Source organism: Schistocerca piceifrons, chromosome 3, assembly GCF_021461385.2.
Source record: "Schistocerca piceifrons isolate TAMUIC-IGC-003096 chromosome 3, iqSchPice1.1, whole genome shotgun sequence".
NCBI lineage: Eukaryota > Metazoa > Arthropoda > Insecta > Orthoptera > Acrididae > Schistocerca > Schistocerca piceifrons.
This window is the reverse complement of record NC_060140.1, coordinates 388,887,673-389,031,174: the sequence shown is the minus strand read 5'-3', so window position 1 is coordinate 389,031,174 and position 143,502 is coordinate 388,887,673. Positions and strand designations below refer to the sequence as shown.

At 41.3% G+C, this 143,502-nt stretch overlaps 1 protein-coding gene across 1 annotated transcript; it reads right to left on the bottom strand.

Moving 5' to 3' along the window:
* Positions 1-23,319: 23,319 nt before the first annotated feature.
* LOC124788682 (carcinine transporter-like) lies at positions 23,320-106,331 on the bottom strand. The gene is made up of 7 exons (XM_047255964.1): positions 106,124-106,331; positions 98,863-99,020; positions 94,071-94,239; positions 83,840-84,061; positions 52,332-52,546; positions 41,121-41,308; positions 23,320-23,538 (listed from the first exon to the last, which is right to left on the bottom strand). Exons 1-7 carry the CDS (start codon positions 106,318-106,320, stop codon positions 23,320-23,322), a joined length of 1,368 nt encoding a protein of 455 aa, XP_047111920.1. The 5' UTR covers positions 106,321-106,331.
* Between the last annotated feature and the right edge of the window lie 37,171 nt (positions 106,332-143,502).

Sequence of the window (143,502 nt, the reverse complement as noted above, 5' to 3'; positions counted from 1 at the left end):
AGAAGGTAGTAGCTTTCTGCAATAATTTCAAAACCTAAAAAAAATTCTCTGCTCATTTCAATAATGTCACCTACCTCAAACATACTTTAAAAACCATGATCCCATACCAAATACATCATTCAAAGCTCTCATAGTATCACAATGGTTCCGAAAAAATATGAACAGTTCACACAGTACAGACAAAATACAATTTCATAAGTGTGAAGCTATCCAGCTGTGTAATTGCGTAAACATGTGTCACTGACGTAGTAAAAAAAATGTTTGTTTCTCTGTTAAGTAATCAGATAGCTGTGTAATTCTGTGTTATAGAAATACGGTACCATTGTGTAAAGTTGTATAAGCAAATGCCATATTAGCTAGGGCTCCTTGTGATTGCCAAACACATGGTACACAAAGTAAGCGTGTACCCCCCTGAGGATTAATGTAATTATACCCTCAGGTGTTACAGATTACAGCAATGGAATGAAATGTATCACAGGAAAGCTTTGTATCATTGTAATTCAACAATCTTTAAAAATAAATGTTTTAAGTACAAAATTAATCACTCAAATACGTGTACTGCAGCGTTAAACTGTGCATCTTGTTGTAAGATAATCTCTGTGGAAGTGTCGTAGTTATCGTCCTCCGAAAGCTAAGTTCTGCAGAAGCCAATGTACTTACCTCATGATAAAGAAAAGTTAAATGCTTTGCGTATAGATATCTTAGTTATTACGCTTATTGCCGTGATGAAGAAAGTACTGTGCTGTAACGTATTGTTGTGCTATGGCAAGGGCAGTCTCATTGTAGCTATACCACAAAAGTTACTACCAAAACATGTTTTACTTTCCAGAATAATACAGAAAAACTGTGCAGATATAAAACAGAAACACTGCAAAAGCAACATTGTAAATTGTCACTCATTAGTAGCGTCGTGATAAAATCGTGTAGCTGTCACATAAACTAACCACTGTGTCATCTGATATCTCACTGAAAGTACTTTAAATTCAGAATGTATTTTCAAGTAAACCAAAATGTTGCATTAAAATCTCATTAGCAGTACCAATATATGTTCTAAGTATGTAAGCCTTATAGTCGTTACGTAATTGTGCAACGAACAAGCAAGAATGTACACACACAAGAACACTGTGACGTCTGTTCACCATAACAATGCATTCGTAATTTCTGTTTAAATAAGTTCTCTTGGTTCTTGATTGGATATTTAACTTCAAACATTGTTGCATGGCAACAGTTTCTAAGTCTGACAATGCATACTTTAAATGTGAAGTGAAAAGTTTTATGGCAAAGACAAAGTTAAAAAGCAGATTATCTCTCAATAAACGGTTTTACATGTGAAATGTGATGCAATCTTTTACCCTTTATAGTGTGCAGAGTAAGGAATGCTAAAATTTTTCTCAAGGTTAGCGTGTATGCTATTTTTCGCTGAGCCAGCCGGCGCAGGTGGCTGCCTGTGGTGCGAGTCATTGTCTGCTATCTCTTTGTTGGCGCGCATCGTTATTGGGATTAGGAGACCTAACTTCCACAAATTCACGTTGTCGAGAGTGCCCTGCTCTGTTTGAATCCCGCCAGTTCTGATGAAATTCAGGTCTGTCATTATGATTATATCGTCTGTCGTCATGTCGGTAGTTCCTGTAGTTTCTTTCTTGTCAGTTAAGTGGTGGAGAATTTTTCCCTGAATTATCACTGCGCAGTGGACCGTTGCGTCTGAAGTTATTCTGTCTCCCGTGATAATAATAGTTCTGGTTGCCATATTGTCTGTTTCTATGATTGTCTCTGTTATATTCATTACTATGGAAATGCGATCTTTCTCTGTAACCATTACTCTGGCAGTGGTTGTCATACGGGTGATGTCTGTTTTGGTCACGATTTACGTTGTAAGAATAGCCTTGTCGTGTCCATTTATTATTTCTTTCATCGCGGAATTGTGACGGATGTGACCTGTAATTGTTGTGCTCCTGTTTTCGCGTTCCGCGATTGTCAGTGTCAATTTCCAATTCTAGTGACAGTCCCTGAAAAGCTTCAATGTCGTCTTTGCAACGTAGTGCCAAAATAATATGTCGTAAATGTTGAGGCAATTTGATTGAGCAAATGCGGTGAGTTCTGAGGGGCTGTATGGGTTTGACAGGTACTGATTCTTATGTAACATGCCTTCGAAATATTTGACAAGACTAGAAAATTCCGATTGTTCGAAATGTTTCATCATTATGATGCTATGTTTTACTCGGTCTTGTGTAGCTTGAGACCAATATGCTGAGAGGAAGGCATGATAAAATTCACCTTCACTGTGACAATCGTGAATGACCGATCACATTCTTTCAGCTGGTTCGTTCTCTAAGTAGCCACACATAAATTCTCATCTGTGCTCTAATGACCAGTTGGGGGGAAAACAATGAGAGAATTGATGGAGCCACGCTTGTGGATGAATGTCGTTGCCAGAATTCTTAAATGTTTTAAATTTACGTGTAGTAATGAACAGCTTATAGTCAAAATCATCGTGTCGGCGAGTCGCATATCGGTCATTGTTACGTCATGTTGGCGGTTCCATCTCAAAATTCGGTGCACCTTGCCAATTTATTTCATAATTTCCGAAATGCCCTGTGTTATTATTTTGCGGCTTTTCCGTATTTCTAAGTCCCTCTTCCAGTGTTGGAGCGTGAGTGTCCTCTGAAATACGTAGTTCTTGTATTACCTGTGTCAGCTGATCTTGTACTTCCCAGATTTCTCTTTGGTGTTGCGTATTAATTTGATTCTGATTTTGTTTGAATTTCCTAATTTGTTCACACTCTTCTGTGTCATTAAAGACTACCGGTTTTGTGTCATTCAGATTATCATCTACCTTCGTAGATAAATTATTTAGCTGATCCGAAAGTTCAACTACTTTCTCTGATAATAAACTAATTTCCTCCATGTGTCTTTCTGAACTAATTTTCAGAGTATCTACTGTGTCCTTTAAGTTTTCCTGAGTTTTTGCAAGTTGCATAACCGAATCGGTAGATGCAACTGAGTCAACTTTAGCTTGCAAGGTCTCATGATTTTCATGAACAATAGTTTGCAGTTCTTTTATGGCTGCCTCATGAATCTGTAATGCATTTTCATGCCGCAAAGAAATAGGTTGAAAATGCTCACAAATTTGTGTTTTTACATCATTACAGACTTTTTGACATTTCGATTCAATGTTATGTAACTCAGTAGTTAAATCTTCACGTGTTTGTTCAAGTGTGGTGTCTAACTTCCGAAGATTTTGTTCCATTATGTCTAACTTTTGATGCTTTTGCTGTGTTTGTCTTTGATTTTGTTCCATTGTGTCTAACGTTTGAAGATTTTGTACCATTGTGTCTAACTTTCGAAGATTTTGTTCCATTGTGTCTAACTTTTGAAGCTTTTGCTGTGTTTGTCCCATTTGTTGTATTAATTGTAATATCAATGCACTGGTGTCTGGAATCTGTTTCTCTATGCTTTTTGACAGTGCATTTTCACAGGCAACATTCACATTTTGACAAGCACAAAATGTGTCTCGACTCATTTGGGGAAAACGGTGAGGACCCAAAACCTGAGTCTACAACATTTGCAATATTGTATTCTGTCATTTCGGATTCCTGAGGCGAGCTGTTGCCGACCGATCGATTGATAATGCTTCCCTGTTCACTAATTGTTTCACTGTCTACGCCATTATTTGCCACCCGCTCCATCTCCCTATGCACAATTACCAAATTACTAGTCTGAACATTAGTTAATTCATTACACGGTGGCGCTAACACACTGCTTTCGTCTTCACTGTCATTTCTCAGTTTACTTTGGAGCCTAGTATTACGTTTTTCACACACCATTATTGTCACAATATTTCACACGACAACACAGAAAAGCACAATTTGAAGAGCAAAATAAGAAAACACATTAACATTGCACGGAAAATAATATCTAGTTAATTGCAAGCGCAGCTGTGAAATACTTGGTGCAAATCTACATGCATGCCACAACTGTTTTACTGTACAACAATGAAAGACTGCAACTACAAAGGAGATTCTCTCTACAATTATGCACTAGCAATAAACAATAGCTACACTAATTACACAAACTACAAGGAAAAACTCAGAAGATTCCAGTGAGGTACCCTGGCAGGGTCGCCATATGAAACATCCCCTTAGAAAAATTTATTGAATTACTGTGCTGATTAATCTCTTACATTATTTGATTTTCAAACAGCTGAACAAAACTGAACGTACTCAGACATTTCGCTCTTTACCTATTCTGATCAACACTAAACTGACAAACAATATTTTTTTTAGTGCAACGCAATCTGATTTTCAATAATCCCTACAAAAGAATGGCCCTGACTAACATTAACCTATACCTTTCACAAATCACTTATCTCATAAAAATCTTCATTACTCGTACTGCTGCAATACAGCGAGCGCCACTACTGCCAGCTAAATAAAAGATTCAAACTACTGAAGGCTCTAACTACTGATAGGCATAGTTAGCAAATGAAAGATTTTGATAGAGAACAAACAATGTATTTACCTTAATAGTGTTGAAAAATCTTAATATACATAGCAGTTCATGACATCCAGTCTTACAAATTTCAAAACTCCACCATTTCTCTCCCCACATACACCACTGCTGGCGGCTCACCTCCAACTGCGCAACGCTACGCGCTGTTCACATCCAGCTGCCCAACACTACAATGGCAGACAACAATGCAAACTAGCCACAGACTGCACAAAGCACAGCCAGTGATTTTCATACAGAGCGCTACGTAACGTTGCCAATAAGAAAACATAAACAGCCTACTTACATATTTACTACCATCCCAAGACCAATATTTATATCACATTTCTCTTCTGTTTTAGGAAACTAAACAAAGTACAAGTTTGACGACACCATCTCTGGCGGGTCACTTGAATTTACGCAACTGTGTGATAGCCTGACTTTAATGCTAACTAACACGGAAACCTTGCACGTGTCAAATGTGTTTCTTAACAATTATTTCCCCGCCCAACCTATCGTGCAAAACCTTACAACTTGTTGAGACTGTTTCTGACCACCGTGTATAAAAGTTTATGACCACCCTGTATAATGCTGTCTTCACGTTTCTTTCGTTTGTATAGCCCTTCTACTTATATTCCTCCCACCTTTCAGTCTTCTCTTAGTCTTTGCTTGGCACTAGAATGCAATCTGAGTTCTTGATATTCATACAACAGCTCCTTTGTTCCTCCAAATCTCTTTTTTTTTTTTTTTAATTTTACTGCTTCAGTCAGTCGTTGCCTATTGCTCCCTTTGAAACTTTCAACATCTTCCGGTTATTTGAACGGTTCTACTTTCAGTTTGAGTCTATACTGAGTACGATAAAACGTTCTCTTCGCTGTTCATGGTGTAGTTCAGCCACCTTCTATTATTCTTTTTCATTATTGAACCTATACTGCCTGTACAAAAATTTCCGAGACCGATTTTATTCCTGGCGTATAGACGGCGTCAGCGCATAAATACGTTGGCAGCTCTGCTAACAACTGCAAAAAATAGCTCTCCTTTCGATAAGTCACTTATGAGCAATCAGTGTTACGTAGTGCGCATACGGCCACCGTTTGTCGCCGTTGCTGCGTCACATACCGCAATGGAGCAACGTACTGAACATCTCTAAATTGGCTGAGTAATTCTACTACATTCTTTTACCTTTCATTTACTTTAATTCTGATTCTGCAAGACTATCTTCAAGTTTCTTCCGTTTCAAAATATTTGAAGAGGAGAAACAAGTATACAAAGCTCACTACGACACTCAAACAAAAGCAACGACGCATGGACACATGTCGTGACTTGACTGATACGAAAAACGTGGACAATTCATTTCGTTGAAAAGCCACCCCAGGTGACAAGACTTGGCGTTATCAACGTCAATTCACCACAGAATAACAAAGCGTCCAATGAGTGTCTGATGGTTCGCCAAGATCGAAAAATGTGTAAATGAACGTCATCTCGAAGAAGGACCTTCCTGGCGGTTCCACATGGTTGTATGAGCTTACTGTGCGCTCTGTTCAAGCAGTGGGAGACTATACAACACATGAAGCAGTAACACTACCATCATAAGTTTCTTCTGTATCTTGTCAATCCAGTCTTGAAACTTTTGTGACTGATGGGATATTCCTATGGTTTTCTGTTGGTAACCCTGTAATCATCTGACCACACATTCTTTTCATCTTGCCTTCCGTTTCACGAATGGCTGTTTTAATAAACTACGACGTATCCATTTCTCTTTCAAAGTTCGTTAAAATATTTACCCGAGTAAGAAATTTACCATTGCACACCCTGAACTGTAGGATTCCAAATTTATATTTGCTCTGCTTTTTTTTATCTGATGGTAACATTCCCCTGAGCAGCACCACCTGCGATCCGAATAAGGGACTGTTTTATTTCCGGAGTGTTTTATGCAGAAATAAGACATCATGCTTGAAACATGCTATACAGCAGCATCTCCTCGGAAACATAATGGCTGTAATTTCCCCTTTTTTCAATCATTCGTAGTACCAATACAACAAGGCGCTATTGGCTGATGTTACAAAGAATGATCAGTCAGTCATCCACACTGTTGCCATTGCATCCACTGAAAAGGTAGTAACGATACTTCAGGAACAATATGTAGGTCTTGCCTCTCAGTGTGGTTGTGTCTCTGCGCTGGCTGTCTATATTACTGACGCACTCGACACTCCCCACTATAGCAAATTGTAGCTACCCACTCAGTCTTCAAGATTCTTCTGCAGCATCATATTTCAAAACGGTTTATTCATTTCTTGTCTGAACTGTTCGTCTTCGACGTTTCAGTTAAGTACAAGATTACACTGCAGACAAATCACTTAGTAACCCTTAAGTTTATATTACACTGCAACAAATTTCTGTTTTTCAGACATATTTTTCTTGATGATATCAGTCTGTATTTTGTAGTTCCCTCTAATTCGGCCAGCATATATTGTTTTCTTGCTCAGTTAACAAAACTCAAACTCACCCACTGGTTTCAATGTCTTACTTCCTAATCTAACTCCGTCCGATCGCCTGATCTAATTTGACTAAATTGTTTTACCCTTGTTTTTCTTTTCAAGAAACCATACATTCCATTCAATTAATCTTATATGCCCTCTGACGTCTCCGGAATACAATGTCATGTGCAAAAACCTCAATTATTTCTTCTCCGTGAATATTAATTCTCTTTCCAAATTCCTCCTTTATTTCATTTACTCCTTACTAAGTGTACAGATTGAATAACATGAGGGTAGGCTAAACTCTTGACTCTCTAAATCTGTAAGTGCTATATACGTAGGTATGCTTTCTTCAATCCATATTCTAAGAATGTTTGTAGAGTCAGTGTTGTCTGACATGTTCCTATATGTGATCGGTACTCATAATAATCAAGGTAGGCCTCTACCAGTTCCTTCATTCTTCTGTCAGTATTTGACAACAAACGTTTATTAAGACGATAGTCACATAATATTTACAGCTGTCAGCATTAGTCTTCTTTGGGAATGAGGTTATTGCACTCTTTGAGGGTATTTGACCTCTCCCACATATTTTTCATACCAGGGGTAACATTTTTCTCATAGCTGGCTCTCACAATTTTGGTATCCGACAGAGTTTCGGATTACCCAGCCTCTGTATAGGTACCGAGCAACTGTCAGAGATATTTGGGCCTGATACAACGACTGCAGTTTGTTCACAGGGAGGGCTCCTCTGCTGGGGACATATCACAGTGGCCCATCCACTGATTGAGGGTGTCTGTAAACACAGCAGCCCCGCACTTGTACAGCAGTTCTCTCTGTTACCTGAATCCATCAATATGCGCCATTCATAGCTGTTTGACTGACTGATCCCACCTGTGTTTGCATACTAAAGAAAAACCAGGTCAATAGCGCCCGAGAATTCCTTAAGCGATTTGATATGAAACGTGTTTGGCTCATTACACGCCTGAGACAAAAGTCAGTCATTACTGTAGCGTCATACCTATGCTCCGCCTGCCAAAACATTCAAAATCACAATTTCATGCAAAAAAAATCATGACCTCAGTGTTTTTGGATCGAAAAGGCGTCATTTTGGTATAATTTCTACGCCATGGGGAGACCATCAATTCACAAAGATATTGTGGGGACCTGAAAAACTCAAAATGAGCATTCAAAACAGAATGGGAGGAATGCTGAGAAGAGGAGTGTGCTTCTTGCACGACAACGCCCGTCTCCACGCAGCCTTAGGAAGCAGGGCGCTCTTGGACTCATTTGGTTTGGATGTTTTCAACCACCCACCGCATTACTGTGGCTTGGCGCCTACAGATTATCATCTTCTCACCCGCATGGGGGCACACATGAGTGGAATTAAATTTTCAACCGACGAGCAGGTGCGGAAATAGGTCCTGAAGTGGGCAATGGAGCGGAGCTGGCGGGAGGGTTCTCGGCGTAAAGAAGCTTGTGCCAAGGCTCACAACATGCACTGAACGGGATGACGAGTGTGCGGAAAAATAGTCAACAAGTGTATCAACAATATCCTGTAATTTTTTTCAAATACACTTTTTCGAGAAAATATAAAACCCTAGTAGACTTATTGTCTGAATATGCCCCGTATTAATTAATTAACATTCACTTTCAGAGTCTCATGTCTATACAAAGAGCCACTGAACAAAACTATTACAACTTGTGTTGAGTTCACCTGCTTGGGGCATGTCTGCATTTCGGAAAAAAATTATTATTAAATGTTTAATTAATAATAATGAAAGTTGTATCTCCTTTCGTCTTACCGATAACCTTCTTGTATGATCTCACGTTTCGTTTCCTTGAGTGCCAAGAGCTGTGATCTTTTAGCAGTACTTCATTCCACCTGCTCCACTTAATTTCATCCAGCAATCTATTTAGGAGTATGTAGTCCCTAGCTTCTTATTTACATTTACATATTTTTACAGTTAAATTTATATATTTGTATGGTTAGATTGAGAAATTCACTGTTTACATGTGTTCTTGTTTGTTGTTTCGCCCAAGTGTAGTCTCGTAGCACAGTTCAATTAAGAAGTTTTTTACCTCAATTTCCGTTTTGTAGTGTCGCGTGACCGCCAGTGGGAAACGGCTTCACTGGCAGAACAATATTTCCTATTCACGCGTTTCAGAAATTTGTAGTTACTTTAAGCCGACTTCTGTGTCGTCACATGTATCAATTAATGATTCTAACTATTGAAGGATAATTTGTCCTTAGGATGGAGTAGGTGACAGAGGATTATATCGAAACTCGTTTTCGTTGTTGCTTTCAGTCCGAAGACTGGTCTGATGCATCCCTCAATGCTAGTCTTCGTATTGTATGCCTCTTCATCTCTGCATAGTTATTGTACTCTATGTCTGTTCGGAACTTGTTGCAGCAATCAAACCTTGGGCTCCCAATTAAAAAAAAAATTAACTGACCACTTCCCTCCCTTAAGAAACTGACGATTCTTCGTAGCCTCAAGATGTGTCTTATCAACCAGTCCCGTCCTTTAGCTCGTTTAGTGGCTAAAAATAAAATATTCCGAAGGTTAAGTAGTCCCCCTTCGGGAATGCTAAGATCTCTTTCATAAAGCAATTTTTAACCTTGTTCGGAAGTGAAATGTGGACATTAATCAGTTCACACTTGAAGAGAATAGAAAATTTACAAATGCGTGTAGAAGAATGCTGAAGATTTGATGAGTAGAGCGTGTAGCCAATGTGGAGGTACTGGGTAGGATTTCAGACTAATAAATTTATGGCACAACTTGACCAAAGGAAGGGATCGATAGATTAGGACACGTTCTGAGATATCAAGGGATCAGCAATTTATTTTTGGAGGGAAGCGAATGGGGTAAAAATTGCAGAGGAAGACCAAAAGATGAATAGTGTAAACAGCATGAAACAGATGTAGGTTGCTATAACTATTCGGAGGTAAAATACTAGCACAGGATTCAGTGGTGTGGAGAGCTGCATCAGACATGTCTTCCGACAAAAGACGATAACAGCAAAAGTGGCTGAGATGTTTTTAGTCCACAAATAACTGAGTCATTCTCAGTTACACCTCTTACAGACTATGAAACGAATTTAGTGAGAAGGGAGATGATTGAACCGCGACATCTAACTGTCCCCATCAAGATATATACGTATCTGTCATTAACATATATGTTTACGTTCGGCACAATAAGAGAGCAAGTCAAACCGCTTCACACAGCTGTAGAGCTTACATTTTATTTTGTAATGAAAGCTCCCCGAGTAGTAAATTTTTGGTTCCGTAAAGATAGTTCAGTAAGATGGTGTTTTGCACAATTTTAGCAGAATATAACTCTAAAATATCTTTCTCAGGTATTCATTCACTCTGTTTGAGCTCATGCGATTACGAACTTGCAGAACAAAACGTATACGCCTGAATTATTATATACATTCATCCAAGAATTTGCTGCAATTGACACTGGATTATCTCTTTATATCTACATCACGACCCGCTCGTTTTGCCACTTTCAAATGATCCTGCTACGACGGTACAACGTTTTCTGATATTATAAGATATAAATGTATTGCTTAAGTCTGTGTTAGTAGCTCTTAGTTCTACGACGTATGATACAATATGTTATTATGCTACAAGAATGTATGAATGTATGGTTATGACTATGTTAATGGCTGTTTAATTTTTCTGTCACAGTATAGTATAGTATAAATGTACACTCCTGGAAATGGAAAAAAGAACACATTGACACCGGTGTGTCAGACCCACCATACTTGCTCCGGACTCTGCGAGAGGGCTGTACAAGCAATGATCACACGCACGGCACAGCGGACACACCAGGAACCGCGGTGTTGGCCGTCGAATGGCGCTAGCTGCGCAACATTTGTGCACCGCCGCCGTCAGTGTCAGCCAGTTTGCCGTGGCATACGGAGCTCCATCGCAGTCTTTAACACTGGTAGCATGTCGCGACAGCGTGGACGTGAACCGTATGTCCAGTTGACGGACTTTGAGCGAGGGCGTATAGTGGGCATGCGGGAGGCCGGGTGGACGTACCGCCGAATTGCTCAACACGTGGGGCGTGAGGTCTCCACAGTACATCGATGTTGTCGCCAGTGGTCGGCGGAAGGTGCACGTGCCCGTCGACCTGGGACCGGACCGCAGCGACGCACGGATGCACGCCAAGACCGCAGGATCCTACGCAGTGCCGTAGGGGACCGCACCGCCACTTCCCAGCAAATTAGGGACACTGTTGCTCCTGGGGTATCGGCGAGGACCATTCGCAACCGTCTCCATGAAGCTGGGCTACGGTCCCGCACACCGTTAGGCCGTCTTCCGCTCACGCCCCAACATCGTGCAGCCCGCCTCCAGTGGTGTCGCGACAGGCGTGAATGGAGGGACGAATGGAGACGTGTCGTCTTCAGCGATGAGAGTCGCTTCTGCCTTGGTGCCAATGATGGTCGTATGCGTGTTTGGCGCCGTGCAGGTGAGCGCCACAATCAGGACTGCATACGACCGAGGCCCACAGGGCCAACACCCGGCATCATGGTGTGGGGAGCGATCTCCTACACTGGCCGTACACCACTGGTGATCGTCGAGGGGACACTGAATAGTGCACGGTACATCCAAACCGTCATCGAACCCATCGTTCTACCATTCCTAGACCGGCAAGGGAACTTGCTGTTCCAACAGGACAATGCACGTCCGCATGTATCCCGTGCCACCCAACGTGCTCTAGAAGGTGTAAGTCAACTACCCTGGCCAGCAAGATCTCCGGATCTGTCCCCCATTGAGCATGTTTGGGACTGGATGAAGCGTCGTCTCACGCGGTCTGCACGTCCAGCACGAACGCTGGTCCAACTGAGGCGCCAGGTGGAAATGGCATGGCAAGCCGTTCCACAGGACTACATCCAGCATCTCTACGGTCGTCTCCATGGGAGAATAGCAGCCTGCATTGCTGCGAAAGGTGGATATACACTGTACTAGTGCCGACATTGTGCATGCTCTGTTGCCTGTGTCTATGTGCCTGTGGTTCTGTCAGTGTGATCATGTGATGTATCTGACCCCAGGAATGTGTCAATAAAGTTTCCCCTTCCTGGGACAATGAATTCACGGTGTTCTTATTTCAATTTCCAGGAGTGTATATGCCTTACGTACATGTTAGTAATTGTTCACTTCTCATCGCAGATGTTACAAAGTATATTGCAGTATTGGACTCTGGAGCGTCGTTTTGATTATCTTTCAGGTTTTGTGTTATTGGTAATTTTTGTGTGTAGCCAGGTTTATAATGGCACTTACATTCGTTTGTGATCAAGTTTATAAAATCACTTATAAATGTTTGACAGCTTTCTCCAGTGAGACTTATATGCTTAAAATGAATATTATTCACTGAAATTCAGCGATAGTAAGTAGATTTCAGTAACTGAATAACTATATTTCTTTTCGCTTCTCATACAAACATGAATTTTGTGTTGCATTCTAGGTGTCGTCAAGCTTTTGAAAATTCATCATTTTCCTTTTAAGATATCTATATAGGTTTCCAGATACACTCTGCGAATGTCGCATGTTCTTGGCTGTGTGTTGTGTTTGTATACTCTTAGCACCAGAGTGGGTTTGAAACCATTCTGCTGTGCAATCTACTGCAAATTTTTTTTCATTTTGTGTTGAATCAGTACCAGGTGGTAAATTTGTGATTCTATGAATAACTGATCTGGAGAATACATATTCATGTAATTTGGATGACAGTAGCGTGTTTGTTAATGACATTCTTTTGTGGTAGATTTCCTATATGTTTCAAATCTGTGGTAGTTGTTACTGTTACTTATCATCAAGTCTAGATCGTGTACTGAATTAGTTTTTTTTTCTGCTTGAAAAGTGAATTTTATTTTAATGTGCAAGCTATTTAATTGTTGATGGACAATTTGTGTGTAGTTGCTCTTGCCATATACCAGTAGTAGGTTATCGTGTACATATCTACTGTATTAATTAAGTGGGCTTGTTCAGACAGAAAATTTCTCCTCTAATTTATTAATAAACATATCTGCATTTGTGCCTGCAATTAAATAATTCCCTATTGCTACACCATCAGATTGTTTATAAATTTTATTCTCAAACTCAAAATAATTTTATGATAGGTCAGATTATTATAGTTTTATAATTTCTTAAGCGTCAATGATAGATACTTACCCATTGTGTAGAAGGTCTTTCTTTATAATGTCAATTATTTCTGTTACTGGTATATTTGTGTAGAGGTTGGCTGCATTGAAAGATACAGATTTCCCTTCTTGGGAATTTTTGTTTCTTTTATAGTGTCGGCTATTATTCTAGACTTTCTAATTGTGTATTTTTTTATTTTATACATTCAATTTGTTGATCAATGTATTCAGTTCCTCACTTAGAAAATAGTTAATTAGTTATTGGGTGGGGGGATCGATTCTTTTTGAATCTGGGCTGTGCATGTAGAAATGGTGTTCGTGGGTTCAAGGCAATGTATGATTTCTTTTCTCGATATATGAAAACAGCATTGCATTTTTTATTGTTTGTTTAACTTTTGCGTTAAATCTGATAGTGTGGTTGTGCTTTATAGTTGTGATATTGTTATCTTTAAAGAATCTAGTAATTTTCCTACGTAATTTTCGTGTTTCATGATCACTACACTATTAACCTCGCCTGAATTCACTATTACTGCATTATTTGTAATTAGTTTATTATTTATGTTTTCGTGAATATTATCTTCATCGCATTTATTTTTATTCAATCATCTTCTATTTTGTGTGTCTGTTTCTGTAAGTTTTGCTGTGTTTTCCATTCTCTTATTCAGTTCCCATGACAATTTCGCCACGTCTATTACAACCTTAGTTGTAGCTATTACATGCTTTATGGTTTTATTATATAGCTGGCGTTCTATGTAACGTTTGAGACCTTTGCTGAGCGGTTCTGTTCCAGTATCTGTAAAGTCAATATTAGCGAGGTTTTTCACACATGCGAAATATTTGAATTATGATCAAATTTCAGATTTTGCTTTACTTATTGATGTTACACAGTCGCTGAAATGTACATACTGTCACTGATTTTCTTCGAATAATATTCCAAGCACTTAAAATAGGGTAACACTCATTTCACAAGACTTCCCACAAACGTAATGTCATTTTAACATCACGAGCAATATCGACAGCAGCAGAAATTCTATCGACTTTTACAAGTGTTCGATTTGAGCTTCGATGGAGGCCTCTCCCCCATGGATAACAAATCACATATTTCGTTGGATGCAGAAATATACCAACTAGAAGTGCCATTGGTTTGCAGAAAGCCTGGTGGGAAAATATTTGTGACAAGGAAGAACATGAGTGCTATTGATCATTGTTTCACATGCAGCAATTTAAGCTGTCCTCTTATGCTCCTGCCTATCCGACATTCAAAAACCGCTACATATTCGGAAATAAAGAGCCAAATATTTGTGTGGACGAAGAATACAAATTTTACTGCTGCTCATTTCAGCCACAGAGATTAAAGTTGTCCTCTTAGGTTCCTGCGCAATCACACACTCTGAAATCGCCACTTACGGAAATAAACAGCGAAATATTTGTGACAAGGAAGAATATTAAAGTTATTGGTCCTCTTACTCTCGCAGCAATTTCAGCTTTCCTCTTAGGTTCCTGCCTAAACACTCACTCGAAAATCACCGCACACTTGGAAAGTAACAGACAATTATTTACGTCATCCTTCGTTCTCTAATCAGACGGAAACATTAAATTACATCCAACATTGTAGAGCATATTGTATTACACTTATAAAAAAAAGTTCTAGCATATGTAAACACTGGGGGCCGAACCGCACAATAACCCTGGGTTCAGTGTGGGACGGCGGTGAGGTGGGTGGACTGCTGTGGGCGGTTGTGGGGTTGTGAACCACTGAGGGCTACGGCGGGGCGAAGACTCTCCGTCGTTTCTAGGTCCTCGTTTTAATACCCAATACAATATGCATATGACATTCAGGTCCCTGGAAATTTGTCGTTTAAACTTGTCGCAGTTCAATCGCAATAACAACTGTTTCATTATCATACGTTTCTTTCATGTAAGGTGCATATCCAACAGTAACCGATGGTAACACTTTGCTATTATGCTCTAGCCCACACTTGAAACTTACTTGGGGGAGTTGGTGAACAACTTCCACTGATCACTTCTGTAGTCAATACGGTACCCTTAGCTGCCACTAGTTGGTATACATTACACTGGTCGCATGGCAGTCGGTATGTTAGGATGTGTCAAGGAGACCTTCTCTTCTTAGAAAAACCGTATGTTAATAGAGTTGTCATACGAAAGTAACAATCATTCACTTGGTTTAATCGTTCTTGCCGGATCATGGGTATAGCAAAGCCCATGGAAGATCTTTTACAATTCAACCACGAATGAAGAATCGAGACACGAGCCTAGGTTTGTCCTGGTTCCCGATTTCACAGCCAAAGTATAGTCTGTGTGTCTTCCAGATATTGGCCCCTTTGCGATTTCAGTGCAGTTGGTCCGCAAATGAAGGAAAGATTCTCAGGACTGTTTACGCATTTGCGAGGCTTATTGTATCACAGGAATTACAATGATCGTATGCACTAATTAACTACACTTCAGAAACACGTTCTTCCAGCACACAAACAGAACACAGCGTGTAACAGACTGAAATTACGCTTCGCTCCTCCCGTCCTCTTCTTCTTCCCCTTATTGCTACGAGCACAGGCTAAAAATAGCAATAAAATACACAGAGCTATTGTTGTCTGTAACTTCATCACTCCGTGTGCCATCAGTGGGATTTGGAAGTCTACATGGGAAGAGATAAATGTAATTAAACGCACCCTCTTTAACATGGAAACAAGAGTTAATTCGACTATTTCATTGCCGTTTTCGTTACCAGCGTGGTCGATATAGTTAACAAATTATTATTTAATTTCAGATACATTTTCACTGTTGGCTAGTGTAATCATTTCCTGAAAAATACTTACAGCTTTCGTTAGCTGGAATATATTAGTTAACTGTTGACAGGAATATGATTCTTCTCAAAATATACAGTTTACATGAAATCTCTATGAGAAACAAAAATAATTTCTTCCAGTAGTATTTTATTCTTTACAAGTAGTTTTACAACGTTCCCTTATTCCTTACAGTAAGAGGTAATTAACTCCTACCTTACTGTTATTACCAGTTCGTGGCAATGGGCAAATATAAAACAGGAAAAGTTCATATATGCATTTTAGAAGAAAAATAATGAATTTTGCAAACGTTTTGTCACTATTTGCTGTAGGGTGCCGAATAAGTCACTGAAAAGTTTCTATTTATGGAGTACATAATAGTGCCCAAGAAATCAGGTTACAAAATTATACACAGAATAATAATAATAATAATAATAATAACGACAACAGGAACAATAGTGTTAATAACAAAAATAATGTATTAAGACCTTTGATCTGTTGCAAACTATAAATTTTATCTTCCCATCTTGTATTTGGTCTGCTCACTCTGCAGAACCCTCTGGGCTTACACCTGTATGCTGAAGGATGCAAACGTTCGTCGTGCATCCGTTCTACCTTATTTCTCCAATTTTGGCCATAATCTAAGATTTTGACCATTTAAACTGAAAGTATTTCACGTGTGGCATATATCTACGTTCTTCTTCCCGTCCCTCTTCGTCACTTCCACAACGGACAAAATTATATTTCGGAAGCTGGACTCAACTTTTGTCCATGCTAGTGAATACTCAACTAAGACCCCAGTACAAATTTAATGACACCATTCCAAAGCGCTTGTAGGACTAACAAGGAGAGTTCCAACGGTGGGATCAACATTTTGAAACCGAATGTACGGTGATGTAGGTTAAGATATCAGGTATCACAGCTTGCAGCCATTCACCCTGGTTCACCCTCGTTTGCGAGTAATCGACGAAAAAGTTTCGTAATTTTTCATGATTTTCAATACCGTTAAAAATATCTAATCACGTGATATGCGTTTGCATGGTGTAGTAGATAACAGGTTCACATTCAAGAGGTTGTGAGTTCGAGTATCGTCAGAATCTCTAGTTAGCAACGTCAACAACCATCAGTTTTCGTATCTTTCTCGAAAAACATTGAAAAATATAGCGAATTTAGTATCAGTTCAGCTCTAAATTGCGTTGCCACGTGGTTGCGGCGTCAACACATCTCTGCGCAGTGCTTCGACAAGCGAGTGCGGTTTTTTTTTCCCCAAAGCCCTGAGGGAGGGGGAGGGGGGGGGGGGGAGGCGGACACATAGAGAACATAAGGTTCTTTGGTGCCTTATATTAACCTACGTTATGGAGTTTTGACTTCATTTATTTTGGTTATCTCATAGATCTTATCTTACCTTACAGATTCAATTGCTTCAACTTCGATATCTTCCTTAGGTTGTATTCTATCATTTTGTATTTCATTTGTTTTGTTTTATTTTGGAGAAGTTGTAAGACCCTGGTATTCGACCAAGTACCGTAGGGAAAAACCTCCTCAAGGGTCTGTTTGTGTGGAGTTGTTATGTTATACTTTTCTGGTTAGGTGCCATTGCTCACTTCTTGTGTTGCTGTTGTGTCCAAGTCATTTTCATTAGTTGTTTTTATTAGGTGTGCTGTTCTTCTTTCGTCTGTTTATGTTGTGTTAATTGTAACTATGGCCAGTATTTTCGTGCCTTCTGTGCATGGTTAAGGAATTTTGCTACTTAGGCAGCAAAATAACCAATGAATGACAGAAGGAACAAGCAGAACATGAAAAGCAGACTAGCACTGGCAAAAGGGGCATTCCTGGCCAAGATAAGTTTGCCAGTATCAAACGTAGGCCTTAATTTGAGGAAGAAATTCCTGAGAATGTACGTTTGGAGCACATCATTGTGTGGTAATGAAACATGGACTGTGGGAAAACCGTAACATAAGAGAAGCATTCGAGATGTCGTGCTACAGACGAATGTTGAAAATCGGGTGGACTGATAACGTAAGGAATGAGGCGGTTCTGCGCAGAATCAGATAGGAAAGAAATATGTGGAAAACACTTACAAGGACATCTGTTAAGATAACAGGGAATGACTTCCATGGTACTAGAGGGAGCTTTAGAGGGCAAAATTGTAGAGAAAGACAGAGACTGGAATGCATCCAGCAAATAACTGAGGACGTAGATTGCAAGTGATACTCTGAGATGAAGAGGTTGGCACAGGAGAGGAATTCGTGGCGGACCGCATCAAACCAGCCAAAAGACAGATGACTCAAAAAAAAAAAGAAAAGAAAAAAAAGCAGCTCCAGTGATGAGAGAAGTGTAAAGCTAGTGGAATGGGCAGACGATATAGACACTGAGGTGACCGAATAGCTTAACAATAAATGGCACTCTCTGAAACATCCTCACTTTAACATAAATACGATATTCAGTGTTACTGTGACGATTTCTCTTAACAACTTCTTAAAGGAGATTAAATTTCATATACCTTTAGCACAAAACGTCACAAGTAAAACAGCTAGTCAAATTGTTGATTTCGCAGTAATTTCTAACATCGAGCCAGAGACTAGAACTGGTCCGTTGACTAGAACTGGTGACATTGAAATAAAGAACGTGGAATCGCTTGTGCCATTCTCGAAGTATATCTTGTGAACGTTTATGTTCCATCCGGTAGTGAAAACAAAACCAATAGAGGCCGTTTCTTTGTTCAGGAACTTTTCCAGTTACTTCATATATACAATAATAAACTTGTCATCAGTGACGATTTTAATTGCGCGATTAGCAATGATGATCAGAAACCTGTTTCAAACATGTGTAATGAACTTAAAGCACTGGTTGACTTTTATCATCCTGAAAACACATGGCGGATTTTTAGCCCCAAAAAACCCTAGTACACTTATTTTTATACTAATGGACATGCCGACTTGATAGCTTATACGTGTCATCCAAGCTAAAATAGTTGAAACTGAAACAAAACCTGTGATATTCTCGGATCATTTCAGCTACACCTGCGAAATTAAATTCTCGAAAACACATTTTCGTCATAAGAAAGGCATTTGGAAGCTTAACGTTAACCATCTGGATGATCACACGTTGACACAAGATTTATTGGTCACGTAACAAGAAGTAATCAAAAAGCGGTGCCACGCTAAAAGCACGCTGGAGTGGTGGCTAACGCAAGCTAAGCCCGCATTCTCGAAATTTATTAATCAACTATAGTGCCGAGAAAGCCCATTGGCTCCGATCAACCTCATAATTCTATCGGAGTTGCCTACAAGTTCTCGTTAGTAAAAAAATAGTTCAGCCGACCTTGTTGCCGAGGTTGAGACTACTGAAGGCATAACTTCTATGTGACCTCCGAAACAAAAGTGAAGGTACCTTTACAAGAATCAACAGGTAGATGGAAACGCAAAAGAGTCTATCGACCACATAGACAGGGAACGGAAGAGAAGCAGGAATTGTATTATAACAGAATGGAAAAAACATAACGGCCAAACTATCGATGAGAATGAAATAAAAACTGAGATCACTACTAACTTTACAGACCTATTCAAAGACAGCGACGTTAACCCATCTGCGATAAAGAGTTTTCTTCAGGGAACACCTCACATGCTTATCGAACTAGTCTTAACGAGCCCTTCACTTCAGATGAAATTGAGAAAGCAATAAAAACGAGCTCTGAGGGAAAATATCCAGTAGTGGATAGGCTTCGTACTGAATTTTATCTGAAACACTTCGGTATTTTAGGGGGGTTTTGCTAGACATTCCTAATGAAGTCCGTAGTGGTGTCGACATACAGAAAGGACTTCTAAGGGGACACATCACATTGATACCAAAAACTAAAGAAACACCAAATGTACAGAATCTACGTCCCATCACATTATTCAACATTGACTATAAACTAATCGCTCGGTGTTTTGTTGGGAGGTTAAAGCGAACAATGAAAAAAGTGATCAGTCCGTATCAAAAGTGTACCGTTCCGGACAGAAACATATATGACGCCTTACCAGCATTTAGAGGTTATATTTCGTACACAAAAACCGTCATATCAAAGGAAGCAGCAATTTTTTAATAGACTTTAAAATTGCGTTCTATAGGGTTAGTCATAAATATAGGGAAGAAGTCATGATTAAAATGTTCTGGCACCAGTTTCACGAATATTTGAGAATATTTTGGGCAACGCTTTGTCATAAGCCATTGTTAATGATAGATTAAGTGAGTAAATTCCCATCAAAAGATCTTTCACACAAAGTTGTCCGTTATCTATGGCGTTATATGCAATAGCATTAGATCTGCTCCTCCTTAGCTTATGTTGTGAGTGCTAAGGAATTTCAATAGGAAACGAAACGCTCACATGCTGAGCTTACGCCGATGACTTGGGTGTTTTCATGGACAGTTCAAAAGATGTTGATACCTTGCGCAGCACCCTCCGACGGTAAGAAAAAGCTGCGGTGCTATTGTTAGCCCCAAACAGACTGTGATAGTGCCAATTGCAAATAATAAGTGGAATATACAGTGGAGCTGGCACACTACCAGAAATCAACACCAAGTGTTAGGCGTCATTATGGCAAATAACCCATAAAGAATAGAGACTCTGAATTGGCGCATAACATTATATAAAATGAGAGCGGTAGTAAAAATCCACGCAGGTGGAAATTTAGCTATGACAGGAAAAGTTAAGCTGTGTAACACACAAATACTCGCGAAAGCGTGGTACTTAGCTGAGGTCCTCCCGATGCCCAAAAACATAGAGAGGGCTATACAACAAGCGATATACTGGCTAGCACGGAGTGCTGAAATCTTTAAGGTTTCTCTGCCGACCTGCAGCCTCAACTTAAATGAGTGAGGACTGGGACTAACGGACTTGCGCGCAAAAAGCGCGGCACTACTCGTCAACAGAACCAAGTGTATAATAGAAAACGGACCACACTCGCCAACTGCTGTACTCTTTCACAAACTTAGCCCGGCATCAGAATTAGCGCCAGCTTACATTGGCACTATCCCACACCCATTAAACTTTGTCCAAAATTATTATCTCAATAAAAGCTATAAACCAACAGACGTCGTAAAACAAAGAAAAGTTCGTAACATGGGCATAGCTCTCAAAGGAATACCAATTCCTAATAAATGGGAGCTGCGACTATCGCAGTACAACTGGAAATCCTGTGGGAAAATTTGGCGATGAAAATGATACCAGAAGACGCCAGATAGACTTGGTACAAAGTGATAAGCCGGAGAATAGCGACCAACTCCAAGCTTTACTCCATCCAGTTAAAACCGTCAGCCGCATATGGAAATTGTAATTCGGGGAACAAATCGAACATCGCTTTGAGAGCCCGAAATTTGTCGAGATATAGCACACAGCAAGGGACGTGGTTCGACTGATAAACAGAACGGACACACGCAGTATACATGTTTCTAACGCCATGATATCTGAATGGAAACAGTTTCGCAACTCACTGCGGCACGCAACAATGTGATCATGGCACACACATTTCATGTAATTTTTGGACTTAAATTAACAGACATATTACCTGACATACTTACGGGATGAATACGAGAAAGTAATTCGTCATCCTAAATACAGGCTTACATTGCGAATTTTCTCAAGATTTCAATACGTAAAGCTTATGACAGTTTTTTGACATGAAACCTCATGAGAAGAAAAGGAAATTTAATGTGAATTCAATAAATGTTGAATCTAAGAAATAACCCAATGGACAATTTCTTGCAGGTTTACGCACAAAGGACTGAAATGTCGAAGTGTTTTAATGTATATAATTGTCTTTCAAATGAGTTTGTCTTCTGTTATTATCTGAAACTGTTAAATGCTAAATAAATATCTCTGAAAAAATGATTCATTCAACATTTTTAATTTTAAATCTTTATCAAAATCACTTAGATCATTAATTTTATTCAATTAATTGGTTTAAATGTAATTTCTTATTTCCATTCCTTTATCCAATCAGAATTCTTGTGAATATGAACTTAATTATGTTTATTTATTATACTATTAAATTATTTGTAATTCCGATCCATCAGTTACAAAACAAAAGACCAAATACTCTATTTATACTCACTGTGCAGCGGTGCGAAAAATGTATCTTTTCATTACCATATGTGGAATGTTTTTGCATCTTAATCGTCATACAAACATTTAAAACGTTAGCTAAACACCTACTGCACAATGGGCAAAATAACGCAGATGAAGATTTAAATGAAAGAAGGGTTTATAAGTATACCAAAATTCAAACAAAATGAGAAATAGATATAATTAACGCAATAATGCAGATGAAAATAACATGGCGATAAAACAAAAGAAATTAAATTGAAATAAATGCATGGATGAAGAAAGATTTCAAGTGGAAGAAAAATGAGAGCAAATGAAGAAATTGATATTATGATTAAAATGATGTGACAAAGGAATGGAAATAAAAGATTACATGTAAATCAATTAATTGAAAAAATGATGACCAAAGTCATTTCGATAAACATTTAAAAATAAAAGAGTATTGCTGCACCTGGAGAAATTCGAACCTACAAGCTATTATTTGGAGATCTGCTAACCATTACACCATGTAACCAGAGTTACTGTTGCAACTGTTTTAATGCTATTGAGTGTCACAAAAAATTTCGAATTTTGTTTCGTTAGTTACTCGCAAAAGGGGGCCCAACAGGGTGAATGGCAGCAGTGTGTGGTATCGTGGATCTTAACCTACGTAACTGGATAGATGGTTTAAAAAAGTCGATCCCACTGCTAGGGATACGTCTTTGTTAGGCACCTTTCCGTCTTTACTATATTTTTTGACTTTCTACTTTTTCTACAATAACTTCTGTTACATTTTCAAGTTTTCTTGCCAAGGGCTCTGACAGCACTGACGAAAATTCGAGTAATCCCAGAAATCGGAGGAGCAGTAATAAAAATAATAATCATAAATTAAAGAATTTTATGTGTAGACAATTTCCCATTTCTTTATCTACAATCCTGCTGGTAAGTTAAGTACGGTTAAGAACAGGTAGCAAATATTTTGCAACAGTTTTTTTCTGCCTCTACCGTTCCCACTTTTGTAGAGAACTAATCGACGAATGTCTAATTTCAAACTGTAACAAAAACACCAAATACTGCTGGCGTGGTGTAGTGATAGCTGTTACTGTCCACTGAGGTGAAGGTTCTTGGTTCAGTCCTCGGCTACAACCACAAAATTTGTGTTTGGAACAGACTGAAATAGTGGTCTACCATGTTTCAGGCTCATGAAATAAGACTGTGTTACTGATTAAGTGGCTACAGCGACGCTTGCAACTGACAAAGTGGTTTAACGTCGAAAGTTTGGTACTAGAGTATAGACTACTTTGTTGCACTATCCCTTGTAATTATCATTTAGTATACGTGCTTAAAAATCGGGTTTGTAGAGTGTAGCAGTCTCTGGTATGCTGGGCTTGCTTCTGGGAAGACTCCAGAACTTCTGGTCACAACCATAGAGCGCTGCGTCTTTCATTGTCTCTGGAAGCTTCTCATTCAATGATTCTGGTAAAAATGACATCAGAATTGATGTAAAGAGCATCACGATGCCAAGTATCCCAAATAGGTAATGCTGTCCAGCAGTGTTTCCCTATTAGCAGAAAACGAGCGTCATGAAAGTATATTAGATGAGATATACATGTTCACATGTTGTAATTAATAATTTACATACTTGTTATAGACAGTACAAAATAGCTCGGAATTGTCGATTGCTATTGGATTTAACAATATGAATGACAAAAGTTTCTGCTGTGAAGTAATTACTTAATTTGGATAAAAATTGCATTGTCAGATGGAATGTAAAGGGAGTTAGAAAACATCATGAAAGCTTGTTTGATAGCAAAAACCTCGTTTTGATTTGGACGTTATCAATAATGATGGCGTAACACTTCGCAGCAGTCAGTCAATGCAGCTTCGGCATGAAAAATAATGCGAGAAACTTGAAATTGGTCTGATTTCCAACAGAAAAATGTAGCAGTCTGTCGACAGAATGGAGACGGATGGAAACAGCTGAGCCGCCAATAAGTTATAAGATCCCGTTCACTGCCAATATTGAGGTTAACAGTCTTCTACTTCTACATCTACGTACTTATTCCTCAAACCACTGTAAGGTACATGGCGGAGGGTACCCTGTACCACTACTGGTCATTTGCCTTCCTGGTCCACTCGCAAATAGGGAGAGGGGAAAACGACTATTTGTATGCATCCACATGACCCCTAATCTCTCTTATCTTATCTTCAAAGTCATTGCGCGAAATGTACGTTCGCGACAATACGGTTGTTCAGCAGTCAGCCTCAGATGCCGGTACTCTAAAATTTCTCCACAGTGTTCCTCGAAAAGGAAGTCGGGTTCCCTGCAGTGATTCCCATTTGATTTCCTGGAGCATCTCAATAATATTTGCGTGTTGTTCGAACCTGCCGGTAACAAATATAGCAGCCCGCCTCAGAATTGCTTCAATGTCTTTCTTTAATCCTACCTGGTGCAGATCCCAAACGCTAGAACAGTACTCAACAACGAGCCACACTAGTGTCCTACATGCCATCTCCTTTGCAGATGTACTATACTTTCTTAAAATTCTCCCAATAAACCGACGTCAGCCATTGCCTTCCCTATTACAGTACGTACAATCTCATTCTGCTTCATATTGCTTTGCAAAGTTACGCTTAGATATTCAGTCGACGTTACTGTGTTAAACAGCACACTGTTAATGCTGTTCTCGAACATTATGGGTTTGCATTTCCTACTTGTCCACACTAACTTACTTCTTTTACACTTAGAGGGAGCTGTCATTCATCATACCAACTAGAAATTTCGTCCGAGTCATCTTATATCGTCCTACAAACACTCACAGACGACACTTCCCTTACAGCACAGCATTATCAGCGAACAGCTGCAGACTGTTACTTACCCTGTCCGGCAGATCATAAATGTATATAGAAAATAACATTTCCCTGGTGCACTCCTGACGATACCCTTGCCTCTGAAGAACACTCCCCGTCAAGGACAACGTACTGAATTCTGTTACTTAAGAAGTCTTTACGCCACTCACATATCTGGAAACCTAACCCGTATGCTTTGCACACGTCTAGGAATATAAAGATCGCCTGTTGGCCTTCATCCATGGTTCACAGGACCTCGTGTGAGAAAAGGGCTAGCTGAGTTTGAAACAGATCGTCCACTGAGTGGTTAGATGTACACTCGAATGCCACTACGAGCAGTCACAGTGCTCTCACTGTTCTAGATACTGGCCTAACAAATTTCCGCGACAACTGCTTTTGACCAGAAATGCGCTAACTGCCCACCTGTACGCATCCAGGGGCAGCGGTGGCCAGGGGTGAACGAACAGATAATGCGTGGCAAGTAAGACAGGCAGGCTGCGCCATACAAGACTATCCATCCATGGCCTCCCACCTAAGGGCAGGGGTAGCCAAATGGTTCGTACTTGCCTATATCTCCTATAATAGGACTATCTGGTGGACCCTTGTACCGGCTATGATTGCCCATAAGTGAGCTGATGGGCCTGCGTTCCATGAGGCATCATGGAAACAGCCTACCGCTTTCAACAGAAACAATATGATGAAAGCATTCTTGTTTAAGGATTTTGGTCCAAAAAATCGATTTTTCAAAAATATTATTTTATTGATCTACACAGTTTAATCGGTGTTGTATGTGAATTTTATTGTGATAGCAGCTTTAGAAATGCCTTTAAATTGTTAAACTGATTAAATCTGCACTGGCGGCCACTCGCACCTTTTCCGACATTTGGGAAACTGCTTTCTTCAGTGTGAAGGCTATTTCCTTTCGATATCTATGGATGACATCTACATCTCTGGCTGACATCTATATGTTTGCCTGAAAACTTTCTTGTGTGTGGTTTATTTACGTTTTGACAATACTAACACATATTACAATGTGGAAGGTTTAATTCGCAAACCTTTACTTGGAAGTCAAGATTTATGCATAATGTTGGTGGAAAAACTGTGTTTAGGAAGGAAATCGGTTTAGGATGGAGATCGGTTTACCAACAAAAAAGGGGGAGCATCTAGAAATGAAGAACGTAAGCTCTCAGCTTCAGCATCGAAACTTGTGACAGGAGAATTGTACAGGTGCGTGAATGATGTTGCCTCCACTGGATTCAGACTTATTGATTTAGAGCCTCTCTGCCAGGCTATAAAGTTTTCATGTTCATGTGTTAGCTGTAAAAATACGGAATGCATGATTGTTGTTGAAGAAAGAAGAGTGGGAATAGCTTGTGTTTTTAAATTAATTTGTAATCCGTGTGGCTATTAATTTTCATTTTCATCCTCCAAAACAGCTGATCTGGTACCCATGTGAGCAATTTTAGGTTAGCATATGCTCTGAGATGCCTTGGACAGGGCAAGGAAGGAGTTAATTTATTGTGTGATTTTCTGAACGTGCCTCCACCTTGTGCAAGGTCTGAAAAAATAAATAATAAAGTGTCTGATGCTGTATGCGATACTGCCAAAGTTTCTATGAAGAAAGCAGTGGAAGAATTGGTGGAAATAAACCAAAAAGAAATAGATAGTGGGGGTAGATATTCATAACAGTGAATCTCCTACAAATGCTACTGACCTTTGTGTGTCTGTAGATGGGACCTGGATCAAAAGGGCTCACACATCTCTGTATGGAATTGCAACTGTTGTTGCTATTGACTCAGGTAAAGTTTTAGATGTAGAAATTTTGTCTAAATATTTCCACCAGTGTGCAACAAGGAAAATGTCCAACAACGAAGACAATGAGAAACTATGGCAAGAAAAGCATGCAGCAGCATGCTCTAAAAATTATAGTGGCTCAAGTGGGATCATGGAGGCTGCTGAAGTTCTGAGGATGTTCTCCAGATCTGAGGACCAGTATAGTGTTAAATATACTAAATACCTTGCTGATCTGGACTCCTCTTCGTTCAAAGCTGTAACAGATAAAAATCTATACAATAGAACAATAGAGAAGTTGGAATATGTTGGCCACATCAAAAAGAGGCTTGGTGGTAGGCTTCGTCACTTGCTGAAAGAGAAGAAAGGTGAAATACTGTAGATGGAAAATCACGAGGAGGAAAAGGCTTGCTCTGAAATAAATTGATTCTCTTCAGTTATTTTATGGGAGAGCTATCAGGAAAAACACACATAACTTAGAAGCAATGAGGCGTGCTGTGTAGGCAATTTTTTTCCACAAACTCTCCACTGACCAAACACTAATGCCAACAGAAATAAGACGTATTAAACACTCATTACCAGAACATTTTATGAATGCAATTAGGCTCACGATCAGATTTCTTGCAAACCCTGATTTATTGAGGAAGTGTCTTCTTGGAAAGACGCAAAGTGCAAATGTAAGGCCTCAGTATATAAGTTTTGATTAGATGCTCAAAAAGGACATTCTGTGTAATTGAAGTATTCAAAACAGGTGTCTACAATTTATATTATGATAACGGAAATAATGGCACAACTGAAGCGCTAAAGAGAGTTGGTGTGGATTCTGGTGTGTTTACAACAAAAGCATTTTACACCATCGACGAGAGCAGGGTCAAGGAAGCTAACAGATTAGTGTCTCACTTGCAAATACAGGCCAGGCAGATTCGAAGAGGGGGGAAGAGAAACCTGGAAGATGAGGAGTATCAGTATGAAGGATTTTAAAATTGAGGTAAGCATAATACATGTGAAAGCATGAGAAGAAAATTTTTGAATCTTATTTTCTCTGTTTTACATTTTTTACGTTATTAGAATCGTTTTCTCAAAAAGTATATGCGCTAATGCAATGAAATTTTCAGGAACTGTTTGCAACGTGTTGCTGTCTGCCTAGAACTAAAAAATAAGAGATCCTGCAGTTACATTCTGATTTTTAGATGGTTGTATGTAGAAATAAAGTTAATATTGGATGTGCAAAATTAAAAACTCTGTAAGGCTACAGTTTGACCATACATTAATAACTGTATTTCAGTGGTCTTATAACCTTCTCAAGAGACTACAATAAAATTTTCAGATTAATTGCTTGATTAGAATTTGAGTTACAGCTTTTTATAAAAAAAAAACAATAAAAAGAATTAAAAATTCAAATTTCTAGCAAAATGTTAATCTTGAATATTTTATTATATTTTTCCGTTAAAACATAACTATTTTGCTTTACACATGCAAAATTTTAGATTTTTACCTTAATAAATATGGCTGTAATGTTTTTTAAAATAAATTATTACATTTTCTGTTACACACCCCCCCCCCACCACCCTCCACCCTAAGGGATCATATCTTATTGTATCAAGCCTTTCGACATTTTACTTATTTTCATAAAGAGCGTTCATTTAGACATGAATATGTGCACAAATGTGTAATAATTTTCCTAATCCCTTTCCTATATGCTAGACACCAGCACCTGGTTCGAATTACAACAATCATATTCGAACTTGTATTTATAATCAATAAAGCTGGACCTAGAAGTAAGACATTTTATCTTAGTAGCAGAGGTCTTTTTTTTTGCTGCATATAATGACTCACTCTGGTCCATTTGATGATGCTTACAAAACAATAGCCAATTCCTACCAGCAGGCTGGTGATAAATAATACCATTGAATGCAAAATAATTGTAGGTAAAGATTGGTTCTATTGACCCTATGAACTCGACGGTGTTACATTGTGAACAATTTCTTAATTTCAGTAAACTGTTCTTTATAACTGCAATGACTTCTTTTATAGTGATTGGAGTACCAGTTTGTGACATCTTGTTTATATACAGTGGACACCATTTGGAACATTTAATTTTCTTATTTCAGTGACAAGTGTGGTACAGTTTATACAGTATGTGTTATTTCATATGTCAAACTCATTTTCAGAAAATGAATATCCTTGGAAAAGAGTTTGTATGCAGGCTTATTCAATACATTTATTACTGTTCTAATTGAACATCCATCCTTGTGTGCTTTAGGGTTCACCTACATGATGTATTTCTTTTCACATTCTACCAACACTAAATGTGTCTTCTTTAAGTTCCTTTAATTTTGTTGTAGAATTGTTTTGTTGGATTTTGTTCAGCTGCACTGTGTCGTTTTCCATGAAAACTTCAAGAGCTTTTTGTTTCAGTATATTTTTTCATAATGATTATTATGTGGCCTTTCTGTTTTATATGCTGATTATTTCTTAGTTCTTTGTTTATACAACTTATTGTTTTTGAACTGTTTTGTAATTGCCTATATTTAATTTCATGTTTCTTTGGTTCATTCTCTGGGAGTTTGTTTAGTTTGTGACATGTAGCAGATTACTTGTTTCTATTCAGTTTCACAGTGTCTGTTGCCTACTTCGTTGCCACTATGAGCTGATAAACACCTCTTCGCATTATTTTTTCAGACTTTCCTATAATAGGTTTATCTCTTGTGTGAAACAAGAAGTTTCCTGTTATCAGTCAGTATTTAATTTATTTCCAAAATACATTCCAAAGGTTTAAGCCTCCATCATCATATGGATTTATCTAAATTAATAGGATATGTTTGTGTTGTGTTACAACTTTGGATAACCTGCGGCACTGTCTAGCAGAGAAAACAATTGAACTTCGCTCAATGGGGTTGGAGGTTGGGGAAACTGTCTTAGACAAAAAATGGAATGTAATAGTAAATGTGCAAATAAACAACCACAATAAAATAAAAAAACCTCCAGTCATCACAGGCTCCTTTCTCTGTCATAATACATCACATATTAATTGTTACACTTCGCAAACAGATTTGATGTACAAAACAGATAGGTGCAGAGAAGTAGAAACAAAGTAGAAACACTATTACAAAGTCAAACAGCATATATCAAAACAAAACCATTATTTCAGAGAATGTCTTAAGGCATTGTTGAAATTTTTGATGGAGTAGATCATTAGATATGTTAGATTAAATATTTCAAGTGGTCTATGAATCGTTTTTGGTCAAGTTTATACAGCTGAAACTAGTACTCATTTATGTAATCAGGTTCTAACATTCTGCATGGTGTCCATTTGTTCTAAGTCGTGTCTCCCTATCACTTTCGCGCAACGACACTCTGAGCGTGTTTTTTAGGGAATTGACTAGTTTGAACCTGGGACCTGTTGTTGGTAAGGAGACGCCAGACCACACATGACATGTAGAGTTCAGTGAGACTAGCGATGATATAATCAAATATTTAATGATTTCAGCGTCAGTTCCACTGCACTTCCTGTAAAAGAATCTTAATACTAACAAAATTTAGTGGAAGGGGTTCAAGGCTTTCCTATTTTTAGTTAGCTGGTAAAATAACGTCGAAAAAGCAGTTAACTTTACCACTGGAAATTTTGTTCTACTCACAAAACATTGTTTATAAATTGCACTATTGATAAACGAAAATATTTTAATACGGGATGATAAAAACCAACTGCGTTCAACAAAAATGTGAACGAATACTCCCTGAATGGGTTTCCAAGTTCTACAATGGATCGAAGGATGACCTGTGCCATATCACATCTACAATCTAGATTTAAGTTAAGTTTCATAAAAGAGAAAACTATCAAAATGGTCTACAGCGACCCTCAATTATCTTCAATTACTTATCTAACTTGTCGTAAATTACAGTGGCTGATTTGGCTTCTCAATAATTATATAACAGAAAAATCATCGCGTTTCAGATTTTAACTTCATGTAGCAAATGTGAATACCATGAGCTTTAATTGACGATCGACACTAGTATTACGCAAAACGGGGGTGTAACAGATGAGACTTCTGCAGTTCTGAGTGAAGCCTTATGCGCTTTAAACGTAACAGAGACGCGAAAAAGTCTCACGCTAAAACTTGCAGCTGGTGTGGTTCTTTTAGTGTTATCGTAAGATCTATACTGTACTTCTGGAGGGCTCTATCTTTTAACATGGGCTGGAGGGGGGGGGGGGGGTTTGGCGGTCAGCTGGCGACGTGGGTGTCCATCCCTTATCGTAGGGCCTCCTAGGCTACACGATTCTGCTCTCGGCTTCTGTTCTCGTTTCTCCCCTCAGAACTGCGTCTGTTTCACGGTGGGAAGGTATGACAAGCATTTAGGTGTTCTTGTGTTAGTCTGTGGTATTCCATTTGCTCACTCGTTGATCGTATTACTTTGGTTAATTTAATGTAAGGATTTATTTGGAGCTATGTTACATACTACCGGATTTGCTATCATGTCAGTGTTTTCATGGAAGGTGTTGGATTTGCCTGACACCTTACAAGGTGCCAAGTTGAAAAGGATAAGTGCAATAATTATGTTGCCAACAGCGGCAAAATTATACATAAATAACAAGTTAGGTTGGAATTCAGGGCTAGAGGATGAAAGGAGTGAGCAATAGTTTGATTATGACAGAGCTGCAGGCTTCTTAGGTTCAGATCTGTTATCCATTTTTACTAAGTAAATGTAGAAGCAATAAACTGATAAGGAATTGAAGATATTCAGGTAGCTATACTATTAATGATATAAACAGATTATGTAGAATCAGACTAATATAAGGTACAAACTGTTGGTTTTGAATGGATCTGTTGAGTGTTGTGAGCTACAAAAGTGAACTAGTAGTTCGAAAAATATCAAAGGAACATGCAGTTAACTAAATAATTCATGATACCATACATCAGCAATTTGCATCCACCTGCCTGAAACAAAACACCATGCTGACAATACAAGTGTCAACATCCTACATATCTAACCTAAAGGCAAACAACGAGATATCCTTGAAAATACTCCGAATATACGAAGATCAATGGAAACCATCTGATTCCATCATGAATGATAAAAATGACAACAATTACAACAGTACCCTCTCTGTTTTCATTAGCAGCCTACATTATTAAATCTGAAGTGGACACACACACACACACACACACACACACACACACAGCCCTCTTACCACCCCTTCATATTTACCATAAATTATTAATTATGTTACTGTGATATTCCAAATAAACAATAGAATTGTCTTGTTGTTGTTGTTCTTATCTTGTGAGTCCAAGAACTCGTTTGATGGAGATCACTATGTTGCTCTATCCTGTGCAAGCCTCCTCATCTCTGAATAACTACTGCAACTTACATCCTTCTGACTCTGGTTATTGTATTCATTTTTAGTCTCCCTCCACAGTTTTTATCGCCCACACTTCCCTCCACTACTAAAGTGGTTACCCATGGTGTCTCAGAATGTGTTGTATCAACTGATCTCTTCTTCTAGTCATATCATGGCACTAATTTCTTTTCTCTGGAGTTCTATTCAGTGCCTTCTCATTAGTTACACACCTACCCACCTAATCCTACTACTTTTGTGGCACTACATTTCAAAAGATTCTATTCTCTTCTTGTCTAAATTATTTACCATCCACATTTCACTTCCATACATGGCTACACTCCATGTAAATACTTTCAGAAAACATCAAACACTTAAATCTCGATTCCATGTTAACAAGTTTCTTTTCTTCACAAACATTTTTCTTGACACTGCCAGTTTACATTTTACATCCTCTCTACTTTGTCTTTGTCTATTATCGTTTATTTTGGTGCACAAGTAACAAAACTTATCTGCTACTTTAAGTGTCTTAATTCTAATCCAATTCCGTCATCATCACCTCATTTTATTCGACTGCATTTCATTAACTTGTTTTGTTTTTGTTGATTTTCATCTTATATCCTCCTTTCAAGACACTGTCCATTCTGTTCAACTGCTCTTCCAAGTCCTCCGCTATCACAGGAAAACCTCAAAGCTTTTATTTTTCCTTCCTGAACTTTAATTTCTACTTGAAAATTTTCTTTTGTTTCCTTCATTGCTTGTTCAATGTGCAAAACGAAAAACATCAGCAGTAGGCTGCAATCTTGCCTCACTCCATTCTCAACCACTGCTTCTGTTTCACATTGCTCAACTGCTGCAACTTCCTTCTGGTTTCTGTACAAGTTGTAAATAACTTTCCACCCCCTGTATTTTACATCTGATATCTTCAGAACTTCAGTATATCTGAATCCCAATCAGAACTGTTATTTGTGTGTAATTTTGCCATTCTTCGAAAAAATAATTACATAGCACTTACTGTTTTCAACCCATCACCTGATTCCATAAATTAAATGTTTTCAGCCCATTACCTGATTCAATAAATTAGTAGAAGTTTGAGCTATATAAACATAACTGAAAAGGATTTGTGTACCACTTGAAATATTTACTGTAACATATCTAATTATTTATCTCCACAATGCTTTAAGAATCACCCCAAAACAGTGGTTTTGTTTTGCTATATGTTCTTTGTACTTTGAGACAGTGTTTGGTTTTGCTGTACAGTCTTTGCACCGATCTATACACAATCTTTATTTAAAAGTTTAACTGTTTATATGTGATGTATTATGACAGAAAAAGGAGCTTGTGACTACTGGAGATTTTTATTTTATTTCAGTTGTTCATTTGTACATTTATGTTTATGTTCATTTTTTGTCACAGACCAACCCTCAACCCCCACCCCCATTGAGCAAACTTCAGACTTCTGAGATAGTGTATGGTTTTCTCTACTAGACAGTGATACAGCTTACCCCATAGTCTTGAGACGACATACATGTGTCATATTAATACAAATAAACTCACCTGATGATGGGGGTTGAAACTTCTGAAACACCTTATGAAAATAAATTAAACAGTGACTGGTAACAATAAACTAATTGTTTCCTTTGCTATCAAAAACAGTCAGGGTAAAGCCTGACCTAAATTTTGACATTTAAGGGTTTACGTCTTTCTCACTGAATAGTATTTTTTTGTTCTTCGTTAGTGTACTGTCAAATGTGTAAGTGCTTTCAGCATTGTTACCCTTGTTTCTTGTTTTGATATTACATTCATCTCAGACTGTTCACATTCATACTGTGTGTGTTACAGATGATAAGGTACAACATAATGTGAATCCCACATAAAGTTCCATATGTTCATTGCTTTCTATTTACAAACCTATGTCCAGTAGTTACCTGTTTAAAACTGTTTTCGCACTAGATACACCGAATGCATCTACTATTGCAAATATAACCAATTCGCAAAATTAGCTATCAGAACATACATAAAAACATGGGCACACTCTCATATAGAAGTAGACTGTAATCACTTCCAGAAATCATGAAGTAGAAGAATTACAAATTTTTGGACAGTACAAAAAGAAAAGAGATAGAATTCTTGTTGATAAGCTACAGAGTGAATGAATTAATTTCTTCACATGTTTCTTCTGTATATAATGTCTCTATTAAATCCATATATATGCTTTTTCCTCCATGCATCACCCTCAGTATTTCCAAGAAGGTAGTAAAAAATAGAATGTAAGGCAGAATTATAATTTAAGTAGTCATTGGTGTATACTGACAGAAATTATAATGGGAGGTTTGTACCTGGAGGATAGTGTACCCAGTAACAGATGACTTTTGTGGTACTTCAGTCTAGTGAATGATTTTAGAATCACATGATGAAATATACATTAGAGACTGCCACATGCAGTTTCAGTCATTTTCCACAGGTTTTTTTGTGTAATAGATGACATTGTGTTTTGTGCAGCGCTTGTGAATATTTTGCATTCTAAAGCTATATGAAATACATTGTTAAATTATTCAAATATATTGTTAGTTCTTCAGGTACAAAATTTTATGAGTAAAATGCTACGTATCTTTAGAATTATTTGTACAACATGTGGACAACTAAGCCAGACACTGTCAGTTGCACAACACCTTGTGTATTCTAATAGAAGAGGGTCCATGCCATGTAACATGTCATAGTAGCAAAATGAATTGAGTTCCTTTATGTCTTCATCATTTGAAAATAGAAATTGGTTTTTGTTTCCAACAACTTCTATTTCAAAATATTTAATCTGTAAATGGTTTTTTATAATACTTCTGCTTAATTTGATTTCACTTACTGATTATTATTGTGTAGTAGAGTAATATTGTAACAGAGAGACATGATTAAATACAATCATGATAAGATTTTTCTCGATTGCAACGATTAAATTTCAATATGATGTTTGTTTCTAGGTACATGATCATGTTGTAACTTGGAACATGTATTCACATTTGGAGAGACATTAATTTTCCTCAAGTAATTTTTGTACTTCTTGAAAAAGACTGAAGCACATAAAAGCAGTTATCATTGTTTAAATATGGGATAATAAAATGTATTTAACTTCTGTTACACAGCTGGGTACAGGTGAACGTTTGAAACATATACTAAGGTACAACACTCTCTCCTAAGCGAAAATATTATGTATATCATATAATCCACTACATTGGCACTGCTTTGAATGTACACAAACTTTTGGAAAGCAGTACTGTCATAAAATCTTTGCACTATGTTTCGATTTCACGTTAACAAAATGTGTGAGTGATGGTTTGCATGTGTATGAATTTCTGTTCCATAACGGATACAGTAAACAAATAAGCAGATGCATGAAAAAACTGTTTTCAGGTATTGGTGTCTAACTAATTCCAAGATTTATATCTTCCAATTCCAGTAAACCCATGAATTATTGCAGGAAAGAGAAGCACAAAAAACAACCACAGATATCACATACGAAACCTATGTAAATAGTTGTGTTTGAAGCCAGCCAGGGTGGCCGAGCGGTCCTAGGCGTTACAGTCTGAAACCGTGCGACCGCTATGGTCGCAGGTTCGAATCCTGCCCCGGGCATGGATGTATGTGATGTGCTTAGGTTAGTTAGATTTAAGTAGTTCTAAGTTCTATGAGATTGATGACCTCAGAAGTTAAGTCCCATAGTGCTCAAAGCCATTTGAACCATTTTTTTGTGCTTGAAACTGGTGATATATTCCTGAAATGCGTCGTTCTATGCTTCAAAATCCGTAACTGGTGCAGTTTTTGTTATTTTAATCATCTGTATTCGTTATCTGAATTGCCTTTTCACCTGAAAGCACACCAGAGCTATATTGCTGGATACTGTATCCAATGTCTCTGATTGATTTCATGAATTGATTGGGACATTGATTCTGTTTACACGATCTAATGACGTTGATTAATTTTAAGAGCCATCGATTGATGGTGAAGACAAATTCGTACTTGAGTTTATAAATGTTTCTAGTAATTTTATTGTTACTCGTTACATTATTGCCACTTTTAGTCTTACTGTAATAAAACTATTTTCACTGTTGTTATCGTAAAAGTTACATACAATTTACCGAATCTTACTACAATGCTCACACTGAGTGGGGTGGTGCATTTGTTATCACAGTAGACTGAGAGGACGATGGTTCAAAGCAGCTTCCGGTCATTCCAATTTAGGTTTTCCGTGGTTTCCCTAAACTGCTTAAGACTAATGTCGGGATAGTTTCTTCGGCCACTTACCTTCTCCACTTTTCCCTAATCCAAGCTTACACTCTGTCTCTAATGCCCTCGTTGTTGACAAGGTGTTAAAAACTAATCTCCTCCTCCTCCTACCATGCCCACCATGGTGTGACTTTAACATGATGGCTTCAAATAAGCACACATCAGATTGGACTGATGCGTTATAATCTATATCAAAGTGTTTCTTTCAACACCGACTAATTCTCTGGTCTTAGAAGTATCAAAATTGCCTTTCCAGTTTGTCTGAGTGCAAATGCCCGGCGGATAAATTGATAATGAGGAGATTCGAACCCAGTCAGCTCAGATCAGTAACGTTTCCGTATTTCATAATTCACCAAGTGGACAAGCACTTGAAAAGTCCTTTTTCCAGTTGCACAGTTACTGCAAAACTATCTACTTCCCAAAATTGAAGAACAGATATTAACATCATATTCACGGCACAACGTGTAGATGCAGTGGCCACGTAAGATTAAAATATTCAGTGACAGGTGGAAAAAAGCAGATAAAGTGTTTCTGTCAGATATATCAACACAACAATCACACAAACGCCTTAAGAGCATATAACTGTTTATTCAAGGGACAATGGCGATCAAGAAAATTTAAGTTTTTCAGACCGCTAGAACCGAAGGCAACCTACACTGTCAGACAAAAAGGAAGCACCTAGAAGACACGTCAACCAGAGGTGTGTAAATAATAAGAGTTGCAAAACTCTGACAGGTACAAAGGCCACCAAGGTAAATTAATTTTGTTCGTGTTTTGTATGTTACAAGGCCTGGTAGGGTGCAAAGGGGCGAAAACAGCAGAAGATGTTGAGCGATGTCTGCAAAGGACACGGATATACCGCGCACTGGTGTGAGACAGCGTTATGAGCACTAAGGTTGAATAGGGTCTTATTATGTGTCTCCAGTGGGCTGGTATGTCGAATCGTACAATATCTAGATTTGTGGAGCATTCGGATGTGACAGTGGCCCGATACCGCATGGGGGAATGTGAGGACAGGCATGTGCTTCTTCAAGATTCCCATTGACCACGTCTGAGCACCACAAGGAAGAATCGCTGTATTGTGCGGCGAAGAGTTCGTAACCCCTTCAAATCTGATCCTGCCACCCGAGAACACTTAATGGACTTCTTGCAACCTTCTCTTACTGCACCATTAGTGGGAAACTATCGCACCAGATAATTTCTCCCCTATACATACACTGCTGTTAAAACCACAACACAAACGGCTGTATCCGGAATGGGGCCGTGGCTAGGAACGTGAACTATTGTTGAATGGCGTCGAACTATGTTCAGCAATGAATCGCAGTTCTGCACTATTCCGAATGACCACCATCTGCTAGTAAGGGGTGACCTGGGGAGAGGTTTCATTCTTAGCGTCATGATATGGGGAGTCATTGGGTAATGTCATGTCATGTCATGAACATCCTGCATCCACATGCATTACTTCTCTTACAGCAGTATCGTGGTGACATTTTTCAACAGGACAATTCTCATTCATACATTACATGTGATTTATGAACTGTCTGCGTGATGAAGTACTTCTGTTGTCAGCAAGATCCCCATATCCCTCACTCACACAACATGTGTGGGACCATCTAGTACGTCATTCTGTTCCAGTGCCAATATTTAGGATATAAAGGACCAGCTACAACAGCTGTGGGCTAGCTTGGCTCAGAAGACCCTTTATGACACTCTTCCCAACAGGGTGAGTCATGCATCTAGGCCAGAGATGTTGCAACGTTGTACAGTTAAGTGAGCTCATAGTAACTAGTTCTTTGTAAATTTGACTCAAAATTGTGATCAGTGAAATAACATCACATATACTCCCTACACTCGGAATTTCAGTTACTTTCCCTTCTGGATGCTTCACATTTGTTTCTCAATTAGTATAGAATATATCTATCTCGTTGAGTACGCTATCTTCTTTCAACATCCCATCAATATGGAGAGACAATGAAGTTCTTTTTACGAACTTCATGCCTCGGTTGGAGGTGCTACAGAGATATGGAATTTCGATTAACTTTATCATGGAGGCAGCACATTAAGGCACTGAAAAAAAAAGAATGTCCCGACTCCTGTGTAAAGGCTGCATCACACAACAGTTACTTCATTAACACTGAACTCAATGCTACCAAACACGCGCCTAAAATCGGACGACGTGGTGCTGTGGGTAAGACATTGCACTTTCATTTGGGAAGAGGATAGTTTTGAGCAAATTCCGGCTATCCAGATTGAGGAATTCTGTTGCTTCTCTAAATTGCTTAGGCAAACGCCGGAATGGTTCCGCACAAAAGGGCACAACCTTTCCCATCATTCCTCAACGTGAACCCTTGTTGCGTCACTTCTGACATTGTCATTGATGGGACGATAACTCTGATCTTCCTTCCTTGGTTCCACATCCTTAAACTTATAGTGAGGGCATATATCGTGTGTAAAAAGTAGTTTAAAAAATAGAGCAGCACATATAAGTGGTGGTTAAATTCTTTGCTCTGTTGTACAAAGGAATGTAATGCTGCTATACAGAACAAAATGAGACATAGCAGTAAGCAAGTATAGTGGAGGCTATACTGTTTTCGACCCAGAACCACTGTTAGTCACGAAGAGTTTGATTGTACCTGTGAAGTACCGTTTTCACTTTGCTTAGAAAAAGAACAATTAGTATTTTTGTTCGCTAAATTTCCATCGCAGTGAGGAGCGAAGTTGTCAAGAGTTGCAGTGTTATGCACTGTTACTGGCATATTTTCGATTGTTTGTTATTGATCATATTACATGTTTGTTAATGGTGAGCCTTCGTAAGCGAAATCACAGACGTCTCTAGGCGGTGAGGCATCCTACATCACCAATGAAACCGTACGTTGAGACACATGTTGGGAAACCCAGAAATCAATGGAGCTAGGGCCTCGCGAATAACCTTATAGCTCCAGTGAACAAACATAATGCATAATAACCCTTACATCACTGGTGATTCTTAGAATGGGGTACAAACGCTGTTCATTTGCCAGACTAAACGAAGTATGAGAAGTCCATTTTCTGCCGTCATGTGTGAAAGTGTTTGTTGGTAAGAGCCGCCTACTGGAGAACTTCGGTAAAATAGAGGTAACAGGGCAGCTACGTTGCATTTGCGTATGTAAGTGAGAAGAAGCAATAATAAATCACATCGAAACCAGTATAATTTCTAGCATGACAGGTACCATAAGCGAAATTCTTACGGACGCAGTAGAAACGAATAACCCAAGAGGCGACGGGACATCTTTTGCGCCATATAATCAACGAAACAGTTCTCACAGAGAGAGACAATAACTAAGTAATAGTTCAGTCCTGGAAACATCAGCTAAAACTCTGACATTTCTTAAGCTGTTGAGGTAAAGACGTAGCCAATTAGAGGATGAGTTTTTTTAGAAGAAAGAGAGGCGTAGATTTCTAAGATTTCTACATATGAGAGGGTTAAACGGTGGGAATACATCCACTTTATATTCGATACGTCATACGGAAATTAGTATTAAATGCTCCATCAATAGGATATTTCTGCTATTTCTTCAGGCAGAATACTATCCCGAGATAAGATGTGTGATATAAACTGTACGCATTCTTCCGATAGTGTGATGAAGAACAGTCGATCCAACATATAAGACATATAGAAGTTGTCGTAACAGTACAGAAATTCACTAAAAGTACTTAAATCATTTACATGTTAATCTCATGCAAAGTTTATTGCAACGTTTGGAAGAATAGATGCTTCTATTGCTTCTTTGGAAATATCACTATTTCGAATGTGTTTCTCCGAGGCAAAAATTCTGTTTTGGTAAAGCCTCGACACTATTATTGAAGTCGGGACGGTGCGAAAAGAATCCACGATCAAATTATCGCATATTCAGTTCTGCTGCTGTTGATCTATTTTGGTGACATTAATGCCAATTTAACCAATTCTTCAACCACAAAAATGACTGTAGATCTAAAGTCATCACTGAATCGACAGTCATTGAATATGTCATCTTCTTACAAATAACACACTTAAATAAATTTTGGCATATCTCCCAAATCATCTGATCTGCATAAGTAGCTAATTCCTGTGGACGGAACTCAGTCAGCCGAGCGGTCTAGCGCTGCAGTCATGGACTGTGCGGCTGGTCCCGGCGGAGGTTCGAGTCCTCCGTCGGGCATGGGTATGTGTGTTTGTCCTTAGGATAATTTAAGTTAACTAGTGTGTAAGCGTAGGGACTGATGACTTTAGAGTTAAGTCCCATAAGATTTCACACACAATGAACATTTTTTTTAACATTGTGAACAAGCATATTCTATTCAGTGCTACACATTTTATTTGACTGTTTTATAAACTTTGGAATGTTGAGAAGTTCAAAACTGAAAATCCAGTTTCGTGTAACTTCTTCGGCGGTAGTACCTCAAAAAGATGATATCACTGGTTGATCAATGTAGATCTATAAGAAGAAACTTACGTTTGTAACAAGGACATTAACTAATTTGCTACCGTATTTATGAAAAATTTCTTGGTCATTATTTTATGAGTCACTCGTGATTATTCGGAAAGTAAATCACGTTATTAGTATAGTCACGAGCGAAAGGTTTGTTGAAGTGAAAAGCTAAGGAACCTGATCCCCATATCATCTGCATTTCGCTGCTGGAACGAATCAGTTTGATATTTTCTTTGCCTTGAGTTTCACGTCCGTATGCGGAAAATACTGGATAGTTCTACGTTAAAACGCTTATAACAAATCAAATGGTACTAAACTGCTGCTGTTTCTAAAAAAATATTTTTTGACAAGCACAGTGCAGCCTTGGTGTAGTAGAATATGACTGCACAATCACAATTTTTCATCTCGTTATCTATAAATAAATACATAGATACATACCAGGTATGAAAGGTACGGATTTGCACACATGACGCAAGAGACAACTAAATATTCGACGGCGATGCATGTTTGGCGCAAACGTGTAGGATGTATTTCCATGCCCTGTAAGTTCGTAAGTAATATCGACGAACTGGAGAAGAACTGTATCATCAGAGACCCAATGGCTATGAGCCATTGTTCAGAAGATACTGGAAAATAAGACAAAAGATTTCGTAAATATATTACATCTCAGTCACTGAACAGTTTTTAACACTTGAATATACTTGTTTTAAAATATCACATAATGTTCTATTTTTTATTTATCATACTCACGTTAAGAGTTACATGCTGTCTGTTATTTTGGATCGGGATAAATCTACAAATACTTATATCGTGATATGGCTGCTGTTATTAGGTGAGCCCGAGAGTCGTGCTGTGCTATGATGGACAGAGGCAGCTGTTATGTGTAGCTTGGCCGACTGAGTACCTGCAGCCTTGTGTGCCGCTTTTAGCAATGGCATTTTCGAGGTATCCGAAGCCACACAGCAAGCAGTTCCCTTCGCAGTGTTTACTCTTTAAGTTATGGAGATGGACCAGCTTTTGCTGATAGCAGTAGTTCCTGGCAGATTGAAACACGACGAGGCATGGACTCGATTGATATCTGAAGTAGTGCTGGAGGGAATTGACGCCACGAATCCAGCAGGGTTGTCCATAAATCCTTAAGAGTACGAGGAGTGCAGATCTCTTCTGAACAGCACGTTGCAAGGCAGTTTGGTGAACGGCGGAAGTGTTTAAATTTAAACTTAGAAGAGTGTTCCTGGAGCCACACTGTAGCAACTCTGGACGTGTGGGGTCTCGCATTGTCCTGCTGCAATTGCCCTAGTCCGTCAGAATTCACAATGGATATGAAGCAGGTGACCAGACAAGATGCTTATGTATGTGTCATCTGCTAGAGTCGTATTTAGAAATATCAAGGAGCCCATATCACTCCAACTGCTCACGCTCCACACCATTAGCCTCCACCAGCTTGAACAGTCCCCTGCTGACAAGCAGTGTCCATGGATTCATGAGGTTGTCTCCATACCTGTACATGTCCACCCACTCGATACAGTTTGAAACGAGACTCGTCCGACCACGCAACATGTTTCCACTCATCAAAAGTCCAGTGTCGGTGTTGACGGGTCCAGGTGAAGCATAAAGCTTTGTGTAGCGCAGTCATCAGGGGTACACGAGTGGGCCTTCGGCTCCGAAATCCCATATCGATCTTTCGTTGAATGGTTCGCACGCTGACACTTGTTAATGGCCCAGCTTTGAAACCTGCATCAATTTGCGGAGAGGCTGCACTTCTGTCGCGTTGAACGATTCTCTTCAGTCGTGTTGGTCCCGTTCTTGCAGGATCTTTTCCCGTCCGCAGCGACTTCAGAGATTTACTGTTTTACCAAATTCCTTATGTTCACGGTACACTCATGAAATGGTCGTACAGGAAAATCCCCACTTCATAGCTACCTCGGAGATGCTGTGTCCCATCGCTTGTTCGCCGAATATAACACCACGTTCAAACCCACATAAATCTGGATAACCTGTCACTGTAGCAGCAGTAACCGATTTAACAACTGCACCAGACACATGTTGTCTTATACAGGCGTTGTCGACCGTAGCGCCGTATTCTGCCTGTTGACATATTTCTGTATTTGAATACGCATGCCTATACCAGTTTCCTTGGCGCTTCAGTGTATAACCAAAATTCTCGGTGAGTCATTGGGTGGTTCAGACACAACACATATGTTAATAAGAAGTTAATGAGCAGGGGCACTACTTCAGTAGTGTGTGGTATAAAGTTGAGAATTTGGGTCTGACGGGAGGTGTGATAGAGTAATACATGTTGTTGTGGTGTCCACTGTGCCCAGATGGCGTAGTGGTCAGCACATCTTCCAAGTAAACGGGATACCCGATTCGAATTTCAGTTTGGTTCAAATTTCCACATTGATATAAATCAATGCTTGCTGGCAGCAGCCTTTAATTCCGTTATGTTTTAATTAATAAAAAGCGATGTAAAATTCTTAATATTTCATAGAAATACTGAAAAAATGCATGAAGGCCACTTTACGGTGACATAATATGAGAATCAGTAGAATTAAATTTAGATATATTCGCTTTGAAACTTCCTCGCAGATGAAAACTGTGTGCTGGACTGTGACTCGAACTAGGGACATTTTCCATTCAGGGGCAATTACTCTACCGATAGAACTAGACAAGCAGAACTCACGATCCGTCCTCACAGCTTTGTTTGATATACAGGAAGACCAAAGGTCCGTGAAAATTTGAAAATGCACTAATTCACGTATAATGTAGGTACAGAGATAAACCCTCACACATATGCCGGGAATGACATGGGGTTTTACTGGAACTGAAAACGAGTGCAGAAACCGGCCAACAGATGTCGTTGCACCGACGAATCCCATTTCACATTCCAGAATTCGGGCTACCGAAAAATTCTAGGACTGTCGTGGAAACCCCACTGAATGACGAAAAAGTCACGGAGTGGTGTGGGTTTACCACCTCAATCATGAACGGTTCTTTTTCTTCGAGGAAAGGCGGAATGCTGTTTTTCAAACTGTCAGAGTGAGGGGCGATAAACACCTGCTGGAAGTTAAGACTTACAGACAGGATAACGCTCCACCCCCCGTTGCCACAAGTGTGAAAGGTCTCTTGAGCACATCGTTTGGTGAGGATCGGGTGCTGAGCGGCCACCTCCGTGATGCTTGGTGTCCCACGCCACAGACTTTAATCCGTCTCCTTATTGGTTATGGGGTTACCTAAAGTCGCAAGTCTACCGCGATCGTCCGACCTCATTAGGAATATTAAAAGGCAACATCCGGCAGCATTTTCTCACCATACCTAAAGATATGTGGTACAGTGTGGTTCAGAACATTGTCCCTCGATTACATGTATTAATGGTGAATGACAGCCAACATCCTGAACATCTTTTATAAAGAACATCGTCTTTGCTAAAAATCAGCTGATATGCTAATTATTGCTTATGTGTCACATGAAGCGCCACCTGCTTGTTATTTTGTGCACACGTCATGTCAAGCATATCTATCAATTTTTACCTCTCTGCCTACATCATTTCGTAAAGTACTGAGTTTTCAAATGTTAGGTGAATTTTGGGTCACACTGTCTGTTTGTGATTAAGAGGGACCAAAATATTTACAGCCGACGTGAGACCTCAAAATGCCTCACGTGAAAAGAAGAAAAATGTGTGGTAGTATGCGTGGTGTAGTTTTTCTCCAAATTTAACTAATGGTCTTCTCCTAAAATTTACACTGATCTGTTGTGTCTCTAGTTGGAGTAAGCAATCACATTAAAGGAGGCACATTCGGCTACTTGAGGTCTTACCTTGTTTTCCACTAGGAGGAGCAGATTCATGGTCAGCAGGATCTCTTCAGCCTCGGAAACCGTTAAAATTCACAGTGTGAGACAGGCTGTTGGACTCTGTTTTTGAACTCTGGTCTTGAACCGATTACACTAAAGCTCAATTAGGAAAATTTTACAAATGTCGCGCGAGTGTTTAAGGTGGTGAAGTTTATGTTGACACTAGAATCTAACACCGCAAGGAATTTTGTTTTCTGAAAGGCTGATTTGGACTGACTCACATTCGCAGCCACCGAACAAAAACTGAACGTTAGTTTATTAGAGTAACTAACTAGTTTGGAAGAAGACTTTGTGCTACATACTGACATGGCTTAGACCCTAAGATACTTCACTATATGAGTACTGTAGTTGGTGAACTTCAGCAGTACAATACGTTAAGCTCCGATCCGTGACTGTGGCCTGAACTTAATGCTGCAACCTGAAACTTATGCTTAGTAGTTATTTAAAAACATGTTTGAGCAATGGGAACATCATGTAATTCAACCTGCCTACTACTTGAAAAATTGCAATCAGGTGTAACTGAGATCATTTATTTGGCAATCAAATACACACATCAAAAAACGTTTTCCATCACCCCAGTTCCCAGAATCCCCGAAGACAGACATTGACTGTGGATATTGTACCACACACACAGCCTCTTTGACTGTTCAGAGATGTCACTAAACCCGACCAAAGATGTAAACGACCATGTGTGAGCAACGCCTGTTAGAAGGAGGGTGTCCGACAGCCAATCAGTTCCGGTCATTTCACCAGGAAGGAGGTACACGGCCTAGACGGTCAATACCTCTGTTCCATCAAGTCCGCATTGTTACTTTGTGCCAGGAAGGGCTCTCTACAAGGGAAGTGTCCAGGCGCCTCGGAACCAAAAGGATGTTGTTCGGACGTGCAGGAGATACGGAGAGAGAGGAACTGTCGATGACATGCCTCGCTCAGGCCGCCCAAGGGCTACTACTACAGTGGATGATCGGTACCTACGGGTTATGGCTAGGAGGAACCCTGACAGCAACACCCTCTATGTTGAGGAATGCTTCTCGTGCAGCCACAGGACGTCGTGTTACTACTCAAACTGTGCGCAGTAGGCTGCGTGATGCGCAACTTCACTCCCGGCGTCCATGGAGAGGTCCATCTTTGCAACCACGACACCATGCAGCGCGGTACGGATAGGCTCAACAACATGCCGAACGGACCGCTCAGGATTGGCACTACATTCTCTTCACAGATGAGTGTCGGATGTGTCTTCAACCAGACAATCGTTGGAGACGTGTTTGGAGGCAACCCAGTCAGGCTGAACGCCTTAGACACACTGTACAGCGAGTGCAGCAAGGTGGAGGTTCCTTACTGTTTTGGGGTGGCATTATGTGGGGACGATGCACGCCGATGGTGGTCATGGAAGGCGCCGTAACGGCTATACGATACCTGAATGCCATCCTCCGACCGATAGTGCAACCATATCGGCAGCATATGGGCGAAGCATTCGGCTTCATGCAAGTCGAGCCCCCATCGTGCACATCATGACTTCCTTCAGGATAACAACATCGCTCGATTAGGGTGGTCAGTATGTTCTCCAGACATCAACCCTATCGAAACTGCCTGGGATAGATTGAAAAGGGCTCTTTATGGACGACGTGACGCACAAACTACTTTGAGGGATCTACGCCGAGTCGCCGTTGAGGAGGGGGACCAACAGTGGCTTGATGAACTTGCGGATAGTATGCTACGATGAATAGCGGGCATGCATCAATGCAAGAGGACGTGCTACTCGGTATCAGAGGTACCGGTGTGTACAGCAATCTGGACCACCACCTCTGAAGGTCTCTATTCCAATTTTCTTAACAGGTTCCGGAACTCACGGAACCGAGGTGATGCAAAACTTTTTTATATGTGTACATTATTCCATCAGGAGTTTTACGCGGTGCTACCAACTCCAAGTCGTGAGCTATTATTTGTGGACTAGATCCTATGAGCCAACTACATTAACCGTTGAACGACTCTGGTAAGAAGAGAGATAAGAGTAAAAGTGTGCGATCTGATCTTACAACGTCACAGATGAGCAGTCGTTATCTAGTTGCGAATCACATATCGCATCCTGGCAAGAAAAGTGACACAAGTCAAAAAACGGCTGTTTTTAGTTTGTCACTAAAAAATACGTGTGAAGTGCCTCAAAGTGCACGAAAAACTTCAGGTGTCTATCTTGCGCTTCGTCCACCTCACGGCAATAGTGTCAGTTTTGTGTTGTAAGCGCTTCAATCCGAAACCGCGCTGATGCTAAGGTCGCCGGTTCGAATCCTGCGTTGGGCATGGATGTGTGTGATGTCCTTAGGTTAGTTGGGTCCATGAACCATGGACCTTGCCGTTGGTGGGGAAGCTTGCGTGCCTCAGCGATACAGATAGCCGTACCGTAGGTGCAACCACAACGGAGGGGTATCTGTTGAGAGGCCAGACAAACGTGTGGTTCCTGAAGAGGGGCAGCAGCCTTTTCAGTAGTTGCAAGGGCAACAGTCTGGATGATTGACTGATCTGGCCTTGTAACAATAACCAAAACGGCCTTGCTGTGCTGGTACTGCGAACGGCTGAAAGCAAGGGGAAACTACAGCCGTAATTTTTCCCGAGGGCATGCAGCTTTACTGTATGATTACATGATGATGGCGTCCTCTTGGGTAAAATATTCCGGAGGTAAAATAGTCCCCCATTCGGATCTCGGGGCGGGGACTACTCAAGAGGATGTCGTTATCAGGAGAAAGAAAACTGGCGTTCTACGGATCGGAGCGTGGAATGTCAGATCCCTTAATCGGGCAGGTAGGTTAGAAAATTTAAAAAGGGAAATGGATATGTTGAAGTTAGATATAGTGGGAATTAGTGAAGTTCGGTGGCAGGAGGAACAAGACTTCTGGTCAGGTGACTACAGGTTTATAAACACAAAATCAAATAGGGGTAATGCAGGAGTAGGTTTAATAATGAGTAGGAAAATAGGAATGCGGGTAAGCTACTACAAACAGCATAGTGAACGCATTATTGTGGCCAAGATAGATACGAAGCCCACGCCTACTACAGTAGTACAAGTTTATATGCCAACTAGCTCTGCAGATGACGAAGAAATTGAAGAAATGTATGATGAAATAAAAGAAATTATTCAGATTGTGAAGGGAGACGAAAATTTAATAGTCATGGGTGACTGGAATTCCAGTGTAGGAAAAGGGAGAGAAGGAAACATAGTAGGTGAATATGGATTGGGGGACAGAAATGAAAGAGGAAGCCGCCTGGTCGAATTTTGCACAGAGCACAACATAATCATAACTAACACTTGGTTTAAGAATCATGAAAGAAGGTTGAATACATGGAAGAACCCTGGAGATACTAAAAGGTATCAGATAGATTATATAATGGTAAGACAGAGATTTAGGAACTAGGTTTTAAATTGTAAGACATTTCCAGGGGCAGATGTGGACTCTGACCACAATCTATTGGTTATGACCTGTAGATTAAAACTGAAGAAACTGCAAAAAGGTGGGAATTTAAGGAGATGGGACCTGGATAAACTAAAAGAACCAGAGGTTGTACAGAGATTCAGGGAGAGCATAAGGGAGCAATTGACAGGAATGGGGGAAATAAATACAGTAGAAGAAGAATGGGTAGCTTTGAGGGATGAAGTAGTGAAGGCAGCAGAGGATCAAGTAGGTAAAAAGACGAGGGCTAGTAGAAATCCTTGGGTAACAGAAGAAATATTGAATTTAACTGATGAAAGGAGAAAATATAAAAATGCAGTAAGTGAAACAGGCAAAAAGGAATACAAACGTCTCAAAAATGAGATCGTCAGGAAGTGCAAAATGGCTAAGCAGGGATGGCTAGAGGACAAATGTAAGGATGTAGAGGCCTATCTCACTAGGGGTAAGATAGATACCGCCTACAGGAAAATTAAAGAGACCTTTGGAGATAAGAGAACGACTTGTATGAATATCAAGAGCTCAGATGGAAACCCAGTTCTAAGCAAAGAAGGGAAAGCAGAAAGGTGGAAGGAGTATATAGAGGGTCTATACAAGGGCGATGTACTTGAGGACAGTATTATGGAAATGGAAGAGGATGTAGATGAAGATGAAATAGGAGATATGATACTGCGTGAAGAGTTTGACAGAGCACTGAAAGACCTGAGTCGAAACAAGGCCCATGGAGTAGACAATATTCCATTGGAACTACTGACGGCCGTGGGAGAGCCAGTCCTGACAAAACTCTACCATCTGGTGAGCAAGACGTATGAAACAGGCGAAATACCCTCAGACTTCAAGAAGAATATAATAATTCCAATCCCAAAGAAAGCAGGTGTTGACAGATGTGAAAATTACCGAACTATCAGCTTAATAAGTCACAGCTGCAAAATACTAACACGAATTCTTTACAGACGAATGGAAAAACTAGTAGAAGCCAACCTCGGGGAAGATCAGTTTGGATTCCGTAGAAACACTGGAACACGTGAGGCAATACTGACCTTACGACTTATCTTAGAAGAAAGATTAAGGAAAGGCAAACCTACGTTTCTAGCATTTGTAGACTTAGAGAAAGCTTTTGACAATGTTGACTGGAATACTCTCTTTCAAATTCTAAAGGTGGCAGGGGTAAAATACAGGGAGCGAAAAGCTATTTACAATTTGTACAGAAACCAGATGGCAGTTATAAGAGTCGAGGGACATGAAAGGGAAGCAGTGGTTGGGAAGGGAGTAAGACAGGGTTGTAGCCTCTCCCCGATGTTGTTCAATCTGTATATTGAGCAAGCAGTAAAGGAAACAAAAGAAAAATTCGGAGTAGGTATTAAAATTCATGGAGAAGAAAAAAAAACTTTGAGGTTCGCCGATGACATTGTAATTCTGTCAGAGACAGCAAAGGACTTGGAAGAGCAGTTGAATGGAATGGACAGTGTCTTGAAAGGAGGATATAAGATGAACATCAACAAAAGCAAAACAAGGATAATGGAATGTAGTCTAGTTAAGTCGGGTGATGCTGAGGGAATTAGATTAGGAAATGAGGCACTTAAAGTAGTAAAGGAGTTTTGCTATTTGGGGAGCAAAATAACTGATGATGGTCGAAGTAGAGAGGATATAAAATGTAGGCTGGCAATGGCAAGGAAAGCGTTTCTGAAGAAGAGAAATTTGTTAACATCCAGTATTGATTTAAGTGTCAGGAAGTCATTTCTGAAAGTATTCGTATGGAGTGTAGCCATGTATGGAAGTGAAACATGGACGATAAATAGTTTGGACAAGAAGAGAATAGAAGCTTTCGAAATGTGGTGCTACAGAAGAATGCTGAAGATTAGATGGGTAGATCACATAACTAATGAGGAAGTATTGAATAGGATTGGGGAGAAGAGAAGTTTGTGGCACAACTTGACCAGAAGAAGGGATCGGTTGGTAGGACATGTTCTGAGGCATCAAGGGATCACCAGTTTAGTATTGGAGGGCAGCGTGGAGGGTAAAAATCGTAGAGGGAGACCAAGAGATGAATACACTAAGCAGATTCAGAAGGATGTAGGTTGCAGTAGGTACTGGGAGATGAAAAAGCTTGCACAGGATAGAGTAGCATGGAGAGCTGCATCAAACCAGTCTCAGGACTGAAGACCACAACAACAACAACAAAGTATAGTGGACTGATGACCACAGATGTTAAGTCGCATAGTGCTTAGAGCCATTCGAACCATTTTTTGTTGTTGTAGGCTACTTCACGATTCGCCACGGCAAGAAGTGTGGGAGGTGTGTATGGATCATTTAAAAAGGGTAGCACTCTTGCCACGCTGTATAAGGTAAGTTGAATGTAGTTTTTAATATCAGTGATTATTACAGTGTCTGTGTTTATACAGTGTCTGCATCTTACGTTACAATACGTTTCATAAATGCATGCATGTCTGAAGGAACAGACACTGTTTTGACGATTACAGCTGTTGTAAAGATTACGAAATTTCATGCGTTGCAGCATACAAAAGAATACTGAAATTTCTGCTCTAATGAAAGTTCATATTAAATACCTCTTCTCAGCGAAAAATATTTCCACAATATATAAGTTCATTTATCATTGCCGGCCGAAGTGGCCGAGCGGTTCTAGGCGCTTCAGTCTGGATTCGCTCGACCGCTGCGGTCGCAGGTTCGAATCCTGCCTCGGGCATCGAGGTGTGTGATGTCCTTAGGTTAGTTAGGTTTAAGTTGTTCCAAGTTTTAGGGGACTGATGACCTCAGATGTTAAGTCCCATAGTGCTCAGAGCCACTTGAACCTTTTTTTTCCGATAATGATAGCGCTATTTCTGTATCGCGGTGTCACTTCTGAGATCGGGCACAAAACTGAGGACGTTCAACATCTTCATGAACGCATCGGCGAAACTGCTGCATCTTTGTACAGAAAAGCGCAGTTCTCGCAAAACTCGAAGATCCAGGCGCTCGGGCAAAATATACACTTCGAACGTCTACGAAATGGTCGCGCCTGGTTTTTAGCAACTCCGATTAGCAGCAGAAGACTCGAGGGAAGTAGGAATGAGAAGCAAAACAGGAAAGAAGGGCAACAACAATCGGAAGAATAGCCTCAATGTTTAACCTGCATAAAACATCAAGGAACTCTCAATGGAGATTCGACATTGACGGCATAGAAAGATCCTGCATGTGATAGAAATAACTTGCACTGCTATCGATTTGCACGTGAGGCTGTACTGATCACTATAAATGGCTGTGTGAGCCGGTTCTCAGGTAAAAGAAAAGCTCGAGCATAGTACGGCACCTAGTAAAACACTACAGTGTCCGAAAGCAACTCAGGTCGATAACAGCATTTTCTTACTATTCAGTTTACTCAGGCTTTTTCATAGAATCTGTTTCATCCTGTGTCTCTTTCTCTCTTCAGGGTGTGACTCAATAACACGATATTACGAGTACACGCACATAGATGTATGAACTTTTTCTTAATATAGAGATTTTCTGTATGGTCACTGAAAACTCGGAGAAATATTTATGTTTTCACTCTTTGTAGCGCTGTTGTATAAGTTGTCTAATTTGTAAAGAATTGTTTCTTTTGTAAGTGATGAGAACATGTAATATACCGTCCGCAACTCGTGGTCTAGTGGCTAGCGTCGCTGCCTTTGGATCAGAGGGTCCCGGGTTCGATTCCCAGCCGGGACGGGGATTTTCTCCGTCCGGGAGCTGGGTGTTTGTGTTGTGCTCATCATCTCATCATCATTCGGGCAGTGCCGACACTGGAAGTGGAAAGATTTGGAACTTGTACCGGCGCTGATGACCACGATGTTGAGCGCCCCATAAACCAACATCATCATCATCATGTAACATACTATCATTGTTTCACGTGTGACGAATGGGTTAACTATTGATGGGTAAGTATTTCATCTATAGTCAGAAACGTAAGAACGTATCGGTGCGGAGATTCTGGGGCTTAACTTCATCTGTATTCAGCAACAGTAATATAGTCTCCCAAATTGATAGTACATTTCAGTTTTTTGTGGGTTACCTTTTCGTAATGTAAGATAAGTGAGATGTTACTATATTTTGCGCACAGCAGATTATAAGTTTGACCGCAAGTCCAGTGCAAGTAGTTGGTATTCTGTACGTAGATAAAGTTGTTGCCTTTTGGATTTTTTTTAGTTGAGCTAAATTAACACCAAATATAGCAGAAAATTTAAATAATTTGTTGGTCATATTTTTGTCAAAAGTGAAATTATTTCTTACTTATTATAAGTACAACAAGGTCATACATAGAAAAACTTGGTAAATAAATAAATACGCGTTTCATTCAGTAGGAAGAGTCATAGCAGTTCAGTACCTGTTGTCAGCGCCACGAGAATAAAAGAAACGACGGCGCCAATTAGTAATACCAGGCAGTGCGTAAATCGTCTGCCGAGATGGTTTCCAACGAAGTGTGCCAGCATGCAAGAAACCATCATCAAGACGCCCTGGCCGACGTATGCAACGAAAGGATTCTCTCCAAAACTTTTATTGTGGAAAAGTAGAGTGAAAAGGACAAGAGAACCCGCTGACCTGTGTGGAAAAATAATCTTCATGTAATATCTTAAGAAATTAAGGTAGTTATATTTTAACTCTCTTTATTAAACTGATGAATCTGTACTTGATTAGTTTTCAAACAATTATTTCGATTATGCAGTACGTCCTAATGTGATAGACTATTTTACTGTGACCTGTGTTTCACCACAAAAATCTTCAATTATCGGATATGTTTCTGTTCTTTTGGTCGTTCCCTTTTGAAAACTGATGGATGCTTTGCTAGTACGTCATGAAATATTCGTACTAAAACAGCGTTATGCTATAAGAAGGCGAAATAGATTACCCGCTAGACAGGAAATATGTTGACTTGTATCCAACTTTTTAATTCAGAAAAACTCCCAGTTTTTTCTCTTGCTTTTGTAATAGTTTTAGTCAAGTTTTCAGTTTGTACAGCTCTTCACGCAAGTGTCTACTGTGGAATTTTCTTTATCTGTGCATAAATGTAGCAACCTTCATCTACATGTAGTTGCTTTCTGTAGTCAAGACTCGAGAAGGGTTTCTTTACAACTTTTAGGCCCCACTCCTGTCTCCATAACCAAGTCGAGTATTTCCTGGAGCACCAAGATTTGTCCTATCAACTGATCAACCGATCCCATCCTTCACCAAGCTTATGCCATAAATTCCCTTTCAAAACGATTCTGTTGACTGCTTCCTCATCAGGAATCCTGCAGACCAGAGACTCTCTAGCCTACCACAAGGTGTGCAATAGGAGAAACTGCGTCCATGTCCTGTCTCCCTGACAAGGAGAGTCTTCCAACAAAATATAATTTGCATTTCCGATGATAGATACAAACTGTACGTAAGCTTACGAATCAGTTGATACACACTACCGTAGAAGAAATTACACTACTGGCCATTAAAATTGCTACACCACGAAGATGACGTGCTACAGACCCGAAATTTAACCGACAGGAAGAAGATGCTGTGATATGCAAATGATTAGCTTTTCAGAGCATTCACACAAGGTTGGCGCCGGTGGCGACACCTACAACGTGCTCACATGAGGAAAGTTTCCAACCGATTTCTCATACACAAAACAGCAGTTGACCGGCCTTTCCTGGTGAAACGTTGTTGTGATGCCTCGTGTAAGGAGGAGAAATGCGTACCATCACGATCCGACTTTGATAAAGGTCAGATTGTAGCCTATCGCGATTGCGGTTTATCGTATCGCGACATTGCTGCTCGCGTTGGTCGAGATCCAATGACTGTTATCAGAATATGGAATCGGTGGGTTCAGGAGGGTAATACGGAACGCCGTGCTGGATCCCAATGGCCTCGTATCACTAGCAGTCGAGATGACAGGCATCTTATCCGCATGGCTGTAACGGATCGTGCAGCCACGTTTCGATCCCTGAGACAACAGATGGGGACTTTTGCCAGACAACAACCATGTGCACGAACAGTTCGACGACGTTTGCAGCAGCATGGACTATTAGCTCAGACACCATGGCTGCGGTTACCCTTGACGCAGCATCACAGACAGGAGCGCCTGCGATGGTGTACTCAACGACAAACCTGGGTGCGCGAATGGCAAAACGTCATTTTTTCGGATGAATCCAGGTTCTGTTTACAGCATCATGATGGTCGCATCCGTGTTTGGCGACATCGCGGTGAACGCACATTGGAAACGTGTATTCGTCATCGCCATACTGGCGTATCACCCGGCGTGATGGTACGGGGTGCCATTGGTTACACGCCTCGGTCACCTCTTGTTCGCATTGACGGCACTGTAAACAGTGGACGTTACATTTCAGATGTGTTACGACCTGTGGCTCTACCCTTCATTCGATGCCTGCGAAACCCTACATCTCAGCAGGATAATGCACGACCGCATGTTGCAGGTCTTGTACGGGCCTTTCTGGATACAGAAAATGTTCAGCTGCTGCCCTGGCCAACACATGCTCCAGATCTCTCACCAATTGAAAACGTCTGGTCAATGGTGGCCGAGCAACTGGCTCGTCACAAAACACCAGTCACTACTCTTGATGAACTGTGGTATCGTGTTGAAGCTGCATGGGCAGCTGTACCTGTACACGCCATCCAAGCTCTGTTTGACTCAATGGCCAGGCGTATCAAGGCCGTTAATACGACCAGAGGTGGTTGTTCTGGGTACTGATTTCTCAGGATCTATGCACCCAAATTGCGTGAAAATGTAATCACATGTCAGTTCTAGTATAATATATTTGTCAATGAATGCCGTTTATCATCTGCATTTCTTCTTGGTGTAGCAAGTTTTAATGGCCAGTAGTGTAGTACACCTGGAAACACAGCGTCGTTTTTGATCCGATGACGACATATGTCACCTGGGGGATAATGGAAGTACTGATAATGATTTCAACGCGCCAACAGATAGCACAGTTGCATAGCTACCAGAGTGCCATCTGTGTCCACCATTTAATGGAGAATGCTCACGGCCAGAAGGGTCAACGTGGTGCAAACGAGTAAAGCAAGCAGGCAAGCGTGCCAAGGAGGCGCAATCATGCTCTACAGCGAAATGAGCGAGTGGCATGTTGGACGTGCTGCGTCAGCTGTGCAACGACGGTGGTGTCAGTGGCCACGTGCACATTCTCACACCTATCGACGAGGTTCTAGACATCCACGCAGCACCGACGCCCGCTAGGAGCGTCGTATTGCAGGACAGCAGTGGCATATCGTACGCCCATCATAGCACAGATAAGATGGTTTGTGTGCTCAGACGTGTCAACACGAACTGTTACGAATGGGTTATTAGCAGTGAGACTATGAGCACGCACACCTCTATCCCGTCTTCCACTCACGCCACAGCATCGACGTGCACAGTTCGACTGGCCCACGATGCTCTTCAACACTGAAAGCAGATTCTGCCTGCATGCAAGTGATGTTCGATTGTGTGTGCGACGTAGATGCGGTGAGTACTGTCTCGTAGGGAGCATTCGTCCAAGACACACTCTCCCCACCCCAGGCCTTATGCTCTGGCGTGCGAAAAGCTACAACTCTTGCTCTATTTGTTTGTTTCTAAGGAATACAAACCATAGCGCTCGTTACGTACAGAACGTTCTTAGACCCGTTCTTTTCCCGTTCTTGCAGCAGGAAGGTGATATATTGTTCCAACTGGATAATGCTCACCTACACACTGCCCTTGAAACTCAACGTGCTCTGCAACACTGCAGAGACTTCCCCGACCAGCACGATCTCCGGACTCGTCTCCAGTCGAGCACGGATGGGATATGATGGAACCAGGAGTGATTCGTGCGACTCGTTAGCCAACAATTCTTACATAATTACGTGAACGGGTCGAGTAGGCGTGGCATAACGTATCCCCGGACAGTATTCGCCATCTGTACCATCGACTGGATGTCAGTGTCAGCGACTGCGTTGTCGGCCATGGACGCCACGCCACATACTAAGATGGATGTTTCAGCATGTCAGTACCTGGTACCTCTCTCTGAACCGCTTGTGCTATTAATCTCTAAATTGAATCATTTCATGCACTCCATATGCACTGTTGCAACAATAATTCTTGAGTGAATTTGAAAGCCCTAAAAGAGGGTATAATTTTTTCCATCAATGTGCGTCGTGGGTCGCACCGAATAACATTCCAAAGTGAGATGCAGTGCCCCCTGTAACAAAACAGACGAGAGAAGCCCTCTCGCTCTTAGTCGTTTGCAGTTCTTGGTTGCAGTCGTATCGTGATCTTCAATAGCGGAAGTGTCGATGCCATTTGTATGTCCTCGTGGATGCTTACTGTTGTTACTAGCAGCTATGGAAATTACAGCTCTACTTAGTGCTGTTTCGCATGCACTGTAATGCAATCGCGATTATTTTGGTACGTAATTAGTAGAAATGCAATGTTTGCATCTCATTGGGCTAGCTACATTCCAGTAATAGTACTTTTTACTGCCCCTCTTTGGACTACAGTCTACTCAATTCTCGAGGCTATCCATCATTTTGAGGAATATCTCAGTGCATTCTATCTCTAATCAAGGGCTGGACGAAGTATCAAAACGCTCGTTTACGGTACAATTATTTGTTCCTTTTGTCTCGCCTTGCAGCAAGTCTCTTCGGGATAGGATGATCAACAGCGTGTGTGTGCAAGTCAAAATGAAGATGTAACGGGCTACTTACATGTGATTTATTGGAAGAATATACGCAAGTTTTTATCACATCTGTTGGGATTGTGATCTACAGAATTCCTCTGTTGCTTCCTCGAAATCTTGCACTTAGCACTCTGGAACTCCTGGTGCACAAGGTGGGGTCCAATTCTGGCTACGGTCGCGACAGAAGTAATTTAGCATGGAAGGCTACTAAATGTACCTGTTAATTGGGAATAGATGACAGGCAGTTTTTCATCAGTTCTACTAACAGTATCGCCACGTTCTTTTAACAGAACACAGCAGTATCTACAACCCGATCTGTACATCTGATCTTCAGCTTTTTTCTGTGGTACTACATTTCCTAAGCTTCTATTCTCTTCTTATTCTTTTCTTATCTGCACAGTTTAGAGTACACAATTACCTGAGACAAATTAACATGATTATTACTATCAGAAAACTTAAATTTATTTTAGATGTTGAAATGCTTTTCAGGAACACTCTTCTAGCTATTGCCAATCTATATTTTACAGATATCCTTTCTGCTTTGGCCGGTGTTAGCTTCCTGCCCAGGTATTAAAACTATATTAATTTTAGTGCCTCGTTCGCTGAGTTGACTACCTGAGTATAAGATGATTAATCCGACTACATTGCCCTTCATTTACTTCTATTTTGTTCCCGCAATACTGTTTTCAAGTTTCTTTCGTTTATATAGTCTTTCTATATATTTTTTTTCCACATTTCAGTCTACAGGCTTTCCTTAGTACCAGACCGCCGTAAGAGTTCTTAATAATTGTTCTTTTCTGCAGTTTCTAATTTAATTTCTCTACTTTAGTCAGTCGCTAAATAATGCTCCATTTCAATCTCAACAGCTTCCAGTTATTTCAGCTTTCCTCTTTTCACTCCTTTCCGTCATTCTGTATTCTCCTAATGTTTCCTTCTCCTGCTTTACCTGCTATCGAACTCCTGTTGCTCATCACAATTAAATTTTCGTTTCTGTTAATGAACTAAATAATTTACATCGTCTCATTACCCATTATTACAGTCTCTTCAGTCATTTGCAGAGCTTTCAATCAGCGGTGGAATTAGGGCATATACATACTTACACTTCTGCAGTTGGTCTTGGCTTCATGTCTACTTTACATTTGTTAATATGATCACTACACTGTTCCTAGTAGTTCGCCCACACACTTTTTTTATTCTTTATTAGACCTGCTACTGTGATTATGTGTTAATCTTGCTACCATCTGGACCCAAACGAACAGACAGTCGGTACTCAACAATGAAGCACGTTATGTCCTGTCTGTAGAGTCGCATGTGCGAGTAGTATTTTATTACTTCGTCGCCGCTAATTCAGAGTCCATCACAGCTTATATAACATGGCACATTTATACAGACAAACCACTATAAAGCTTAGTTTCCAACCCGATCATGCACGGCCATGAACTTCCGAAATTGAATGTTTCGTACATGACGACGTTAAAAGTGATTCACAAGACATATTCGGTATCCATCTCTCTATTATGAGCAGTTCCGTCTACATCAAGATCGTCAGTGATGAGGTGTGCAACAGAATCGTGCACGCAAACGCAAACAGTCTTAAATTCAAACACTGAGGCAGTCTCTAACGATCATGAAAGGCTCGGCTTCTGTGTGATGTGAGTCATCTAAATCCCATTCAAAATACCTCTGGACGATGTCACCGTGGCTTCCCAATCTTATAGCAAAGAGGTCAGCCACTGGACTGAAAAATGGACCACTTTCACAATACACCAGTTCCTCAACACGTTACGAAAGATTAAAGCTGAATTGACAAAACAAGTGGCAGGTTACTCCGAAAATAGCAGCTCTAGGGCGATTATTACGTACAACAGACAGCCACATACTTGCTCTGGGTGTGGCCAAGAAGGACACAACAGTTCAGCGTTTCTACACTGGTGACTTGCTCAGATCCCAATAGATGAGTTTGTGATCATCCTATGATCACGATTCTCCCCCCACAATTACGCACAGGTTACGATCTGATGGCCATACTTGTCAGGTAGACGCTCCTGACAGGGAGGACATGGTGGAGTCCGAAGTACTGGATCCAACCACTATGACGGCACCTCTTTCAGAAGATAATTAACAGTCGATCTTGCAGGAGGTTATGGAAGAGATGATGGGCACTGACGCATGGTTAGTGCCGACCGCAACCTTTCTTCCCAATGACAGACCAGTCGAAGAAATCCACCCCCATTCGGATGCTGAAACACACGACCACAAACAGCATTCCCTGCAAAGACACAAGAAATTCCGACGTACTGTGTCAGATGACTGCCTGCTACAAACGTCTGAAACGGATTGCGGACAGTTTGACAGCAGTGACGGCGATACAAAGGCCGCAGTAGCACCACACAGTGTAGATCGCACTGGTGATAGCCTCAGTTCTTCCAACGCTTCTGTAAGGTGGAATCTCATGGAGATACCTGCAGCAGATTACCGGTCAGTAGTGACGGCGGAGTCTGCACCGACAGCCATAGCTGAGATAACCCATCGACAGTCAGCGGTACTTCATGGCGACCGAGCAGATGACTGTGCAGAAGACTCATCGTACGTCGTGCTGGACACCACTCTAGGGATTTCACCCCGGCAGTGTTGATCCCTTCCCACTGTTGGTGACTGTGATGAGACACCCAGATGCAAGGAGCCCACACCACGTTTGGTGATGCTGATGGCCAACACAATGCCACTATACTTCTATGGGAAGGAATAGTGGTGGACGATACGCACGATCTCGCCAGGGCTCAAGAAATAGCGCTCATAGCGTTGGGCATAAGGCTCATCAACATATACACACCTTCTGGCACGGACGGACGTCGCGAACGTTCACGTTTTATTGCAGAGGAAGTCGCGTAGCTCTTCCAAGGCTGATATGACTATTTAATATTCTCAGGTGACTTCAGTTCCGCCTGGCATCGAACAACCAGCTCGCATGACACAGTCTGTGCCAGGAATGCAAGACACTAATCTGGGACTTGTAGGTGGTGAACACTTGAAAACGTATTAACGACCACCGAATTCACTTCACACACTCCACGAGTCACTCTTCCAGTCGTACTGACTGGATGTACGTTTTTCAAGTACTGTGTCTACTAAGAAACAGGATATGGAACTGTGGCCTGCTGCCTTCTCAGTCCACTTGGCTTACATATGTACCGTCATCCTTCATTGACAACGAGTGTGAAGAAGGGATAGTCTGTTGAAGTTAAACGTCACTCACCAAGCTTACCCAGAATGCCGCCAAGCCATTGGGGTACCAGATGTTCATGTGACATCCGCCGCCAAGCATATCCTACGACGATCTGCTAGTGATTGGTCTACTCCCAGCCAGCCTTGCGACGAACGTTGATAAACTGTAGTCGAGACCACGCAGCTTAGCGCAGATGTACACTTGAAATCCATACCACCAGCAACCGGTACTGCATTGTGCACTGGATTCGAAACAAAACCAGCCGACGACCCATCCTCAGTTACGATGAAAAATAAAAAGGAGAGCACATATCGCAGCACAGTGCAATAAATAACATGCCGACCTTGTGAAGACAAGGGGTAAGACCACGAGGAAGATGAACAAGAAGAGGAAGAAAGAAGAATCTAGTAACTACCCAACCACAAATTCGGTTCATCTTGCCAGTGTAGTTCACTAGTATCTTCTATATTTAACTACAACATGTCCATTTATCTTTTCAAGTTCGTTACCCTGTCTACCCAAGTGACAAATGCCAGTCCATACTCCGAACCGCGGATCGCCAGATTTTTATTTTCATTTATTTCTTTTTTTTCTGATGGGAGCAGTCTCCTGAGTACTGCTACCTAAGATCCTAATAGGGTACTGCTTTTACTCCAGAGTATTTCATCCAGAAGGATGCTATCGTCATTAAACCACTGCTGTACAGACTTCAATATATTAGTGTTGTGTCATTAAATATAACGACTTTATTGCTCCCTCTATTTGTCTGAGGTAGTTGGTTGTGTGTTTTCAGGTTTTCTTCAGTTAGTTTGGTGGTTTCATTAACAGGGAGCCAACTGCATATGCTTTCTAGTTGAAAGGATTGCAGTCTTGTGCACAGGGTTTTAATTTGTTATGTCTTCTATTACCTGACTGGTATTTCTTACTGTCCTATCACATTCAAATTTGTAGTATTGGGGTGAGCTGCAAATGCATTTGTTTTGCTAGCAGACACCCACGAGACAAATATTCCCAGTAGTAAATTTCAGAGCATCTCCACGTACCTACTAGTACCTTAATGCCCAAATAAATAGTGGAAGCAGGATACTATATAAAATAATGAAAAAATTACGTAGAAAAACATGCGTACCGTTTAACATCTTTCACTCTCTCATAGTCCCACTTCATGTCATCTCACCTCTTGCTGTTACCCATTTTCCTCCAACTCACTTTCTGTCCTAGGACTTTCTCATTATTCACTCATCATGCCTCCTTCATCCTCCCACTACAAATCTCCCTCACCTTCCCAGAAATTAGATTTCCACCTCTGTCACTACTCCTTCATTTGTCTTACACGTTAACTAAATACTTGGGAACGATTAAATGAAAAACAACGCAAATGACATTCTTCAGAAAGAAAAGAACAGTTTTAAGTCACAGAGAAACTAGTGTTAAAGTTAGTAACACTACCCAAATCACATAACACATATTTAGATACAAGGATACAAATAAACAGTAGTAATGCTACATAGTAGTCTGTTTACCATCAGAAACGCATAGTTCTGCAAAGCAGTGTAGGATTAGACCAGAATCAACAGTGACAGACGAAAGTATAACGTGAAAACTTGCAAGCAGGTAGGGTTTCCTAATGTGAGCGAAAAACCAGGCATGAAATGCCATGAGTAAGGCAGCATCTTCTGCAAAGAACTGTTTTTCGATGTAAAAATCAACATGTAAATATTTTTCATGGTAGGCCACTGATGATCTTTTATTTCAATATGGTGAAATGCGTTTGCTGGCAAAAACATGTATCCTCTAGTAGTTACAAAATTTGAATTAAAACACCTTCAATATCTGTAAAGTAACTATGGACATGTGGACAAAAAAAGAAGAATTTAATGATGTCTTGTCAGGCATTCACTATCGGCCTAAATTATTAGTTGACGAAGATTAATCTTTATCCATTTAAAATCATGTAAACCATCAGATTTAACAACCATTGCAAATGTAATAGTCTTATGCCAAAGTAGAAAAATGTAAAGATCAAAACAGCTCGAAAGGAAATAATAGCAGATCACAGAGAAAGGTTTAAAATACATCGTTGACCCAACAACAAATGAACAACAAATAAAAGATCACGTTATAAAATCTGATTATATTCTCACCACAGGAGAAGAAAATGACCACAGTAATACAAATATAGGACTGACCAGAGAATTAATAAAAAATTAATTACAATCGCAGCAACACAGTTGAAAAAGACAGCAAATAATTCAGAAAATACTGAGATGGATCAAAAACCTATAGTAAACCCTGCAAGCAGAAAACATTATAATAACAAAATCGAACAAAGATGGTACTGTTGTGCTAATGGAAACAAAAGCATACATCGAAAAAAGAGGAGTTAAGCACCAGAAATAATATTAAAAAATCGAAATCAAACCCAATAAACAGATATAAACACATCAAAAATGCACTCAGAAACATGGAGCATACATTTTGAAACAAGAAGAAAAAGAGATTTCTTCAAGAAAATCTTCAGGTACCTGAAGTGAGATACCAGCCCAACAGTAAATTTCAGAACAGGTCCCACATACCTAATAGAAAAACAAATGGAATCATAGCTCACCCAATACTACTAACTTGAAAATATGATAATAAGAAGTACCAGTTACCTAATAAAACACATAACAAATATAAAAACCCCATGCACAGCAAAAATGCTGCCCTTTTATGTAAAAATCACTTAGAGCTGCATCACTATTAATGGAACTATCATACCAATTGATGAAACCCAGTAAACACACTACCAGCTACATAATAAACAGAAAGATGAAACAAAATTGTTGCAATTAACAAAAAAAATTGTGTTGTAGATTATCATGGGTGCTAAATATAAGATGGAGGTTTACCCAAGGGTTCACCTATTTCAAGAGCACTAGCCAAATCTTCATGAATCATATTGAAAAACTGATATCTGAAGATGGAACAATATAGAAAATCTAGATCATGTACGGGTACTGGTACATAGATGATATAATATGCATGCCAGATAAACCCTAAAACAAAATATAACACTTACATAACAACATAGTATATATAACTAAATAAAGGTTACAACAGAAGAAGATTTAGAAAACAAACAAATATTCCAATATGTAAGTATAAGAAAATACAGCACACCACATATTTGACAAATATAAAGAACCTACAACAGACATAATAATAAATGCAGGCTAAAATCACCCACAGTGTCACAAACAAGCTGCAAACAGACCCAATAAGATTCCACTAAACATTTGTAATTAGCAAAATGTGATGTACACGTACAAGGGTTACACATATCAAAAATACAGCGCCCAAAAACGGATACAGAGAAACATTAGTAGGTAAACTTAACAGAATAATAAGGAAAGAAATGTGACTCAAACAAAACTACATTGCATCAACACATACAAGCAGTACTATCACAATAGAATTGCATTCAGTAATCTACCACTACAAATTCACACACAAGATAGACAACATATTAAAACAAGGGCCTAAGAATTCCACTCGAACAATTAATTCAGTACAAAAATACATCACTAAATTAAAATCAAAACCAGACAGATACTAAGTATGTGGTATATGCCACCTTAGTTGCTGAATCTGTGGAAAAATTTGCCTCAATATAACCGGCAGGTCATTTGACACAGGACATGAAGAGCAAATTAGTGCATATAGAACAAATCATTCGATATTCGTGGGTTCTTCAAATAGGAACACCATTTACAAATCGCTATAGAAAAAGACATAAATATCACAAATACCAGTAAGGACAGCCAGCTCCTCAAAGAAAACTTCCATATGCTCAAAGGACTAACACACAATAAGCAGTTAATCAATGACCAAATAAATATTGGAGGATGGACACTGTATAAAGTAACTGGAAAATGACATAGATAAAAAATACTTCCCCTTTCTCATCCATCACACTTTCCAAACCTCTTTCACCCCTTCCTCATTTCATTTCACTTTTTCCTCCTCACTCTTTTTCTCTAACTCACTCTTCATCCCGCTATATCTCTGGTTAGCACTTTCTCTTCGCTTATCTTTGCCTCCTGTCTCCAACCGCCCTGCCCTCCCGCGCCACAAACACAACACTAGCTAGCAAAAAAAAAAGTGGTTCAAATGGCTCTGAGCACTGTGGGACTTAACATCTACGGTCATCAGTCCCCTAGAACATAGAACTACTTAAACCTAACTAGCCTAACGACAGCACACAACATCCAGTCATCACGACTAGCTAGCACTTAGATTTTCAGCACCATCACCACTTTATTACCGTTACACATTAAATAAATAAATAATAACACAATTTAATGGGTTAATAAATAAGTGACAAGAAAAGAATACTTTCAAAGCACATAGAAACTAGTAGTAAAGGTGGTGACCCTGCGCAAAACGCACGATACATATTTGGCCTAACACAAAAAGTGCATAGTTTGTTGTTCAAAGCAGTATGGGATTTGAACAGAATCAACAGTGACAAATTAAGGTATAACCCAAGATCTTACAAGCAGATGTCGTTTCCTGATGTGAGCGAAAAACCAAGCATGAAATGCCATAAGTAAAAGTCAGCATCTTCTGCAACGAACTGTTTTTCGATCTAGAAAGCAATTCAAACTACAAATGCATCTCGTTACAGGCCGCTGATGATGTTATATTTCAATATGACGTAACACATGTGGTAACTGAAAAAGTATCGTCTTAAAGTAGCAAAGACTGAATTAAAATACCCACAATAATTGTGATGCAACTACGGACAATGCGGGCACGCAAATGAAGAATTTAATGATACCTTGTTAAACGTTCCTTACCGGCCTAAACTATCAGTCCATGAAGATTCATCTTAATCTGTTTAAAACTGTTGAAACCATCAGATTTAATAACCGTTGTAAAAGTAAATATCCTACGCCGAAGTACATAAATGCGAAGATCAAAAACTGGTCGAAAGCAGATAACAGCATATCTTAGAAAAAAGTATAGAGCACAACGTTGACTCACCAGTAAATGAAAAACAAATAGATGACTACATTTTAAAATCTGCATATATTCTCACCGCAGTAATGCAAACATAGGGCTAACTAGTAACATGAATAAATGTGAAACAAAGCAAGTGACATTCTGCAGAAAGTAAAGAATGGTTTTAGAACACAAGGAAACTAGTGGTAAAGTTGGTAACACTACACAAATCACACAATACATATTTAGCAACAAGGATGCAAATAAACATCAGTAGTGCATTACAGTATTGTGTTTAGCATCAGGACTGCATATTTCTGTAAAGCAGTGTGGGATCAGACGAGGTAGAACATTGACAAACGAAGGCATAGCCCAAAAACTTGGAAGCTGACTGCATTTCGTGATGTGAGCGAAGAACGGGGCATGAAATACCGTTAGTAAAAATCAGAATCTTTTCTAACGAACTATTTCTCTATTGTTAATATTTTTCCTTACAGACCACGGATGATGATTTATTTAAATAAAACGAATCGAGTTTGTTGACAAAAACAAGCATGTTCTTGTGGTTGCAATGGCCGTGTTAAAATTCCTTCAATAACCGTAAAGCAACAAAGACAAATTGAGTTCTGCAATAAATTGAAGATGGTAATAGAGAATACTCTGTTCAAGGATCAGAAGAGGAGGTATACTTGGAAAGAAACGAAACACACGGGAAGGTTCCAGTTGGATTACATCATGCTCAGACAGAGATTCCGGAATGAGTTATTAGTTTGGAAAGCATTCTCAGGTGCAGATATAGACTCAGAGCACAATTTAATAATGATGAAGAGTACATTGCAGTTTAAGAGAATCGTCCGAAAGAACCAGTGTGGTAGGTAGCGGGATACTGAGGTACTGAGGAGTGACAAGATAGTTTGAAGTTCGCTAAGGATGTGAATAATGCGGTAGGGAGCAACAGAATAGACATGTGATTTGAAGAGGAGTGGTCATCTCTAAAAAGGGTAATCGCAGATGTTGGATAGACAAACTTAGGTACAAAGAAGGTAGCTGCGAGGAAACCATGGGTGGCAGATGAAATACTTCAATTGATTGACGAAAGAAACAAGTACAGAAATGTTCAAGGAAATGTAAGATTGACTTGGGAATATAGGAATCGCTTAGGAATGAAATAAGTACCAAATGCTTCGGGCCCAAGGCGAAACGGCTGCAGGAAAGATGTGTAAAAATCGAAAAATAAATGATTATCAGGAGGACTGACTCAGCATTTAGAGAAGAGTCAAAACAACCTTCGGTGAAATTAAAAGCAAGGGTGGTAACTTGAAGAGTAGAATGGGAATTCCACAAAGTACGAGAGTGAGCAGTGGAAAGCCTCTATGAGTATGTGGTCTTGTCTGAGGGCATGTTAGTGGAAGAAATTGTAGTCAATAGGAATGACTAACAGATCCAGCATGAGGATCAGATTTTAAAAGAGCTCTGGAAAATATATGGTCAAATTAGGCAGAAAGGATAAGCAACATTCCATCGAAATTTCTAGAATCCGCCAAGCGGATTGCGCGGCCCCTCCCACAGGCATGTATGTGTGTGTGTGTGTTGTTCTTAGCATCAATTAGTTTAAGTAGAGTGTAAGTCTAGGGACCGATGACGTCAGCAGTTTGGTCCATTGGCAATTCACACACATCTGAACACACCTTTCTAAAATCGGTAGAGGAAGTGGCAACCAGACAACTACTCAAGTTGTTATGTAGAATCTATGAGACTGGCGATGTACAATCAGACTTTCGGAAAAATATCATCTACACAATTCCGAAGACAACAAGGTGCGATAAGTGCGTAAAGTATCGCACAATCGGCTGAACAACTGCTAACAAGAATAATATACAGAAGAATGGAAAAAAATTAGGAATAGTTAAATGACGATCGGTTTGGCTTCAGGAAAGATAACGGCACCAGAGAGGCAGTCCTCACGTTGCGCGTGATAATGGGAACAATACTGAAGAAAAATCAAGACATGCTCCTAGCATTCGTCGATCCAGAAAAAGTATTCAGCAGTACAAAATGGAGTAAGCCATAGGGAAAGACGGGTAATATACAGTATCCGCTAGAACCAAGAGGGAACGGTAAGACTGGAAGACAATGAACGAAGTGGGCAAATTAAAAAGGCTGTAAGACAGAGTTGCGGTCTTTCGCTCATATTTTTCAGTCTCCTCATTCAAGAAGCAATGACGGTAATGAGAGAAACGTTCCAGAGTGGAATTAAAGCTCAAGGTGAAACGTATATCAATGGCAGGATCCGGTGATGAAACTGCGATCCTCAGTGAGTGTGAGGAAGAATTACAAGATCTGTGGGATGAAATTAACAGTCTGATGAGTACAGAATATGGAATAAACCGGGAGAGGACAAAAGTAATTACGTGCAGCAGAAATGAGGCTAGCGAGGAACTTAACTGCAGAATTGGGAATTACGAAGTAGACGAAGTTAGGAATTCGCTTCCTTGAAAGCAAAGTTACATATTATGGTCGTAGCAAGAATGACATAAGAAGCAATCTAGCACAGAAGAAGAGGACGTTCCTTGCCAAGAGAAGTCTGTTGTTATCAAATATTCACTTTAATTTGAGGAAGAAATTTCTGAGAATGTACGTTCGAAGCACAGTATTGTATGGTAGTGAACCATGAACTGTGGTAAAACTGGAACAGAAGAGTATCGAAGCGTTCAAGATGTGGTGCTACAGAAGAATGGTGAAACTCAGGTGGACTGATAATGTAAGGAATGAAGAGGTTCTATACAAAATTGGCGAAGATAGAGACTTATGGAAAACACTGAGAAGAAGAAGGAATAGGATGATAGGATATGTGTTAAAGCATCAGGGAAAATAGCCTCCATGGTCAGAGAGGGAACTGCAGAGGGTAAAAGCTGTAGGGGAACTAAGAGAAGGTAATACATATAACATCTAATGCGGACGCAGGGTGCTTCTCTCAGATGAAGAGGTTGTACATCTACATCTACATCTACATGATTACTCTGCAATTCACATTTAACTGCTTGGCAGAGGGTTCATCGAACCACAATCATAGTATCTCTCTACCATTCCACTCCCGAACATGGCGCGGGGAAAACGAACACCTAAACCTTTCTGTTCGAGCTCTGATTTCTCTTATTTTCTTTTGATGATCATTCCTACCTATGTAGGGTGGGCTCAACCAAATATTTTCGCATCCGGAAGAGAAAGTTGGTCACTGTAACTTCGTAAATAGATCTCGCCGCGACGAAAAACGTCTTTGCTTTAATAACTTCCATCCCAACTCGCGTATCATATCTGCCACATTCTCTCCCCTATTACGTGATAATACAAAACGAGCTGGCCATTTTTGCACCCTTTCGATGTCGAGGTTACTGCAGAAGAGGAATTCGTGGTGGGCTGTATCAAATAAGACTGATGACTCAAAAATATTATTTGTGGCTTGAGGTCCTGCGTTGGAACTCACGATTGGATTTGAAATAAAATCTTTGGCTCGAAAATAATAACTTGTGGGCCAACCAAGAACTGGGCAAATCAGATCCTTCTTTCAACTAAAGTTCATAAATTTTATTTGGAGTACTTTTGGACTGCAGCATTATATGAATGCAAGCAGGTGGAGTCAACATAATTGATTTACCTAGACGGCACTGTAGCTGAGAGCTGGCCACCGTCTGCCAACATGCACGCGTGGCCGATGTGCTGACTGCGTGCAGGCCGTTACTCGACTTTCCTCGGTCAGTCTCGGAAGTACTCGGTACAGCGCGTCATTTCACGAAGTAATGCGATGCGGCACTGTTTCTTTCGGAGCACGGTGTGGTATTTTTCGAAATGCCAGGACTGTATATTCCTCGCTATATGATTGTGGTGTAAAGGAAGTATGAAGGAAATATGGTTGCTGCAATGACACATACACTCAAAAAGAGGCAGTCCAGCAACGTGTTGTTGCGAGCATTTAAAAATGATTAAGAGTTACAGTGCTTTTTCGAACAGAAGGATAGGAAAATTCTCAGTGTCTATTATACAGTCACATAATCGCCAGGCACCACAAATAAGCTAGAGAATGGCAGTACACCATAATGCACAAGGTATTTAAAGACTTGTGGATCGTGTATTTAAATGAGGGACCTAGAAACGATGGAGAGGCTTCGTCCGCCGTAGCCCTCAGTGGTTCACAACACCACAACAGGCCACAGCAGTCCACCCACCCCACCGCCGCCCACACCAAAGACAGTGTTATGTTTGCATGGTACAGTAATTATGGTGTTTTCGTATGTGGAGACATTGTTTTGGGAGCAATCGCAGACATAGTGTAGCTGAGACAGAATAAGGGTAACCAGACCGCATTCGCCGAGGTAGCTGGAAAACCGCCATAAAAACCATCCACAAGCTGGCCGGTACACCGGACCTCAACATTAATCCGCCGGGCGGATTCGTGCCGGGAACCGGCACGCCTTCCCTTTCAGGATGCAGCGCGTTAGACAGCGGGGCTAGCTGGGAGGGCTTTAAAGATTTAGTTGGCGACGAAACAGGAAACAGGTTGGCGCACCTTCAAAAGTGCAGTGCTGCACAGCAAGCCGAACTCAACGTAACATACGAAAATCATTGTTTGTGCTGCTTGTATTTGTACCTACTTGCTCGTAGAAATGCAATGTGTTTACTGTGGTGTCACCGCCAGACACCACACTTGCTAGGTGGTAGCCTTTAAATCGGCCGCGGTCCGTTAGTATATGTCGGACCCACGTGTCGCCACTATCAGTGATTGCAGACCGAGCGCCGCCACACGGCAGGTCTAGAGACACTTCCTAGCACTCGCCCCAGTTGTACAGCCGACTTTGCCAGCGATGGTTCACTGACAAATTACGCTCTCATTTGCCGAGACGATAGTTAGCATAGCCTTCAGCTATGTCATTTGCTACGACCTAGCAAGGTGCCATTATCAATTGCTATTTATCTTGTGATGCATGTACTGTCAGACCGATGTTCCCCAAGTATGGATTAAAGTTAAGTATTCGAACAGCTACGTACTTTATTTGAAAGACTCAAATCCTTTAACTGTTCCAGACCTCACGCCAGCCTGTGTGAGCTTAAACACGTGCCTTTCGGCTTCACCTCCTAGTGGCTTGGCTGTCTTGCCAAGTCACAACAAATGACAACGAGGATTTTGCGTTCGTTTTGATCTTGCCTAAATTACTTGTGTCATGGCTTCGCCACAATCTCCAGATGTACTGTCTGAATTTTATCGCTTGCAGAATCAGCAGACGCAGGCCTTATTGGATGCACTTGGACAGCTCGTCCAGAGTCAACGTGCAATGCAAAACGATGCGGCAGCCGCCGCTTCACCACCCACGCACCCCCAACACGCAGTTGCACAACCTTTTCGTCCTTTTGATGCAGCAATGGAAAGCTGGACGGAGTAGTCACGCCAATTTGGATTCCATCTCTCCGCCTACAGAATTCAAGGTAATGAGCGGCAGCCTTTTCTCCTTTCCGCCGTAGGCGTCCACACGTACCGTGTGTTAGTGAAATTATTTCCCCGACGCGACGTAGCAACTCTGTCCTACGAAGAAATTTTGTCTGCATTAGATGTATATTTCAAAGAATCAGTCAATGTCGTTGCCAAATGGTATACGTTCTTTGGTACAAAACATACAGCCGGTCAGACTAATAGGGAGTGGGTTGCAACTTTGCAAGGCATTACTAGGGATTTTGCTTTTGAGTGTCAATGTGGCCTCCCTTATTCAGATACTATGGTTCGTGATGCAATTGCACAGAACGTTTCTGATGTTCGTATATGGGAACAGATTTTGAAACTAGGCAATCCCTCCCTTCAACAAGTGATGGACATATTGGATCGGCAAGACACACTTGACTTTGCTCAGGAATCATTTGAAACTTCACCAGCCGTGCGTCACATTAACCGGCCCGCCGGGCGAGCTACACGGAACAATAAACAGCCCTCGCGCCCGTCCGCGCCACTGCCGCCAAGCTCTCCGCCACGTGTGCCGCGCAAGCAAGCAAATGCAGTGCTAAAATCATGCCTGCGGTGTGCTACTAGACATTCGCATGAGAACTGCCCATCACGCCAGGCTATTTGCTTTTTCTGTAATAAAGAAAGGACATGTTCAAAGTGTTTGCCAGAAAAAGCTCCGATCGGAAGCTCAAAACCATTCCAGGCCCTTTGCTTCGGGCCGGAATCGGAATCGAACCAAGAATACTCAGGCTCGTGAACCTTCGCCCATGGAAATTCATGTAGTTCATTCCACTCTGCCCAGTACCACTCTCTCTAACAGTGACTGTGTTCGTCCCACAAAAAATGTGCGTCGACATCGACGGACATCCCGTCAAGTCGCATGTGATTCTGTATCAGTGTCTGTTCATGTTGCACGAGACAGTCGCTCTTGTCGTCAACAGGACAATAAACTTTTAGTAGACTTGGACATTACTGGCAATGTGATACCTTCCAGCTCGATACCGGAGCTGCAGTTTCACTGATCAATCACGACACGTACAAACAGCTGGGCACACCTCCGTTGTGTGCCGCAAATGTTAAGTAGTTATTCAGGACAAGCGATCCCTGTGTTCGGACAGTGCAGCCTTCTTGCAACATACACTCCTGGAAATTGAAATAAGAACACCGTGAATTCATTGTCCCAGGAAGGGGAAACTTTATTGACACATTCCTGGGGTCAGATACATCACATGATCACACTGACAGAACCACAGGCACACAGACACAGGCAACAGAGCATGCACAATGTTGGCACTAGTACAGTGTATATCCACCTTTCGCAGCAATGCAGGCTGCTATTCTCCCATGGAGACGATCGTAGAGATGCTGGATGTAGTCCTGTGGAACGGCTTGCCATGCCATTTCCACCTGGCGCCTCAGTTGGACCAGCGTTCGTGCTGGACGTGCAGACCGCGTGAGACGACGCTTCATCCAGTCCCAAACATGCTCAATTGGGGACAGATCCGGAGATCTTGCTGGCCAGGGTAGTTGACTTACACCTTCTAGAGCACGTTGGGTGGCACGGGATACATGCGGACGTGCATTGTCCTGTTGGAACAGCAAGTTCCCTCGCCGGTCTAGGAATGGTAGAACGATGGGTTCGATGACGGTTTGGATGTACTGTGCACTATTCAGTGTCCCCTCGACGATCACCAGTGGTGTACGGCCAGTGTAGGAGATCGCTCCCCACACCATGATGCCGGGTGTTGGCCCTGTGTGCCTCGGTCGTATGCAGTCCTGATTGTGGCGCTCACCTGCACGGCGCCAAACACGCATACGACCATCATTGGCACCAAGGCAGAAGCGACTCTCATCGCTGAAGACGACATGTCTCCATTCGTCCCTCCATTCGCGCCTGTCGCGACACCACTGGAGGCGGGCTGCACGATGTTGGGGCGTGAGCGGAAGACGGCCTAACGGTGTGCAGGACCGTAGCCCAGCTTCATGGAGACGGTTTCGAATGGTCCTCGCCGATACCCCAGGAGCAACAGTGTCCCTAATTTGCTGGGAAGTGGCGGTGCGGTCCCCTACGGCACTGCGTAGGATCCTACCTACGGTCTTGGCGTGCATCCGCGCGTCGCTGCGGTCCGGTCCCAGGTCGACTGGCACGTGCACCTTCCGCCGACCACTGGCGACAACATCGATGTACTGTGGAGACCTCACGCCCCACGTGTTGAGCAATTCGGCGGTACGTCCACCCGGCCTCCCGCATGCCCACTATACGCCCTCGCTCAAAGTCCGTCAACTGCACATACGGTTCACGTCCACGCTGTCGCGGCATGCTACCAGTGTTAAAGACTGCGCTGGTGCTCCGTATGCCACGGCAAACTGGCTGACACTGACGGCGGCGGTGCACAAATGCTGCGCAGCTAGCGCCATTCGACGGCCAACACCGCGGTTCCTGGTGTGTCCGCTGTGCCGTGCGTGTGATCATTGCTTGTACAGCCCTCTCGCAGTGTCCGGAGCAAGTATGGTGGGTCTGACACACCGGTGTCAATGTGTTCTTTTTTCCATTTCCAGGAGTGTACAAGGGACAAACAAAACTTGTGTCATTGTACGTCCTTCATTCTTCTTCTGCAGTGAACTTGTTTGGTTTAGATTTGTTTCAGTTGTTTAACTTGTCTATAGCAAATTAGGTCCTATCAGTGAACCAGACTGTGCCTTCAGACAGTGTTTCTCGTCTATGTGAAGAGTTTGCAGACATTTTTGCACTGGGCCTTGGTTGCACTAAGGACAAAAAAGCACATTTGGAACTGAAAGTAAACATGCAAGCAAAATTTTTCAGAGCGCGCAATGTTCCCCACGCATTGCGTGATGAGGTCGCAAGAACATTGCACGATTTGGAATCACAAGGTGTGATTGAACGTGTGCAGGTTTCTCTCTGGGCATCACCCTTAGTAATTTTGCCAAAACCTTCTGGAAAATTGAGACTTTGTGTGGACTTCAAGGCAACAGTGAATCCACAACTAGTGATTGCAACTTTTCCTTTACCCCGCCCGGAAGGTCTTTTTGACAAACTGTGCCCAGGTAAATATTTTTCGAAGTTGGACCTAGCAGATGCGTACTTGCAAATACCGGTGGACGAAGGCTCCCAGCGCGTTTTGGTGGTTAACACGCATCTTGGTTTGTATCGATTCAAACGACTGCCATTCGGGTGTGCACCCGCCCCTGCATTGTTTCAGCAATATCTACAAACTGTTTGTGCGTCGCTCCCTACTGCAGCAAACTATCTGGACGATATTGTGATCTCCGGAAAGACGGAAGAAGAACATTTAGCCAATCTCAGAACATTATTTCAGGTCTTGCGACAAAATGGTCTTCACTTGCGGAAGGACAAATGTGTGTTTTTTGCTCGTGACTTACCCTATCTGGGCTATATACTCAATGCCCAAGGCATACATACCAGTCCAGAGCACCTCCGTGCCATACAAGACTTGCCTTCGCCGCAGAATTTGAAGCAGCTACAGAGTGTGCTGGGAAAAATCAATTACTATCATAAATATGTGCGCCACGCCTCTTCCATTTCAGCTCCGCTTTATCGCTTACGCCGTAAAGGTGTTCCGTTCGTCTGGACGACGGAATGCGAACGCGCCTTTCGCCAGTTGAAATCGGCGTTGCTTTCCAATACTTGCCTTACGCCATTCGATCCCCGGAAGCCCCTTTTGATGATGGTGGATGCATCGGATTTCGGGATCGGTGCTGTGCTTGCGCACAAAGATGGTTGGCACGATCGCCATATTGCCTTTGCGTCCAAATTGCTCCCGTCTGCGCAAAGAAATTATTCACAGATCGAGAAAGAAGCACTGGCTCTCGTATTTGGTGTTACTAAGTTTCACGATTTCTTGTATGGTCGTCACTTTACCATCATCACAGACCACAAACCTTTGACATCCCTTTTTCATCCGAACAAGCCTGTACCTCCACGTACAGCGCAGAAATTCATTCGCTGATCTATTTTCCTCTCGCAGTACCGCTACGATATCTTGTATCAGTCCACTCTTAAGCACGGAAACGCCGATGCGTTGTCCCGTTTGCCTGTTGCTGAGGATAGAGCATTCGATTCTTCCGAATTTGCTTGCATGTTCATTGATTCGGAATCCGATGACGTGGTCGAATCGTTTCCTATTGATTTTCGTCGTGTAGCTAGAGCCACAGCTGCTGACCCTGTCCTTGATACCGTTTTGCGTTTTGTTGCTACGCAATGGCCTTTGTCAAAGTCACGGATCGAGGATCCGTTGGTTCGCCGATTTTTTGCTCACAAGGAGAGACATTTTGTACGACGTGGTGTTTTCCTGTTGCGTTCTGATAATGATCAGTCCAGGGTCGTGGTCCCACGTTCGTTACAGTCCTCTGTCTTATGGCTTCTTCACCAAGGACATTGGGGTATAGTGCGAACGAAACAACTTGCTCGTCAGCACTGTACTTGGTTCGGAATCGATGCTGCGATTACGAATATGTGCTCTTCTTGCATGGCTTGTGCCGAACAACAATCCGCACCACCACGGAAATTCTTTGCATGGCCGAAAGCCACTTCCCCTTGGCAACGCTTACACACCGATTTTGCTGGTGCCTTCTGGAATGCTCGATGGTTGATTGTTGTCGATTCCTTCAGTAATTTTCCTTTTGTTGTCCGGATGTCTTCCTCGACGTCTTCTGCCACCATCCAAGCGTTATCGGCTATCTTTTGCATTGAAGGTCTGCCACAGACTATTGTTTCCGATAATGGCCCAGAATTCATGTCGGCAGAATTTCAGTCATTCTGCAAGGCCAATGGTATTCAACATCTGACGTCCGCGCAGTTTTCGCCGCAGTCAAACGGTGCCGCTGAACGATTGGTCAGGACTTTCAAGTCCCAGACGTTGAAGTTGAAAGAGTCTCATTATCGGGGGGACGCCTTATTGCTCTTTTTGTCCATGTATCGCTCTCAGCCCCGAGAGGGTCGCTCGCCAGCTGAGTTGCTCCACGGTCGTCCTCATCGAACCTTGATGTCTTTGCTACATCCGCCGCATCAGGTTCCTGTGCAGCTGCACACACCTGCTTTTGCCCCAGGCGACGTTGTATACTATAGCAACTATCGAGGTTCACGGAGTTGGCTCGCAGGGCGCATTCTTCGCTGCCTCGGCCGCGCTATGTATCTGGTTTTGGGGGCCTCTGGTGAGGTGCGTCGGCATCTCAATCAGCCGCGCCTCTGTCGTCGCACGGGTTCTGCCGCTCCCCGTCTGCTTTCAGCGACGGTGCCGTCCGGTCAGCGCCCTGGGGACCCATCTACTGGCTCGCCTCGTCCCCAGGTGTTACCGACGCTGCCTTCCATTTTGCTCCATGGCGACGCGCCGCCGCCTGTTATCCCGCAGCGACGCCCGCAGTGGACGCGTCGCTGCAACCGCCGGGCGCCTCCCTGGGTCACGCGCCGCCGATCGCTTCTCGTGACCAGCTGTCCTCCGACACGGAACTCTTGCCCGCTCCGGGCCACATGGCGTCTTCGCCCGTCGGGTGCCCCGACGCGATGGAGGTCGACCCTTCGGCCTGTCCTGTCTCTTTACGGGCGCATACATCGGATGTTGGCGTGCACCCTAGACTAGGTTTTCAGGCGTTTGCTAGCTCCCCTCGGACCGAATGGAAGGGTGCGGTTGGCACAGCCTCGCCTGTTGTTACGCTCCCCACCTCGTCGCATACGTCAACATGGGGTCCTCCCCACGGCGGGCGGAAGCCTTATAACACAACCGTACGCCGATTTGCGGGGGAGGAATGTGGTGTCACCGCCAGACGCCACACTTGCTAGGTGGTAGCCTTTAAATCGGCCGCGGTCCGTTAGTATACGTCGGACCCGCGTGTCGCCACTATCAGTGATTGCAGACCGAGCGCCGCCACACGGCAGGCCTAGAGACACTTCCTAGCACTCGCCCCAGTTGTACAGCCGACTTTGCTAGCGATGGTTCACTGACGAGTTACGCTCTCATTTGCCGAGACGATAGTTAGCATAGCCTTCAGCTACGTCATTTGCTACGACCTAGCAAGGCGCCATTATCAATTGCTATTTATCTTGTGATGCATGTACCGTCAGACTGATGTTCACCAATTCTGGATTAAAGTTAAGTATTCCAACAGCTACGTACTTTATCTGCTAGACTCAAATCCTTTAACTGTTCCAGACCTCACGCCAGCCTGCGTGAGCTTAAACGTGTGCCTTTCGGCTTCACCTCATAGTGGCTTGGCTGTCTTGCCAAGTCACAACATTTACAGTCAGTTCTAAAGTTTCTTGTTTTTAGCGGGCAACCAACTGTAGAAGCCCATCATTAAAACCAAGCTATAAGATAGAACTCAAAACTGTCAGATCTAATAAACCTTTTACCCATGACGAGTTCATTACAGAGTGCACTGTCGAAGCCGGCCAGAGTGGCCAAGAGGTTCTAGGCGCTACAGTCTGGAACCGCGTGACCGCTACGGTTGTAGGTTCGAATCCTGCCTCGGGCATGGATGTGTGTGATGTCTTTAGGTTAACTAGGTTTAAGTAGTTCTAAGTTCTGGGGGACTGATGACCACAGAAGTTAAGTCCCACAGCGCTCAGAGCCATTTTTTTTTTTTTTTTGCACTGTTGAAGCAGTGGAATTCGTGGCGCCATTGGAGGACAGAAGTTTTCCGAAATTATCCTTTCGCGACAAACAAGAACTAGCCACATAGCTGGCGTGGTATCAGATGTCTACAGGCAGTAGATGGTGTCGGAAGTTCCATGCGGCTTTTCGCAGATGATGCTGTAGTATACAGAGAAGTTGTAGCATTAGAAAATTGCAGCGAATTGCAGGAAGATCTGCAGCGGATTGGCACTTGGTGCAGGGAGTGGAAATGACCCTTAACATAGGCAAATGTAATGTATTGCGAATACATAGAAAGAAGGATCATTTATTGTACGATTATATGATAGTGGAACAAACACTGGTAGCAGTTACTTCTGTAAAATATCTGGGAGTATGCGTGCGGAATGATTTGAAGTTGAATGATCATATAAAATTAATTGTTGGTAAGGCGGGTACCAGGTTGAGATTCACTGGGAGAGTCCTTAGAAAATGTAGTCCAACAGCAAAGGAGGTGGCTTACAAAACAATTGTTCGATCTATACATGAGTATTGCTCATCAGTGTGGGATCCGTACCAGGTCGGTTTGACAGAGGAGATAGAGAAGATCCTAAGACTAGCGGCGCGTTTCGTCACAGGGTTATTTGGTAAGCGTGATAGCGTTACGGAGATTTTTAGCAAACTCAAGTGGCAGACTCTGCAAGTGAGGCGCTCTGCATCGCTATGTAGCTTCCCGTCCAGGTTTCGAGATTGTGCGTTCCTGGATGAGGTATCGAATATATTGCTTCCCCCTACTTATACCTCCCGAGGAAATCACGAACGTAAAATTAGAGAGATTCGAGTGCGCACGGAGGCTTTCCGGCAGTCGTTCTTCCCGCGGACCATAAGCGACTGGAACAGGAAAGGGAGGTAATGACAGTGGCACGTAAAGTGCCCTCCGCCATACCTCGTTGGGTGGCTTGAGGAATATAAATGTAGATGTAGATGAATTGAGAATTCCAACATGTTCATTGCATTCTCTATTGCTCTGGACGAATCGGTCGACAATGCGAACACGAATCAACTCGTGATTTACACTGAGGAGCCAAAACATTATGACCACCTGCCTAATAGCTTGTTGGGCTATCTCTCGAAGTCAGTACAACACTGATTCCACGCATCACGGATCCGTCACTTTGTTGGTAGGTTTGTGGAGGTTGTGGCACCAGATTTCTACGAATAAGTCATGTAATTTCCGTAAACAACGGGTGCTGATTTGTGGGCACGGCGTTGGTGCCTGATGGTGACCCAGATGGGTTACACTAGATTCACGTCAGGCGAATTTGGTGGCCAAGATATCAACGTGAGTTCACTATCATGTTCGTCAAAACACTGTAGCACTGTTCTGGCTTTGAGACACGGACAATTATCTTGCTCAAAGATGACGTCACCGTCGGGGAAGACATTAAGCGTGAAGTGATGCAGATGGCCAGCAGCTGTCAACTTGTCTTCGGTTATTACCATAGGTCCCATGTGAGCATAGCAGAATGTGTCCCACAGCATAAAATTGCTCCCACCAGCCTGCATCTCATGGCGGGGTGCACGTTTCAAACGGCCGTTCCCATGGGGGACGGCATTTGTGGAGACGACCATCGACCCGGTGTGTCAAAAATGAGATGCAGCCAATGAGGCGACAGTTTTCCATTGATCCAGGATCCTTCCGACATTCCTGAAGCCACTCCAGTCGTAATTGACAATGTCGTTGAGCCAACACATGAACAAATAGGGCTCCATGTTCAACAATGTACGGTGAACGGTGTGCTCCGAAATCATTATGCGTGCACCAGCATTGTGCTCTTTCGGCAGAGATGCCACAAGATCGCCATCTATCCTGCTTTACAGAGCAGGCTAGCTTGCGAATCCCACGGAAGAGTCGTGGACGTCCATCCATTTATCGCCAGGTGGTAGCTTCACTGTCATTCTACCACTTTTTATGGATACTCACTACAGTAGCACGTGAGCATTCGACCAGCTACGCCGTTTTCGAGATACTCTTTCACAGACTCGAGGTAATAACAATATCATCTTTGTCAAAGTCGCGTATGTCAGTACATTTCCCAATTTGCGGCCTGTATCGTCGCTGAGCCGAAAGAACATTAGAACAACTGACGATTCAAATGGTTCAAATAGCTCTGAGCACTATGGGACTTAACATCTATGGTCATCAGTCCCCTAGAACTTAGAACTACTTAAACCTAACTACCCTAAGGACATCACACACATCCATGCCCCGAGGCAGGATTCGAACCTGCGACGGCAGCAGTACGCGGCTCCGGACTGAGCGCCTAGAACCGCTAGACCACCGCGGCCGGCAACTACTGACGGCCCTGGGAGAGCCAGTCCTGACAAAACTCTACCATCTGGCGAGCAAGATGTATGAGACAGACAAAGTACCCTCAGACTTCAAGAAGAATATAATAATTCCATTCCCAAAGATAGCAGGTGTTGACAGATGTGAAAATTACCGAACTATCAGTTTAATAAGTCACAGCTGAGACACTTAAAGTAGTAAAGGAGTTTTGCTATTTGTGGAGCAAAATAACTGATGATGGTCGAAGTAGAGAGGATATAAAATGTAGACTGGCAATGGCAAAGAAAGCGTTTCTGAATAAGGGAAATTAACCTCGAGTATAGATTTAAGTGTCAGGAAGTCGTTTCCGAAAGTATTTGTATGGAGTGTAGCCATGTAAGGACGATAAATAGTTTGGACAAGAAGAGAATAGAAGCTTTCGAAATGTGAAGCTACAGAAGAATGCTGAAGATTAGATGGGTAGATCACATAACCAATGAGGACGTATTGAAGAGAATTGGGGAGAAGAGGAATTTGTGACACAACTTGACGAGAAGAAGGGACCGGTTGGTAGGACATGTTCTGAGGCATCAAGGGGGCACAAATTTAGCATTGGAGGGCAGCGTGGAGGGTAAAACTCGTAGAGGGCGACCAAGAGATGAATACACTAAGCAGATTCAGAAGGATGTAGGTTGCAGTAGGTACTAGGAGATGAAGAAACTTGCACAGGATAGGGTAGCATGGAGAGCTGCATCAAACCAGTCTTAGGACTGAAGACCACAACAACAACATCGTCGCTAGAATGATTTCACATCCATCTTTTATCCACTTACATACTTTCCATATTGTGTCACATTCCAACAGTGCAACCAGGCGACATCCCACCTCACGGTGGGCAGTAGTCATAATGTTTTGGGTTAACAGTGCACGTTCGTGAAGTCACAACAGTTTACACGTGACAGAAGAACTGTTAGATCTGGTGCCAATGAAAGACAAAACGGGAAGTATCGATTAGCTGAAAACGACTGAAGAGGCAGTTGAACCCGTTAGCCTGAATTGGTCTCAGTTACCACCGATGGAGCGCCTGCGATGGGATGGGCACAAAATGGGCTTTTAGCATTGCTGCAAAACACAGTATAAAGACCAACAAACGATTCGTACAGAATTCATTGTTTCGTACATCAAGGAGCACTTTGTGCTAAATTTGCTGGGATGGAGTATGTCATGAAACTGGTGGCCCGAACAGAAAATTATCTTAAGTCACATAGGTCTTTATAACGGTTATAACGGTTTTTAAAGGAACTGCGGTAACAAACTGGAGACATTATCTACTACTGCGAAGTACGTTGATTAAGTCGAGGGGCATGCCTGGAACGAGTTTGTTCAATTTATGAATGGAAAAGAAAGGCAGAAAACATCGTTGTTCAATTTACGAAGGGAAAAGAAAGGCAGAAAAGAACGTTAGAAGATTCGGAATGGGAACGAGTTTGTTCAATTTATGAAGGGAAAAGAAAGGCAGAAAACAACGTTAGAAGATTCAGAATGGGAACGAGTTTGTTCAATTTATGAAGGGAAAAGAAAGGCAGAAAACATCGTTGTTCAATTTATGAAGGGAAAAGAAAGACAGAAAAGAACGTTAGAAGATTCGGAATGGGAACGAGTTTGTTCAATTTATGAAGGGAAAAGAAAGGCAGAAAACAACGTTAGAAGATTCAGAATGGGAACGAGTTTGTTCAATTTATGAATGGAAAAGAAAGGCAGAAAACAACGTTAGAACATTCGGAATGGATTGGGGACCTCGCATGTTTAGTTAACTTGATTCCACGCTTCAACGTCCTCAGTATTGTGAACTCTTTAAGTGTTCGCTAGAAGCAATTAATATCTGATTTAAAACGACAAAGGTGGATGCATTTAAAACCAAAATCCCACTGTCGCAGGAACAACTTCTGATAAAGGTGCAAACTCCGCCATATTTTAATTTATTATTTTTATTGATGTCTGCTCTTTTAACAGCAGAGAGTAACAGTATAACGCCGCTCTTTATGATAGACAGCTTAAGTTTTTCGAATTTCATGATAGTAGCATAACATGAAGCCAAGACGCATGACAGCCAGCCACTTATCCGGGCGTAACTGTTCTGCCTTCTAAGCGACGCGCATGCATTTCCGCCACTGTTGCCACTCGGACAACAAAGCAGGATGGTGTGGGTAGCGAGTAGTCAACAAGAGAGAGAGAAACCAACGTGTCAAAGCACCGCCCACGTGCCGAATTCCTGGCCACACCTGAATGTCGCTTAAAATTTCGAATGAAATTATTTTCTTTGACTATTAACTGTGAAACAGCATTGCAAGCTGGCAGGCAATGCACACAGGACTTCACTAATACCCCACTAAATAATGGAAAAGTTCGTTTCCTACTATTATAACTTATCTTAGCACAGACACCTAGCGAAAACGTAAGAGTTCACAATACAAAATTCTTCACAAAAACGTCAATGACGTCAATGTCCCACACTGACTTCTCTCGCAAAGTTATCTCGACTATGCGGCTGTATATCGCTCACAAACTACAAATAGTAACAACAACTATTCTGTACTGTCCTTACACAAAGTCTTTGCTAACCCTCCCCTCTCTCCTGGACGGAGTGTCCTCTCTCATCCCCAAACAACAGTCATCTAACCCTTCCATCTAACATGTACTCCCCCTACACAACTATCTAGCCTGTTGTTGGCTGCTGCTTTTTATTACTTCCCTTCCAGTCATGTACACAAAGTAATGTACAATTTTCGAGACTATTCGTTGATTTACATTAATGAAGTCTTTTATGAATTATGCTAAAATACATGATAGTTTGATGTTGTACAACGTATAAATATTCAGTTACTTCTTATATAATGTTAAAACTGTAAACATCGCTAAGTTAGTCTTTTCATATCCAGTAAATTAAATGACTGTAAAACTATAGACATAACTTACTACCAATATATAATGCATGGTGCAACTGTACTTACTTTCAGTTCATTGACGACATAATAAAATTGGTATCTTGTACAAACTGTTGGCTCTCTAATAGGCTACAAATTTACGCAATAATTTTGCTCAGGGACTACTTCTACTTAGTGGATGTAGGATAGAGGTAATGAGATTCCCAAATTTGCGTGCCCTGGAATAAAACCGTATGTTATTCACTGCATCTGATCAAAATTTCGATCTTGCTGTGGGTAATTTGGAATCTTAAGCCTTCACTACACACCACCAATATGTCCTTGTGTGCGTTTCCCTTCACACGTTGTCCACACTCGAGGTCGGCAGAAATAAAAGACCGTGGCAGCATATCTTCACTGTTTGCCGCTAAAGCACTCCTCATTTCAGCTTAGCACCTCAGACAGCACCCGCCCAGCTAGCCTTGCAGTCTAACGCGCTGCTTTCCGAAAGGGAAGGCGTGCCAGTCCCCGGCACGAATCTGCCTGGCGGATGTGTCGAGGTCCGGTGTGCTGGCCAGCCTGTGGATGGTTTTTAAGGCGGTTTTCCATGTGCCTCGGCGAAGGCGGGCTGGGTCTCTTTACTCCACATCAGTTACACTATGTCGGGGATTGCTGCGCAAACACTGTCTTCACGTACATGTACATCATAACTACTCTACCATGCAAACATAATAGTGGTGAGGTGGGTGGACTGCTGTGGCCTGTTGTGGGGTTGTGAACCACTGAGGGCTACAGCGGGATGAAGCCTCTCCGTCGTTTCTAGGTCCCCAGTTCAATGCACAACACAACTGAGACAGCACCAAGCCATTCCTGTTTCCATTCATATACTTGCAGAAAAGTTAACATAAGTGCCTTCTAGTTGGACTGAGCTCCCAGAGCTAAGTGAGCCTGAGATAACGTCTGTGCACAACTCCCTTTGCTGGAATTTTACTATTTCACAAGTTTTACTGATAATTTACAATATTTTTAGGAAGCCTTTGTACTTTTTCTTTCAGTTTAGAATGTTTACACTTTGAAGTTGTAAAGAAGAATACTGTATCATACGTAAATCCTAAATGACCACACAATCTGTACTGGCAAGCTAGATCCGCCACTGACAAGAAAATATAACAATCGGTTAAAGATATGAACGCTACACTGCTGTTTGTGATGATTGCCCCACAGCGTCACACTGGTAACTGGATAATTATGTGTTCACAGTTTAGTGTTGCATTCAGTGAGAAGACGCTGAAAATAACTACATAAGTAACTAAGGCGTTTATAAGCAGCAAAAAACACAAATTTTCAGCTGCAAACTAAGATCAATTTTTAAAAGCCTTCCATGTATAGAACAAAAAAGCACTTAAATCGCAATTAATTAAATATGTATCAATATCAAATGTTACCACTAAGACAAATCAACGTTTTCTCTTATCAGAGGGTGACTGTAGTGTGCTGAGATTGGTCTTTCAACTGTTTTGTTCACTGCGGATCTGATGATTCAGAAGTAAATATTCATAATGTAGAGTCATAAATCACCATTTTCGTTCGAGTTACAAATAATTATATGAAAAGCGATTTGCATTCCCATACCTGCTAATAACCAACAAAACCGTGTTTTTAAAGAGGTTCCTGTTCGTAACGATGCTTCTGATGTCCATGCGTGGAGTCCTCTGCTCAGACAGGTAAGCAAGCCTCATCCACGTGTCACAAGGCAGGGGCTTTCCATTTGTTACTGCTACACTCTCCAGGACCTTGAGAGCTTCCTCTGGTCGCCCTTTACCGAGCAGCCATCTGGGAGATTCTGGCAAATACCTACGGAACATAAGAAGATATCAGGCTGCACAGCCCACCTCTTCCATAAAATTGCAACAACGCTTATGCATACCCTTACGATGTCAGTAATCTCCAACCCTATCTCATAAGTGAGAAATAAGAGAGGAATCTAGCTTGAATAAAGCTCCTAAGACAAACATGCACTTTAATAACTTGAATGAATCATTCAGTTTTTATCTCAGCACTTTTCACTTGCCTAATCGAAGAAAATGCATATACTGGTACCATTATTGTTACTAATATTATGTAGGAGTACAGCAGAGGAATTAATAAAAATTCTGTCATGGTATCAGAAGGAAGGAAGGAACATTAGCGTTAAAAGTCCCCTCGACAGCGAAGTTGTCAGAGCTGGAGAACGAACTCAGGTCACGAAAGCACGGTGAAGGAAGTCAGCTGTGCCGTTTTTAATGCAACCTGCCCGACATTTGCCGGGAGCGATTTAGGGAAATCACGAGAAACCTAAATCTGGATGGCCGGGTGCGAATTCGAACCGACATCCTTCCGAGTTTTGTGTGCGAAACACAGCGCCACCTCGCTCAGTACGAGTATTAAAACCCAAGAATCAGAACTAGAAAAATAATGAGCTAATTAGCATAACCTATGAAAAGACAACGGAAGTGACTGACAACAGCGAGTCGTTCAAGATGTAAGCTCAAGGTTACACTCGAGTGGGGGGAGGGAGGGGGGGGGCGGGGGGGGGGGGGGGGGTCGGCTAGAATGAAAGAAAAATAACAGCAGAAGAGCAAAAGTAAAGTAGAGGTGGGGAAGAAACAACATTAGCAATAAAAACACGAAGGAAAAGTAAAATGTGATGTAATAAAGGGAGGAGCTATATTAAATAATTACAGATGACTGCATGAGACATGTAGTGAGAAAACAAAAAGCGTGGGATACATCCCAATATCGTGACGGACCTCCTTTTGCCTTGCGTATTACGGCGGCTCGACGTCGCATGGACTCAAGAAGTCGTTAGAAGTCCCCTGCAGAAATATTGACCCATGTGCCCTCTATATCCATCCATAACTGCAAAAGTGATGATGATGATGTTTGGTTTGTGGGGCGCTCGACTGCGCGCTTATCGGCGCCCGTACAAATTCCCAACCTTTCTCAGGCCAACCTCGCCACTTTTCAAGAATGACGATAAAATGATGAGGGCAACACAAACACCCAGTCATCTCGAGGCGGGTGAAAATCCCTGACCCCGCCGGGAATCGAACCCGGGACCCCATGCTCGGGAAGCGAGAACGCCACCCGAGACCACGAGCTGCGGACAACTGCGAAAGTGTTGCCGATGGACGATTTTGTGCACGAACTGATCTCTCGATTACGTCCCCCAGATATTCGATGGAACTCATGGCGAGCCATTTGAATGGCCAAATCGTTCGCTCAAATTTTCCAGAATAGTCTTCCAATCAATCGCGAATATTTCTGGCCCAGTGACATGGTGCATTGTCATCCATAAAAATGCCATCATTGTTTGGGAATATGAAGTTAATGAATAGCTGAAAATGGTCTCCAAGTAGCCAAACATAATCAGGGTCCGGACCACTCCTTGTAAACACATCATTGTGGAGCCACCACCAGCTTGCACAGTGCCTTGTTGGGAAATAGGTCCATGGCTTCGTGGGGTCTCCGCCACACTCAACCCCTACCACCACATCTTACCAACTGAAATCAGGACTCATCTGACCAGGCCATGGTTTTCCAGTCATCTGTGGTCCAACCAACGCCATTAACGCCAAATGCCGCCACACTGTCCTAACGGATGCGTTCGTCGTATGTCCCACATTGATTTATACCATTATTTCATGAAGTGTTTGTCTGTTTGCACTGACAGCTCAACGTAAACACCGCTGATCTCGGTCATTAAGTGAAGACCGTCAGCCACAGCGTTGCCCATAGCAAGAGGTGCTGCCTGAAATTTGGTATTCTCGTCACACACTTGACACTGTGAATCTTGGAATATTGCATTCCCTAAAGATTTCCGAAATGGAATGGCTCGTGTATCTAGCTCCAATTACTATTCCGCGGTCAGAGCCTGTTGATTCCCGTAGTGCGGCTATAGGCACGTCTGAAACCTTTTCACGTGAATCACCTGAGTGCAAATCGTTCAAATGGTTCAAATGGCTCTGAGCACTATGGGACTTAACATCTGAGGTCATCAGTCCCCTAGAACTTAGAACTGCTTAAACCTAACTAACCTAAGGACATCACACACATCCATGCCAGAGGCAGGATTCGAACCTGCGACCGTAGCAACAATGCGGTTCCGGTCTGAAGCGCCTAGAACAGCTCGACTACAGCGGCCGGATGAGTGCTAATGACAGGTCCTCCAATGCACTGCCTGTTTATACTTTGTGTACGCGATACTACCGCAATCTGTATACGTTATATCGCTGTACCATTACTTTTGTCACCTCCGTCTCTGCACTAACGAGAATGAAAGATGTTTCCAAAAGTTTCTGAACCTCTTAGACGATCTATTTCAACATTTACGAATTCTGAAAGCAGATCCATGGCTGTGTAAAGCAGTAGTATCAAAGACAAGTAAATAATAAAAATAAAACGTAATAAATTAAAAATTCGCTAATCTGTGTCTCTATTTGCCTTGCTGTTTTTTTCTGTATCATGATAGTGTTTTCTTGATTGTGTCATCTTTTGCCTCCCTTCAATACCTGTTTACCTTTTGTGTTACGTTACGTTTCCCAATGGTAAATACATTTACTTTTGATTAATTGTCAACGGTATCCTATACTACCTAACGATCGAATGGTTTGTACTCCATAGATTTCAGGGAAATATGGCTGCTCAAAGTTATTGTTGTTTATTGTTCTATTGCCGCCAAATACTCAGTGCCAATGCAGCCGCTTACATGCTGTCAGATTCATAACTATAAGACATTCCACGTGAATGGTAGCATCAAACGCACACACAATTCAGAGCCATGCGAATGTATTCGTTTGTGTTTATGTGTCTGATAAGTGTAAAACAGGGTGCACACACAAGGACGAGACTGAAAGAAAAAGTTTAGGTGTTAATATAAAGAAAACCCTTTTGTTACAGAACAGTATGAATATGATTTACCTGTAATCGTAAAACAGAATCGTTAGATATATATAGAAAATCGCGGATTGTCTTCTATGATATTCGTGAATTCTGTTTGCAAAAATAAATTGTTTCGTCATAGTTAATAATGAATTACTAATAATAATTACATGTACACCTACAGCTGGATGCAATTAAGTTTCAGTGTATTAAAGCATTTTCCACAGCCATACCACCAGATGAAAAGTTTGAATCAAAGAAGTAAATGGTGATTTTTGTCGTCTGTCTTTGAGGTACGGAATTGACTCTGTGAAACGAATGGTTCCCGTCAACAGTAACACGTTGATGAGTGGTAGTTATCACTACAATGTGTCCGAGAAAGTTAGTGAAGGACAGTAGAACTTTCAAATGAGATTTAATAATTTGATTTGGAACATCTTAATTGTGCCAGAAACGTAGCGTATTTATGATTTCATTTGTGAAAGACTAATCCCTGCATGTTACTGAATGATATTCAAATAAACAAGATTAGGTACACTTTAAGCTGTTAACAAACAAAGTTGTCAGTTTTTTGTTTTGCTTATGCTAAATGAATAAAAAGAATATTTTTTAAAAGTCTGTGATGGTTCTAGAATTAGTACTGCAGTGATTATTCATTTAACCTACGTCCTTTCTATAATATTGTTAATGACTTTTTCGTAGGAATTTACTCTTTCTTTCATGTCTGTGACGGTGCTGTGCAGATCAAAATTTTTAATGCATTAAATCAAATACTCCAAACCGTCACGCTGCTGAAACAGCGAGGAATTATTCTTGCTGTATCAAAGATCCATTTGACATCTCGCAAGCTACAATGAATTGCCAAAGAAACTTTTACAGATATGCGTATTCAAATACAGAGACATGTAAACAGACAGAATATGGCGCCGCGGTCGGCAACGCCTGTATACGGCAGTTTATCAAGACTTCAGTGAGTTTGAATGTGATGTTATAGACGGTGCACGAGTTATGGGACACAACATCTCCGACGTAGCGATAAAGTGAGAATTTTCCCGTAAGACCATATCACGAGTGTACCGTGAATATCAGGAATCCAGTAAAACATCAAATCTCCCACATCGCTGCGGCCGGAGAAAGATCCTGCAAGAACGGGACGAACGACGACCGAAGAGAATCGTTCAACGTGACAGAAGGTGCAACCCTTCCGCAGATTGCTGCAGATTTCAATGCTGGGCCAACAATAAAAGTCGACGTGCGAACCATTCAACGAACATCATCGCTATGGGCTTTCGGAGCCGAAGGCCCACTCGTGTACCCTTGATGATTGCACGACACAAAGCTTTACGCCTCGTCTGGGCCCGTCAACACCGACATTGGGCTGTTGATGACTGGAAACATGTTGCCTCGTCGGACGAGTCTCGTTTCAAATTGAATCCTGCGGATAGACGTGTACGGGTATGGAGACAACCTCATGAACCCATGAACGCTGCGTGCCAGCAGGGGACTGTTCAAGCTGGGGGAGGCTCTGTAATGGTGTGGGGCGTGTGCGTGGAGTGATATGGGACACCCGATACGTCTAGATAAGACACTGATAGTTTGCACGTGCATATATATCCCATCTGATCACTTGTATCCACCCATGTCCACTGTACAGTCCGACGGACTTGGGAAATTCCAGCAAGACAGTGCGACGCCCCACACGTCCATAATTGCTACAGAGCCTCCAGGAAAACTCTTCTGAGTTTAAAAACTTCCGATAGCCGCCAAACTCCCCAGACATGAGCGTTATTGAGCATATGTGAGATGCCTTGCAACGTGTTATTCAGAAAAGATCTCCGCTCCCTCGTACTCTTACGGATTTATGGTGTCAGGTCCCTCCAGCGCTACTTCAGACGTTAGTCGAGTCCATGCCACGTCGTGCTGCGGCATTTCTGCTTGTTCGCGAGGGCCATATACGATATTAGGCTGAAGTACTGGTTTCTTTGGCTCTTCAGGGTATTCACGTTTGCAGAGGCAGGTGAGGCTACGATTATTTTTTCCTAAGTCGTCTGAGCCAATAAATACCAATAGCACAATGAACACATCGAGCAAGTCATCGACTCTGCTGTGCAAGCTAATAAATAATTACATTTACAATCACACGTCTTCATCATCAACATCTTCTTCTTCTTTATCTGTCTCATGAAAGTTTTCAAGTGGAAGCTCTCCATCATGTCCTTTTCTGAGCATCTCCCTTCATCTGTTTGCATGCTCATGGTCTAATGTCCTCCACGTCATCCATTATCTTCCTAATCCTTTCTGTCATTCCTTCTGGTTTTCCCCCTATAATTGTTTCTTGCCGACAATTGCTATGGAGTATACCTCCCAGCGAAAATTTTTTCCTCTTTCTGATCACTTCGAATAATCTTCAATAGTCAGCTATTTCCATCATTTTGTCAGCTCACTTCATCTTAAACATTCTTCTCCTTAGCTTCCTAATGATCATTCTTATTTCTTTTTGAGTAGGCTTACTTGTTTTTTATCTGAGGCATGAGAAATAGTACTCATGTCTTTGTTCCGACGGAGGGTGTAACGCAAATGATGGAAGTGGAAACCCCCGCCAAATATTCCCAGCTGGAAGTTTCTGTAACCTACGATAGTTCCCTTAATTATATGAAGACTTGAGTGCCGTTGAAAGCACTTCAACCTTCAGTGCCCGAGCTTATCGTAAAAATATAAACGAGTCTACCTTGGATGATCCTGCCATATTAGCAAGACGACCGTACTCTCTCGTCGCCCTCTACCCACCTTTCTCAGCTTTACAAACATCACTTCATCTACACAGTCATAATTTTATGTCTTCTTTAAATGTCTACAACCTCTTAATGTAGTAGTAGGCGAACCAACCATTGATTTTGTTTCCTCAACGTCCACCTCAGTCTCCACTATGATTTCGCAAGTCGTACCAAGTCCTACTAAGACAATAAAACATCTGACCGATTTTCTTCTGCAGGTTTATATGAAAGCCTGTATTAGAAACTATCTAAAAGGAAGTTAGATATGGCTTAAACCATACTAATACATGAATTACAGCCCGTCACCAACTATCAGAAATTCTGGTCCCCATTTTTATCAGACTGTATTAACCCTTGAACGACGATCTCTAAATTTCACTTTTTACATCCATCTTCCACAGGCGTCCTTCTAATTCAGCTCACAGTTCACCACAAATTCCCAGAATACCCCCAGAAAATCCCATGCATTCGACGAACTTGCAAACTTGAGCTACCAAATCCCGTTATGTCTTCTCTACTCGTTGTTACTGGGACACTGTCGCATCTCACAGTGTAATACGTGACGAAAAAATGCCGCACCGGGACGTCGCCATGCGATTCCTCAAACAGATTCAAGGCAAGTTTGTCTAGAAAAATCAGAGCGGGTGAATTTTGAAAACACATGTATGAAAACGACGTCGAGAAAGAATTATACAGGAAAAAGTAAAGGAATGGGAGGAAGTGGTAGGAAGACAATGGATGACATTAGACGACGAGCATGTAAACAGACGAAGGAGAAAAATGCTCAGAACAGGACACGATGGAGAGCTTCCACCTGAAACTTGTCATAAGAGACAAAGAAGAAGAAAAATACGAAGATGATGATGATGATGTAAATGTAATTAAAAACTGCAGTGTCACATCGTGCGGGGCATCGCAGTGCACAGAGGACGTGTATCAGTCTGCACTACCATACCGGCTGTTGTAGCTCACACAGCCTATCACACGAGAGTGCGATACATTAAACTGGATGTGTGTTGTAATAACTGCATAGTGCGCAACCATAATTGGTCCTCTCAGGCTCATGTAGGGCAGCTTCCCGATGCAGTACACAAACGATGAATATATCGATATGCTTTTGGTGCTGGGTGCATCTGATAGTCAAGCTGCTGCTCATATGTATAAATCACGGTACCCTCAAAGCCGTCATCCCAATAAGAATGTTTTTCATCGCCTGGTGCAACGCCTTCGGTAAACCAGTCATCTTCATCCACAAGTACTCGACAGAGGTCGTCCAAGTGTAAGCGTATTGTCATATCGCTGGCTTAGTTACGTGGTATCTTTGCGAGTGACTGCCTTGCAGAGTCGAGCACGGGACACGGAGCTGCTATGTTGTTTTGTGGGTAGCTCTGCATGGGAAAGGCATTATTATGGAAGTTCAAGTGTGGCTGCAAGTACTATCGTTGAGAAGTAATGAGATATGGGATTCAATGAAAAGTGCGTAAGCCGGCCGTTGTGACCGAGCGGTTCTAGGCGCTTCAGTCCGGAACCGTGCTGCTGCTACGGTCGCAGGTTCGAATTCTGCCTCGGCCATGGATGTGTGTGATGTTCTTAGGTTAGTTAGGTTTAGTAGTTCTAAGTCTAGGGAACTGATGAGCTCAGATGTTAAGTCGCATAGTGCTATAGAGCCATTTGAACCATTAGTTCTAAGTCTAGGGGACTGATGACCTCAGATGTTAAGTCCCATAGTGCTTAGCGCCATTTGAAAACTTAGAACTACTTAAACCTAACAAACCTAAGGACATCACACACATCCATGCCCGAGGCAGGATTCGAACCTGCGACCGTAGCGGTCGCGTGGTTCCAGACTAAAGCGCCTAGAACCGCTCCGCCACAGCGGCCGGCCTGTATTTGGTGTTGCGTGGCTCCCCTAAACACGCATGCGTATTTACATACATAATTTCAGGCAAGCCAGCAGCAGTGTGGAGCAGAAATAATACGACTGCACGGGAGTTCCAGGTACGTGGGGTAGACAGGGGGCGTGGTCAAAGGGAGAACAGTTTAAGGGTCCCCCACCAATTGTTCCCCGGTCGTGTTACACAGGGACTAAGACATATTCTACTAACAGAGGAAACGTTCCTTGAAACTTTTCACCATGGTGAAATACACGTGATATTGCAAGGTAGTCTCAGATGTATCAAAGACTGCTTATTGAATTGTTTGGACGATGAAGAACTGCATCCATATCATTCCATGTTAACTCAGCACCAGTGACCAGAAGACCAAAGTCGACGACTACAATTTTGTGAATTGCTTTGGCACCAAGTGGAAGATAACGAATATTTCACAAATAATGTGATACAGGCTGATGAATCTACCTTACCCGTGAACGTATGTTCAACTCCCCACCCCCACCCGAACAGCCATTTATTTTTGGTCGGAACATCACCGACATATCGCCCATGAAGTTGGCATTCAGGCACGCTTGGCATAAGCCTATTTGATAGAATCGAGGGGCCGCGCGTTCTAAGGCGCCACAGTCGTGGACTATATGGCTGGTCTCGGAGGAGGTTCGAGTCCTCCCTCGGGCGTGGGTGTGTGTGTTTGTCCCTAGGATAATTTAGGTTAAGTAGCGTGTAAGCTTAGGGACTGATGACTTTAAGATTTCAAAAAAATTTGAACATTTTTTTTATTTTTTTTTTTAATCAATGGAGGAGTTCTTTTTGGCCCTTACCTATTGTCAGACAAGTTGAATGTGCCTCTGTATCATAAGTTTCTTTGCAATACTTTGCATGACCCATAAGAAAACGTTCCACTTCGTGTTCGGCGACAGCTATGGTTTTAGCATTATAGTTCACCACCGCACTTTGGGATTAATGTGTGTAATTATTGGTCGTGGAGGTCCAATGTTCTAGCCTTCACGTTCCCTGGACCTTAATTCACTAGATTTTTATTTGTAGCGACCTTTAGGAACCAGTCTGTAATACTCCACTCGTTGATGTAAGCGATCTAACAGCTCCCCTGCATGCCACTTCAGCAGTGGTGACTGCAGGTGTGTTGGGTAGGGTCCAGCAAAGTGTGATCCAGCGACTAGCGAAGTGATTGCAAATGCAAGGCGGTCGGTCGCCTTGGGCACCTTCTCCAAAGTGAACGTTGCTCGTAACTGTACGTTCCACCTCTGTGAACATAAGCCTGGACGTCAAACGTATGGAATGGCAGTATTGTGCATAGCATAATGTGCAGTCTAGTGCAGCATACCTATTGTGTTTTTATGCCTCAATGGGTGCAGATGATGTTACGGTGTCTACTATTACCCTCTATTGGCTACATTTGTGTCTGTGAGAAGTTCATGTTATGTCTCAGTGTTTAAAAACAGGCAACAGTAACAGAAAGAAATTCACAAGACACTGCATTGTGGAGATGTAAACTCGATGTAGTTTGACGACTCAAATATCAGCGAGTTTACATATCCATTCTTCACGGCACTGCTTCGTCTCACTCAGGTAATGGGACAGCTCCGTCAGGGCGCCGAGTTCATGATACATGTTCTTGGCTACATTTCACGCAGTTACAGCGTTGCCAGAGCCCCGTTTCTTAAATCACATTTCTGTTAAACCTATGGGCGGGACTCCGTTTGTTAGAATCACTTTTGCCTTGCATTGGGATGAGAAATCGCATGCTCACCGCTAAGTACTTCTCCTTCTCTTCAATGTCATCAATTTTAAATTTTACCATAGCCAACTGCCTCTTCTTCGTCCATAAATTTTTGCTGAAATTTATCCTTGGTTCCATGTACAGCATATTCCTTCTCTAAATTTTCTACAATGTAAGACTCGGTTAGAAATTCCATCACCAACCTTTCACAATGCTCAAATCAAGTTGTTGATACCTCCACAACCATATAACATTCCAACCAACACATTCATTGACGTAACTAACGACTTCCGTCACGAAACGTTCATCTTTCAGCAGATTTACTTCTTTAAGTCACTGTAAACTACACACATATCTATTTCTTCTCAGTTCTTATATTTTAATCTTTTATACAAAGATAACTTTAACGATTTCTTATACGATAAAAATATAAAATGGAGACGTCGATACGGCTTACGACAGTGTGTCCACATTGAGAGAGAACCAATAGACCAATAAAAACGAGCAGAATGCTAATTCATTACTGAAGTACTTACCTATGTAGCAACAATGGAATGAAGCAGGGGACAGATGAAATCAACAGAAACTGAATCCAGTTTCGTAACAACCATGCTGCTAGCGCCATAGAAATTATTCCCAAACAGTAAAAGGCAAATGGCATAAAGTTGACGAGCGAGCGATGTTTGATGCCAGTAAGTTCGATTCCTGAAACAGATGTATCGATAATGGCTTACAATTCCTGTCATAAAATACTCTGGTGTTGCAGCCGAAAGCACATACCTCAAAATTGAACAAAAAATAACGCTAATATCCATTTCGACAGCACATATGGAATAACTAATTTTTATTATTTCTGTCCAAGACTTATGGGGACGTTGTATGTCCCATGCTGCCAACGTTAAATTATCGAATTTTGTGACACATTATATTGGAAACTTTTAAAGACACCAACTTACAATTTTCCATAATTATTGAATGCACCTTGCTAGATGCACTGAACTATAATTATTACTAATATTGTATTGTGGGGCATGTTATGTTTTTTTTCAGACACTTAATTTTCTGACAGAATTTTGTAAATAAATGAACATAAAAACAAAACAACTCAGGATATTTTAATTATTCTAGTTCCATATATGTTGAATCTCACACTTGGCAAGCTGTGAAAATTTCATGCCTCTACGATCAGTACTTTTTTTTTTTTAGAAAACGTGTCATTTATTGCAAAAAATGTAGTTGAGAGATATTGAGGTTTAAAACTTTTTTATTACAAATTCTTATACAGCCTTACATTTCTGCATCTTTCATGCACTAGAATTGCCCTGGCTCATAGTCTGTGTCTTCTGCAGTGTCACAACAGCCCAGTGCTTGCCTCCCTCTTTTCTTTCTTGCTTCTTTTGTCATTTGCTGAGCAGCTAGCTCTGCTTCACGTACAAGAAGCTCATTCAGTTCCCGCAGTCCTTTAGCTGCGTTCTGTCAAAATCTTACCCCTGACTTCTCCAGAACCTTAAGTCTTTCATAATTACTAATTACCACCATTAACAGTTATTACCCCCCCCCCCCTCCATGAACCATGGACCTTGCCGGGGGGGGGGGGGGGAGGCTTGCGTGCCTCAGGGTTACAGATAGCCGTACCGTAGGTGCAACCACAACGGAGGGGTATCTGTTGAGAGGCCAGACATACGTGTGGTTCCTGAAGAGGGGCAGCAGCCTTTTAAGTAGTTACAGGGGCAACAGTCTGGATGATTGACTGATCTGGCCTTGTAACACTAACAAAAACGGCCTTGCTGCGCTGGTACTGCGAACGGCTGAAAGCAAGGGGGAACTACGGCCGTAATTTTTCCCGAGGGCATGCAGCTTTACTGTATGATTAAATGCTGATGGCGTCCTCTTGGGTAAAATATTCCGGAGGTAAAATAGTCATCCATTCGGATCTCCGGGGATGGACTATTCAGGAGGATGTTGTTATCAGGAGAAAGAAAACAGGCGTCCTACAGATCGGAGCGTGGAATGTCAAATCCCTTAATCGGGTAGGTAGGTTAGAAAATTTAAAAAGGGAAATGGATAGGTTAAAGTTAGATATAGTGGAAATTAGTGAAGTTCGGTGGAAGGAGGAACAAAACTTCTGGTCAGGTGAATACAGGGTTATAAATACAAAATCAAATAGGGGTAATGCAGGAGTAGGTTTAATAATGAACAAAAAATAGGAGTGCAGGTAAGCTACTAGAAACAGCATAGTGAACGTATTATTGTGGCCAAAATAGACACGAAGCCCACGCCTACTACAGTAGTATAAGTTTATATGCCAAGTAGCTCTGCAGATGACGAAGAAATTGATGAAATGCATGATGAGATAAATGAAATTATTCAGATAGTGAAGGGAGACGAAAATTTAATAGTCATGGGTGACTAGAACTCAATAGTAGGAAAAGGGAGAGAAGGAAACGTAGTAGGTGAATATGGATTGGGGGTAAGAAATGACAGAGGACGCCACCTGGTAGAATTTAGCACAGAGCATAACTTAATCATAGCTAACACTTGGTTCAAGAATCATCAAAGAAGGTTGTAAACATGGAAGAAGCCTGGAGATACTAGAAGGTATCAGATAGATTATATAATGGTAAGACTGAGATTTAGGAACCAGGTTTTAAATTGTAAGACATTTCAAGGGGCAGATGTGGACTCTGACCACAATCTATTGGTTATGAACTGTAGATTAAAACTGAAGAAACTGCAAAAAGGTGGGAATTTAAGGATATGGGACCTGGATAAACTGACTAAACCAGAGGTTGTATCGAGTTTCAGGGAGAATATAGGGGAACAACTGATAGGAGTGGGGAAAAGAAATACAGTAGAAGAAGAATGGGTAGCTTTGAGGGATGAAATAGTGAAGGCAGCAGAGGACCAAGTAGCTAAAAAGACAAGGGCTAGTAGAAATCCTTGGGTAACAGAAGAAATATTGAATTTAATTGATGAAAGGAGAAAACATAAAAATGTAGTAAATGAAGCATGCAAAAAGGAATACAAACGTCTCAAAAATGAGGTCGACAGGAAGTGCAAAATGGCTAAGCAGGGATGGCTAGAGGACAAATGTAAGGATGTAGAGGCTTATCTCACTAAGAGTAAGATAGATACTGCCTACAGGAAAATTAAAGAGACATTTGGAGAAAAGAGAACCACTTGTATGAATATCAAGAGCTCAGATGGCAACGCAACCCAGTTCTAAGAAAAGAAGGGAAAGCAGAAAGGTGGAAGGCGTATACAGAGGGTCTATACAAGCGCGATGTACTTGAGGACAATATTATGGAAATGGAAGAGGCTGTAGATGAAGATGAAATGGGAGATATGATAGACCCTACTGCGTGAAGAGTTTGACAGAGCACTGAAAGACCTGAGTCGAAACAATAATTCCAATCCCAAAGAAAGCATGTGTTGACAGATGTGAAAATTACCGAACTATCAGTTTAATAAACACAGTTGCAAAATACTAACGCGAATTCTTTACAGACGAATGGAAAAACTGGTAGAAGCGGACCTCGGGGAAGATCAGTTTGGATTCTGTAGAAATATTGGAACACGTGACGCAGTACTGACCCTACGACTTATCTTAGAAGAAAGATTAAGGAAAGGCAAACCTACGTTCCTAGCATTTTTAGACTTAGAGAAAGCTTTTGACAATGTTGACTGGAATACTCTCTTTCAAATTCTAAAGGTGGCAGGGGTGAAATACAGGAAGCGAAAGGCTATTTACATTTTGTACAGAAACCAGATGGCAGTTTTAAGAGTCGAGGGACAGGAAAGGGAATCAGTGGTTGGGAAGGGAGTGAGATAGGGTTGTAGCCTCTCCCTGATGTTATTCAGTTTGTGTATTAAGCAAGCAGTAAAGGAAACAAAAGAAAAATTTGGAGTAGGTATTAAAATCTATGGAGAAGAAATAAAAACTTTGAGGTTCGCCGATGACATTGTAATTCTGTCAGAGGCAGCAAAGTACTTGGAAGAGCAGTTGAACGGAATGGACAGTGTCTTGAAAGGAGGATATAGGATGAATATCAACAAAAGCAAAACGAGGATAATGGAATGTAGTCAAATTAACTCGGTTGATACTGAGGGAATTAGATTAGGAAATGAGACACATGAAGTAGTAAAGGAGTTTTGCTATTTGGGGAGCAAAATAAATGATGGTGGTCGAAGTAGAGAGGACATAAAATGTGGACTGGCAATGACAAAGAAAGCGTTTCTGAAGAAGAGAAATTTGTTAACATCGAGTATAGATTTTAATGTCAGGAAGTCGTTTCTGAAAGTATTTGTATGGAGTGTAGCCATGTATGGAAGTGAAACATGGACGATGAATAGTTTGGACAAGAAGAGAATAGAAGCTTTCGAAATGTGGTGCTACAGAAGAATGCTGAAGATTAGATGGGTAGGTCACATAACTAATGAGGAGGTACTGAATAGAATTGGGGGAGAAGAGAAATTTGTGGCACATCTTGACTAAAAGAAGAGATCGGTTGGTAGGACATGTTCGGAGGCAACAGGAGATCACCAGTTTAGTATTGAAGGGCAGTGTGGAGGGTAAAAATCGTAGATTTGGCAGAGATGAAGACACTAAGCAGATTCAGAATGATGTAGGTTGCAGTAGGTACTGGGAGATGATGAAGCTTGCACAGGATAGAGTAGCATGGAGGGCTGCATCAAACCAGTCTAGGAATGAAGATCACAACAAAAACAAATGTTATCACAGCATCAGACACCGCTAACGTTAGAGTCATAAAGCCAACAAATATATTTTTAGGCAGACGGCACCACACAACACGATTGAAGTACTCATTCACGTTCTGGGTCTTCCATGTAAACACTTCTTTGGTGACTAACGTACAATCTCCTCTTAAAGCATGTATCATATTTGTTAGAAGGTCACTTCACGCATTTTAAGAATCTAACTTGTAACCAGATTTCTATAATACGTTCACATCAAAAATACGTTTCCAAACGATTATATTGCAACACAATGTAATACAAAATAAACATGTTAGTATCAACACACAGTGAAAGATAAAGTAGACATGGTTGCATACATGTTTCAGAAAGGGAAAATAGTTGTAATTCTACAGAAACTCTCGAATCAGCAGTCCACTTCTATGAAACTAATGAGAAGAAATTAACGTATTCTTAAATGTTTCAGTAAATATAAACGAAACTACAAATCTTTTGAAGATGTATGTCCCACACTTTTCAGTTTTAATTCTTTTGATCTTATTCCTACTTTCGAGTGAATTGTAGTATGCAACTATGTTTTAATTTCATTGTTTCGGACTCAGAGAAGCTTACCGATGGCTATAGCTGATTCTGAGCTAGGCATGCCTGGACTCTCTGCCACCGCTGAGAGAGCGACGTACAGTGGGAAGAATGACGCTGAAACAGTTAGCAGTGATCGGGATACTGCCATCATGCCCATGCTCATGAGAAACTGTATCCTCCGGCCAAATCTGAAACGTATAAACAGTTTAACGTTTTTACTTCGAATGGATTATGCGCCGGCACAGTGACAAGTGAAACAGAAAAGCTCAATGAATAGCATTAGGGAAACATAAGAAAAGTTGTTCGAAATAAGACTAATTTTTCTGTTGAAATAGAAGCTCTACAGTTTCAAAATTATTCTGTTTCCATCTCTAGCAGATCGTCACTACTGTCTTTAACTAACTAGTAAAAGTCAATGAACAGACATCTGATGGAAATTACTTGGTTACATGTAAACCTGCATCAGTGAGAGGGGAGGTCGTAGCTTTTGGGACAAAGATTACATTCTTCTTCTGTAAGCAAAACGGCCACTTGTACCAGCTCTCCTTATGTCAACAAACTAGTGCCTTGGGCTCTTACCCTTGTTTATATAGGATCTAATTAATGTCTCATAAGTGTCGTTTCAATTACGATAGTTTACGATCCAAGATGGAAACCATGTGGTGCACTTATGATCTTGTTCAGGTTATCAAATTGATGACCCAAATTATGTTTAATATTAATTACCACAATTTATTATCCAAAAATTTTAGTCCCCCCTCCCTCATTTGCGCAGTGCACTCCTATTGGTACCCAACAACCAGCATCATGAGATGGACCTATCATTCGTGCTATGTATCTAGTCGATCGAAATCATCAGATTCAGGTGATTTATACAGTTACAAAACCCATGTAAATGCTGAACAACCATTGCCACTGTGCAACAAACAGTGTAAAATTACTACATTGTAACAAATACATGGTTACCACTTCGTCTGCTAAAATACTACTGGCTACCCTAACAGTATATCTTATACGACATTACAACAGCATGAAGATATACACCGAAGTGCCAAAGAAACTGGTGCGTATTCAAACACAGAGATATGTAAATAAGCAGAATACGGCCCTGAGGTCGGCAACGCCTATATAAGACTACAAGTGTCTGGAGCAGGTGTTAGATCGGTTACTGTTGCTACAATGGCAGGTTATCACGATTTAAGTGAGTCTGAACGTGGTGTTATAGATGGCAAACGAGCGATAGGACACAGCATCTCCGAGGTAGCGATGAAGTGAGGTATTTCCCGTACGACCATTTCGCGAGTACCGTGAATGTAACAAATTCGCCCGCCGGTGTGGCCGTGCGGTTCTAAGCGCTTCAGTTTGGAACCGCGTGACCGCTACGGTCGCAGGTTCGAATCCTGCCTTGGGCATGGATGTGTGTGATGTCCTTACGTTAGTTAGGTTTAAGTAGTTCTAAGTTCTAGGGGACTGATGACCACAGAAGTTAAGTCCCATAGTGCTCAGAGCCATTTTAACCATTTTGCAAGAAATTCGGTAGAACAATAAATCTCTGACATCGCTGCGGCCGGAAAAAGATCCTGCAAAAATGGGACCAATGACGACTGATGTGACAGAAGTGGAACCCTTCCTCTGGTTGTTGTACATTTCAATGCTGGGCCATCAACAATGTGTACGGGTATGGAGACAATCTCATGAGTCAATGGGCCCTGAATGTCAGCAGGGGACTGTTCAAGCTGGTGGAGGCTCTCTAATGGTGTTAGGCGCGTGCAGTTGGAGTGATATGGGATCCCTGATACGTCTAGATACGACTCTGACAGGTGACACGTACGTAAGCATCCTGTCTGGTCACCTGCATCCATTCGTGTCAATTGTGCATTCCGACGGACTTGGGCAATTCCAGCAGGACAATGCGACACCCGACACGTCCAGAATTGTTGTGGAGTGGCTCCAGGAGCACTCTTCTAAGTTTAAACACTTCGTCTCGCCGCTGAATTCTCCAGACATGAACATTATTCAGCATATATGGGATGCCTTGCAACGTGCTGTTCAGAAGAGGTCTCAACCCCCTCGTACTCTTACGGATTTATGGACAGCCCTGCAGGATTCTTAGTGTCAGTTCCGTCCAACACTACTTCAGACATTAGTAGAGTCCATGCCACATCGTGCTGCGGCACTTTTGCGTGCTCGTGGGGGCCCTACACGATATTAGGCAGGTGTACCGATTTCTTTGGATCTTCAGTGTAATTTAAATATTTAGTTGACGATGAAAGAGTAAAAAGTTAGAAGGATCGAAGAGCGGCATTCATTGTTCAGTGCATCGAGAAGCATTTTGTGCTAATTTGCAGGCCCTACGTTATGAAATTCGTGATCCGAACAGCAAATTTTCTGAAGTCTTGCAACAGTTTTCAATTGAACTGAGGGAATGATATGGGGACTTTATATACTACCGGAAAGTACGTTGGTTAAGTAGAGGAGCCTACCTGGAACGATTTTCCTATTTAAAACCCACTATTATTGAATTTATGAAGGGAAAAGAAGAGCAGGAGCGAAAATTTGAACACTCGGAATAGATTGCAGACCTCGCATTTTAATTGGACTTGACAGCACACTCCTCACACTAAACAACTGAAAGGTGGGGAACATTTTCTTTCTGATTTGATGGGCATGCATTTAAAAACGAAATAACATTGCAGAACAAACAAATTCTGACAAAAAAAACACCGTCCATTTCCTTAAGCTCACTGCCGTTGAAGAAAATGATTTAAGAATTACAACGATAGTTTTCTACACGTTTTGAGGACAATACCTATCTTACAACTGTTCTGAGCTGGAATTGATCGATCTGTAATGTAATTCCCATTTAACAGACCAAGGGTGGCCGGTAGTCAGTTTGGTATCCCACCACCGTCCAGTGCCTCTCAAGACACGCCTTCGGTCTGGAATCTCATTGCCGGCCGTTGTGGCCGAGCGGTTCTAGGGGCTACAGTCTGGAACCGTGCGACCGCTACTGTCGCAGATTCGAATCCTGCCTCCGGCATGGGTATGTGTGATGCCATTAGGTTAGTTAGGTTTAAGTAGTTCTAAGTTCCAGGGGACTGATGACCTCAAAAGTTTATTTAAGTCCCATAGTGCTCAGAGCCATTTTTTGGAATCTCATTGACTGGAGTAGAGACCAGAGTAGAACGATGTTCCGTGATGAGCCCCGCTTCGAACTGAGCCCCAATGACTAGCGAAGACGCTGGCCATCCTGCCCGACAACCAGGAGTGACGACCTGCGGTGCCACTTCTTTTCATTGCAGTTCATCTTCGGTTGTTATCCGTGTGCACCATTACGGCTCAGCGGTACATCAATGATATTCTACGACCGTTTTGTTGCCCTTCATTACAATCCGTCCAGAGTTTAAATTTCCAGGCAGGTAATGCCCGCCTACACAGGGCGAGAGTTTCGACTGCTTGTCTTCGTTCTTACCACACCCTTCCATGACCAGAAAGGTCGCCGGATTTCTCCCCAGTTGAGAACGTTTGGAGCAATATGGGCACGTTCCTTCAATCAGCTTGGGACTTTCAGGATCTAACGCGTCAGTTGTACAGAATTTGACACTGTATCCCCGAGGCGGACATCCAGCCAATCAGTACCATGCCGAATAACTGCTTGCGTAGGAACCAAAGGTGCACCAACGCCCGACTGATTTGCTCAATTTGTGAAGCTCTTTCTCTTGAATAAATGATGCAATTTTTCTGAAATTGTAAGCATTTGTTTGTCAGTACGTGTTCGACGCACCTATAGATTTCCGTCCCATTCGGATAATCCCTTCTGCTGTCACTTTTTTTTTACACAAATCGTGATTACAGGCCAACCTGAGTGAAAAATATGTGAAATTGTCTGCATCTGTCCGTATACAGACAGTTTGTACCAGATAAAAGTTATACTATGTCCTCAGAATGCAAAACATAACTAAATAATACTGATAATTTGTTTTGTCTGTGATGTTGAGAAATATGAATCATGAAACTAAACCGTATGCTGTGTGACTGCATTGCCATTTAAAGACGGCGTGTTTGTAGGCTCCCCTCTTCCTCCCCCTTATGCTCAGATAGTATGGCATGGAATTGGGGAAAATGTGCGACCAGGAAAAAGAGCTAATGCACATGAGCCAGAGTTTTGCTCTTGTGCAGAAATATTGACTGTCACTGCCTTAGGCCTTTCATTTCAAGAACGCTTGTGTACAGATTGATAAAAGTCAGTTTCGAGGGTTCTCTATGTACAGCTACACAATACCACTGCAGTTACAGAGAAAAATTAATAAAATGTTGTAAATGCTTTGTAATATTCGCTGTTATGTACACTATACACATCGTTTTCATTAGTTGTAGTCCTCGCTATCCCATCGAAAATCCTAAAAGAATCTTTTATGCGAAGCGATGTTAAAACAAAATTCGCTGATTTCGAAATAGAATTAAATTATTTCGACACAAAACCGGAATACCAAGTTCTACTAAATAATGGACGTTGCAGTCTACCAAACAATGAAGCGATCGGCTGATGTGAACTACACCATTTCTCTGTCGCATCTAGCACATTTTCTAGCAGTTTGGATTGCTTTAGGTTCGATACGAAGTGATCCAAACAGCTGGACAGCTTTTGTTACAATCCAGTGACCAAAATCACGAGACGGACATCTCAGTCCAAGTAGTTCCACTTTCTTAACAAAGACAATCCCGCAGATTTATCCTCATGAGGTCTATCCGTAACGTACATATGTTCTTCATCCTTGTGGGAACACTGAGCTTCATGGCTCACTGGTCGTCCCCGTGTTCAATATAAAAAGACAGCGCATTTCTTGAGACTTGAGAGATCCGAAAGGGATCTGAAAAGTACATGTCATTTACTTTGTAGTGTACAGCTCTTATCTGAAAATTGTACGCACTACAGACTGTGTTCTACGTCTTGTGGCAAATTCGAGACGTAACAATGTCATCAGCAGTAACTCAACTGCAACGTTCTTCTGTTGTAATTATCAGTCATATTCAATGTGAAACGATTTCATAGAAATGTGTTTCACTCAAGAAAGACGAAGAAAAACCTACTGGTGCACAGTCACGCGTTTCAGTCTCTTTCTTCAGGATATCCTTATTTCAGTCGGAGGACATCTCCATTTCGCTAAACTTCCAGACAACATATGTCATCCAATACTGTTTGATTACGAGCACCACTTTGTAGAACACCTCATGATGCACATGCATGTTCAGCCTCATTATCTGGCACCGTGACTTGACTGTAGCCTTGTACCATGATGTACCATGCTCTTTGCATTATCAAATAGCTCCACCATTTCAACTTATGGCGTATGGGTTGTGACATCAGAGAAATTTTGGAAGCGATTGCTGCGCCACCACAAACAACATACTAGTGGTGGAAATCGGAACCACTATCTTGGTTTTTTTTAATTTCCCACAATTTGTAGCTCAGGGCAAGTGTGCTCTGGGATTCTAAACTCATCATAAGTGACTTAACAACCAAACAGGCTGCATAAAGAGCTATGACGTTGGAGGGGTGGGGAAAACCCTATGAATTTGCAGCTACTAACAGCGCCTTACAAGTGAAAGTAAACCTCCTCGAACTAGCCTCATTGTGCACCGATATAGTGGTATTCTATGGCAATGGCATGATCCTACAGTTGCTAGTTCAGTTTGCAACATAACTTAAGGGTCATCCAAACTTAGGACAAGTGACCTACTTCTCCTGTGATAATATCAACACAGTTTGCAACAACATATTGAGCGTACCAGTAATGTGTATTTAAACTTATGTATTTAAACATCTAATGGCACCTGAGTTTGGGGAAGCCCAGGGTGCTTTTTGAATTTCTCTCCTTTTTCGACTTTTTACAAGAGGACTCAACTTGAGTCTTGGTACCTGTTGTCTGTGGAATCGATGGAAGTGATGTGTTGGGGCAGGGGGAATGTCTGTATGGAGGAGGCTCCCTCAAGGAGGGGCTATCTCACCTTTTTGAACTGGAATTATCCACCAGGGCAGGATTCTGAACTTATTACAAGTGAGATGGCAGTCCTGTAGCCTGGGTCCATAACTCTGTATCCTCCATCTTGGTTTCTATACTTTTTTAATTCAGGTTCAGTTCCACCATCCTGGATTTCTGTAAATTCACCACCGATCGGACAATTGCTCATCTTGGAATTTTTTAATTTCCCACCAATTCGTACTTAGGACATTTCGACTCTTAGCACAAATGAGCTATGATGTCAGAGGGGTGGAGGAAATCCTGTTTTGAACTTACGACAGTTGTAATGTAATGAATATCGCATCATTTTTGGAATTTCCTGCAATTTTAAACAGTACTACTTGGCTACCTCCACCGCCTTGGAATGTGACATCACAGGTGTGCGGGAGGACTGGTAGACTGAAATCTGGCATTGTCGCTTGACGTCATTCGGTTTTGTCACCGCCGATAGCATTCTCTATCAAGAGGAGACCTACAATTCTCCACCCCGTAACTCAGGTAGTAATCAATGAGAACTTCAGTCGCAAACTATTGGTCAGCAGAATAGACTTATAACTATGGGTGCAGTTACATTTGTTACTACAACGAACATCTGCAATTCCAGTAATAAAAATATGAATGTGAAAAGCATATTATCTTTGCATGCTATCTTTGCATTGAAGAGATGACTAATATACCCAAGTCGATGAAGTTTTTAAAAACTAATCAGTCACACTTTGCACGAAACTCATCAAACATCATCGATTTTCATATACAAAACGAAGTATTCTTAATACTGCACGGAATTCATTGACTCATCTGATAACAATGTACCATGCTCCTGTGGTTTCACCATGAACAGGAACTACGGTTCAGGTAAATCCACCACCAGAGTATAGACACGTAGTCGCGATTTTAGGAATTCAGAATGTGTTAGATTAGCATTACTTAATATGACGGCAGAATAGTGTTCTGTATGCTCTCAGTGAGCAAACATTCTACATATAGTGCAAACGAACAGAACGGGTGAATTACGGAACTCTTAGAGTTTGAGAGCTGTTATGAAAATATTGTGCTATTACTTGCATAGAAGTCATAGAGGAGGAGAAAACTAATTTCAACAAACTAAGTTTGTGTTTGATATATTGTATCAAATAGACTTTTTTTTAAAATTATACATTACGTGCAGTTCATTCTTTCTCATCGAATCCATGTCTTTTTTAATGGCTGAGATAAATTTCTATAGTGTCCTTAAGAGAAAAGTACCCACTGTTACACTTGAGTATTACCTGTCACCAAGGTAGAAAAGCAGAACAGCAAAACCGATGGAAATAAAGTGACTGACAGAATATACGGTGTTTGGATACATTTCTCTTTCGCATACCCAGTTCTCCTGGGAAGCAGCAGTTGCAGAAAACCAAGTGTCGTCATATTCCCATCCGTACATACATGGTGCTGATTCGTTCGTTCGGTTTGGTACCTTCATCTCGCAACTGCTGTACACTTCTTCTTCCCTAAAATACAAAAATTACTGCAATAATTTATTTTAAACCTAAATAGGTGCTGCAAAGTATTGTACTGAATTTATATTGGAGGAATCCCAGTTGTTACCTCACTACGCGAAAGCATAGGACAACGGTAGCTATTGTATGGAAACAATTTGACTGAAATTGTAAATTTAGATGAAAATCAGAATCCGTAGGTATTTTGCTAGGATGTTAGAGTATCGACAGTTTTTGCTCGATAAATACTGTTAAATGAAATAATACAGGGTAATAACATTCTTTGCACAATTACAAGAACAGAACTTGCCACCAACCGGAATTTAACGTCTGGAGAACTAAGATGATAACTTCCCTCTAGCTCAGCATGGACTCAGCATGGAAATCGCCGGAGCCAGGAATAGTATAACAAACGTTTGGAGTGGCGTAACTACACATAAATTTTAGCCAATAAGACTAGGTCTTGTGGCAAGTGGTATAATCGAGAGATGGACATCCAGTTGATGGATCATGGAGCTCCTCTCTAAATGATTACTGTTGGAGAAGCTCTGTTCAACGATTGCAGTTAAGCCACTTTCCTTAAACCACGTAAAAAGAGGAGGCTTAGTTTGAAATAAAAATTAAAACAAAAATCGTTGTGGGATATGCTTACACTTCATGGTCGTTTCTAAGCAATTGATCATAAATACTCATTCAATGTGAATATTTAGTAATTTTGTAAACCAAGTAAGCAAACAGCCTGCTGAAGCAGTAGTCCGCTTATCTGTGTTCACAACAGTGAAAGCAATCTCATTAGGGGACACTGTCACAATTTTTAGGACCTGCTGTTTTACTTAACGGTAAAGCTGTATAGACACGTCCTCCATTACATTGGACATTCTTATTTTGTTAGAACCATAAATCTGCACTATTCTCTTCGATGAAGGAAAGAAAGTCTAGTGCTCATATCTAGGGGAGCAAAAGCGGAATTATTTTATGAAGTTTCAGTCGTGTCATAGAACGTTAATACAGCCACAATTCTAATTTATCTTCGAAAAATCGTTATGGAGGTACTAAAGTAAGAAATCTGAGATTAAATTCATGCCATGCTACTTGCCTTGGTATTGTCACTTTCTTCCACATTTCTATGGTTGAATTGGTACCTTCTCTTCCTGGAACGTGGCACCAGTGTTCAGGTACTGTAAGGGCAATGAGCGTGCCGTAGGAAGACATTGAGGAAAATAGTTGTGTCAGGCAACAGAAGACAATGCTCAAGCGTATTTGGAACTTCCCGTAGCTGCCGATTTGCTCTAATATCTCCTCAAATGAAGTATTCTCAATGCGAGATTTCTCAAACTCCACCTCTTCGACGACTTTATCCTGAAAACATATCAATTCATTAAGGGGACTTGGAACGCCATATCCCGATAATGTTAAATTTAGTGACTTGGCTTCCCTGTGTTTCAGGAACCACTGTAGCCATTGAAATGAAACTCTTACAGGACATTAAACTGTATGTTCTGAGTCTACTGAACTACACTAATTGCATTTCAGCCACTGCTTTCGGAAATACAAATTTTTAATTATACTTTTAAAATTTTGTGTACTTTTTTGTACGTTATCCTAAATAATTTTAATTATACATAACATTATGTTTTTCTTTTAGTTCAGTAGACTCAAAATATAGATGTTATTACTCTCTGAAAATTTGAATACTCTACTCGAAATGGTTTCTGAGATTTATGGAAAAATGCAACAGAAAATGTAAATTTTCAGGAACGGTTCCTACAGTTTCAAAAGACTGTTACTTAATATATGTTTAATTTTTTATTTTTAGTCACTCAAAAGCACCCTGCACCATACTGTATGTCATCCTCTTGATCTTTTTCCAAGATATTTCCATCTTTTCTTCTTTCTGGACTCTTTAGTGGCCAACTATTCTACATACTCTGCTTCATCAAAGCGAACCTTGTCCATCAGTTCAATTTTTCTGAAGCAGTTTGCTCCAGCATTAATTCCCTTACGCTGTAGCACTTTCACCCTACCGATGTTGCTATCATTAAAAACGATAACAGCATCACTGCGCCCCCCCCCCCCCTCTGCTTTAGTGACTTCATTCCAACAAAAACATGTTTTGTTAAGCGAGTCCATACAAGATTATTGGATGACTCATTGGGATTTTGAGTCTGACCACGCAGACACTTCTTCAGTAATTCAGGATTTGCCAGCTCTCTGTAAATAGGTTTTATGATATCCTTGACTGATGCTAGGATGGAATATTTATGGCTATATGAACTGTTTGAGTACTGGGCATTGCGGTGATTGCACCATAAATCGGGTCCACTAGGGGTGGTGTGCTGGTTTTTCATCAGTTGACAGTCTGTGGAAGAAGGTAGCCCATACTGGCTGCTTCATTTTCAACAAATTCTCAGTATTAGTTCTAATGGCCATCCCATAATGCTGCTGTAGTTCAATCATTTTGTCTGTCAGCCTGCGTTTTATGGTTTTACCATCAGAAAGTTTCTTGTCTCTCAAACTTTGTTTCAACTTCCTCAACCGGATGCCCATCCTCTTCTGGACATGACCTTTATAGCACAGCAGTCCACAGCCTTCTATATAAAAAATTACCGATTTTATTAGATCTTGTAGTAATCTACGTAAAAATTTTAACGTTTTCAACCAATGTAGCTTATATTTAAAAAAATAAAATAAAATACTTCCCAGGTGAGTCTATATAATTGGAAAACTGCAAATTTTATAATGAGATAAAAGTCCGAAAATGGGAAAAAAATTTATGTTCCAACGCCCCTTAAGTTAGAAAATAGCACAATATGCATGACTCTTATATTATTACAGACTTTTCACAATCCAAGCAATTTATGATTCACGTTGATTGTGGTACCTAAAATAAACATTCCACCACAACTGAGGTCCGAAATTCATGCTTCTAAGGGTGATCTAGAACTATGGGTAGCCATTGAAGTCCAGATGGCTTAAGGGTTTTTTATCACCAGTGCGTGGCCACCAATGGGAAGAACAGACAGCACTGAGACATTCACATTCAGCATACTATGCATCAGTTCTGTTTCTGAGACTCCACACCTCATCTTGCTGGTTGGTGAGGAGTGAAACTCGTATTTTATGACACATTTGTTGTTCTGCCTGCCCTCTGGGGTTGTCACAGCATTTAGTTTCACCAGCAGATGTGGTGGCGATTTTGGAGAAGCAGCACCATGCAGGGCCTTCCTGTGGTGGCGAGATACAGTGGATGGCAGTTGGAACTACGGAGCTGGAGGGGCAACATCGACTTGAATCAGCACCAGAGGCCACTGTGAGCGGCGGCTGACAAGTCGTGGGTTGTCGCTAGGGACTTGTGCGGAGTAGTTCCACACTTGCTTTGCTTTGGCATTGCTGCCCCGAGGAGCAGCTGCAGAATACGGTTTGCTGAACAGTGTGGTAAGTTCGTTGATAATCACCAACAGCCCCTGGGGAAGCGGAGTGCCGTGGAAGTAAGAGCACCATGGCAGCAACACCAGTGGACTGCAATGATCAGTGTGGGATGTAGCTGGTTATAACACAGACAGTGTCAAGCTGTGTAATAAATGGTGTCTTCCTTCCAAAATCCACAAAAAGATGGCATCTCATAAATAGAGAGGAAGGACAGTGGGGAGTTTTAATATCAGTAATACAGTGCAGAGATTAAAGTGACATGGGTTTTTATGTGTGCCATAATTGCAGTTTCAAAGTGTTGGCAGTTTTAGGAGTTTTGATCGACCAAAGTACAGTGTTGCAGGATCGGTGAAGTCGGCCACATTTAGTTTTCAGTTGCGAACAAACACAGTAAAGTCATGAGGAATTTCATTGTGCCAAAACTGTATTTACATGGTACTACCAAAGCGTATCACTATTGTTTGATTTGGAGATACAATAAGACCATTGTGAAAACACTATACAGGGTGGTCCACTGATCGTGACCGGGCCACATATCTCACGAAATAAGCGTCAAACGAAAAAACTACAAAGAACGAAACTTGTCTAGCTTGAACGGGGAAACCAGATGGCGCTATGGTTGGCCCGCTAGATGGCGCTGACGAAGGTCAAAGGGATACCAACTGCGTTTTTTTTTAAAATAGGAACCCCAATTTTTATTACATATTCGTGTAGTACGTAAAGAAATATGAATATTTTAGTTGGACCACTTTTTTCGCTTTGTGATAGATGGCGCTATAATAGTCACAAACATATGGCTTACAGTTTGAGACGAACGGTTGGTAACAGGTAGGTTTTTTAAATTAAAATACAGAACGTAGGTACGTTCGAACATTTTATTTCGGTTGTTCCAATGTGATACATGTACCTTTGTGAACTTAACATTTCTGAGAACGCATGCTGTTACAGCGTGATTACCTGTAAATACCACATTAATGCAATAAATGCTCAAAATTATGTCCGTCAACCTCAATGCAATTGGCAATACGTGTAACGACATTCCTCTCAACAGCGAGTAGTTCGCCTTCCGTAATGTACGCACTTGCATTGATAATGCGCTGACGCATGTTGTCAGGCGTTGGCGGTGGAACACGATAGCAAATATCCTTCAACTTTCCCCACAGAAAGAAATCCGGAGACGTCAGATCCGATGAACGTAACGGACATAGTATGGTGCTTCGACGACCAATCCACCTGTCATGAAATATGCTGTTCAATACCGCTTCAACCGCACGCGAGCTATGTGCCGGACATCCATCATGTTGGAAGTACATTGCCATTCTGTCATGCAGTGAAACATCTTGTAGTAACATCGTAGAACATTACGTAGTAAATCAGCATACATTGCACCATTTAGATTGCCATCGATAAAATGGGGGCCAATTATTCTTTCTCCCATAATGCCGCACCCTACATTAACCCGCCAAGGTCGCTGATGTTCCACTTGTCGCAGCCATCATGGATTTTCCGTTGCCCAATAATGCATATTATGCCATTTTACGTTACCGCTGTTGGTGAATGACGCTTCATCGCTAAATAGAACGCGTGCAAAAAATCTGTCATCGGCCCGTAATTTCTCTTGCGCTCAGTGGCAGAACAGTATGCGACGTACAAAATCGTCGCCATGCAATTCCTGTTGCTTAGAAATATGGTAGGGGTGCAACCGACGTTGATTAGCATTCTGAACACCGACGTTTTCGAGATTCCCGATTCTCGCGCAATTTGTCTGCTACTGATGGCGGATTAGCCGCGACAGCAGCTAAATCGCCTAGTTGGGCATCATCATTTGTCGTGGGTGACGTTTCGCATTTGGCTGAACACTTGCTGTTTCATTAAATAACGTAACTATCCGGCGAGCGGTCCGGATACTTGGATGATGTCGTCCCACACGCCCGTTGGGCACTTTGATCACAATAGCCATACATCAACACGATATCGACCTTTTCCGCAATTGGTAAACGGTCCATTTTAACACGGGTATTGTATCACGAAGAAAATACCGTCCTCACTGACGGAATGTTAGTGATTCCACGGACTGATACGTTTGTGGCTATTACAGCGCCATCTACCACAAAGCGAAAAAAGTGGTCCAACTAAAACATTCATATTTCTTTACGTACTATACGAGTATATAATAAAAAATGGGGGTTCCTATTTAAAAAAACGCAGTTGATATCCGTTTGACCTATGCCAGCCCCATCTAGCGGGCCAACCATAGCGCCATCTAGTTTCCCCCTTCAAGTTAGACGAGTTTCGTTCTTTGTAGATTTTATCGTTTGATGCTTCTTTCGTGAGATATTTGGCCCGGTCACTATCAATGGACCACCCTGTACAACAGCGATATGTCACTCTACCTTCTCCTCTTTTATGCATTTTTTCTTGTAGATTCTATAGTAGATTACATATCCTGGTAGCCTGTGTTGTTGCGTCTGTTGTCTGCCTGGGATGAGGTACAGGTGTTGGTAGTAGTCGGCTGTAGTTCATCGTAGTGAGCAGTGTGCTTGTTGTTAATGTGTTTAGTTGTCCGTTTGTAAAGTCGTTTGCAGACAGAAGCAATACTGTTTTATCTATTTCCTGTTTTAAGGGGCAAATAATTGTTTTGTTTTTTAATATGTCGTTTGTTATCTGAAGTTAATTATTGCACGTGATGGAAGCGCGGGTTGTATGCGCTCTGGTATTGTAAATGGCTGTTTCACAAAATCAAAACTGATTAAAAGCACACGCTTGCATAACCCGAAGCCAGACTCCACTCCCATCCAAACTGTCCGCCACAGTGTTGGTAGCGGAGCAGGGGTGTGCGTTATGCTGACATGGTGTCTGAGATAGCCAGGTATATTTTCTGGAATCTGTGTCTAGTGCTCCTATGCCATTCGGGGTGTGCTGGGCGCCTCTTGGTTGTGCATAGTTGATTTGGCCTACAAAGTGGCCATTTGTGGGAAGGTACGTGGAAGCACTGTGGCGCAGTTAACCCAACAGTTTCGCCAGGGGGTCGGAGAGCCATTGCAGTTTACTTTAGAAGAGCATCTAGATGTGAGTAAGAAGTAAATAGCATTCAGTTAGTGTTGGAGTTTTTCGAGTGGACGGGGCGCTCGTGCGTCCGGATACACGGATTACAGGATAGGGCCACGCACGCATATGTAAATAGGGTAAGTATTTCATACTTTAGAGAAAGAGAGAGCAAGCAAGGGGATCTTAGATGAATTGCAAGGTAGGTCAGTGTGAGTAGATATTATTATAAATAAATGCATTCAGCAACATCCTTGCAGGGAAGTAGAACGAACTTAATATGGTTCAGAAGGATTATATTGCTCAGGTAACAGAGCTAGACGCATCAGAGTTGGAAAACAGGAGGTAGTATAAACTGTTTGCTAGATTACTTCACTCAATGCATGTACAATGAATAATCGTTTCTTCATTGACTGAAAATCGGAAATGGTAAATGGTCTGTATTACATGGTACCCTTAAGTGAACAAAAACAGATGTCCAGGTTGTGTGGTGTGAAAATATTGCAAATGTTATACCCAAACAGATGTCCAGGTTGTGTGGTGTGAAAATATTGCAAATGTTATACCCATGTGCCATGGAGAGTTTAGTAAAAAGAGAATCAAGTGCTGTCCTTGGGACAGAAATGGTAGCAAGCTTCCATGAACAGATGTGGAAGAAGGTAATTCCATATAGAACAATGAGAAAATTAATTGACTCACGGGCATGGCACAGACTATTTGGCTGGCCACTATCCCGTACAGAAGTAGGAGTGCTGGATCAGATTTTCTCTGAACTCATGATTACACTGTTTGTTTAATTGGAGCCTCTGAGGCACAGGTCTAATTCTTATTGCCTTTTTTTTTTTCTTGTAGTACCTATCCAGTGATTGTCATTCCCTCTCGTGCAGTGGAAGTGGCGACCACTGTAATATCTCTTTATATTCGATGAATTATTCTGATACAATTCTACCCTTGAATGACGCTTACTAATTTTCTATCTTCATACTCGCAGAATCCATGCGAAAAGTAGTTCATACAGTAGCTATGCCATGAGCGCATAAGTATTCTTTGTAGTACTCTCTCTGGTGGTTGTTAGAAAAGAAGAAGAAAAAAAAAAGCTTCCGGGATTGTCTTCGTGCCGATTAGCCCGAGCTTGGTTTGAAGAATTGTAATCTGATTATTGTGATTTATGACAGAAGATAACTGAGACGAAATTGTACGATTCAAAGGGAAATATATATACATATTGCTCCTTTATACGAAAGGTGTGTATTTGACAATTGAGAATTAATGATATTCATCGATATGTTGCGTAGTTGTTAATCAGAAGGGAACTTCCGAAAGACTGGATACGAACCTGCATTTAATAATCCAAGAGCTCCATTACTTCTTCGGAAGGTTAAACTTCATCAAAGCCAAATATCCGCTTGATCTGAGGTTTCCCGACTGATTATACAACGCTCCCAAAAATTACGAGGCATTTTATTTGTACAGATTAGCAGACTGCCGTAAAGCAGGAGCCTCCAGAGAAGAAGAATCATCGTCTGATTTCATTCTAACAAGTAAAATTTCTGAATCATTTTGAGTGAATGAGCTATGACTGTGTTTCATGTTATGAACGACTGATTGCTCGAACGAATTGAGAACTACATAGATTGGAGGAAAAATTACACCACTCGTGTAGAAGGGATGAGAAATAGTACCATGTTTGAAATTTCGTGACACGTGTGGCGGAGAGTTGGCAGAGGCAACACATGCCGTGCCTTCCTGTGGTGTCACAATTCAGTGGTTAGAGGTTGGAGCTACAGAGCTGAAGCAGAGACACGGACCTGAGCCCTCACAGGGGGTGTTGTGGGCAGTAGCTGACAGGTCATGGAGTGGCGCTCGCACGGAAAGCTGTAGGTATTCATTTCTCCCAAGTGTTGTTAGAGTGGGTAATAGTCGAGAAATAATCTGAAAGTGATTTTGTGAATTCTCAAGCAAGCACTTAAGTGTGAATCGCAGAGCAGTCATGTGGATGTAAATGTACATCCAATCCAAGCCCTCCTGTTACCAGGACCCAACAAGTGGCTATAGAACCAAAAACTGCAGTAAGATCTATCAAAAAGGAAGCTAAAAAACCGATCGATTCTGTACATAATGGGTATGGGGAGTTATCAATATTACATTACATACAAGTGGCAACTACCAGGAGACCTCATTTGTAATAATACAGACCACTCAAGCAGGACAGCCCTAGGCCCGAATTTCATCTTAGTATGAATTTAACTAAACTAAAACTTTTACCTTCCGACCTTGTAGCAGGAATAAGTGGAAAAGCGGTAGCAACCAGTACCACATCAGCTGAAAGTAATTCAGTTGCTGTTAATGACACCAAGATTGTAAAAAATGAGCCTGAACATAGCAGTGATGTTCCAAATGTTTTAAACGAAGGTGCGTTTCCGTCTTTAGGCGTACGTGGGAAGACCACGATTTAGGAACGGTAACAACTTATCCATTACCTCACAGTGTAGCCGAGGCTAGTAAAATGGAAATGAGTCACTGGGTGGCCCCCTCCGGGGAAGTTCGGCCGCCAAGTGCAAATCTTATTTCAGTCGACGCCACACTGGGCCACTTGCGCGCCGGTGATGAGGATGAAATGATGATGAGGACAACACAAAACCCAGTCCCCGAGCGGTGAAAATCTCCAACCCGGCTGGGACTCGAACCCAGGCTCGCTTGCATGGCAGAAGAGCACGTTACCATCCAGCTAAGCAGGCGGCCGACCAGGATAGAAGTAAAGTAAGTTATATCACAGCTGATACTCGCAACGTCGAGGCAACAAACTGTAAAAGCTCAACCGCCAAAACAGCATCGTAGTCGTAATCTGACGATTTACAACAACCTACTCAGAACTGTCGTTCGGGACGACGTGTTGGACAGTTCTCTGGAATCAAGGCTTGAAACGCAATCAATGGCACATCCAGCGGAAGCATTTGCGTCTCCACCATCTGAAACAATAGAACAATTATTAACGGGTACGACTAAGATTGTTGGTACAAAAAACCAGAACCAAATTTTGACTGAAAATCCTAAGAGGAAAATTTCTGCGAACAGAAACGAAGAGGGACAGAAAGATATAAACGAAGAGACCTCAACAACTTCCAATAGTGACCTAGGTGAAAGCGAGGTAGCAGAAATAGCAATGTCCAACTGGGAAGCGATCTCCGATTTTGAACACCGATGGTCTGTAGACAACTGTAAGGGAGGAAAGAGAATGCACAAACAGGAGACGGAAATTTAGGGAAAGAGAGGCGAAGCCTATTCTCAGTCCAAAATTCGCCGCTATTACAAGATTAAGAAGAACAAGTATAGACACCGGAACTGAGAACAAGTACTTCACAACCAAAAAAGACATAAATGACCTACTAAAATTTAAAAAACTGACATAAAATATCAACTGAATACTAACTAAGCTAAAGCTGACGTTTCTCTACGCGGCTACCCCGCGCAGTCTAGGGCGTCTTGCCACGGTTCGAGACCTCCCTCGGGTATGGGTGTGTGTTGTCCTTAGCGTAAGTTAGTTTGAGTTAGATTAAGTACTGTGTAAACCTAAGGATCGATGACCTCAGCAGTTTGGTTCCACAAGAACTTACCACAATTTTCCAAAATTTTCTCCAACAGTTTTTATAGGCGGCCAAAATCGATAGAGCGTTATAGCAGGAAGCTGAGAGTAGCAATCCAGATGAAGTTGCAAGGTACAGTGCCCAGCAACATTAAAACGTACGGTATTCAAGTGGTAAACCTCGGAGACTTTTTAGAGGTAGAGGAATATCTGCATAAATAGAACATATTATCTTTGTGAATATGTATGCTCCATCTGGAAGTAGTCGTAAGGAAGTGAACATCGAGTTTCTCAAACACGAAATTATATCTGTTTGACCACATACATAAAGCAAAGTTGTATTTCTTGATGATTTTAGGTCTGTTGTTAATAAAATAGATCAAAACTGAAATTTCAACACGTGCAAATGGGCCCACACGTCGCCAAGGTTGTTTGACTACACTGCAGAAGTTTCGCTGGGAGGACTTTACACATCCTTTATACAGTCCTGATTTCTCCCGACACGCTTTCCATATTTTTGGAGCCCGGAAAAAGACATTCGTGGCTGTCGATTTGCTTCAGGCCGAGGTGACACACTTGGGTACAACCGTGGTTCCGTGGACAACCACAAAAGTTATTCCACGAAGGCATTGACCATCTTATCTCGGAGTGGGAAAGATATGTTAACATTTATAATGAAACAATAAACAGTTTACTTACTTTTTTACATCTGACTCGTTTTCATGAGACTGTTACGCTACAGGTTAGTCAGCTGACGTTGAACGTTGAGGCAATATTACACTGTCCCTCCGCCTTCCTACTCCGAAATCTCCATCCCTCCTCCCCTCCTTCCAGCTCTCTCAGCAGGCCACTTGTTCTGTGTTTATTTAGAACTAATTTATTACCAGTTTATTCCAATCTCCTATTAGTCCATCTCCTCCTTCGCCCTCTCTTTGCCTATCACCTCCTTAACTCCCTCTGTATCAATCTCCTCCACCCCTTTCTCTGTGTACATCCTCCACCCACCACCCTCTGCCCTTCTTACCCTGTCCTTCTTTCTGCCCATCTCCTCCCCCCTTTCTATGTACATCTCCTCATCCCCCACTCTCTGCTCACCTCCTCCTCCCTTTTTTGTGCTCATCTCCCCCTCCCCCCTCTGACTAACTTTCCCACTTTCCTTTCTCTGTACATTTACTCTTCCCCCTACACCTTACCCATCTACTCCTCTTTCCTCTATCTGATCACTAATCCTCCCCCCTCTTTAGCCATCTCCTTCTCCCCATCTCTCTATCCCCCCACCCCTTTCCTCAAGTCCATCTCTTCTTCTGCCCTTTTGCTCGCCATCTCCTCCCTCCCCTTCCTCCTCTCCCCTTTCTCTTTCCATTCTCCTTCCCCCTCTATCCACCTCCTCTTCCCCCTATCTGGGTCCATCTTCTCCTTCCTCCCTGTCTGCCCATCTCCTCCAGTTCCTTCTCTCCACGTTACCACCCCCACCCCAGCAGGAGGTTGCTGCTGCTGGCTCTTCCACTGTGTTTCTTTCCAGATGGTAACTAATGTGAGTACCAAGATCCAGGGGTTTAAGATGAGCTTTCTCCCATGACTTTGCCCACGTATCCACATGACACACATATTTCATCTATATTTAACGTATTTCATACGTATTTGTACACGTATTTCACCTTTATCTCTAGTGAATTTACCCCTGAGATCTCATTTTCACAGAGCTCATTGTGTATGTCGCCTTACCTCCTGAACTATATGCTGTACAATGAGATAGCTTTACAGATACATTCAATGATATATGTGGCTACTATCTCCGAAATGTATTGTGTGAATAGAACTATTAGCAAATAAGCAGTAAATTAAAACTTAATACATCTAGTGTTTATGATGTCGTATCTCCTGAACTATGTGTCATACAAAGACATATCTTTCTAGATACATTCAGTGGTATATGTGGATACTGTGTGCGAATAAAGTTAGTACCAACGAAGAAATAAGATTAAATATCATGCCCCATACGGCAGTTTTTCACGTAACTCAGTGTTTATGACGTCATATCTCCTGAACTCTGTGTCTTATAATGACAAGTATGTGAATACTGTCTGGAAAATGTGTCTGGAGCACAATTAGTAGTAAATGAAAACGTCTTGCAGTTTTACAGCATGAACAGCGAAAAATATAATAAGTGAGAAAATTTTTCTCACTTTCATGATTTTGTGGAGTTCGTCTGTGAGCAAAGGTTTTGTACAGGTTTGAAATTATTTGTAAAGATTGTTGCAAGTCTTTAAGTGCTCCAGTTCTCAAATACTGGATGCTTAAAGTGTGGGTATTCGCTTTTCACTTGCACCCCCACTCCTCTGATAGGTAGCTTGTTCTTACCCTCACAGCGACAATTTCCAGACAGTAACTGATATCTGTACCAACTCTGGCTGAAAACAGTAGTGGCTTAGTACCAGATCTGGAACATAAATATATATTTACATAAATACAAAAATATGTACTTATATACTTTTGCATCCATTTTTATAATATAGATGGATTAGGGCAACCATTTTCCTGATCACTGCAATTTATTATTCTTACCACAGATGTCTATTACCCAGTTAGTATACTTCATGACACAAGATGGCGCCCAGTGTTAGTAACAAGCTCATTATCGCACACAAGATACAGCCAGTGCTGTGCTAACGAGTGAGTATAAAAGTACATGAAGTTCCATAAATGCATGATATTTCGCTAGTGACAACAATTACTAACATGTTTAGCGCGTTATTTAAGCTTTATAATTTTGAGCATTGTAAAATATGAAGCAGAAATTTCATATTTACATGAAGAAATTAAGTGCTGTAAGGAACTCACCAACCGCTTGTGCTTCCAGTGGATAACATTATCAGCACTAACTGAGGTGTATGGTTGCTTTATCAACGTTTTAAAACATTAAGCAAGCGTTTGCACATATCACATGCTTCAGTATAGTGCACACAGACTGCTCATGCTCCCCTACCAAAAGACACATGCCACCAGCTACAGATGCCATCCAGCTGCTGTAGCACACTTCCACACATTGCCACCTCACAGCAGCTTGAAAGTAGACACAACTGCATTGTCTCAGTCAGTACCTCTTCTTGCGTGACCCAGTGTGACCTGTGTATCCTCATGTGGCACACCCACTGAGTCAGCTGACAGATACGGCCTTTACCTTATCTCCATCAGACGTCTCATGCTTCCATATGTTTTTGCTTCAATACGTTAAGGCACCCTTCCACAAGCACAGGCAGAGAGGCTTTGAATAGTACATACCAGACCTGTAGGCAAAACACTGCCTAAACACTATATCTCGCTGTCTGGACGTCATTCAACGCCAGCATATGCTCTCCAGACACTTTGTCGTAGTGTCTTGACACCGAAGGCCAGCTGTATAGCCTCCAGATGACTGGAGCTTATCAGAGATGCTTTGGGAACTCAAACGGTAGTGACTGGAGGAAAGGCTACGTTCCTTCCAGGGAGCACTGTTGAGAAAATTTAGAGAAACGACATTTGAGGCGACACTGCGGAACGACTCTGCTGAAACCAATGTAAATTTCGCCCAAGGATCACGAAGATAAGATTAGAGGCATTAGAGCTCCTATGGAGATATATAGACAGTCGATTTTGACTTGCTCTGCTTGTGAGTGGAACGGGAAAGGAAATGACTAGTATTGGTACAGGGTACACTATAGCATACACCATACATACAGTGGCTTGAGGAGTATGTATGTAGATGTAGATGTAAACAAGCCGTTCAACAATCTCTGCCTATTGGAGGGTTTCAGTGGCTGTCCAACGATATCGTCAGATTACATGATTAATCAAATGTGGCGGCGGCTTTTGATGTAGGATATGTCATGGAGGCAGACATAGCATATCCTACTAGTTTGGATACAATGCGCAGCTGTTGACTGCTATGCCCAGACTGCCTAGTTTCGCAAAACAGTTACCTTCCCAAGTTACCTTCACGATACTGGAGAATAAAAATGCTCTATATATCATAATAGAAACCTCCAGCAGTGTTGCAGTTTGGTTGGAACTGATTAGTCATCCTCACTATTAAATTTGTTCCATCATCCTGATTGAAGAAATACATTGATGTTAACTTTGCTAAGACGACTTTTGCAACATTTGGTTCTGGGAAAGATTTTTACAATATAATTTTCGGGAAACCGTGACGAAATTCACTTAACAGCTAAATGGATTGGCTGTTATGGCGCAAAAACTTAAATAGCTAGGCAAAATTTAAAACAGGCCACAATCTTCTACAAAGAATTCGTCACACTGTAGATTGCTAAGGTTTTGGCGGAGTTCGCGAAACCTGTTTACGTCAATATGTGTGTGCCACACTTATCCAGACTCCACATGTACCAGTTTCACTATAAGTTTCAAAAACTCGTTTTGAACACCCGAAGTTACTTTATATGTATATGGACAGCTAAGTCTATTGGGTGGATGGTTGTATATGCAGTATTAAGATGCCACACCAAAATAATATTTATGGCATAATAGTAACAAAGAGCGAAGTTATCGCAGAAATGAATGATGTGCCTAATTGCCTCTGGCTGAGGAGTATGTAGGTCTTATATCGAAAATGTACACATACCATTCAATACACAAGTCACTCAAACACGGGCAAAGTGTTAACAACATGAGGTCTCAATGGCTCTCACAGTTGACGACTACTCAAATTCCATTGCAGTAGTGCTGGTAGAGTTCCAACTCCTCGTCCACATATTCAGGTCGTGAGGTAGATACTGCATCACAGCTGAACATTGGCCTGTCACCTCATGCCATTTGTGAGGACCACTTAGAAACCATCTCTTACTCACACTATTCATTTGAGTGTCAGCAACAGAGTCAATTATTCATTTGTGTGTGTGTGTGTGTGTGTGTGTGTGTGTGTGTGTGTGTGTGTGTGTGTGCATTCTATGTATCTGTCTGAGCTGATTGCACAGTATGTGTGCATCTGACTTATGCATATTGCAAAGTTTCATTAGTTTTTATATTTTGCAATTTTACTAGTCCCCACAATCAGTATTATCAGTTTTTAGTGGTACACAGTTTTTTCGCTTCCCTTTTAAAAATGTCACTCTAACATTGCAGTAGCTATATCAAAGAAATACAACTCTAACACAACAACAACCGTATTTTTAAAAAAGAATGATAACTGCAACATTTCAACAACTATATCAAAAAAGACAAATTGTTAACTTTAAAAGCCTCTCATGGGAAACATATTGAGCTGCACACTATCGGAAGCATATATAGATTCTTTTAACTCTTCATTAGCGTATGTATTTGTTCTCAATTTAATGCTGCTAGTAATTATTGTTAATAGTTTTCATTTCCAATGTAAAACCATCTCTAATATCTCAAGGAAATATCATATAAAAATTGTTACCACAGAAAATATACTGTAAATAAATCAAAAATTAATTCCTTATTATATATTGCTGCTGTTCTTATTTACAAAATAACCCCTAACACGTGTGTAAGTACATAGATAAATATGCCAGCTTCCTGGCAGTGTCCCTGTGTATTACATGCTAATTATGCACTATCCACATGATAGTTCCTTGTGTCTTGGCACATTTCATGTCTCTGAATATTTCAATGATGCAGCATTTGTGGAGAACATTGTGATAAGACATCCTACATTTGTGTGTATGGCAAAAGAAATATGCTTATATACAAATTGCCATAATTCACTGTAGAAGCCTTGACTGTTGGTGCTGAATAAGAAACATAATCTCATAATTATTGTTTAAAGTTGCTGAAGGAAAGTCTCTGTGGGAGAAATATTCCTGACATATAATTCACCCACTGTACTGAATTTGAGCTGCTATACTGTGTGACATAATTGCATTGTTTCAAGCATATCAAGCTAAGAAATTCGTAATTCTCCTATGTTACCACTGAGAAGTGGTGCACCGATGGCTGTGTGTGACGATTTTATACTTTACACTCATGCTTCTGCACCTGCTTCAAGTGCTGATGTATTATGATTTCTTCACCTCAAAAGTCGAGAAGATTCTTGTTTTGGTCTACAGTATTGAACTCAAGATAGTCTAATGCCAGAATAGCCACTGGGAGGTATATCTCATTCGTGGGCAGTTCAGTGGTTTTAAATGCTAAGCCCACCATAGGGAAGAATCAACTGAGGTACACATTCATTGCTGTGTTGCACTGGATACAAATCTAAGTTATATTATGAATACTGTTGTGTGTATCAAGCCCCCTTGTTTAAATCAATTGGTGCAAACTAATTCATACATAGAATTAACAGTCATCCTTTTAACCTAGTAGTGTGTCGCGTAACATCTAAACCTCAACTGATTTAGTGACGTGCATGGTGCTTGTTTTTACGCAGTCATCATGAGGAATGTAAGTTATCCAATTCTGTGTTGAAATTTTCGTTTATTTTTCAAACTAACTGTATACGTCATCGGTGTACACACATGAGAATTTTCAAGGTGTCATTGTGAGTAAAGTCTGCTACATAAAATAGCAGTCTACCTGTGGCTAAATATGGCTGTTGGTGATGCTAATTTTAATTTCATTGCACATGGCAATGACTCTGAGAATGAATACCTCACATACTCATTTGAGACATTACACATTCGTTTCCCCTTTACTTGTGCACGATAAAATAATGTTAATAAAAACTAATAACCACTTCACCCTGCAATTGAAAGGTTTTATGCGTGCAGTCAGAACTATTGTTTTAACGTTGATCACTGATGCCTGGTAGCTTATTATTTTAATTATATGTCAATAAAGGAAACAGTCATCAATTACATCACAACTAGCTTATATTTGTCAACTATCTATATTTATGTTTTAGTAAATATGCCAGCCACAGTTTTTAAATCCAGTGGAAACGGCAAATGGAATGAAGTATTCAGTTTATAGATGTTCACTAGCAAAGCATCACGCCAAACAATTGTCGTTCTTGTATAGCTCCGGATAGGCGTACTGACGGTTGCCTGCAAGTCCGCTGATGCCGCATCTGTGCCTGGTCTGGCGTCCCGCTCTCTCTCTCTCTCTCTCTCTCTCTCTCTCTAATACTCGAAAATGGCAACACTGAGTGTCCATCATTGCCTAGTTCAAGCGCCAGTGGAGCGTCAGTAGCGAAACGGCGTGTAGGTTTTTGCACAGTTCTTGTCTTCCATTCCTTACTGAGTTATTAGTTTCGGCAATCTGACTCAAAGTAAAAAAGGGTATTTTGTGGTATTATTCGTGAAATTTATTTACTAAGTGGAAGTGTTTGTGTGACTTGAAAATGGAAAAGCAGGAAGAAAGTGAGATTTCCCCTGTGCCATGTGAGTCTTGTTTACAGACAACTCCAAAAAAACGCACTCTGGCAGCAGGAATAATACGACTGAAAAATGCAAATGAGTTTTGACGGCAAAACTAATCCAGAATCCACAATGTCTACAAATATTTATAACACCTTGTAACAATGATGATAAAATGTTAGCATCAACTCACATACTCGTTAGGAAAGGTAGACATAATCAATAGCAACGACATCAAGCAATGCAGTCGTATTACTACATAAAATTCACAATCCAACAATGGCGAAAATCTGTTCAGTACACAGAAGACCTACAGAAAAACGATTTTGAAAAATAAGTCGTCCGAGGCAGTTAATTGAGCCTACAATCATCAACTGCAATGAAAGCAACTACAGATGATAAGAGCAAAAACGTAATGAGGTAGATGACACAAGTAAACACCACTTTTCCCTCAATTAACTGTCCAGTTATAACAACAACGTTTCATAAGGAATAGTTTAATAAAATATTATATTGTAAACGAATTGTATTGTTAGTGTTTTGTATTCATTTGCAAGCAAAATCTGTACGTATAACAGACTGGATTCCATGAGGAACGTTTATGCTCAGAGACTGCACAAACATTTGTAAAATAAGGTAGGAATTTACTGGAATCAGTTGCGTAGTAATCTTGTTGTTTGGCAGACCTAGATTTCAGCTATCTTAGAGTTAAGAGTTAACGTCAGTGCTTTTAGAAAGTGTCACACTGACCAATTATGTGTCTTCGTTAGCCTGATTCTCTGCTTGAAATTGCAGTAATTACATTTTTTACCCTGTGCACTGAAAAATGCGAATAACGACTTGAATGAGACGGTTTTTAAAATGTTTTTAAATTCAAGTAATGTACACATACACTGCATGATGCGTTACACAACCAAAGCGGAAACTATTATAATGAGTAATAGAGGTGCATGTGACTATAAATGAATTTCGCTCCCGGTGTGACAACTGTGCGCTAACAGCCACCCGCCAGTACGACTGAGCAGAAATGTAGCGGGGTAAGGATTGTAAAGAGAATAGAATCTGCTATCACTGCGGGATGCAGGGTCATGTCTCGAGAGATTGTCGCAGCAAGAAGAGTGGTAATGAGAACAACAGGCAATCTGCCAGATATTTCAACGAGTACGGGGACGTACAGGTCACCACTCCGTCCGCCCCTTGCCAGAGACAGTGATTCCTGTTAGTTTCTGCGAAAATCAGACCGAAAATGACTTCGTGATTGGTGCTGTATATCGTGGGAGAAACATCAAACTACTTATTGACACAGGAGCACAGCCGGCCCCTGGTGGCCGAGCGGTTCTAGGCGCTTCAGTCTGGAATCGCGCGACCGCTACGGTCGCAGGTTCGAATCCTGCCTCGGGCATGGATATGTGTCATGTTCTTAGGTTAGTTAGGTTTAAGTAGTTCCAAGTTCTAGGGGACTGATGACCTGAGATGTTAAGTCCCATAGTGCTCAGAGCCATTTGAACCATTCGAACAGGAGCACAGACCTCATTAATGTGGTGTTGCATAAATAAACGAAAAAATTGAAACCGGCGCTATTAAAAGCGCATGGGTTAAACGGAGAAAAGCTACGTAATTATGGAGAAGTTGACGTAGAATTAATTCTTGGCCAAAGCCAAGATGAAGGTGAAAATAAAGATAAATACACAGCAAGGGTGCAAGTAGTTTCAAATAACGAAACGCGTTACGACGGTGTACTTGTTTTTGATTTCTTGTCCGCTAACGAGGCAGAGATATTTGTCACAGAAACAAAGATCAGACTAGGCCGTAGCAACTACAACCTAGGATATCGTTCTTCAGATCGTACTCAAAGGAGCATCAGTACTGACGTCATGGAAATGGACCACCCAAACGATGCATCAGTTCAAACCGTCCCAGTCGATGTTCACATTGATAGCCTCAACAAATTCCCAAGGGAGCAGGAAAGACAATCTACGTTGAAATTAAGTCACCCCAATGCAAGGAAGGAACTTTGTTATTAATTGAGCGACCCGAGAAAAGTGAGTTACTGGATACAATGCATTGTTATGTTGCTAGAAATGTAGGTGTCGTTACAATGGTGAGACAGAATGTCGCAAAAGTCCCGGTTAAAATAACGAATATGAACAATGAGGATGTTGCTTTGCCATGAGGAACGAAAGTTGCTGAAGTGTCGAACGTAAGTAAAAGTGACGTAATAAGATTCCAGATGAGGTAACAAATGCTGCAGTTATAAACACAGATTTTCGTAACAGCACCGCAAAATTACAACGAGGAGGAAGTTAATAATGAAATGAAGCGCCATATTTGGGAAAAGATAGAACATTTGACAGCTGATGAACAGAAGATTTTAGCGCCTGTTTCGTTGGAGTATGCAGATTTATTCCAAGAACGTGCAAAACCACCTGTCACTCATTTAGTTCAGCATCGTTTTCATTTAGGGAATGCGGCCCCAATCACACAGAAACCTTACCGGATATCATTTAGTCAAAGAGAGTTGGTAGAAGACTTGGTTAAAGAACAATTAGAAGCCGGAATTATAAAAACAAGAGATCCTTCAGACCCACTTTGATGTTCGCCTGTTGTAATTGTAAAGAAGAAATCAATTTCTGGAGAACCACAGTTCCGTTTTTGTGTTGATTACCGATCTTTGAACGCTGTGACCACACTTGACATTTACCCCTTACCAAATTTAGTGGAAACCTTGGATTACTTGGGCAGATGTCGAATTTTTTCAGCATGTTATTTAACAAGTGGTTATCACCAGTTAACAGTGAATCCAGATGATCAAGCAAAAACTTCATATGTAACAGCAGCAGGAGTATACAAGTATCTTCGTATGTCGTTTGGACTTCGTAATGCTCCAGCTACATTTCAACGCCTGATGGATTCAGTTTTACGAGGGCTCTTCCCACACAAGCACTTGTTTTCCTTGATGGTGTAATAATTTTTGGTGAAATCATGGAGCAGCATACTGAGAGACTACAAGCTGTTTTTGAGCGTATAAGAAGCAGTCCTGTCTTTATCAATAGATAAATGTCATTTTGCACAAAGTAAAGTTAACTATCTTGGTCATGTTATAACCAGTGAAGGTGTTCGATCTGATCCAAAATTAATTGAAGATGTAAGGAATTTTCCTGAACCACAGAATTTGGAAGAACTTAAAACTGCTCTAACCACAGCCCCAGTGTTACCCTATCCGGCTTTCAGTAAACATTTATTCTTTCAACGGATGCATCCAATTTTGCCATAGGTGCAATCTTGTCTCAAGAAGTTGATGGTCATGAACATCCAATCTCATTTGCTTCCAGACAATTAAACAAAGCAGAATGTAATTATACTACCACTGATAAGGAGCTTTGTGCTTTGGTTTTTGGTATAACACGTAACAGATGTTTCTTAAGGAGAAGAGAATTTACAGTTATTACAGATCGTGCCGCATTTAAATGGTTATTGAGCTTAAAGGATCCAAATTCCAGATTAACAAGATGGGCATTAAGACTGAGTGAGTACCAATTTAAGGTTATTCACCTACCTGGTAAACAACATGTGAATGCTAATGTAATGAGTCGAAAAGTCAATGTTTGTGTTACAAGGAGTCGAGAAGAAGAGTTAAAGGCAGCTCAGGAAAAAGATCCACAATGCAAATTACGGAAAAATGATCAACGTTTTGTCGAAAAAATGGATTATTGTACAAAATCACTAGTAAAGGAAACGGCCTAGTTGTTCCAGAAAGCATGAAAGAGCAAATCATGAGAGAGCAACACGATTCTTTATTATCAGGACATTGCGGTAAAAAAGCAACAAACATTAAAGTAGCTCAAATGCTTTGGTGGCCGAGCCGCAAAGCTGACGTTTTTGAGTTGGTTTCACAATCTGATTCCTGTAACAGACAGAATAATGTACGAAAAAGTAGAGCGCCATTGCAAAAACCGCCAGAAACAAGTGAACCATTTGAACGAGTAGGACTAGATGTCGTAGGACAGTTGCCTTCGAAAAAAGACGGAAAAAAATACATATTGACAATGTTAGATTATTTCTCTAGTTACCTTCTCATGATACCAATACCTGATCAGAGCGCTGAGACTATAGCTAAAGTTTTTGTAAAAGAATGGATTCTTAAGTTTGGATCACAGTTAAGTATAATTAGTGATCAAGGAACGAATTTTATGAGTGAATTACTTAAACAGACTTGTAAACTTACGCAAATAACTCGGTTAAGGACTACACCAGCACAGCCTGAAGGAAATGGAAGAATCAAGCGCGTCCACAGAACATTAATTAAAATGGTTAGCCACTATGTGAGCAGCAAACACGACAATTGGACTGTCTGTTTACCGTACTGGTATGTTCTTACAACGCCAAAATGCGCAGCTCAACTGGCTTAAGTCCATATGAGATCGTCTACGGAAGAAGAATACATTCACCTTTGGACTTTGCACGATCAACTGCCGGAATCAGCAATGAACATGTAAGGGATCTAGCACGCAAGCTAAAGGAAGCATGGAGGGAGTGAAACAGCGGAATCATCAATCCTTTCTTCGGCAAGCAAGACAACACGACCGCCAAGCAGCAGTGCACAGTATCGAGTTGGAGATCTTGTGTATCTGAGCAACGTGGTGTTAAGAGCCAAGTCAAAAAGCTTTAAGAAGTGTTGGAAAGGACCATATCCAATCTTGGAGGTGTTGTCGCCAGTCACTCTCAAGCTCCAACTGCCCTTTCGTTTGATTGTGGTTCATATCAATCGTGTAAAGCCATTTCTGGGTAGATTTCCTGTAGTATCGCAAGACGACGAGGACCGACCGAGAGGCAGACCTGCTGTTCTCAAATCTAGAAAGCGAGAATCGCGAGGTCGCAGTCCAGACTTCGAGGCCGAGGCATCGCCACGTTCCAAGCGATCCTGTTCCAGACACCCCTACAATCTGCACAAACGTGTGCAGTGTGTGAGAGTGCAATGCGTGTGTTTATTTCAGCCATGCGCGTACGTGAACGTGTTGTGAAAATTTAGTATTGAAGCTATTGCACGAGTGCACAAGTGAAACTATACCTTTTATTCCAGAGGTTACCACAAGAAACTCTTATTTTATGTTCATTGTTAACTCTAGTATTTAGAACTAATTAAACATGTTCGTTTTTATTCTAATTCTTGCTATGATAGCGTATTCTACTAATTCTGTAGTAATAGTACCACAGAGTACAGGTGCTTTGTTTGAACCACGTTCAGACATGGTAGTTTCAACAAGTAATACAAAACTTGTCCTCAAGTACAATCTGAGTGAAATCCAGAAACAGTTCAATTATGTAAAGAAGCAAATTGACCTAATTCGTTCTGTTAAGGGCAATGATACAGCTTTGGAAATGGGTACATCTTGGTATAATAACTGGATCACAGCCAAAATGCAGGCAGTGTCTACATCTGCTAAATATGAGCAAGAGATTTACTGTTTTTAAAGCTTTTGCCACACAAAACTTTCATTAGGAATAAACGTGCCTGGTTTGATTTTGGAGGGAGTATGCTTCGTAGGCACTTTAACTAGTCGGAATCTATGGGAAGTTAAAGGCAAAATATTAGCTCTTGAACAACAGTCCAGTAGAGATACAACTAACCTCTCTAATGAAATTATCGTATTAAAGAATATACAAAGAACCATTACTAACCTCACAGTTCGCATTTCCACGTACTTCGTAATGAAACGAACGCAACTATCCAAGAACTATTCCAAGGATTAAATGCTGTGAGTGTACACTTAAATTTAGACACTCTTTTGTTAAGGATTACTGATAGTTTATCAAATGCGAGAAGTGATGCTCTTAACTTAAGAACAGCCTTAGAAAGTAGTTTAAATTATTGTTGAGCAGCTTACTACTATATCCAGAACAATTTTTACACATCCTACTATCATTGAACGAAAGCTAGATGCAGCATATACTATGATTTACCCTGTTACAATTTATATGCTTACTATAAGTTAACCACCACACAATTCTTAATGATTGAAGATAAATTAACTGTTATTGTTTCTATTCCCATTGCTAGATCAAAGCATAATTTTGAAATGTATAAGATTTATAATTACCCTGTGAAACGGAGACAGGCAGGTATTCATGTAAAGTATGTACTGAATGATTATCTACTGATCAGCAAGTGTCGTAGATATTTTGTGTCCCTAAATGAAAATGATTTGCAAATGTGTAAACGTAGTCATAAGCTAATTTGCTCTGAATCGGCGGTATTCTTAGACAGTAGAGTGTGCAGCGGTGAGAAAGAATCGTTTATGAATCATCCCCCCAAGAGATGATTGCCCTAGAATTTTAACGAATTTTTATCATCCATTTCTTAAACAATGTCCTGAAGGTATAATTTTCTCATTAAACTCCACCCTTGATGGCACATTTGCATGTAAAAACTGTGATACACCTGAGCTACCCTTTACACTAAAATTGAACAATAGTGGATTAATCTTGAATGCCACACATTGTGATTTATCATGTAAACTATTTTTTATGCCTAGTGTGTTGCCAACTACATTTCATGCAACTGAACATTTGCCATTAACGAGAATGTTTTCTGTTTATTACAATGGTTCATACATACGAACATATGGAAAGCATTCCTTATCAAGTTTTTCTGAAGACAATAGTGTAATTAAGGACATTCATTAAATTGTAACCTCTTCAAATGATGAGTTCAATTTCATTGAATTGGCAAATAGAATTAAGTCCTTCAATTCATCCAGTAATGTCAATGCATACTTGATTGTCAGTATTGTGTTTTTACTGCTTTTATTAATTTGTTTTTTGTCAACAGCATTTGTCATGTGTAAAATTGTCAGCTTGATGGCACACTTCTCTGTGCCGAACATTACTGTGTCTGCAAATGAAATACATGTTGCAATGCCTTCTGATGCCACAACTGTCGAAAAAGATTCATAACGCCCAGGAGGTCGTTTAGACCCACCTATGGTTGCCGTTTTTCTTTGGGGAGAATGATGTAAGGGTCTACGGATTGCACGCAGCAGTATGGTACGTTAACACGCGCTCGCCAACCGACCTGCGTGGAATGCTGACAATCTGCTTGGTCAGTAGACTCGTGTCCGGCCGCGACTGGCAGCCGTCCGCAGCGGGCAGTATTAACTAGCGCGGCCTCGGGTGCGATTATGTCTCTTTTCTTAGCTCACCATGTAGTCTTTTGATACGACCGTAATTAGCCGGCGTTAGGATGTCAGACACAGTGATGATGGGTGCGCGTAGCGTGCGTGTTTTATAATCCGCCTTCGTTAATAGAATTGTTTAAACTTACCTCTCGTGTTCGCGTATTGCTGTACCTCAAGAATCCACCGCTTACAAATCCTGACAAAATATTCGTGTAATCATCATCCGGGGCATCAACACAAACTAACCCCCTTGTAGTAGGTTACCAATGAGATCGGTACTTATGCCGCCCGAGGTATCACGGTGTCAGTATTGGCTCTTGAACGAAATACTTTCATGACCACTGGTCTAAACGCACTAACGTGAAGGGCTTAGTATGCGTTTCGAAATTGTAAGAGAAAGAAAATTAGGAGATAAAGCGTTATAGCTTACCTTGAAGATTAAGGATTACTAATATTGCAATGTGCAGGGGAAAACCAATTCCGTGTTTCTGCTTTTGCTTTTCTACGCTCAATTTCAGTCCCTGTGTTACACATGGGTACCTGCACAATAACTTAGGTGCCAGTGACAGACTTGACATATGACCAGAATTTCTTTGAGATTTGTGTTTTTGACTGTATGTTTTGGCGGATCCTTCGTATTATGAAGTGTTTTTCTGTTCAACATATCGATCCTGTGTTTGGTCAACATTTCTTTTTTTTTTAATTGAGCCGCAGTTTTTCTACGGAGATATGACACGACCGCCTCTTTTTCTATATTACTGGAAACGTAAATGTTCCCATTTACTGTAGCTGTTCTTTACAGAGAGTAGCCATAGTCGCTACAAATGATTCATGGTTGTTGATAACTCAATATGGATACCCTCAAAGATGTGATGCCTATTTCTTGCCATTAGGTCTAACGCATTTCCATCATGAGTCAGCTTCCAAATATCAGTTGTAGGTTGTAATTACCTCTCTTAGTGAGGAGATCTTGACAGGGTTGCAATTTAGAATAGATTTAGCACATACCATATGAAGTTCATTTATGTAAATGAGCTACAGGTACAACGTTTTTGTGTTTAGGCTTCATAACAACTACTGTTCATTTCTCCACATCATGTTATTGAGGCTGTAAGTTGTGAATTACTTATCGGACACTCTACAATACCAGAAGACAGACAAGATAGCTTAATACACAGCACCACGAAAAGTACGACACACATGTCATTAAGACCAAGCGATAAGAATATTTCGAAAATTAAAATTCTTACTGGAGCAAGGTCACAGTGCATCAGAGACAAACTAATACTCTAGTTGATAATTGTAATACTGTGCAATAAGAATATTCATAAATGTCCACATAAATATGTCAATTTTATTGGTTATACAAAAATTAGCCGGCAGTTCCTGATACAACACACCTTTTGTAACTGCATTGTAAGAGTCGAGTGTGTTCTACATGCCTTAAATCGTGAGTACCATGGTTATGTAGACATGTACTGATTATTTCTGGGTAGCATTTGTGCTATTAACCAATTTCTGGCTAAATATTGTTGTTGTGGTCTTCAGTCCTGAGACTGGTTTGATGCAGCTCTCCATGCTACTCTATCCTGTGCAAGCTTTTTCATCTCCCAGTACCTACTGCAACCTACATCCTTCTGAATCTGCTTAGTGTATTCATCTCTTGGTCTTTCTCTACGATTTTTACCCTCCACGCTGCCCTCCAATACTAAATTGGTGATCCCTTGATGTCTCAGAACATGACCTACCAACCGATCCCTTCTTCTGGTCAAGTTGTGCCAAAAACTTCTCTTCTCCCCAATACTATTCAATACTTCATCATTAGTTACGTGATCTACCCATCTAATCTTCAGCATTCTTCTGTAGCATCACATTTCGAAAGCTTCTATTCTCTTCTTGTCCAAACTATTTATCGTCCATGTTTCACTTCCATACATGGCTACACTCCATACAAATACTTTCAGAAATAACTTCCTGACACTTAAATCTATACTCGATGTTAACAAATTTCTCTTCTTCAGAAACGATTTCCTTGCCATTGCCAGTCTACATTTTATATCCTCTCTACTTCGACCATCATCAGTTATTTTGCTCCCCAAATAGCAAAACTCCCTTACTACTTTAAGTGTCTCATTTCCTAATCTAATTCCCTCAGCATCACCCGACTTAATTAGACTACATTCCATTATCCTTGTTTTGCTTTTGTTGATGTTCATCTTATATCCTCCTTTCAAGACACTGTCCATTCCATTCAACTGCTCTTCCAAGTCCTTTGCTGTCTCTGACAGAATTACAATGTCTTCGGCGAACCTCAAAGTTTTTATTTCTTCTCCATGAATTTTAATACCTACTCCGAATTTTTCTTTTGTTTCCTTTACTGCTTGGTCAATATTGAACGAAATTCGTCCATCCTTCGTGCAAGAATTCTGAGCCACGCGAAATACCCTCAGACTTAAAAAAGAATATAATCATTACAATTTCAAATAAAGCAGGTGCTGACAAGTGTGAGCATTACCGAACAATCAGTTTCATAAGTCGTGATTTAAAATACAAACATGATTTCTTTACAGAAGAATGGAAAAACTGGTAGAAGCTAACCTCGGGAGAAGTTCAGTTTGGATTCCGGAGAGATGTCGGAACACCTCAAGCAATATTTACCTTACTACTTAGAACATACTGTCGGTTATGGAAAAGCAAACCTCCGCTTATAGCATTTGTAGTCTTAGAGATAGCTTTTGACAATGCTGACTGGCGTACACTCTGAAATTCTGAAGGTGGCATGGGTAAAATACGGGGAGCAAAAGGCTATTTACAACTTGTACAAACCCCAGACGACAGTTATGAGTCGATCGGCTTGATAGGGAAGCAGTGGTTGAGAAGACAAGGAGACAGAGTTGTAGTCTATCGCCGATATTATTCAGTCCGTACACTGAGCAAGCAGTAAAGGAAACCAAAGAAAAATTTGGAGTAGGAATCAAAGTTCACGGAGAAGAAATAAAAATTCAAAGGTTTGCTGATGACATTGAGACAGTAAAGGGCGTGGAAGAGCAGTTGAATGGAATGGATAGTTTGTTGAATAGAGGAAATAGTTTGAGAGTCAACAAACGCAAAATAAGGATAATGGAACTTAGTCGAATTAAATCAGGTGATGCCGAGGGAATTCGGTAAGGAAACGAGAAACTTAATTAGTACAGGAGTTTTATTATGTGGGCAGTAAAATAGGGGATGACGGTCGAAGTGGAGGGGATATTAAATGTAGTCTGGCAACTGCAAGAAAAGCGTTTCTGAAAAAAAGAAATTTTTTGAAAGGTAGTATAGATTTAAGTCCTAGGAAGTCTTTCCTGAAAGTATTTGTCTGAAGGTTCGACACGTATGGAAGTGAAACAGAGGCAATAAACAGTTTAGACAATAATAGAGTAGAAGCTTTTGAAATGTCGTGCTACACATGCATCCAGAACATAAGTTGGGCGGGTCACATAACTGATGAGGTGGTACTGAAAAGAACGGGGGGGGGGGGGGGGGATTGTTGTGCAATTTGATTATAAGAAGGGATCAGTTGGTAGGACACATTCAGAGACACCAATTTAGTATGGGAGAGAAGTGTGGAGAGTAAAAACCGTAGAGGGAGACCAGAAGATGAATACGGTAAGCAGATGTAAGTTGCATTAGTTACTCGGAGATGAACAGACTTACGCAGGATAGAGTAGCGTAGAGAGCTGCACCAGATCAGTCTTCGCACTAAATATCACAACACACAACACTTTCAACGATGTTGAGATACTTTCTGGGTGATCGTTGTTAACAAATTTTTGTTATGGATTTCTTATCGTTCTGGTTAGTACAGATTACGATGCTAAAGCTAATCCTTTAACATTTACTTGTGCAGTGTTCAGTTCCATATGTGAGGAACAGACACGGATACACAGAACGCAATGTAGTAAGAATTACGGTACGTGCAGGAATCAGCGAACGTGAATCATTGAGGACAACACATTAGAACAATGTAATACTCACAGCCGCAGTCATGATAGTGAAGTCGCAGAAGTGTTTTCTCTTCGCACTGTTGTTGTCTTCTGCTCATCCTTTTGTGGACTGTACTAGAGTACTTATCTCCTGTTGTCCACAACTAAAACTGATAAGCATAATTAGCAGTAAAATATTAACTTTCGACTTTATCTTACGTACAACGCAAAGTGACAACTAAATTTACGTTGTGTTGCTTGTAAATCTAAACTTAGAAAACCAAACTCAAGCGATAGTAGGTTGCAGTACTAGCAAAACGGCGCGAAAGTTCATGCTCCATCTTATATGAGAGCCTTATAGCTATCAAGTGAGATTAACAGTTCTTTTCTCAGCTGATACAACACTGACAGAAAAAGTCACAACACCAAAAAATATTTAATGTAGAGTAAAGAAATTTCGGGAATACGTTTGTCTAGGTATCATATTTAAGTGATTAATACTGCAAGATCACAGGCTAATATAAGAGCAAGACAAGCCATCACAAATAAGAAATGCTGGCACATTAATAACCGGTGCAAGCGCCAGAATGTTGAATGCAAGCACACAAACGTGCATGCATTGTGTTGAACAGGTGCCGGATGTCAGTTTGTTGGATTGTGTTCCATGTATGTCGCACTTGGTCGGTCTCGGTCAATACAGGGACGGTTAATGCCGTTTGTGGATGACACTGCAGTTGTCACCCGATGATGTCCGCAAGGTGTTTGATACAGTTCCCCACAGTCGTTTGATAAACAAAGTAAGAGCTTATGGACTATCAGACCAATTGTTTGATTGGACTGAAGAGTTCCTAGATAACAGAACGCACCATGTCATTCCCAATGGAGAGAAATCTTCCGAAGGAAGAGGAGTGTCGTAGGACCGTTACTATTCACAACATATATACAGGGTGTTACAAAAAGTTACTGCCAAACTTTCAGGAAACATTCCTCACACACAAATAAAGAAAATATGTTATGTGGACATGCGTCCGGAAACGTTAATTTCCATGTTAGAGCTCATTTTAGTTTCGTCAGTATGTACTGTACTTCTTCGATTCACCCCCAGTTGGACCAATTGAAGGAAGGTAATGTTGACTTCGGTGCTTGTGTTGACATGCGACTCATTGCTCTACAGTACTAGCATCAAGCACATCAGTACGTAGCATCAACAGGTTAGTGTTCATCACGAACGTGGTTTTACAGTCAGTGCAATGTCTACAAATGCGGAGTTGGCAGATGCCCATTTGATGTATGGATTAGCACGGAGCAATAGCCGTGGCGCGGTACGTTTATATCGAGACAGATTTCCAGAACGAAGGTGTCCCGACAGGAAGACGTTCGAAGCAATTGATCGGCGTCTTAGGGAGCACGGAACATTCCAGCCTATGACTAGCGACTGGGGAAGACCTAGAACGACGAGGAAACCTGCAATGGACGAGGCAATTCTTCGTGCAGTTGACGATAACCCCAATGTCAGCGTCAGAGAAGTTGCTGCTGTACAAGGAAACGTTGACCACGTCACTGTATGGATAACCAGTTGTTTTCGTACCATGTACAGCGTGTGCAGGCACTATCAGCAGCTGATTTGCCTCCACGGGTACACTTCTGCGAATGGTTCATCCAACAATGTGTCAATCCTCATTTCAGTGCAAATGTTCTCTTTACGGATGAGGCTTCATTCCAAAGTGATCAAACTGCAAATTTTCACAATCCACATGTGTGGGCTGACGAGAATCCGCACGCAATTGTACAACCACGTCATCAACACAGATTTTCTGTAAACGCTTGGGCAGGCATTGTTAGTGACGTCTTGATTGGGCCCCATGTTCTTCCACCTACGCTCAATAGAGCACATTATCATGATTTCATACGGGATACTCTACCTGTGCTGCTAGAACATGTGCCTTTACAAGTACGACACAACATGTGGTTCATGCACGATGGAGCTCTTGCACATTTCAGTCGAAGTGTTCGTACGATTCTCAACAACAGATTCGGTGACCGATGGATTGGTAGAGGCGGACCAATTCCATGGCCTCCACGCTCTCCTGACCTCAACCCTCTTGACTTCCATTTATGGGGGCATAGGAAAGCTCTTGTCTACGCAACCCCGGTACCAAATGTAGAGACTCTTCGTGCTCGTATTGTGGACGGCTGTGATACAATACGCCATTCTCCAGGGCCGCATCAGCGCATCAGGGATTCCATGCGACGGAGGGTGGATGCATGTATCCTCGCTAACGGAGGACATTTTGAACATTTCCTGTAACAAAGTGTTTGAAGTCACGCTGGGACGTTCTGTTGCTGTGTGTTTCCATTCCATGATTAATGTGATTTGAAGAGAAGTAATAAAATGAGCTTTAACATGGAAAGTAAGCCTTTCCGGACACATGTCCACATAACATATTTTCTTTCTTTGTGTGTGAGAAATGTTTCCTGAAAGTTGTAACACCCTATATATATATATATATATATATATATATATATATATATATATATATATATATATATATATATATATATCGGAAGTTCACTGAGGCTTTTTGCGGATGATGCTGTAGTATATCGAGAGGTTGTAACAGTGAAAAATTGTAATGAAATGCAGGAGGATCCGCATCGAATTGACGCATGGTGCAGAGAATGGCAGTTGAATCTCAATGTAGACAAGTGTAATGTACTGCAAATACACAGAAAGAAAGATACTTTATCATTTAGCTACAATATTACAGTTCAACAACTCGAAGCAGTTAATTCCATAAGTTATCGGGGAGTAGGCATTTGGAGTGATTTAAAATGGAATGACCATATAAAATTAACCGTCGATAAAGCAGATGCCAGACTGAGATTCATTGGAAGAATCCTAAGGAAATGCAGTTCGAAAACAAAGGAAGTAGGTTACACTACACTTGTTCGCCCACTGTATCAATACTGCTCACCGGTGTGGGATCCGTACCAGATATGGTTGATACAAGAGATAGAGAAGATCCAACGGATCATTTAATAATCGCGGAAGCGTCGGAGATGACAGATCAACTCCAATGGAAGACTCTGCAAGAGAGACGCTCAGTAGCTTGGTACGGGCTTTTGTTGAAGTTTCGAGAACATACCTTCGCCGAGGAGTCAAGCAGTATATTGCTCCCATCTACGTATATCTCTCGAAGAGACCATGAGGATAAAATCAGAGAGATTAGAGCCCACATAGAGGCATACCGACAATCTTTCTTTCCACGAACAATACGAGACTGAAATAGAATGGAGAACCGATAGAGGTACTCAGGGTACCCTCCGCCACACATCGTCAGGTGGCTTGCGGAGTATGGATGTAGATGTAGATATGTGCTCGATTGCAGACAGATTTGATGATCGAGCAAGCCAAGGAAACATTTCAACATTCTGTAGAGCATTTTGGGTTACAACAGGGGTATTTAGGCGAGCATTACGCAGATGCTGTTCATAAATGGCAGCACGGCAGGTTGAACCACCAGACTGTCGTACAGAATTGCAGTCGTGGAGCGTGGGATACCTGGGACAGTGCAGCTGCTGTCATACGAAATCGGATCCGAGACCATAACTATAGGTGCAGGTCTTCTACACAGGCCGATTGGTTGCAGGCCTTCAAATAGCCTCCTTGGAATCCATACATGGCTATCTCTGGCTCCGAACCAGGACCAGCTTTCATCATAAAACATCAGACCTCCTCGCTACGCTCCGATGAGTTCTCGTTTGACACCGCTGACATCGCAAATGACGGTGGTTTGAGGTCAGTGGAATACACGCTACAGGGCTTCTGGCTCGGAGCTGTCCTGGAAGTAACTGATTTGTAACAGTTGGTTGTATCACTGTGGTGCGAACAGCTGCTCAAATTACTGCTGCAGATGCAATACGATGCTCAGAACCAAACGCCAAACACAATGGCCTTCCCTCTCGGTAGTGCCATGTGGCCGTTCAGAGACCGCTCTTCTTGCGATCGGACATTCCCATGCCCACCGCTGTCAGCAGTCATGTACATACAGTTGCTATATTCCTGCAAAGTCTTTCAGCAATGTCACAGACAGGAAGTCGTTTCTGAAAGTATTTGTATGGAGGGTAGCCATGTATGGAAGTGAAACACGGACGATAAATAGTTTGGACAAGAAGAGAATAGAAGCTTTCGAAATGTGGTGCTACAGAAGAATGCTGAAGGTTAGATGGGTAGATCACATAACTAATGAGGAGGTACTGAATAGAAATGGGGAGAAGAGGAGTTTGTGGCACAACTTGACAAAAAGAAGGGACCGGTTGGTAGGACATGTTCTGAGGCATCAAGGGATCACCAATTTAGTATTGGAGGGCAGCGTGGAGGGTAAAAATCGTAGAGGGAGACCAAGAGATGGATACACTGAGCAGATTCAGAAGGATGTAGGTTGCAGTAAGTACTGGGAGATGAAGAAGCTTGCACAGGATAGAGTAGCATGGTGAGCTGCATCAAACCAGTCTCAGGACTTAAGACCACAACTACGACAACAACACAGAAAGTACATCCAGCTTCTCGTAACCGTATTACACGACCTCGTTCAAACGCTGTTAGGTGCTGACGATGGCATCTTTGTTGTCTTAAAGGCTGTCTTGACTAATGTCAACTCTCGACGTCCTACCTGAAAGGTAACTAACACTTATGACCGTTACTGCGAGTATTTAAAGCAAACCTGATTTACATTCTCATAATGGCGGGAAATTTGAATAGACATCACCTTTCAGAAGGGGAAACACACCTACCAACCTTCGTTTATGTCGCAAAACTCCTTCTTTGCGTACTTATATGGATATGGTGTCTGTTCTTTCGGACATTTCCGAAAGAACAGACATGTCCGAAAGAAAAGACACCATATCCATATAAGTATATAGTTCTGGATATACCGGCCATGACCTTCTTCTTCTGTGCGGATGCACACATATTACCCAAACTCATAAGGGACTTGGTAAGAATGTCTTCCACGAGTTGTGAGTGTGTTGCGTAGGGACACCACGATTGTAGTGTGTGGACATACGAGGGTGAGTCAAATGAAAACCTTAAATTTGTAACAATAAATCGAAATTTCGCGCCGTTATCCTGTAAGTTAGTAAGCGTGCTACAAACGGCCTGCAGAATGGCCTGTAGGTGGCAGCATAATGCAGATGCACACCTACCGTCGCAATATCAGTATAAAGATGGCCGCCCCACTTGCGACTTACACCAGGGGAGAACAGTGTTCTGTTATTCGGTTTTTGCCTAATGAAGGTGTCAAATCTATTGAAATTCATCGACGAGTGAAGGTTCTGTACGGTGATGCATGTTTGTCACAGCAGCAAGTCTACGAATGGAGTAGGAAGTTCGCAAATGGTGTGACTTCAGTGGAAGATGCTCCTCGTCCGGGACAGGCACAACGAGTTCTGACTCCACAGAACATTCCAGCAGTTGAAGCCATAGTGAAGGAAAACCTCCGAATGACACTGAATGACATTGCAGCATGTTTGCAGATTAGTCATGGGTCAGCACACCACACTGTGCATAATGTACTCCACTTTCACAAAGTGTCTGCAACGGCAGCTGACTCCTGAAATGAGAGAGCGACGTGTTGATGCTTGTGAAGAACTTCTTCGGCGCTTTGAACGAGAAGGTGATGGCTTCCTTCCAAGAAACGTTACTGGGGACGAAACCTGAGTTCACTTCCACCAACCAGAAACGAAGAGGGCGAGCAAGGAATGGCGCCATTCCTCATCACCAAAACCAAAGAAGTTTCGAACAGAATCATCAGCAGGGAAGGTTATGCTGACTCTTTTGGGACGAAAAAGGCGTCTTTTTTTAGCATTACAAGCCTAGAGACACCACTGTCACCAGTGCATCATACACAGACCTCCTAAAAGCTCATCTGCTTCCTGCAATCAAATCAAAGCGACGTGGACTGCTGTCAGCAGGTGTCCTTTTGCAACATGACAATGCAAGGTCCCACACTGCCCGTACAACAGTTGCAACAATCACAGACCTGCATTTTGAGTGTCTTCCTCATCCACCATACTCACCAGACCTTGCCCCAAGTGATTTCCATATGTTTGGACCACTCAAAGACTCAATGGGAGGAAAGAAGTTCCGTTCTGATGAAGAGGTACGCCACGTGGTGCATGAGTGGTTGCGCGGACTACCAAAAGAATTTTTTACTAAAGGAATTTATGCACTTCGTAAGCGCTGGAGGACTTGAATTGAGCGTGGGGAAGATTATGTTTAAAAGTGATACAGCTTTGTTCGACTTTTGCACAATAAATAATATTTAAAAATATATTTAAGGTTTTCATTTGACTCACCCTCGTATGTCCACACACTACATTCGTGGTGTCCCTACCCAACACACTCACTGCTCGTGGAAGACATTCTTACCAAGTCCCTTATGAGTTTGGGTAATATGTGTGCATCCACACAGAAGAAGAAGGTCATGGCCGGTATATCCAGAACTAAATACTTATATGGATATGGTATCTTTTCTTTCGGACATGTCTGTATAAGGTGAGAATGTGGGGTCTCGCGAGAGGCGTGCGCGAGATAGTCTCTGCAGTCGCACTATCCTCTGTGCCCTCGGTGGCTCAGATGGATAGAGCGTCTGCCATGTAAGCAGAAGATACAGTGTTCGAGTTCCGGTCGGGGCACACATTTTCACCTGTCCCCGTCGACATATATCAACGCCCGTCTGCAGCTGAAGGTGTTCATATATAATTCCCATTCCTTCTAGATGTTGTGATTTTTTTCTTTTTCCGTCGTTGTACATGCAGAGCTGGAGACAGCTCATGGCCTGCTCCGTTCTCTTCCATTTTCTCCACACTTAAAGGATTTGTAAATCAGTGCCCAAACATCAGTTTGCTAACGCACTACAAGCAACACGATGCACAGAAAAACGTCAAAATAATGCCGCAGATGATTTCTTAGTGTTAATAAGCATCAAAAACGGAAAATATTCTTTGTGCCAAATCTGACATTTGTCATGCATATAAAGAAACAATGTATCTCTGTTTCCATGTTCTCATTTGTATCCACAAAAAGGAAAACGTGCTCCGATACCAAAGAATCATGCTGCTCATCGGGAGGGCGCAGAAAATAATTAGACAACTTAGAAAATATTTTTATCTTTGTGACAGGGGTGTCCAACAAGCTGTCGCCCGCGGTCTGCACGCGGCCCAAAGCAAATTTCAACGCGGTATCATACGGCTGGTGAACAATAAATATTCCATAAAATTCTGTTGATATAAAGTTATGATAAACCGAAACATAATCCTAAGTACATGATGAAATACGCAACCATTTTGTGTATTTGTGTGAACCTTTTTTCAAACAGTATAGATGCGTTACCAGATGATTTTCGGATGGAATGCATAGCGTTGCAGTCTGACATTCAACTAAATGAAAAAATTGATCACCTATCTTTGCTGGACTTTTACAAATCATACCTCTCCTGAGACAAACATCCCTTACTTAACAGCTTGCATTATGTACACCATTATTGTTTTAAACACATACGTTTGTGGATGCTTATTTCCAAGAGTAAATCACACAAAGAGTAACAGTAGAACCAAAATCTCAGATGAAGACGTTGAGAGCACCCTGAGAAGTGTCAGCTCTTCGATTTTACTTGAAAATGATATATTAGTTTCCCAAATTCAAAAACAAATGTCACATTAATTATATGATTTGTAATTACTTACATATAAAATTATTAATGAAATTTCATCCATGAAAGGTTACATCAGTACCACCTTACTTCTTTACAATAAAGAACCATAAATTCTAAATTACTTTAATGTGTTAACAATACACCTCCACCAAACCGCTTTTTTTTCTTTTTGCTCAGTTCAAAAATACTCGTTTTTTTTTTTACAAAGTGGCCCAGGTAAGCTAGAAGTTTGGACATCCCGCTTTAGAGATTGAGCCATTGATCCTGGCCAAGCAAATTAGAAAATACATTTATGACGAAAGTTTTAAGTGCCATAGCGGGAAAGTGATACGTTGTAAATACCAATAAGAAAGTTTTTACAAGCTGATGCTTACAAAGACGAAAACAGCATCAAGCCACTGTTATTAGTTTTATTTAACTACACAAATAGCACCATTTCAGGTTTCGAACTGACGGGTTCATCTTCAGACGGCCGTTCATGTTTACTTTACACTTGTTGTTGTTTGCATAATTCTTTACTCTTTCTTCAACAACAAACGTGAACAGCCAACTGAAGATAAATCTGTCAGTTCGAAACCGGTAACGGCGTTCTTTGTGTAAATGAAATGAACTCGTCTTTGAAGACAGCTACGGGTCTGAAAAATGCCAGTTATCGACAAAATAGGAGGAAGAAAGAATTTGTTCTACGTACCATTAACACGGAGGCGCTACGTTTCATTAGTAAAAATACAAGTATGTAAATACAGTATTACGTTTTTAACTAGTAGAAAAACTGTAATCAACAAAAACTATTTGTGGTGTCTTTTAAGATTCGATAGAAATGAAAACAGTGCCTTCCCGTAAGGTACCCTTCATAGTGGCAAATAAGTACATGGCACCAAAAAGACGTTAGCTTTGCGGTAACTTCTTCTACTGATTTCGTAATCTAGATAACAACTGATATTTGC

Excerpts from the sequence above, each read along its gene's own strand:
- LOC124788682 (XM_047255964.1), bottom strand. The coding sequence starts at position 106,320 with ATGAAGGTACCAAACCGAACGAACGAATCAGCACCATGTATGTACGGA. Across the intron at positions 84,062-94,070 it reads ATTCCATTGTTGCTACATAG|GTATTTGCCAGAATCTCCCA; the intron begins GTAAGTACTTCA and ends TATGTTCCGTAG. Across the intron at positions 41,309-52,331 it reads TCTCGTGGCGCTGACAACAG|TATCTTCTGAACAATGGCTC; the intron begins GTACTGAACTGC and ends CTTATTTTCCAG.